Source organism: Petromyzon marinus, chromosome 35 (assembly GCF_048934315.1).
Source record: "Petromyzon marinus isolate PM22_M1 ecotype Great Lakes invasive population chromosome 35, UKy_Petmar_22M1.pri1.0, whole genome shotgun sequence".
In the NCBI taxonomy this organism is placed as follows: domain Eukaryota; kingdom Metazoa; phylum Chordata; class Hyperoartia; order Petromyzontiformes; family Petromyzontidae; genus Petromyzon; species Petromyzon marinus.
The window spans coordinates 3,759,504-3,903,682 of record NC_133701.1 but is presented as its reverse complement, the minus strand read 5'-3'; the positions used below and the strand labels follow the sequence as shown (position 1 = coordinate 3,903,682).

General features: G+C 48.8%; 2 protein-coding genes across 3 annotated transcripts; both read left to right on the top strand.

Moving 5' to 3' along the window:
• The first annotated feature begins 69,718 nt into the window (after positions 1-69,718).
• Positions 69,719-141,830, top strand: LOC116948872 (zinc finger protein GLIS3-like). Of its 2 annotated transcripts, none has more exons than XM_032966067.2 (11): positions 69,719-69,985; positions 72,787-73,138; positions 109,294-109,507; positions 110,045-111,065; positions 116,451-116,612; positions 123,512-123,622; positions 126,593-126,734; positions 132,435-132,585; positions 133,422-133,735; positions 137,870-138,025; positions 140,589-141,830. In XM_032966067.2, the coding sequence occupies exons 2-11, from the start codon at positions 72,865-72,867 to the stop codon at positions 140,729-140,731; spliced, it is 2,688 nt and encodes an 895-aa protein (XP_032821958.2). In that variant the 5' UTR covers positions 69,719-69,985; positions 72,787-72,864; the 3' UTR covers positions 140,732-141,830. The 2 variants fall into 2 exon arrangements, with proteins under 2 accessions (XP_032821958.2, XP_032821959.2); XM_032966068.2 differs by having other exon boundaries at positions 69,720-69,985; positions 110,048-111,065.
• Positions 81,018-93,431, top strand: LOC142929786 (uncharacterized). The gene is made up of 2 exons (XM_076071744.1): positions 81,018-81,154; positions 90,213-93,431. The coding sequence occupies exons 1-2, from the start codon at positions 81,018-81,020 to the stop codon at positions 91,291-91,293; spliced, it is 1,218 nt and encodes a 405-aa protein (XP_075927859.1). The 3' UTR covers positions 91,294-93,431.
• Positions 141,831-144,179: the final 2,349 nt, after the last annotated feature.

Here is a 144,179-nt window from a genome sequence, read left to right as displayed (position 1 = left end):
AGATTTTCATTTCCTGAGCTGCTTTTTTTTTATTATATGATAGCAAAAACAGAAAAAAAACTCACTTATCATCTCAGCTGTAAAAAACCCTTCGTGAATAAGTGAAAGCAATCATCCGTGAAAACTTGGAGCTCTCTGTTCATTCTTCGACCGCGAAAAACCCCACGCTTTCCAAATGTTTACCATGAAGCGATTAACAGCAAACAAAATTTTTAAAAAATTGTGCATTGACCCCACCAAATATAAAAGCCATAATTATGGGCTAATTTTGTAGACTTTTTTCACAAACGTTCATAAAAACATGCTCGCACATCTGACTTCAATGTGGCTTCGCCCCCAGAGGCAATCGCCAATGTCATAAGAAATCTGGAGTCAATCTCCCCGCTGTATCGGCGGGGGGGGAGCAGGGGTGAGGGGCCGAGTGGGATTCTCCCATCCCCCGCCCGTGGGGCAGCGAGACCCCGTTCCACAACGGCCCCGTGGGGACCACGTCGTGTTTGCGCGGCGAGAGTTATCGTCTTGTTATGTGCACTGCTGACATTGTGAGTCCTGTTTTTATTATTATTATTAGTATGGCCTCCTCCCGTCAGCCGGTGACTTCCCACGACCGAGCAGGCCACCTTTTATTTTCCTAAGTTCCTCCTGGTTCCGGTAGGCAGTGACCTCCGAAATCTTTGATTTCATCTCGCCATCTCCTCCGCTGTCTTCCTCTGTGTTTTTTGTTGTTGTTTGTTTTTGCTTCTCGGTATTCTGTAGTGAATGGTATCCGCCTTTCATCAGTTGCTCTCAAGACGATTCCTGGCCGTTTCTAAAATATTTATATTGCTTCAATAACGTCAGTGCACTCTGTTCTTTTTCTTTATTTATTCATTCTTTAACCGATCTCTTTAACTCGATACAAATGTCCAAATGTTGGCTCAGGCGTGGGCAACTGAGTGGATTGTTGCAATGCAGGATGACTGTGAGGGATGGAGGTGGCTTAGGGAGTCCTTCATTCAGCAGTGGATTGACCATGGCTGCTGATGATGATTATACAAACGTGGATTGTCTAAAGCAACTCAAAATCGATCGAGTGCAGTGACACTTTTTTTTTTAAATGTGTACCACAACTTTATTAATTTGATTGTAATAACAATAACAGTTGGTATTTCTTGAAATAATAATAATTAGCATCCATTTGTGTATGTATGTACTGTAAGTATGTTGAACTTTTTTCGTACCGTACGTAGCCAACCGCGCTAATCGGTGCGGAGAAAGGATAACAAACTAACACACAAAGAGCCACCATTCCCTAGCACAAGGTGATGCACTGCTCACTGAGAGTTCCGATCGGACACCTGGTCTCAGGACAGGATACCGAGCGCGCGACCGAAATAAAGCCGGGGAAGAGACGAACACGACAAGGACATCGCTTCAATAAATGCACAGCTTCTGTATCAGACATTAAAACCAAAACATAATCACCACTTTAATGTGTCTTCGCCTCCTGCCTCAACCAACCCACAGTGACAAGCGTGGTAAAGTATGTGCGAATGACCTCCACGACCCCACACAGCACGGGGAGGCCCTTCATTAAACAGCGGATTTGACAAGGGGGGATACATGCACACATGTTTACGCGTACAACGAGAAATAGAGCAAGATCATCCCGGTATCACAACATATTAACCGTAATGGGGTTTTTTATTGGAATAATATACCGCACTCGAAGGCTATAATTAAGATATACGCAAATAAAACTGCGCCGTGGTTTTGTTCAGAAGGACCAGGCCCCTTGGCATCTGAAGTGCATTAGAGGAGATCAGAAAGTGCTTACATTTGAAAGCCACATGGGCAGAGGAACGGCATTGCTGTAGCCCCGGAGAACAAGTTTGCAACTTCCCCGATGACACGCCGAGGCGGATAACAAACACATGTTGGGACAATGCAAAGAGGACATGGACACTACATTTTCATAACTGTTTCCATTGGAGCCCTGCTTTTTAAATGTCAATTTGAATATCCATGTATTAGCAGATTTTTTTTTAAGCATACACCTAAAGTGTTTTGAGTTGCGATTTGTTCCAAGACTGCATTTATAGTACAACTCCTCTTTTCTGTGACTCCTATTATCCGCGGTAGTTGTAGGGTCGACACAAAAAATATCCAAGGATAAGTGGAGTCACGTGGCAAATTAATCCTATTATCCGTGAATTATCGTCGAGTTTGTCACCGACCCTTTGTTCTGGCATGCACCCTGGGAATTTACACCACAGCTCCTCTTACGTGCACATTTCTTCACAGATAATAGGTCACCAGCAAATGAATCCGATGATTTGCGGTTAAAACTTTTTGTTTAATAATAATAGGGGTTTTCCCATTTTTTCTGGCAACAAAACTGAAACCTTTTTACAAGGATTCATGTCTACATTAACCACAATACCTGCAGTCAAAATGCAAACAAAAAACATACTATGATAATATATGCATTGTCCTTGAAACTGAGCACCAATTGGGTCGAGGCTCAAAAGAAAGCCGTCCCTTGGTGTGGACCAATCAGTTTCAAGGACAATGCATATATTACCATAGTATGTTTTTAATTTGCATTTTGACTGCAGGTATTGTGGTTAATGCAGACATGAATCCTCGTAAAAAGGTTTCAGTTTTGTTGCCAGAAAAAAGGGGGAAACCCCTATTATTACATTTTGGTACTGTCAAAGGAGGTCTAATGATGATATTTTTGTTTATTTGTGGGTGGAGTCAATTTGCCGATTACGTCACCTAATAACAAGATACGCAATGGTCGTCCCCCCCCACATAAAGGCGGATAACAGGAGTTATATTGAATGCAATCATGTAAGCAGCCGCGATAATGTACGGCGCATTCACTCAATGAGCCGTGTTGACGTTTTCATGAAAACGGCCAAATCGCATCATCGCTTTGGCGATTTGCTCCAATGATGGAGGTATCGCTTTTCACCAAAAATGGGACGATAGGTTACAGTTGCCAGCATGCTAACCAGGCCCTACAAGTACATGTAATCATCTGTGCACGAATTCCCCATCCAATGCAATCCCCTTACTTGATTTGTACGTTTTGCTGTTTTCTCATCCAATAAATACTTTCCACTCAGACGGGCAATTTAAAATAATTGCGCATTGTCTCAACAATCCACTAAATTTGGATTCCAACTATCCCCACGGAGAATAAATGCCAGTGTTACTAAGACACCGCACGCGTTTGAAGAGAAACTTCCTCCATCATTGCACTTTGAAAATATGTGTTCGCTCTTGGTCAGGCTTACGGCTGGCCGAATGCCTCTCCACTCCGTGTCGGCCACGGTGGTTTCCTGCGTATACTTTACTGCGCTGGTGAGTGCGGTTTGGGGAAAGGTGGAAAGGGGGCATAATCTGTTCGGATATCACTCGCTACTGATGCTAGCCATTGCCTTAGACTCAGGATGCCTTACTACAGCTGTGAGAAGCTCACCATCGAGACTGGGTTTATTTTATGAGCACAGCGTTCTTCATTGCAAGGCCCGCGGGCCAATGGTGGCTCCTGGTGGCCTTTAGTGGGGCCCCTGACGTGCGGGACCCCGACAATACCCACAAAAGTGAAAACACCCCTCATCATCACCATCGTGCTGCTGTTAAACCCCCAATGGTTTCAAACGGTGTGTCGGCCCTCACACTGATGATGTGTTTATCGGCAAAAGTGCCCCCCCCCCCTTTGGAAATATATGAAGAAAACTGCATTATTTTATTTGGGTCTTTCGGTAAAGCCACGTAGATAGGAAAGCTATAAAAAAATATATATCACGATGTTTCGATCGCAACACAAGCAATCGTCATCTCCTGATGACGATTGCGTCGTGATATGTTTACTATTTTTTATTCACTTTATTTTCATTTCTATTATTTTATTGTTATTATTTTTTTTCTATCTACGTGACTTTACCGAAAGAACCATAGAATACGAATTCCTGCAGTCACGAAAGTTTTAAGTCAACATTTAAGATAAAGGTCACACCCACTGGCTCACGATCGTTCCCACAGCAGTCCACACGGGGGCGCTAAGTCTCCACGTACATTCCAGCCGGGCCCGTTACAACGTGCACGCCACTCAGCGGACAATCCACTGCTGGATGGATAAGTGCCGCGTCGCGCCACGTGGGTTACGTGACCCTACAGTCATCGCGCGGGTCACAGTGCGGGATGGTGAAAAGGTGAGAGGGCACAGACAGGGAATTGTGCTGCAAGCAACAGCTCTCGAGTGGTGGAGGGATAGAGAGAGAGAGAGAGTTTACAAAGTGGAGTAAATATTAAACATTTAATTGTCACACAAAATTAAAACTTTTGTATTCTGTAATTAAGGGTGATATAAACTTTTTTTAAAATGTGTTGTAACATTTTTGATGCACGGAATCTCAATTTTACGAATTATTGGGTGATAAAAAAACCATTGTCGTTTTCATTATAATTCCAGGTGCTCGCTAACAGCACTTGCCCCTACAGTCTGTTAAGGCTATATGGGGGATCTTTGTTTTGTGTCTGTGTGTGTGTGTGTCTGTGTGTGTGTCTCTGTGTGTGTGTCTGTGTGTGTGTGTGTGACAAGATCTGCACAACCCAATCGACACCGGGCACGCATGTGGGATGCGTGCCACTTCCCAGAGCGCCTGATAATCCGGAGGAGAATAGGAGGAGAATAAGGCTCTACACTGTACCCGTAGTACGTAATAAAAACAAACCACAGCAGTACTACTCGGACCGTCTCGCTTCGGCTGTGGACGCAGAACCCCAGCCAGGTCTCGGCGAGAACACAGACGATCCGTCCTCTTCTCTCCACGGACGTTCCTGAGCCTCCCACCCCCACCATCCCACATCACAGAGCGCGCGGCCTCCTCGTCAGTGTGTCTGGAGTGCTGCTCTGTTACCCTTGGCTTCATGGTGAATTTCAAACCGTGGCTCCGTTCGGAGCCCTTAATCCCTACACTGGGCAGAACTCGAGAGGCCGTGTTTCATGAGGGGTGGGGAGGATTTTTTTTGTGTTTAATGTTGGTTGTTGTGGGGCGGCGGGGTGTAGGGTGGGAGGTTGTGTGAGGGGTGTTGGGTCTCCACTGAGATGGATGAGATGTCCGGGAGGAGGTGGGGTTGGGAGGGATGGATGGGATGGATGGGAAAGGGGATGACGCGCAGCAGCTGATAAAAAAAAAACGTTTAAATCCGAGGAGACACCACCTCCGCGTTTTTACATCGCAAACTCAAGCCACGTGAATTTTTTATTTTATTATTTCCCTTCTACGTGACTTTACCGAGTGAAGCAAGAATATCAAGCCACATGATTCTAAAGTGATGTTCGTTCTCTCTCTGTTTTCCCTCTGTAGTTGTTTTGTGTGTGTCTATCCCGAGTATGGGGTTTTCTTTCTTCCAATTGCGCTTTCACGCGGAGAGGGCAAAACAAAACGCAGAACGGGTTTTTCTTGCCCATTAACAAACACAAACGTAAAAAAAACCATGACAATAAAAAAACGTCCCGATTCCAGTTGGCAAGGATGCAAAGCAAACTGTGCGCTACGGCAATCTGGAACATCGAACTGTAGGTGGGGCACATTCACAACTCAAAGAGAAACATTAATTTGTCATTAACGCTGCCTTACAATGGACAGCACATATGCTATGGTAAACGTTTCGAGCTATGGCCTCTGCTTATGAGCGGAGAGGGCAGAGAGGATTGTGGGGATTTTTTAAAATTTATATTTGCACTTCTCCACATTGCGGATATCTTAAGAAAATTTAACTGGGCAAAATGAAGCTGGTTACATGTGAAAGGACATAAGAGCAAGTTTATGTCGCCCTACATTGATTGACAAATCAAACTTTATGAAAGCGAGACATCGACGCGTCAATTGAGTTAAATTAACATATAAAGTACAATTGCGATTGTTCAACTGCATCATAGGGGAAAAGAGGTGAACTCTGACAGTGTCAAGTGTAGTGGCGTTCGTGATGCAGTAGTTGATGCCTACTCATAGAGGGTGCTCATTTGTGAGCTCCGAACCGTTCAACCTTCTTGAGCCATCCCAGTTTCCCCCGAGCCCACAGTATAAAGTGTAATCTAATACAAGTCTTAGCTCACTCTCTCTCTCTCTGTTCTGCTCTGAAGAAGGGCCATGACCCAAAACGTTGGCGTACTGCATCATTGCTAACCCTACTGTTTTAAAGTGGTGGGCTGACAATTTGTAAACGAATTCTACCGCAGAGGGGATATGCCAAGCTAAACAGACCGATTAGAAACACAGCAAGTAATATTTTATTTTAATACCGGTGTGAGATCAATACAACAAAAATGTTTAAAAACTCGGCAGCATGGACCCCTTCTTACACCGAAGGTTCTACTATTAAATATATTCTTTTACAAGGCAGTGTCGCGATCACAAATGTCGTCCCAGTATTCTTTGTGTTTTCTTTTAATAAAATAAAGCTGTTTAGTAAAAACTGAAGTTAATTTCCAAACCCCCCTCCGCTCCACCACCCCCCCCTCCCCCCAAATTTTCCATCCGTTGGAGCGCTCAAACATTCGCCCCACGCGACCATAAAAAGAGAAGAAGTGTTTGAGTGACTTCATAATTATTATTTATCTATATACAATACAAACAAACAAAAATGCTCCTGCCAAGTAAACCACGCCACGTCGGTCATGGCCACCAAAGCTCTTCTCGCCAGCGTTACCACCCGCCGCTCAGTGCAGCGTAACCTCCTTTGTCACCCGGGCGACTGCGGTCAGGTCCCCATTGAATGGCTCGCACAGAAGTACGGACGTTCCCGGAAGGATTCTGCGTGGGATTTGTGCCCCATCGCTCGCGGTGGGAGAAATCCTCGATGGGGGGGCGGGGGGGGGAGGTTGTCGCATTCCGATGCGTAAGCGTTTTTTTTGTTTTGTTTTAAGTTGTGAGTCTCCGTGCTTTTAACTATTTCGTGTTTGTTCACAGCCCCCCCCTCTCCTCCTCCCACACCAACCCACTCATTTTACATATTGTGATTCAGCTGCCCAGTAAGCTAAGCATGGAATGTTGGGTCAACGTTGGGTTCATTGTTGTTCCAGCGGTCTCAACTACACGCCATCTTTGGCCCAACGTTACATGTTAACTGGGTGAATTCTGGGGTTGCTGTAGTGGTAATGGTGTTACTGGTGGTGATGGCGGTTCTGATGTTGGGAGCGATAGTGTAGTGATTAGCGCGCTGCGCTACGAACCCGACTACCTGGGTTCGATTCCCGCTCGCGAACAATCGGTCTCGGGCCTCCCCAACACCTCCCCGAGGAAAACTCAGTCTCAAACGAGTACCTGGTGTGGTGTAAACATCACCACTAGGGAGACAAAGGCGGCTGAGCGTGGTGCTGGCCACCCATCCCCTCGTGTGCCGTGCCGGCCTTCAAAAGTTCTGAGTTAAGAGCACTTGCCCCAAAAGTCTGTTAAGGGAGATTGTTTTGATACTGATGGTGGTGGATATGTCAGCAGTTGCTTCTGCTGCTGGTGATCGCTGTTGGCACTTTGCCAAGAACGCTGCTACCGTAGGTGCACTGCAGCTTAAATCATCATCAGCAGCGGCATCATCGTCACCATCTCCAACCAGTGGTGTTTTTGCTGCCGCTGGCAAACTAGTTGCTCATGCTGACGGATGACATTGCGACTGCTGCTGATGATCATATAGAGTGCAGCAGATTATTATGCTGATAACGCTGCTGTTACTCATGATGATGATGATGATACAACTGCTAACAAAGTTCACGATGCTGATGCCGCTGATTATTTTAACGTCTAACGCACCGCACAGCACTCGATCGCTCTCGAACTGCCTGAGAGGCGTGAGGAGCACCCACAGGCAGAAAGACAGCCACGCGATGAGCAGGCGCCAACAATTCCCCAAGCTCTGCGGTCCTCTACATATTGACGGGTTTCGGCCAATTAAAACGGCGGTAAACTACGATGAGTTGTCTTGCCGCAATGCGCCCGCGCGTGTGACATCAGCGCCTCGACCCTGAGCACCCTCGTCAGCTCGAGTGACATTTTTCCCAGCCAGCCAGCGGGCGAGCGCGCACACACCGCGGAACGCACATTGCGTACCACCACTACCACCACCACCACCACCACACTACGCCTTCTCGGGTTGTATGCCCCTGGCTCATTACCAAACCTGAGCATTAATGTAATTACCACTTGGCAAGCGCCAATGGCACCCTGCGTGTGTCGAATGCCAAGCCGGGCGACGCTGCTCGGAAAGTTATATCCATTAAGCATTAATTGTGCCCAGCGCATTCAATGCAGCGTTCTCCCCACATTCCGCGTTCTCTTCCCATGACGTTATTTCTGCTGCTGCTGCTGCTGCTGCGAGTTGCTGCTGCTGCTGCTGCGAGCGCACTTGCGGGCGGCGTTGTTATACCCTGTGGCTTTTTTGTGCGTGTGTGTGTGTTTGTGTGTAGCGGTTAGCGCTACGCTGCGCTATGAACTTGGCGACTCAGGTTCGATTCCCGCTCACGGCCAACACCAGTGACGATTATCTGAACCGGTCCCGGGCCTCCCCTAGGTCGACTCAGCCTCAAATGAGTACCTGGTGCGGTGTGTAAGCATCGCCACTAGGGAGACAAAGGCGGTCGGGCGTGGTAGTGGCCACCCACCCCCTCGTGTACCGATCCGGCCTTCATAGGTGCTCGCTAACAGCACTTGCCCCTACAGTCTGTTAAGGCTATACGGGGGATCTTTGTGCTGGGAAAAAAACATTGTGTGTTCAAGGCCTCGTCGCACTGCGAGACGCGCAAAGCTGGTAATGCAGTGTGCGTTGAGTTTGTCTCTGCTGGCTCGCTGTCACGCCATCGCCGTCGTCCACGGCGAACGGTTCAATCCACTGCTAGATGGATGAAGGCCTCCCTCCACGCAAGCCGTCATAATACTGCAAACAAAAATGTAACGCGTAGGACTTTCGCGACCAATATCATCCATAATACAAGTTTTAGTTTTGGGTTAGATCGCGTAAATATATACATTTGTCGTTAAACCCGACAAATGTGGCTGTCACCTGATGAAGCTAGCTGCAATTACTGGCGAAACGTCGTACTCACATTGTAAATGTTGTGGCTTGGCTCTCCAACACACCGGTGTGCTGTACTCGTAACGAAATGGTCACGTTCTGCTTACGTGACAACCCTTACTAATTGGCTGTGTAGGGTGGTGGCGGGTTTAACGACACATTTATAATGACGCCATCTAACCAGGAAAAAAACGTGGTTTATGAAAAATGTAATGATTCGCCAAGCACCTGCCAACGAGTTTATTTCGTCGCTCCATCTCCTCGGGTGACGTCCTATCTTTCTCGGATCATCGTCTCCTCGAGCCACATGATGTGTCCTGCCGAAGCCAACGTGTTTGTTATCAACCGTTTGAATGGTGTCTCTACCTCGCGTTTGTTCACTCAGGCACGTGTCCTTCTTCCTGTTCCCGTGTGTGTGTGTGTGTCTTGTCTGTTGCATACCTAGGGCTTAATTTCTGAGTAATTGTCTGGGTCGCTGTTATAACCGGGATTAGTAGCCAAAGCGTGACTAGTAACCGCAGCCATCGCGAAATGCATACTGGATGCGGTGTGCTGGGTTCAGACGTAGCGAAATGTATACTGGATGCGGTGTGCTGGGTTTAGGCATGGTTTCCCCGGTCGCCAGCCTAGACACAATTAATCAGAATATGTATTATTCTGTGAGCTATATAGCTCTTTTTCACGGGCGTTCATATTCCCGTGACCAAACCACCCGCATTGGAGTTGTCGCTCCAACAGCGGAGGTGACCAACACAGCATGGCTCGGAAGCCGTTCTGCTTTCGAGTAATATTTTCTGCAAACGCCCGATTATTTTTTTTTCTTCTAACAATTAAGCAAAATGGTTCGGTGATCCTGCTGCTGCTGGCTTGGAAGTGGTGGTACAAGCACAAATAAAATCAAAGCTTATCACATTCGTCGATGACACCGTGGCCTTCAATGGAAATAAATAAATCTATAACAGGTGACGTTTTTGCACAAAGGCTCTTCGTCATAGCACGTAAAGGAAGCGGCCTGCTATGAGACCACAATAAGAATCACACATTTAAAGAAACACATATTCACAGTCAAGATGATTGATTCACACTTACCGCATGTTTCCGTTTCCTCTGGCCACATCATTTTTATCTCTGACTCCTGGCATCGTGGACGGCATTGGGCGCTGTTTATACAACTTCAATATTCTTGTGGACGGAATTTTTTTAAATAAAAAATATTTATCTTCGAGCACAATGGTGAAGCTGCTTTTCGTTATCAAATTCAATTTCTCCCAAAGCACTCCATCCTGCTCTCATTCACCTCTTTATTAAATCGTTTTGAGGCTGGTCTGCTTTCAATAACTGCCAGAGATATATACGTGTTATGCTGTGTTTTCCAGCTGTATCCCTCCAACAAGTTATTTAATATATACATATTTGGGAGACAGACTACCTTGATTTATGACTGGGTTAGAGTCCATTGCCTTATCACCTACAATGCATATATCTTGTCAGATCTAAAGCTAAGCAGGGTTTTGAGACTGGATAGTGCCTAGATGGGCAACCACCATGCATAACAGATCTTATAAGCAATCGGGATGTAGAGGCTAATGCAGAAAAATAAAATAATTTATTTGGACAACTAACATCCAAAATCTCATCCAGCAGTGGAATGAGCAAGGACTGTAAATGTACAAGAGCCCATTGAGATCAGAAATCTAATGGGTATCTGGGTCCAAATAAGTGCAGCAAGATTGGAAACTATATATCACAGTATGTATGTTTAGCTTCTTTCGCACCCTACGTAGCCAACTGTGCTAATCAGAAACAGTGTTTCTGAGAACGCTGGATCAGACTGGTGTTCATCAAATAGTTTTTTACATTAACAGTTTCATAACTTTAATATTTTAATGTTATTTTCCTTTCTTTTTTTTTACAATTTCAGCAGTTTTCCTTTGAAAAACTGCACTTTTTTTCTTGCCAAGCTTGGGTTGAGACAAGGTCGCATTTTTACACAGTTACTATCGTGGGGCTTCACGTAGTTTTTGTATTTATTGTCAAACTCTCTGGGAGGCAAAAAACTCGGTTCGCTAAAGATAGGGACCAACTTTCGCAGTGGTTCTTAATCTTAACTGCAGCCCTTTGGTTCTCAATCGTAAAACAAAATGTGTAATGTTAATAAATATAGCGTATTTATTAAACACCGTAGTTGTACTTATGTGCCCGTGCTTAATTCGGTTTTCGATTTTTTTTTTACCTTCTAAAAAAACAATCTGGCAATGTCTAGCAACTCCAGAAAGGGCATCTAGCACCCCCAGGGGTTGCGTGCACCCCAAGTTAAGAAGAACCATTGATCTTTACTCAGTATTTAGTCTCAGACTTAAAGCAGTTTAGAAGTATGGGGTGGACCTACATGATGGGTCGTACTTTGGGAGGGGGGGGTGGATTTAATGAGAAAATTTTCAAATTCTTCTAGTTTAACGCTTAACATTCAATGGTAAGTGTGCCAGACATCGGCCGCGTATCCGTTTCAAGCCCTGTCTATCCGTTCAAGATCCGATGAGATTGTTGCATCCTTCAGGTTGACGTGCTCCTCGGGAAAATTACGAGGGCGCAAAGCGGGGTTTTTTTTTGTCCGAAGGCCCCAGCGGGCAGAGGGACTTACCTTCTCACTGAACACTTTCTCTGGGTCGCTGTCAGACTGGAGTGGGTGACACGTGACTAGAAACCTACAGGCATAGGTGAGGCAGGTCAAAACTTGATTATATTGGCACAAGGCGGGGAAAAGTGGAACCAAATGACGAAATGTGCAGTGGACACCGAGACGGGCTATCTGTCCATGGATCGTGATGATGATGAGGACGGTGATAGCGAGAGAGGAATACCGGATGCGGTGTGCCGGATGTGTGGAAATATTTTCCCGGGGTCGCTGACCCAGAACAGACACCCCCCCCCCCGCCCCTCTGCGTCAAATTAAGCCTTTCCTTGACAGCCGGCAAACGTGAGGCTCGCTATCCTCCTGCCGTAGCATCGATTCGGATGAGCTGGCAGCTCTTGGCAACAGCAGCGGCTGAGGACGGGGAAGTGGCACTCAATCTTCGCGGTAAATTACAGCAGCTGGGGGCGTTGCGCGAGGACGCCCTCCGTTTGGCGCGGCGCGTCCGCCAAGAGCGACCCATGGGGAATCGTGGGGATTCCAGCAGGGCCACGCGTTGTCGCTCGCTGTGCCTTAAAAACAAAAAAACAGCTTCAGGTTTTGCCACGGCCCCTTTAGATACGTCCACTGCTGGATGAGGGCCTCCCCATGCCGTGCGTGTCGTGGGGGTTATTTGATCGTCACGCTGCACTGCACTGGTCAGAGAAGGTTTGTGAAGGTGGGGGGAGTATAGATTGGGAGCATAGAAGTACAGCACAATAATTAATATTTCTGTGCTGTCCAACATGTACTTCTGCAGCCCTATGACCAATTTTGCATGGTCTGCTGTAAAATAATATCCAGCCTCAGACCTGCTAAGCTTCAGAGATCGTTAAGTGTTTTTTTTACATTTTCTGTGCTATACGCACTCAAAGATTCCCCATATCGTCCTATAGACCGTTGGGGTAAGTGCTGTTAGCGAGCATCTTTTAAGAAAGAGAATGGCACACGTGCGGTGGTGTAGCCAGGATCACATCCAGCTGCCTTTGTCTCTCAAATGTAGATGCTTATACACGGGATTAACTACTCAATTAATGCAGTCAACCTGTCCAGGTCAAGGCCAAGTTCAGTTACCACTTGCCAATACTGTTGCCCATGGCCGGGAATCGAACCCAGGTTACCGGGATCGTAGCGCAGTGTATTTACGAGGTCGCATATCCACGAGCACGGCCTTTTGCCTTTTAAATGAGAACATTTTTGGACAATACTCATTGTCACAAGTAAATGTGGTTTGGCAAGATAATCGATATTGAACACAACACCCAAATTAGTTGCCTGTGTCATTATGCGGACAGCCTTTGTAGTTTGTTTTTGCAGTAACGCTTCAAGATTGAATATTAAATAAATAGCTGGAGGTTTTTTTGGGCACGACAATAGTGTGCCGTGTGTTTTCTCTACGATTGTCATAAGTCCTGCCTAGGTTCATAGCTAACAGGCATTACTTCAATACCCAAAATGCTAGGACAATGTTTTACCTCTCCAGGTTGTACAGGAATGTGGTCACGTTGCAATTAAATGGTGAATTGCTTTCGATTTAAAGCTTTGGTGACTGCAAGGATTCATCTTCTTTGGTTCTTTCGGTAAAGTCACGTAGAATGAGAATAAAATAATAAATTGATAAAATAAAATAACACAATTAAATTCTCACGACGTTTCGGCCACAACACAAGCGGCCTTCATCAGGTCTGGAGGACAGCGCTGGAGTCCTCCAGACAGTCTCGTCCCTTCACCTGATGAAGGCCGCTTGTGTTGTGGCCGAAACGTCGTGAGAATTTTATTGTGTTATTTTATTTAATCAATTTATTATTTTATTCTCATTCTACGTGACTTTACCGAAAGAACCAAAGAAAGTGAATTGCTTATACAGTATATAATAGTAGTTTCCAACCATTGTTGTCAATCCACTGCTGGATGAAGACCTACCCATGCTGTTTAGGTCATACACGTATTTGTTTTCTTGCCATACTTCACCACACTGGAAAGTGCGGGTTAGTGCAGAGGAGGGCACAGGACTGGTTCAGATATTCACTCACCACCGATGTCAGCATTGGACGGAAATTCAACTCATGTGGCAGGGTTTATCTTGCAGTCGTTATCAGCTGCGGTACAACACGGGTGTAATTAAAGGTACGCACTAAGTAAATGTTATGTTTTGACTCAAGCTTAGCATGTTGAAGTTAATTATGAACTCCTTTGTTGACAACCATCGCGTCACTGCTCTCGCGTTGTATATCCACATTGCCGAAATACTAATGAAAAGTTCATTGTAATAATTGTGGTATAGTGCAATGTAAATCAAAGTTTGTAATATTATACTTTAACAAAGTACGAAGGAACACACTGGATTTGGCACATCTCTAAGTGAAATATTCTGGGGAAATTCAACTTGGAGCGCAGAGAGTTAATCGTAATAAATACAAGGAAAAGTCACCGTACACTTCGCATGGAAGTCCAAATTGCGTGCACAGTGCAGCTGTGGTTGCCTATAACTGGAAGTAATTTAATAACGAAGTAGAAAAAAAAGATGCTTAATCTGTCCAGACGAAGGAATTTTTTTGGTCCCTCTCGTTTGGCAGAAGATCTAAGACACAGCCATTACATTCGTTTTTGACTCATCAGTTCATAAACTCGTTTATTTTGTTAGGACCCCCCCCCCCCCCCAGACTCTCACGTTGGCTCTACTCACCCCATACCTGCACCTATCTCTTCTAAAACCCACGGTTAAAAACACAGCAATGAACGATTGCTGCAATGAACGATTGCAGCAATGAACGATTGCTGTGTTTTTAGCCATGAACAATTTGCTGTGTTTTTAGCCGTGAACAATTTGCTGTGTTTTTAGCCGTGAACAATTTGCTGTGTTTTTAGCCGTGAACAATTGCTGTGTGGCGAGATGCCCGTCGTCGCGTAGATTTTGCCGCACCTCCGATTCGTACCATTGGCTACGTACGGCGAGAAAGAAGTTCAAAATGCATACATACAAAACAAAGGACCGAAGGCTATACTGTAATTGTTAATAATCCTGACATGGCGACAGGCATAGGACATATCCTACGTGTGTACGGAACTCTTCCGTTAGTTGTTCGACTCATTCCTGACTTATTCATAACCTAAATTATGAATTTATTCCACGTCAGCGCGATCTGGGTACAGCATTGGTATATACACTGACCTCTCTGCTAGCGGTTACATCGTCAATATTGTGGGACCGGTACCCGCCTTCCGAAAACGGAGCCTCCACAACACGTGCTTGGCACACGCGGAAGAGTGTGTTCCCAGAACAAGCTGGGTCGACGCTTGCTCTGGAGCACGCTGGAATCGATTTTAATTCGGCAGTCTTGGCACACAATCCTAGCGTGCTTGTGTAGCTGGGAAGGTCTGTTTCTGGAGGATCCTTACAAGATTTTCCAGTCGGGGTTGGTGTTGCGATGTGTAATTCCCCAATTTAGTTATTTGCAGGTTTTTCTTCAGTACTGTATTGGAATTATTTTGACTAATACCAGTTCCATCGTATGTTTTTCTTCATATCATATTAATTTGGACGGTGATGAAGATGAAGATAATTGGTGACGGTAACGAGCGTGACGATTACGATGATGGCAGCAACTCAGTAGTCGGGAGCACTTGGATGATACCTCGTGCAGCTGCCAACAGCGAGTGGCATCGTTTAATTGGCGGAGTGGATGAGAGTGGATTCATCACAAAGTAGAAAATCGACGACAACAACAAAAACATTGAGACGCTCCACGTGGGTTTGCCAGAGAGCGGTCTCGGGATTGCTTGGCAGCTCGCGTCGCACACACAACGGGCATCGCCCCATCGTCACCGTCTCAAGGCCCTTTCCTCCTGACAACGTATATATATATTTTTTTTTATCCACGTAAAAGTACAATTTTAGATGTAAAATCGAAGCGTCAGTAAATGCAGTGTCTCCAACTAATCTGGTGGGGATGGGACAGTGCTCCTCTCCACCGGTTGTCCTGAGCGAGAGTGCCACAGTGGCAGAATGTTAACTCCCTCGCCTGGTATCCACGAGGTCGCGGGTTCCTCCCAAAACCTGACGCCTGTTGCGGCATATTTGTAGTTTGCGTGCCTTTCTCTCCGTGGTCGCGTGGATTTTTCTCCGGGTCCTCCGGTTTTTACACTCCACATTCAGAATCAACATCACGCGTTCAGTGTATTTGGCAGCCATACATTTCCACGTGATGATAGGCCACTTCATTGAACTCTCATTTGTGGCCGGGTCGTTTCTGAAAAAAAACTGGATAGCTCAATGGGTCCTTACCTGGTAAAATAATAAAAAAAATAGTTTATCGTTCATAGAGTGGTGGGAAGTTCCAAACTAATGTTCGGGGGAAATCAATCTCATCACGGGGTGTATAAATTGTTTTTATTTTGTAATTGAAGTTTGTGTGAGTTTGGTTAAAAAAAAAGTAGTGAATAGACCCTTGGTACACGTATGAAATGTTTTCTCTCTCCGAAATGTATCTTACGTTTTAGATGGCACGCGTATTACGTGATCAAAGATGGGAGTGCTCTTGCACAACTGCAAATTAGCAGAGCAGTGAGCTGTTATTTGTTGTTTTGTTTGTCCTCTTGGGTTGTAAAGAGGAGTGACTGTTATTGAAAGTTGAAGCTGACATAGAGGAACATTGAATGCATCTTGGCAACGTTTATAAATGGGTGCAATGGTCAAGTCATCTTTGTGGTGACTTTTGTACAAAGACAAAAGCATCTTTCATAATGTGTCACATCTATCATCTTGAAAAAAAAGATATTGCACGTAACTAAAATGATTATATTTATATACTAAGCCTTTTTTTAAACCAAATTCACACTGACAGCTAAGTTAAAGCACGATTATAAAAAAAATCATCTTTATTTATTGAAACACCATAAAATCCACAACATTCAGATGTTCCTCTGCTGTTTCGGGACATCATCCCCTCTTCAATAACAACAAACTTGGGGGTGACCGAATTCTCAGGCAGGCGAAGCTTTGACCATTGATTGTCTGTGTGGTTTTTGACGCCAGGAGCGCAGGGGATGGCCTGGGAGGGGAGGAGAGGGTAGATGCAGGTCAGCCGAACGCTCAAGGTGTGAAACTCAGCTCTTGGCCACAGAACCGCCCCCACCACCACCCTCCCCCCGTGTGCGCTTCTCGCGTTGTGGGAAATTGCTCCACAGCAATCGACTGAAAGTCCGTCTCGCGTTTCACATTGAAAACGGACCCCGATGCAAGTCGGGGGCTAAAATGTTGAGCAAAGCACGCGGTGTGGATTTCGGGTCACTCCGTTGAATTTGTTGAGATCACCGCGATTATCCGAGGTGCGGTTTTTTTATTTTATTTTTCTTTCCCCCCTTCCTCCTTATTTTTCTTTCATCGTGGAAGAAGTGTTCATACTCACGTGTGATGTGTGACAGCTAATGAGTTAAAAAGGCTTGTCTCAGAGTGGCAGGCAGTATTTGAGGTGCCAATGTTGTGGGCGTCTTGATGCAAACGGAGTTCTTGTGAGTACAAGCGGAGCCATTCATGCGCTCGGATTACCCAAGCACCCACGCACCATCAATCTTTGCGCAATTTACAAAAATACTTTTATTTGTTGGTATATTTCAGCTGTCAAATAAAAATTACGCACGAGGGTGATTGCGTCACGTGTGGGTCCTTTAAACTTCTTAAAACTAAAAAAAGGTCACATAACGCAAGACGTGTGTTTGTCTCAGATGGCATTGGGTATTTTAAGATATTAGAAATCTGCATGCATTACATTTTTCGTGAACAATTTACGTTGCCACCATTTTAGCTCAAACATAACATCATGACATTTTAATATATTTTGACTGATTAAAATGCGAGCATACGCTGGTGAGTGGTGCGTGGCGAATGTGGTGAGTGATTAGCGATTGAATTTTTGAAATAAAAAGCACCCCAACCATACGTTGCGGCCCAGGTCGCTTCTGAAAATGAGCTACATAGCTCGGTGGGCCTTACTTGGTAATGAAAAAAAAAGATATTGAAGTAGTTTAGTATGGAATCCCATCTTTAGGTGCGGTGCCTCTGTGGCCGATTAGCTTCTGATTATTTTTTTTTTCCTGGGCCTTCACAGCCTCGTCCGACGTCTGCTAGCTCCGAGGAGCCACGTGGCTCAGGGCTGCAACACAGAACCCTCCTCACTCCCTCACTCACGCACTCACGCAAAGCCGTCGTCGCTCTCGGGGTGTAATTTTAAAGACTTGATCGCATGAAACAGGCAACGCCGCGCTGCGCGCACGGTATTCTCATAAGGACGTTTCGTGGTTAACGTCAAAAAGTAGAGTTTGAAAAAAAATGACATCGGCAATTTTACAAATAAACACTTAGACTACTCCAAATAAAACCTCAGCCTTGCGCGTATTGCGTTACACACACGCAGTCACGACGTGACACGATAATGCTTTGGGCAGGAACGTTCAGCATGGAGCAACGTCTTAGAGACAGAGGGCTCGCAGAAACTCGAGGTGATGGCTTGCGCTCAGATCACGTTCTCCTCCCCTTGTGCCAGGCAGCAGCGAGCAAGCGGCCAGCGTCTCGGGACGGGGGCCACTGGAGCCAGGGACTCGCGAGCGTTGGGCCGAAAAAGTTTGCCCACGCCCGCCAAGGACGGACAGCCAGCCGCGTTTGTCTGTCCACCGCTGGACGAAGTGCCTCCCCATCATCACGGCGGTCGCGGGGACTTCGTTTGTGCTGCTCGGTGTGGGTTCACGGGGAGGGAAGGGGAAGAGAGGAGGGGGCAGGACCAGTTCAATTATTCATCGCGACTGATGTTTAGTCGTGGCCAAGAATCAAATTCTGGTGGCAGAGCTCATAGCGCGGTGTGCTAACCACGGTGTCACCGCTCCACCCACTCCCCAGGGACGAATGATACAAGCTCAGATATTTATTTATTTGCTTCAACCTTTTTTTTCTTCTTCTTTATTTGCTACATTTTATTCGAAACGTTGGCTGCCGTAGCGGGCGATTAATTCTCGTTGTGCGGCGCCACTCGTACACAGCTCCTAAACGCTTCCAGACGGCACCAACCTCCCCCCCCCCTGCTCCCCCTCCTTCAGGCCCAAGCCGTTGCACCACGGCCGCTCGCTCCCTGCTTCTTGGGGAGACACCGTCACCTCCACCCCCCCCCTCTCTCCCACTCTCTCATTCCCCCACTCCCTGCAGAACACGGCCAGAGCTACTTGGAGAGCTCTCGAGACCCGTGGCTGAAACCAGTTTGGTTCATGGCCCCCCACACCCACGCACCTACTCACCCACCACCCCAAAATCCGCCTTTGACTTGTGTGCACCTACTGTACCTCTGTGTGTGCGCCGTACGCGTTCACATCAAACCACTTTTCTAAAGTCAACAATTGAGCTCATACCTTTAATTAAAGCGGCGGTTTAAACACTGGCAAAAAAACATCTGCGCTACGAACCCAGCAACCCGAGTTCGATTCCTGGCCATAGCTAACATCGGTGAATGACGAATATCTGAACCGGTCCTGACCCCGCATCCTTCAGCAACCTACTTTCACCGGCGTGGTGAAGTATGGCGAAAGAACCAACGTCACTGCCACAGCACGAACGGTCCTTGCCGCAGCAGTGGATTGCCATGGGGCTGAAAATGATGGGACTAATCTCACGCCACTCTGTGGTGGAGTGGTGGCACGGAGGTTAGCGCAGCAATGCGCCAGCGAACAACGATTGCGCTATGCGCATCTCCGTTCTGTTTTATGGTTGCGCCACCCCCGCGATGTTTTGGCAAGGTGTCCGACGTTTCGCTCCAAGTGGCCGGGAGCTCCAATAAACACGCCGGTACTGCCAAACGGAGTGCCCATCGAGAGAGGCTAACGAGGCGATATATGCAGCAAAGTGGCAAGGCCCTCCCGCGCAACAGTGCCTCTTATTAGCGGGGAAGGCGGCCGAACCCAGACCCCCACCCCACCCCACCCCCCCCTCAAAACAAAAAAATCTCACGACTGCGAGGGCCGGGACGGAGCTGTAACAACGTTGTACTAACCAGGTCAGCTGTTCAAAGCGATGTGTTAATGGTAACTCTGACAGGCGTGTAGAAATTCGGATTTCAAGGGGGTGGGGGGGGGGGCGCCCCCCGACTCGTGTTTCAGAAAACTGCTCCTCAGCACTCGACAAGTGCCCTCAGCAAGAATTTCTGAGTGATCTGGCAGGTTAACGGAAAAGGCTCTTTTGGAAAGGAGGGGAGGGGAGAAAAAAAATCGTGCAGAGCGGTGCGGCGTGCGTGCACGCGCGCGTGTGTGAGTGTGTGTGTGAGTGAGTGTGTGTGAGTGAGTGTGTGTGAGTGAGTGTGTGTGAGTGTGTGAGTGAGTGTGTGTGAGTGAATGAGCTTGAGTGAGTGAGTGTGTGAGTGAGTGTGAGTGCGTGAGTGAGTGTGAGTGTGTGTGTGTGAGTGTGTGTGAGTGAGTGTGTGTGAGTGAATGAGCTTGAGTGAGTGTGTGAGTGAGTGTGAGTGAGTGAGTGTGAGTGAGTGTGTGTGAGTGTGTGAATGAGTGAATGAGCTTGAGTGAGTGAGTGTGTGAGTGAGTGCGTGTGTGTGTGAGTGAGTGTGAGTGCGTGTGTGTGAGTGAGTGTGTGTGAGTGAGTGCGTGTGTGAGTAAAAGTGTGAGTGAGTGAGTGTGAGTGTAAGTGAGTGTGAGTGAGTGCGTGTGTGGGAGTGCGTGTGTGTGAGTGTGCGAGTGAGTGTGAGTGCGTGTGTGTGAGTGAGTGGGAGTGCGTTTGTGTGAGTGAGTGTGTTTGAGTGAGTGAGTGCGTGTGTGAGTGAGTATGTGAGTGAGTGTGAGTGCGTGTGAGTGAGTGTGTGTGAGTGAGTGCGTGTGTGTGAGCGTGTGAGTGAGTGTGAGTCCGTGTGTGAGTGAGTGCGGGTGTGTGAGTGAGTGTGTGTGAGTGAGTGCGTGTGAGTGCGTGTGAGTGTGTGTCCGGCAAAGCGGTAGTGTAGCGGTTAGCGCGCTGCGCTATGAACCTGGCGACCCGGGTTCGATTCTCGCTCACGGCCAACACCAGTGACGATTATCTGAACCGGTGCCGGGCCTCCCCTAGGTCGACTCAGCCTCAAATGAGTACCTGGTGCGGTGTGTAAACATTGCCACTAGGGAGACAAAGGCGGTCGGGCGTGGTGCTGGCCACCCACCCCCTCGTGTACCGTTCTGGCCTTCAAAGGTGCTCGCTAACAGCACTTGCCCCAACAGTCTGTTAAGGCTATATGGGGGATCTTTGTCTTTGTTTGTCCGGCAAAGCAACCCCCTACCTCCTCGCGGTGCCGGACGGGCAACTCTGTCGTGGACAGTGCGTCTGTGACCACCTTAAAAAAATTACCACGAAACCACGACTTAAATATATAACTAATAAGCTTGTGCCGGAGGCCCCGGGGAGACAGGCGTCTATGACGTCTCCTGGCCAAACCCCAATTGGCGAAGCCAGGAGATTGAATCTCTACCCTCGGGGCTCCTCGAGAAACAACGAAAAGCCACTTCGTGTGGTCACGTGGAATGTTCGAACGCTCACTAAAGAGGAGAGGCTGCCACTCCTCTGTCGAGAGCTGGACCGGTACTGCCTGGATCTCTGTGGCATTCAGGAGGTCCGGTGGACCGGTTCTGGCTCCTGCCACCATGAGGGGTGGACAGTCCTCTACTGGGGGCAGCAGACTGCCAAACAACAGGGTGTGGCTCTTCTTTTGAACAAAAGAATGAAGGGTGCGTGGGAGCGTGGCGGAGGCGAGGAGTGGTGGCCGTGGTTACTTATGCCCCCACCGAAGACGGTGGGGGCATAAGTGGAGGGATGCAGGCAAAGCCGATGAGTCAGATGCCTTCTATGACCTCCTGTCACAGGTGCTGGCTAAAGTGGCCCCTCGGGATAGAGTCATCTTGTTGGGTGACTTCAATGCCCGAGTTGGTCATGATGCTGGCATCTGGTCTGGAGTGATTGGAGGGCATGGGCCAGATAATCTCAATAACAACGGTAGGAGGCTGCTAGATTTTTGTGCAGCCCATGGGCTTGTAATTACCAACACACTGTTCTGGCATAGGTGCATCCACACAACATCATGGGTACATGCCAGGTCCAAGCAAGAACATCTGCTGGACTACATAGTGACGGACCAGTGGATGCGAGCCCATGTCCTTGACACCAGGACCTTCCGTGGAGCTGATCTGCCCTCTGACCATCGACTAGTCATCTGTAAGATGCGCCTGCCATTCTTCCACTCCGGTGGTGGGTGTACACCCAGGACCCCATTCCAACCTAAAGTGGCCTGGTCTCAGTTAGCTTATGAAAGTTGCAAGCGAGAATTTCATCATCGCTTGCGGCTGGGGTTGGCATCGTCCCCCACTCCTCCTGATGTCGAGGGAAAATGGGCGAGGTTTAGGACTGTGACTCATGCAGCTGGAATGGCTGCTTTGGGTACGCGGTCCAGACCTCCCCAGAGATCCTGGCTGACAGAGTAGGTGTTCAGGATAGTTTAGAAAAAGCGACAGGCCCACTGTCATCGGCTACAGAATCCCACGTCAGAGAATGAGGAAGCTTACCGCAGCTTTCGCTTGGAGGTTCGGAGAGCCGTGAGGCGCTGCAAGGATGGGTGGTGGTCGCGGGTTGCTGAGGAGATGGAGTCTGCCTCAGTGGCCCGCGATCACAAATCTCTATCTAACTCCATCAAAAAAGTAACCTGCAGCACCACACCTATTACCATCATTAGGGGAAAAAACGGTGTTCCAATCTTCGACCCCCAGGAACAGGTTTGCAGATTTGCTGAGAATTTCTGTGAGGTCCTGGGGGTGGGGAAACCCCTCAGCCAGGAAAACATCGTGGCACAAAGTGGGGATGACCCTGCTGAGGCTGCGGTGCCTCAAATATTGGAAGAATTCACCCCCTGTGAGTGACTGGCTGAGGTGCCATCTGTTGAGGAAGTATTGAATGCGATCCAGAGTCTGAGACCAGGAAAGGCACCGGGCAGAGATGATCTCCCAAGCGAAATGCTGAGGGAGGGTGGCGTTTGTGCACAGACTGCCCTATATGACATCATAACAACAGTCTGGACCACTGGATGGGTTCCGCAGGATTGGAAGGATGCCCTGGTGGTCCCCCTCTTTAAGAAGGGGGATCGCACAGACTGTAACAACTACAGGGGCATCTCACTCCTCAGTGTGCCGGAAAAGGTCCTGGCAAGGATTATTCAACATCGCCTTGCCAGACACGCTGAGGAGAGAATTGCGGAGCCCCAATGTGGTTTCAGGAAAGGGCGGTCCTGCACGGATGCCATATTTTCTGTCCGTCTGCTACAGCAGAGGTGTAGGGAATTCCAACAAGACCTACATCTCTGCTTTATTGACCTGGTCAAGGCCTATAATACCATCAGTAGGCCTGGGCTCTGGATTGTCCTTCGTGCTTTTGGTTTCCCTGACCCCCTGCTCACGATCATTAAGGACCTTCATGATGGTGAGCGTTCCCGGGTAAAACTACGTGGCCGGGAGTCAGAGCCATTCCCTGTACACCTTGGGGTGCGACAGGGATGTCCTCTGGCTCCCACATTATTTAACATCTATTTTGACCACGTAGTTCGTGAAGCCTTCAATAGCTGTACCGGGGGAATCTCCATTTGGTACAAATATAATGGGAGGCTGATCGATGCCCGGGTGCGGTCAAGGGATGGCTCCTTATTGCTCAACCACGTTATGTATGCCGATGATTTGGTAATAGCTGCTCATTCAGAGGAATAGTTGGAGACGCTGCTGCTGAGACTGGAGCGCGCCACTAAGAGATGGGGCCTGACCATCAGCCCCACCAAAACTAAGCACCTGCCTGGGTATTTTGTACCATTGGACACTCCACCCCCACAACTCCCAATCGGTGATGGGGCAGTTGTGGAGAGAGTGGAGCGTTTCCCATAACTGGGCAGTGTGCTTATGACCGGCTCCAGTTTAACAGCAGAGGTCTCATTCCGAATCAGCCGAGCGGCAATATATTTCATCGGTTGCATAACGCTGTGTGGAAGCTACCTGGTCTGTCGCTCCGCACTAAGCTTCAGGTCTTCTCGGCCACGGTCATTCCCTCCCTTCTCTACGCTTGCGAAACGTGGACCCCCTTAATGGAACATCTTCGCCGGTTCGAAACATTTAGGCTAGCCTGCCTACGATCCATCCTGGGTTTAACCAGGCTGGATTGTGTGAGGAGCTCACAAATCCTTGAAAGATCTGGGCAAGGTCCCATCGGTGAGCAGCATGGTGAGCTCCTCCGGCAGGCAAGGCTGCGTTGCCTGGGTCATGTAGCCCGCATGCCCAGCCACCGCATGCCGAAACAGCTTTTGTTCGGCCGGATCGAGGGGGCGCGGCACGGGCGCGGCACGGGCGCGGCACGGGCTAGAAAAGAGATGGAGTGATGTGGTACAGGAGGACGTGGAGCTGAGTGGACTTGCCGATGACTGGTACCAGCGGTGTCAAGATCGGCCTCTGTGGAGGAGGCTCGTGAAGGACGCTACTGGGCAGTTGGAGGCAGTCGCCCTCCAACAACAACAGAGGGCGGAGGAGCGACGCTCACAACAACGAGCGGAGCGCCGGGTGGCTAAAGCACAGCAGGTTGGTACAGTAGGGGGCACAGGTGCTGCATCAGCCAGTCATCTCAGTCAGTCGACCCGTGGCACCTGGGTCTGCCCCGTGACCTCCTGCCAGCGGGCGTTCGACACTTCACGTGGCCTCAAGGTGCACATGGCCTGGCACAAGCGTCGTTGTGACGTCACCGCCACTTAGTGGCGAATGGCGGTTATTGTTGTTGTGAGTGTGTGTGAGTGAGTGTGAGTGCGTGTGTGTGAGTGTGAGTGAGTGTGTGTGGATGAGTGCGTGTGTGTATGGGGAGCGGTAGTGTAGCGGTTAGCGCGCTCCGCTACGAACCTGGCGACCCGAGTTCGATTCCCGCTCACGGCCAAAATCAGTGACGATTATCTGAACCAGTCCTGGGCCTCCCCTAGGTCGACTCAGCCTCAAATTAGTACCTGGTGCGGTGTTTAAACATCGCCACTGGGAATACAAAGGCGGCCGGGCGTGGTGCTGGCCACCCACCCCCCCGTGTGCCGTTCTGGCCTTTATAGGTGCTCGCTAACACCACTAGCCCCAACAGTCTGTTACAGACTATACGGGGATCTTTGTTGTGTGAGTGCGTGTGTGTAGTGGTTAGCGCTACGCTGCGCTACAAAGCCGGTGTGTAAACATCGCCACCCACCCCCTCGTGTGCCGGCCTTCATATGTGCTCGCTAACAACACTTGCCCCAACAGTCTGTTCAAGGCTATACGGGGCGTCTTTGTTTTGCGTGCATGCACGTGTGCGTGTGTGTGTGCGCGTGTGTGTGCGTGTGTGTGTGTGCGTGTGTGTGTGTACGCGCTGTCACCGTCACACTCTCGTGGGCAATGCGAGCGACGCGTGGCTTTGGGTCCGCGATACATTTTCAAAGTTGGGCTGACCCAACGTCCAGGCTTCAGCGATTAAATGGTTACGTTTGGCAAATATGAGCGTAATGTGACAGCCTGTCCTGGCTGCCCAGCATTCCACGGCACATTAAAGGTAACACGATCCCCGCACATGAGTCTAAAGTGCATATCTGCGCTTTGAACTTCGATCCATTATCGCTATTAATCGGTAGCATATGGTGTGTTTAAAAAAATGAGTTTGCTTATAATTCCATTATTTATATATATTTACTCTTGACAACTGGCCAATGTACCTGGTATTCCAAACGTCAAATCCCCCCCCCCTTCCCCCACTTGTACAAAGTTCCAAATCTTGTGATGCCGGTATATATTTGCGTGTGTAATGAATTCGAAAGGGCACGTTACATCGCTGTCACGCGTACGGTGCGAAAGAAGGTCACCATGCAAAGACAAAGATCCCCCGTGTAGCCTTAACAGACTGTTGGGGCAAGTGCTGTTAGCGAGGGGGTGGGTGGACAACACCACGCCCGGCCGCCTTTGTCTTCCTAGTTGCGATCTGTACACAACGCACCAGGTACTCATTTCAGGCTGAGTCGACCTAGGGGAGGGCTAGGACCGATTCAGATAATCGTCACTGGTGTTGATGGTGAGCGGGAATCGAACTCGGGTGGCCGCGTTCATTGCACAGCGCGCTAACCGCTACATTACCGCTCCACCTAGCTCAACACACATACGTCACGTTACTTTGTAAACGCCATGTGGTAATTGTGCTACAGCGCCACGTTTCCCAGCATTCGCGGGGTGACCCCGTGAGCACGAAGCATTCGTTCCCTCGTGAAGTCAAAAAGAACCAGAACGAAAATTTACACGAGGCTCGCTACCGCGCTGATCACTGCAACGTGGGAATTACTTAGGGAGGGCGAGAGAGAGAGAGAGGACGATAGCCGAACGCATCAAGATCACTCAGAGTCGGCATTTTTAAACGCGGGCGTCCATCTGAGACAACAAAAAGAACAGCAGCTAAAAGCTTCGAGACGTGAGCTGGATACCTTTCAAAGCAGGAACTGTCGTTAATCTAAATTCATCCTGAATTGTTTTGGATGCAGTTGGCAATTCCCCGTGAGCAAATAAAATAGACATTCTGGGTTTAAAAAAAAATGCATCTCCCCCGCCCCGCCCCGCCATGTCCATCACACGTGGGTGCGTTGGAGCACGCATCAGTGTCTCTCGCTCACGTGCTATGAAACGTCACGTCACGTACAAGCCAGTTCTCAATCCACTGCTGGATTAATACATCCCCATGCCGTATCGGTATTGGGGGGTTGTTTGACCATACTTCACCAAGGAAGGTAGGTGGGTGGAAGGGTGGGTGGAAGGGTGGGGGGAGGGAATCAGGTGTTCTCCCATCACCAGCTGGTCCACGTGTCTCCGCGTCAGTTCGAGCGCGCGACAATAGGGGCGCGCGCGCGCACGAGAGAAAGAGCGAGAGAGAGAGAGATGCACAGCTGGTTCACATTGCGACGCCTGTGCTGCTGCGCGCAGGGGCCAACGCCAAGGTCGGCGGGGTCACGTCCACATTAAAAAAAAACAAAAATATGAAGAGGTAAAGCGGAGAGGGGAACTACAAAGGCGATCACTTCGCTCGCCTCAAACTTCCTTTGACTCTCGCAAGCTCCTCGTCGTCGGCGCTCTCTCGCTCGCTCGCTCTCTCGCTCGCTCTCTCTCTCTGGCGTCGGTCCCCATTAAAGCGACCAGCGGGTTACGGCCGCGTCAATTTGTGAGAACGCGACGCGAGTCGCCCCCCTAGCCCCCCTAGCCCACCCCCCCCCCCGCCCCCCCCATTAGGCGGCGCTACAAAAAAATTGAGTTGAATCCGCGAGGGCGCTCGAGGCTGAGCGCAGCGAGGGCGCTTGAGGCTGAGCGCACTTTGCAGAGAGCGTTGGGGTGGTTTTTGGTTTTGCGCGTTAATAATCAAAGAGGTAAACAAGCAATCGGCTGCTCCCGTCGGCGCACGCTGTTGCATTACTCGTCCAATGGGCTGTCAACACCCAGCGTGGCTCTACAGCGCTAAGAATTCGATTTTGTTGGTCGGGGTTTTTTATGCTTTAATCCGATAGCCCCGCTTTACACAAGCAACGAATCGTCCCGTAACCAATGTTGACGCATTAATTAATGGAGAAGGGGGGGAGGGGGCTCTCTGCTGTGCGGCAAAACGAGTTGGGGGTGTCACTTCGACCCCTCCTCCAATCAGAATATGTATTTATACTTGAGGAATCCGATGAGCTATAAAGCTCTTTTTTCACAGATGTCCAATGTATGAGACCTGCCAGCAAGTCGTTATTTTAATGACCTACACACCTCGTTTAAAAAAAAAACATGAGGTTAATAATAATAATGTACAGCCATGTGTTATTCTACTGCTGGATGAAGGACTCCACGTGTCCCTTGGTCACCTGGCTAAAACCGATTCATACATCGCTCGCTACCCAAGTTATCCTTCAGCGATGGAATGGTGATCAGGAATCAAACTCAGGACATCAGGTTCGTAGGGTAACTCGCTAATCACTGCCCAACTGTCCCCCCACCTCTCCCCCCGCTATTTAACTAACAATACAAAATCACCGTCAGCAATTCAATTCAGTTTATTTTGAAGTACCCTGTGAGCTAAGAAGCTCCGGTATCGGGTTTCATCAACAAAAGCTTCGGTTCTTTGGCAAACGTGACGTGACATAACAGGGCGGCAGAACAATAATAAACCAAAATAAATACATTATGAAGGGGAAAGAATGGCAACAAATCACGTAATTGCAAAATAATCTTTTAAATATTTAACTCAAGTGAGAATTGTAATTAATCCACTGCTGGATGAAGGCCCCCCCCAAAGCCGTCGCCATCTCTCATGGTCCCGAAATACAACAATCCACCCAGAAATCATTAGTATCATAACTTTATCTTTTGTAATTACCTAATTAAATAATACATGATTCACATTTTTTTTACGCGAAGTTCAAAGCTGCCGTCACGTTACAACCTCGTTCAATTTGGCCTTCCAGTACGCAGTATTTAGCGTCGTTATGTAGTGGACAGCAGAAGTGTGTGCAGCGAAATCAATCGTTGTACTATACTGCTATGTTCCCACATCTGTGCCGCATGGCTTCACCAATCCGCAGTGGCCGCCGTGGCGAAGTAGAGACGAACAATACCCACAACAACCCAACGGCATGGTAAGGCCCTCATCCAGCAGTGGATGGCAAAAAACGACTGTACAAGCGCATGGCTTATAAATGCTGCTGCATCTCAAGATGCTGTACAGATATCAGGACATATGCAGAGGTGGGAAATCACTGAAATTGCGAATATACGAACCAGGTTTTTGTAAATGGATCTTTTATTGGAATGAGTACCATTTGTTTGAACATAAACTGTTTGGAAAATTGATTCGACGGGTGGGACTGTGTACACCCCTCCAAACAAAACGTACTGGCGATAACGTGCAAAGTCATTCGTAAATGAAATGCACCGTCGATGCAATTAATACGTTTTACTTTGAAATAAGCTACAACTGACAGATGCTATCCAAACACAGGCAGCCATAACCAGCAACACAATCCAAGTATCACCATCTCACCGCACCAGTGGTACGGCCTTTAAAGATAAATAATTCCTTACCGGAAAGCAGTTCGATCTTCAACTGATACGAGCACTATTTCATTCCGAGAGGCCACATTACTTCCGATTCTAATTGAGAACCCGGAATAGTGTTTTTGTTGTTGTTGTTGTTGACAGAAGAAGCGGGCAGCCATGGACATATACGTACACAGCCACTCCTTCCTCCAGCGAAGAACATACAAGCTGATCTCCGTTCTGTTTCCACATTTATATCAGTACGATATAATAATAGGGGTTTTTTTTCCTGGCAACAAAACTGAAACCTTTTTACGAGGAATTGTGTTTACATTAACCGCAATACCTGCGGTCAGAATGCAAACTAAAAACACACACTCTTGAGTCCATCGCCCTATTGACTTTCCGATGGACTCACTTGTTCTTATCTACACGTGAAAGTCTGCGTATGCTTGCTTCTACTGCCCGTACTGATCCACAGTAATATGTCGTTGTCTTTCCCCCGCACCTCTGATTAGCACTGTTGGCTACGTACGGTGCGAAAGAAGTTCTACATACATGCATCGTGCGTTTTTTGTCCTGCAGCAGCAACTGCTGCTACGCTGACGGGGATTTAAACGCGCAGCCCACTCACTGCCTCAAATGCAACCGACACACAGAATCCAGAATATGTATTTATACTGGAGGAATCCGATGAGCCATAAATCTCTTCTTTCGCAGACGTCCGGTAGTTTTCACAGACGGACACACACACAGAGCGATCGCTGCCGGGCCCAGGGCTGGTGGTGAGGTGGTGGGGGAGGGGGCGATAGTCGAGCATCCTCCGGGGGACACGAGGCGTCGATTACGGGAAGCGGTGGTGAGGCCACTTCACCTTTTCACTCGCGGGAGTGGGGTGGAAATTCTGCGAGAGAGGTGGCTCGTGCAAGGGTGGGGGCCCAAGGTGGGCAGGGGGAGGGGGACCAGGGGGGGGGGGTGGGTGGGAAGGCGGGAGGGGCCACCTTGGCAGCATGTGTCCTGCAGATGTAAAGTCTCCTAAGCGGCAGGTGTTCGTGTCGGGCAGGAATCTTAATGGTGTCGATCAAAAGCCGCGACTGGAATGTTAATCCGGTGCCGACAGCCCTGGCTGGAGCATCTCTTTTTTTTTTTAAAGGCGCGACCAGATTGTGAATTAATCGCCGCTTTGACGAGTTTAATGTGCAGTTCAAAGCCACATTATGTTGGGGGAGCCTCACTAAGTGGGAGAATTAATGCTAAGGAGCGTGCTATTATTATCAAAGGTGTAGTTACGTGCACCTTCTGTGGCCCCTGTTATGGGTATCAGTTGTCACCGCAATGCTTGGAATGAATTCATGGGGCCACTGTGCATTGCGGCCCCCTTGGTTGCCAGGCGGGTGTTGCGCAACAGGCCATGCCAGGTGGCAGTCAACGTGGCAGGGGTTATCGGATCACGTGCGGATGGGAACGTGCACCGCGCAGGCCTTTTATCAATGCGCTGTTACAAGTGCAATATGCCAATCCAAGTTCTTTGTAACAAAAAAAAGCAATGGGCTCTTAACGTACCCCTCAATCCTCTACCATGCCATTTCGTACATTTATTTACGTTGAACTTATTTTGCAGCAGTTTAACACGTAGGCTGTCGCGATCAATATAATCCATAATACGTTTTTCTGGGGGGGGGGGGGGGGTTAGATCGCGTAAAACGCATAAATATAAACGCGTCGTTAAACCCGCTACCATGCGACACAGCCAATTAGTAAGGTTTGTCACGTGAAAAGAACATGCCAATTCGCTACTAGTACAGCACACCGATGTGCTAAATCCATAACATTTACTTTCCAACGCACCGGTGTGCTGTGCTAGTATTATGGATTATTTTTGTTCACCGTACGTAACCAATCGTGCTAATCGAAAGTGCGTCGGGAAGGACAACAAACTAAGCACCAACAGCGCTTCATAGGGGTTGCTTTGCCATACTTCACCATACTGGTTCGTTAAGATGGGTTGGCCAGCACTCATTCAGATATAACTCATCCCTGATGTCTAAAGTGGGCGGGAATTCAACTCAGATGGCCAGGTTGAGAGCACAGCGAGATAACCACTGCACCACCACTACCCCAAATTGGCTCGTAACTAGTTTAAATAAGGCAAATCAAACAATGATTGCAAATTATATGAATATGTATGCGGTGACCGAGGCGTGACACCAATGCAATAATAATAATTGTTATTATTATAGCACTATGCTAATACACACAAATTATAATTATTATGTTGAAAGCATATGCTCCTTGACACAAGAACCAGGTATTAAGCTGTCTCGCAAACATGAGTATAACATTTCATTGTAAAGCATTGGCAGTCACTCATGCATGTACACAAACGACAAACGCAAACATTGATTGTTGTAAATATTCCATTACAGAAGTGGTCATTCAAAAAACATTCCAAAAATGTGTGAGGACCGTATCACCTCGCAATCAACATCAGCTCCTGTGGTGTTCATCAACTATTTGGGTCCCTTGCCCTGCCAGCAGTTGTAGTTATTTCGAGTTCACAAATTATCCATGCTCAGCGGTGCATCGTGAGGGGGTGAAACGGAATGCGCAGGGTACAAAAGACAAAGATCCCCCGTATAGCCTTAACAGACTCTCGGGGCAAGCGCTGCTAGCGAGCACCTATGACGCACACGAAGAGAGGGGCAGCACCATGCCCGACCGCCTTTGCCTCGCTCCTGGCGATGTTTACACACCGCACAAGGTACTGAGTCGACCTAGGGGAGGCCCAGGACCGGTTCAGATAATCGTCACCGGTGTTTGCCGTGAGCGGGAATCGAACTCGGGACGCCGGGTCTGTAGCGCAGCGCGCCAAACCACTACACCACCGCTCCCCGCACGTGTAGCAACACACGCGCACGCACACAGGCCAGACACTTGCTTAAAGCCACATTATCTAAAACAACATCTCAACGTGATGTAATTTGTAACAAAAAATATATATATTTTACAAATAATAGTACAGCTTTAAGATATAACTCTAGTTGTGTTCTCTCTCTCAAATACGTGCACATTTCACGTTTCTTTGCTTGAACGCTGGAGGGACGTACTCCCTGCTGTGACGTGCACTTCGATGCTTGGATCTAAGTCGCCACTCTACAACGTGCCGATTTAGTGGAGACTTTAGGAGCAATGAAGAGTCAGCGGTTTAACATGTATCACCTTGGGGCGTTTTTGTGCTAGAGTCTCTCATGTATGTGCGTTGAACTTCTTCAGCACCGTACGAAGGTTGTTATAAGGATGTGCATGTGTCCTCAATGAGGCATACGAGAGTGGTATTGGAACAGAAGCCTCTTTGTAAGTTCCATGTATTGTTACAAACAGATCACCCTAAATTAGACCAATGTCATCAGAACTTGAGAGCTAAGCAGAGTTGGCCCTGTGAGTACTTGGATGGGCGACCTTCATGAATTTCCAGGTGCTGGAGGCGTGGATCTGGGAGGGGGCTATGCGATGGCAGTGCTGAGGGTCACACCCCCCCTATTATTTATGGGTTTACTCTGAGATATTCCCACATGTCAACCACTCATTAATGTGACTGGATAAGCATTCCAATGTAGCACCCTCCTGAATAAGAGCCTTGAGGTTCAGTGGGGCGTTCATGGGTAAATAATTATCAGTACTCCATTAGTTAATTCTTCTGTACACCTCGACTGCCCCGGTAGCTCCATTGCACTCCATTGGCTTGGATGTTGACACCAGAGATACTGCAACTGGTGTATGGACCCTCATGCCTGGAAGCAACGTGGATCTCCCGCGTCACACCGGACCTCGAACGAACTTGTCAGAGTGCCCCTGGCTAAGAGTCCCGGTCCGAGGCACGCTTTGTAGTCTTTCAGAAGAAGAAGAAGAGGAAGAAGAAGAACCTCAATCCTGGCCGCACATTTATACTTTCACGTTCCCGGAGTGACACCAACACTCGGTAAGCCCTCTCGGCGACAGTGCGTAAACACACCTGCTCCTCTCTGCCAAGCGCACGATCACTCTGTTTTTGTGAAATGCCAAGGCCGGGTGAGCAACACAAAAAAAAATTCAAATAAAAAAAAGTTACAATCACCCGGCGAACAATGCCGGCTTTGTAGGCGGTCCGCTTTACTGGGCACGTCAAGGAAATCACTCGGCAACCAGCGACTTTGTCAGAGCGGCCGGCGGCGCCTCTCTCCCACTCTCTCTCATGTCCACTCCGCAAAATATGCGCGCGACAGAAACCGGCGCAAGACGGCCCCGCTGGGGGTACGGGGGGAGGGGTGTACGGGGGTGGGGGTGCGCGATCCGCTGCCTCGACCGTGACCCTCCCTATCTCCCTTTAAAGAGAGACCGAGAGGCCTTCCGCGACCCTGGCCCGCCGCACGTCACACGGCGGCAGCGGTAAATTGACACGGCGGCTCCGCTGCGCGCGTGGCGGACGTTGTGCAGCTCGTGGCGCGCCGGCTGAAGAGTCGCAAATGAAGAGGATGAGGAGTAAAATAACGGCGGATGGGGTGAGCACTGGTTATGCTTTTTTTTACCACAGGATGCGCATGGATGTCCAGATGTCAATGCCCGCGTGCTTGTGTTTACCGCTCCTAAAACCGGGACTCCCTATTTTTCATTGGACTCCCCATTACCAACCGTGACACTACAGCAGTGGGGGGCAAGGTCTAGTGAATGCCAAAGAGCTCGGTCCCTGAGCTGACTTCAAGTGCTGGAGAGAGACAGAGGAGTTAGGGATCACTGTGGTGGTGGTGGTGTCAGCGGCAGTGCAGCACTTGTGGTTTTGGGATAAAATCTTGCAAAGTGTTCCACAAGTTCTTGTGGAAGGTTTTTTTCTTCCCTTAAATATTTTCAAACATTACGAATAATTACGATGCGCGAGTGAGAAAATTAATAAAGACGTGCCAGGCATCCTGCCTAATTCCGTGCTTGAAGGCGTGTTGGCTGAGATATTTGGCAGTATTTGGCAGTGAACGAACCATGCCATTTGTGTCTATAAACCTCACTGAAGCAGCATCAACACAGGGGAAATTCGTTACTAAGTACACTTTTCACATTTTAAATGATTATTGAAAACCTGCATAAGCACTCTCGTGAATGCAAAAAGTAATTAGAGACTAATAAAAGCAATGAAATAAAGAGCCAGAACAGGAAACGAGTTTACAACTTTACAGACGTGAAAGAAACAATGAAAATGTGTGCATTTTTTTTTATATGACCACTCACGGTGTTTACATAACCACTCAGAGTTATAATTAATAATTATCATCTTAAACGTCACCTCTTCCTTCTCTGTTTCATTTTGAGTCAGATGATCGTGCAGGGACTTAGTTTTCTGAGCGAATGCCAGTCTCAGCTGGCGAGAAACTGAGTGAAGCCATTGACGTTATTCGGCGTGTGTTATACGCCATTAATTTTCTAAACGCAGTCCCTGGATACAAATTAACCTTTTAGAAAGTGAGAAACATCTACGCGTGTGTAATTTAATACAGCTTTAAGTGCCAGGAAGATTTGAGTTCTGCATGGCTGGGGTGTGCTCTTGTCATGTGCCTACACGCGTAACTGCGTGTCGATGCGTGAGTGTGTGAGTGTGTGGGTGTGCGAGTGCACTGCACTACAAACGAGGGCACCTGAGCTGGAGTCCAAGCCATGGCGAAAATCAGTGGAAATGAATATCTGGACTGACTGCCACGCGGCGAGGATTTCTCTGTAAGCCGGGCATGTGGGAAAAGTCCATCAAGGGAACTCAGAAGCAGTTATGTGGCATCTGCTTCCACAGACGGGAGTCACACCTCCCATGGCTTCTCCGTGACACATTTGCTCTGCGAGAGTCGCCAGTGGATATGCTATATCGCATCCAAGTTGGGGAGTGAGAAATAAAAGACAATGTTTTATTTTATTTCTAAATACAACAAACGGCAAGGACGATGACGGGGACAGGAACACGTGGGGAGAGGGGGGGTGGGCACGGTCTCTATGGAACCTGCGGCCGCCCCTACGAACGCGCCCGCTGTGGCCTCCTCCACTTGGCTCGGGGGGGGGGGGGCTTTCATTGGAGACTTGGCACAAGCCCCTCGTGTGCCACGACCCATAAACAAACAGGCCTAGTCCATGGGAAATTACATGTCAGATTCTAATAAGTAACGTATCGTGGCTTTCGTATTGTTTCGAGCCCAGAGTGCCCCAACACAGCTGTCATGAGTTTCGCCACGGCAGGAAAAAAAAAAAGCAAATTGGGTCTTGGGCTCGGTCCCGAAATTTCAACTGCGATGCCTTCCCCCTGCATCTCATAAGGCAAAGTGTGTCCAATGCTATTACCACGAACACAACGTGGTTTAAAGAGTTCCATATTTTGAATAAAAGAGGGCGAACGCCGGCTGTGGGCATAGCGACTCAATGCACACGGAAGGCGCGCGTTAGATAAACACACACACACAGAGAACACTCGCGCGTCATCGCCAATCCAAGACCGACGACTCGATCGAGGTCAGGGTTCACGCAAACACAATCGCATTGTCCTAACGTCTGTGCAGCTTCACTCATAAAAGACTGCGTAAAAAAACATGTTTTCACTTGGTCTGAGCTTTTCATACAACAACAAAATAAATATATCGAACCTTTTGCTTGTTCCCGCTACTTTTATTCGGGCTTTATGCGGGGCTTGAACACGCGGAGGTCTTAAAATTATTATATATTTTTTTCACTCCGGGAAACCTGGCTTTCATTCCAATAGAGCCACTAAAACAGGGCCTCGCTTTTACTGGAAAGCCTCCGAAGGAATGCTACGGCTCCCGAAAGGCTTGGAAACAGAATCCAACTAAGCGGCATCAGACGATTAGGCAGGGCCGGCCCTGCGTCACGCTGTTTTAGAGCGACGCGAGGCCAGGGGCGCGATTCGCCCAACGAACGCCCTAATCGCTCGGTGTCACCCTCACAAACTCGGTTAGCGCCGTAAAGGCAATGTGACAATGTGGCAATGTGACAATGTGGCAATGTGACAATGTGGCAATGTGACAATGTGGCAATGTGACAATGAGACAATGTGGCAATGTGATAATGTGACAATGAGACAATGAGACAATGTGACAATGTGGCAATGTGACAATGTGGCAATGTGACAATGTGGCAACGTGACAATGTAGCAATGTGACAATGTGACAATGTGACAATGTCACAATTTGACAATGTGACAATGAGACAATGTGGCAATGTGACAATGTGGCAATGTGACAATGAGACAATGTGGCAATGTGACAATGTCACAATGTGACAATGTGACAATGTAGCAATGTGGCAATGTGACAATGTGACAATGTGGCAATGTGACAATGTGACAATGTAGCAATGTGACAATGTGGCAATTTGACAATGTGACAATGTGACAATGTAGCCATGTGGCAATGTAACAATGTGACAATGTGGGAATGTGACAATGTAGCAATGTGGCAATGTGACAACGTGGCAATGTGACAATGTAGCAAAGTGGCAATGTGACAATGTGACAATGTAGCAATGTGAAAATGTAGCAATGTGGCAATGTGGCAATGTGACAATGTGGCAATGTGGCAGTGTGGCAATGTGGCAATGTGACAATGCAGCAAATGTGACAATGTGACAATGTGGCAATGTGACAATTTACAATGTGACAATGTGACAATGTGGCAATGTGGCAATGTGGCAATGTGACAATATAGCAATGTGACAATGTGACAATGTGACAATGTGGCAATGTAGCAATGTGACAATGTGGAAATGTGACCATGTGACAATTTGGCAATGTGGCAATGTGACAATGTGGCAACGTGACAATGTGATCATGTGAAAATATAGCAATGTGGCAATGTGACCATGTGACAATGTGGCAATGTGGCAATGTGACCATGTGACAATGTGGCAATGTGGCAATGTGGCCATGTGGCCATGTGACAATGTAACAATGTGGCAATGTGACAATGTGATAATGTAGCAATGTGACAATGTGACAATGTAGCAATGTGGCAATGTGACAATGTAGCAATGTGAAAATGTAGCAATGTGGCAATGTGACAATGTCACAATGTGATAATGTGACAATGTGGCAATGTGGCAATGTGACAATGTAACAATGTGAAAATGTGGCAACTTAACAATGTGACAATGTGGCAATGTGGCAATGTGACAATGTCACAATGTCACAATGTGACAATGTGGCAATGTGACAATGTAACAATAAGACAATGTGGCAATGTGACAATGTCACAATGTGACAATGTGACAATGTGGCAATGTGACAATGTAGCAATGTGACAATGAGACAATGTTGCAATGTGACAACGTGGCAATGTGGCAATGTGACAATGTAGCAATATGACCATGTAGCAATGTGACAATGTGGCAATGTGGCAATGTGGCAATGTAGCAATGTGACAATGAGACAATGTGACAATGTGGCAATGTGACAATGTAGCAATGTGAAAATGTAGCAATGTGACAATATGACAATGTGAAAATGTGGCAATGTGACAATGAGACAATTTGGAAATGTGGCATGTGACAATGTGGCAATGTGACAATGTGGAAATGTGGAAACGTGGCAATGTGATAATGTGACAATGTGGCAATGTAGCAATGTGACAATGTGGCAATGTGACAATGTAGCAATGTGACAATGTGGCAAAGTGGCAATGTGGCAATGTGACAATGTGAAAATGTGGCAAAGTGACAATGTGAACATGTGACAATGTGGCAATGTGACAATGTGGCAATGTGACAATGTGACAATGTAGCAATGTGACAATGTGGCAATGTGACAATGTAGCAATGTGACAATGTGACATTGTGGCAATTTGACAATGTGACAATGTGACAATGTGACAATGTGACAATGTAGCAATGTGGCAATGTGACAATGTGACAATGTGGAAATGTGACAATTTGACAATGTGACAATGTGACAATGTAGCAATGTGACATTGTGGCAATTTGACAATGTGACAATGTGACAATGTAGCCATGTGGCAATGTAACAATGTGACAATATGGGAATGTGACAATGTAGCAATGTGACAATGTGGCAATGTGACAATGTGACAATGCAGCAATGTGGCAATGTGGCAATGTGACAATGTAGCAATGTGACAATGTGGCAATGTGGCAACTTGACAATGTGGCAATGTGACCATGTGACAATGTGACAATGTGGCAATATGACCACGTGACAATGTGTCAATGTGACAATGTGTCAATGTGACAATGTGGCACTGTGACAATATAGCAATGTGACAATGTGACAATGTGACAATGTGGCAATGTAGCAATGTGACAATGTGGAAATGTGACCATGTGACAATTTGGCAATGTGGCAATGTGGCAATGTGACAATGTGGCAACGTGACAATGTGGCAATGTGACCATGTGAAAATATAACAATGTGGCAATGTGACAATGTGGCAACGTGACAATGTGGCAATGTGACCATGTGGCCATGTGACAATGTAACAATGTGACAATGTGACAATGTGGCAATGTGACAATGAGACAATGTGGCAATGTGACAATGTGGCAATGTGACAATGTGACAATGTAGCAATGTGGCAATGTGACAATGCGACAATGTGGCAATGTGACAATGTAGCAATGTGACAATGTGACAATGTAGCAATGTGGCAATGTGACAATGTGACAATGTGACAATGTGGCAATGTGACAATGTGACAATGTAGCAATGTGACAATGTGACAATGTAGCAATGTGACAACGTGACAATGTAGCAATGTGGCCATGTGGCCATGGGACAATGTAACAATGTGGCAATGTGACAATGTGACAATGTAGCAATGTGGCAATGTGACAATGTGACAATGTGGCAATGTGACAATGCGACAATGTGACAATGTGACAATGTAGCAATGTGACAATGTGACAATGTAGCAATGTGGCAATCTGGCAATGTGACAATGTGACAATGTGACAATGTGGCAATGTGACAATTTACAATGTGGCAATGTGGCAATGTGACAATGTAGCAATGTGACAATGTGGCAATGTGACAATGTAGCAATGTGGCAATGTGACAATGTGGCAATGTGACAATGTAGCAATGTGACAATGTAGCAATGTGGCAATGTGACAATGTGGCAATGTAACAATGTGACAATGTGACAATGTGGCAATGTGACAATATAGCAATGTGACAATGTGACAATGTGGCAATGTGACAATTTACAATGTGGCAATGTGACAATGTAGCAATGTGACAATGTGGCAATGTGACAATGTAGCAATGTGACAATGTGACAATGTGGCAATGTGGCAATGTGACAATATAGCAATGTGACAATGTGGCAATGTGACAATGTGACAATGTAGCAATGTGGCAATGTGGCAATGTGACAATGTGGCAATGTGACAATGTGACAATGTGACAATTTGGCAATGTGACAATGTGACATTGTGGCAATGTGACCATGTGACAACGTGGCAATGTGGCAATGTGATCATGTGACAATGTGACAATATAGCAATGTGACAATGTGACAATGTGGCAATGTGACAATTTACAATGTGGCAATGTGACAATGTAGCAATGTGACAATGTGGCAATGTGACAATGTAGCAATGTGACAATGTGACAATGTGACAATGTGGCAATGTGGCAATGTGACAATATAGCAATGTGACAATGTGGCAATGTGACAATGTGACAATGTAGCAATGTGGCAATTTGACAATGTGACAATGTGGCAATGTGACAATGTGACAATGTAGCAATGTGGCAATGTGGCAATGTGACATTGTGGCAATGTGACCATGTGACAACGTGGCAATGTGGCAATGTGATCATGTGACAATGTGACAATGTGACAATGTGACAATTTGGCAATGTGACAATGTGACAATGTGGCAATGTGACAATGTGACAATGTGGCAACGTGACAATGTAGCAATGCGGCAATGTGACAATGTGACAATGTGACAACGTGACAATGTGACAATGTGGCAACGTGACAATGTGGCAATGTTACAATGTGACATTATGGCCATTTGACAATGTGACAATGTGACAATGTGGCAATGTGGCAATGTGACAATGAGACAATGTGGCAATGTGACAATGTGGCAATGTGACAATGTGGCAACGTGACAATGTAGCAACGTGACAATGTGACCATGTGACAATGTGGCAATGTGCCCATCGCTTTAGACGATTTCTCGCCGACGATGCCACGAGTGACGTTTTGGTGCGTACGGGAACGAATTTTCGCTTCGTTTTTTGTGCCGATTCTTCTTTTTTTTACCTGTGCCACGGCGATCGCTTGTTGGGACTTTAAACACATACCTGTCAACCCCTTATCAGGGCCTATCTTATTACAAACCAATTCGTGCCCTTATAAATCTCAACTTTCATCCTACAAAGTCCCATCACAAGGGAGAACCACAAGCAACTAGACAACATTTTGTATTTTTTTGCAAGGTGTTGAAACGGCTATACGCCGTATGGACCTGCAAACTGAATATCCCTGTACAAGATGATGGGTAATAGTTGACAGATGTTTAAACTAAATGAACGTTACCAACACGTCACGTTCAGTGATCGTGGAGGGAGGGGGGGTTTGCTTTTTCCCAATAATAGGCAAAGAAGTTCTAGATTTTTGTACCTTCGGTAATTTGCGCCAGTTAATATTCATTCTCCGCGACCGTCAATCATTGAATTTGCATCCAGCCAAGAGAGGCCGGTCCGCTACAATGACACACGCTATAAACTGTAATTTATTAAGGCATTGGAGCTTTTAGTGTTGATTTACGAGCATTTAAATTCCTCTACAGGGGTTGTCCGATAGAGCCAAATATGTTTTGCGCAAAGCCCTTCCACGCGAAAAGGGATGGGGCCAGCATAACTGATGGCCTTGTCGCTTCAATAACGAAAAAAACTCATTCACAATGCGTGACACGTGGCTCGTGTCGATTGTTCAGTCAGCTTTCTATTATAATTTGTTACAATTCGTCTTGTTGCAAAATAGTATTGGTCCGCGTGTCGTGACACTCTGCTGCATGGTGGAAGCCCTTCAACAACATGCTAAATCTTTAAAAAATCTCGTTGTTATTGTTATTACTCCTTTTTATTGTTTGCCAACGCGGCCACTACGAACGCGAATAACAACGGCCACCTCTCGGTTTATCATTCCGATGAAGTGTATCCCGAAGTTGCAATGATTTACACGCTCGACTCGGTCTTGAAACACTGCCGCACTTTTACAGAGGCACTCTAAAAACAAGCATCAGCAGCAAAACAACAACTAAACGGCGTACGAAGTAAATGCACGAGAGCCTTAATGAGGAATTGCATCCGTCACATTTCATCCTGTTTCCACGGCCTCCCGTGGTTTGACCAACAAAAACCCCCCACTGACAATAGCACAGGGACCCCCCCCCCCCTTCCACCCCACCACCAACAACAGCACATTTTAGCAACGCGATTTCGCCAGATGACATCGCAATTCACGGCGGGGGAGGGGAGTTTGTGGCATTTCGCTGCCGAGATAAAAAAAAGCCACACCGCTTTGGCCAGCACGAGCGAATAAGTTAGTTTCAATTCCCCCCGTTGCGCCACGGCCATGCTGTCCCAAATGTACGCACAGAGTACACGCCAGCCCGAACACAATGAGGTGTCTATTGCGGCTCTCACCATCGGCACGTGGTTGTAATTTGGTGCTGGGTTTTTCTTATTATTCTTCTTCATCATTTTGTTGCGCGCAGCGGCTTAGATGCCTTTCACAACCACAAGAAAAGTGAGTTTTGTATTCGAGACAAAAGTGATGGATCGCAAAGCGTTGTTTATAACGTGAAACGTAGGAGCCATTTGTCAACGCAATGCTGGGTGAGGGCCTCCCCACGCCGTGCGGGTCCATGGGAGTTACTTGACCATACTTCACCATGCTGGTCAGAGCGGGTGGGTGAAGGGGATCGGTTCAGATGAAGCTGTAGCAACTTTGAGGGTCGACAATCGGACGCCCAAGTGTTCCTCGGCCAGGTGATGGCGAGGCTAACATGTTAAACGTCTGCGTGCTCTACTGAGTTGACAGCGAATTGTGTTCAGTGGCGATGTTCGCTCACTCTCTCTTATTAGAATGTCCTATATCAATCAATTTCACATTGACAGATTTATGACTGTAAGAAACACTTCTTCCGACAATAACATAACCGACCAATTAGTGCAGCTGTCTCAAATAATATGGGGTGTGCGTGAAACACACGAATGAATACGTGCCCGGCCACCTTTGTCTTCTCAGTGGCGATGTTGACACACCGCAACCAGGTACTCATGAGGGGCTGAGTCGACCTAGGGGAGGCACAGGACCGTTTCAGACAGTCGTCGCTGGTGTTGGCCGTGAGCGGGGAATGGAACTCGGGCCTCCGGGTGCGTAGCGCAGCCAGCTAATCGCTGCACTACCACTCCGCCACCGCACACACTCGCACGCACGTGCACACGCAGAAGCGTGCGCGCCACAACGCGACTGCCTTGTGGAGTCACGGCAGTGCCCCACTCGCCTGCAGGAAGAGGGTGGGGTACGCCCTGACCGGGCTACCCCGCCACTAAACGCTTGCACCTGCGTACCCACGTTCCCCTCTAGAGCGGCCGACGCCTTCCACCAAAAAAAAAAACCCACAAATCAGCTCAGCAACAGGGGACGGCGAGGGTCAGCGGTAGGAGAAACCCAGGGGTGAAAGTTGAGGGGCCATCACAGGCCAGCGATGTCGATGCCGACACAACTTATCGTTTGCTGCCTTCGGCTAGAACTCTCAACAGTCACGTGCTCCACATCTGACTCTCTGGGGGTCTGCGCTATTAGTCTCCCACAACGCTGGCTTGAGGCCTTTCCCCATTCGTCGCTGACCTCTGTGGGTGCCACTCCAATGCCCGTCCCAGTCACCTGCCCTTCTCCATCCTGCACAAATGTCCCACCTTATGGTGTTACATCTATAACAATTGTATTTTTTTTTACTTTCAGATTGCTTACCCCACTCTTACCTGTTTAGTAGCCTCCTTCACAAACACCCTTACTCAAAGGCCAGAAGCTGCAATTATTGCTTTCCAGTTTGCTTGTTACAGCCCAGCTCTCTAAAACATAAATTAACACGGATATTGATTCTGCCTCAAACACCTGCCTCTTATCATATCACTCCTTACCTGGAATATTAACCCACTAATACAATTCCGTGACATTTCATGGTTAGAGTAACTCCATTTTACCCAGGGCTGTCTTCATTTGTCAGCTCGAAAAGTATACGAAGGTAAAGAGAGTTTAGACATTTATAAAAAACTCAATATTCACCATCATTGTCATCAGCCATGATCAATCCACTGATGAAGACGTTCCTAAGCTGTCGCCATCTCTTACAGACATGCGATGCAACGTTCCACCTACCATCCACGCGTGAGCTGAAAAGATTAACGTGGTGAAAATGTTTATACGTAGTTTGCTTTGGCCTAGATCAAAGGTTCTACATCGCTGACCGTCAACACCACAGGCACCTGGTTTGTTCCAGTAAGAATGTGCCCTGAGTTTTCTCTGTACAATGGGAATTACTCAAGCGTCTTGACTGACGGACCGACTCAAAGAGACAAATGAAGATTATTAGAATGTATACAAGGTCGCGCCTGAGTAAAACCCAAGCAAGGTTCAAGATAAAAAAGAAAATCACCACATCCAAAGCCATTAATGCCACCACCACACCTCGCCTTCACCATCTACCAGTGGAGTTGTAGCTCCACTATCATCTCAGGGGGGTGCGGCAATCGGTCAGGTGGAGGGGGGTGGGCAATAATGTTGAGAACAAATCTCGTGGTGGTTGTCAAGGGGGCTCCAACTCGTAGCTTTGGCCACCCCCACGCTCGTTACCCGACTGTCATCAACCTTCTCCTAGGGTCCCACTGCTGCCTGTCGCACGCGAGGAGACAACGCAACCTCCAAGTCCTGCCCCAACAGCAGCATGTCCACCGTCTGATCTGGACCACTCCAAACGAGCACCTTGGGGATGGGTGGGGGGGGGAGGGCAGTGCGGGTGGAACCAACTTGAACTGGTGATTTTTGTTCGTTTGTATTTTTCCCTGCGATCTCTCAACGCAGAGGACCGGCAAGGGTCGGGCCCGCGGCGAGTGGCCGATGACGCACGTCACCGGGGCAGCGGTGGCGTGGTGGTCCCACGACAATCTCCGCTCGTCGCCGTTCGTTGCGCCTTAATGTTTAGCAGACACGGCCGGAGATCGCCGGGCCCTGCAGCCCGCCGCCACCGCCGCCTGCCGCTTGCCGCCGCCGCCGCCGGCACACGCAGGGCCCCCGCAAGCACGCACGTGAGGGGGTTGACGCCAGGAGAGAGAGAGAGAGAGAGGCGGGCGGCCAAAGCACAGCGTGAACTCGCTTCTCGCGTGTGTGCAACCACACAGAGGTTAGAGGTCCAATGCCTGCGTGGTTCCCCCCCCCCCCACCCCTTCTTTTCATAACGCGAATTGGATATAACGCGATGGATGTGTAGTGGGTTCTACGGAGGCACACACTCGCACTTGGAGGCAACACGTTTATTACACGACCCCAAAAGGGTAACTACACAAACGTACACTGGTTAACTAGACCACAACGGGGTAACTACATAACCGGGTCAGCCAGCTAACACACTGCCTGACCCACGATGCCGAGCGTGAAGACGGAAGACCGAAGAGACGTACCACCGACGGGTTCCATTTCAGCGGACAGCCGCGATCGCTCTTGGGAGTTCCTTTTATGCTCCCGAGCGTGGCCTCGCTCTGCCTTCGGCCACGCCCCCTTCTGGATCTCACCAGAAGGTTCTCGACCGAGCACCACGTGTCCCTCAAGCCACCCTTTGGGCCCCCTCGCTACCCTGTCCCAGTCACGTGCCCTCTCGGGTTCACCCAGCTTGTCACGTCCTTACTTGCCCTCTCTCTCTGACCGTCACCAGAACCATGCCACCTAGGGCCCGCCTCAATGCCATACCGACTCTGGTGCCAGGGAGAGGCTCAACACGCACAGTTCCACTCTTGCGACAGTAGCTGGCGCTAAACGCCATAGTGAATCCATTTACGTCACTACAAATGTGCCGGGGAACACGCGTTTTCATGTTTAGTTATAATGCGGATGCGAATTGGATATAACGCCATTGAGCGAACGGAACTACGTCGCTGCGAGTATTTAAAAGCAGTCGTAAGACTGCCTCGGCGTAGCATCACACAAAGCATTGGAATACTGCTGGATGACTCTAGATGCTACCCACGCGCCACAGTCTTTGTTCAGCCTGCATACGCATCTCACATGTTATCGCGGACTGTGCTTTACCTCTATATTGTTTGTTATAACGCGATTTTTCCATGAGGCGGTGTTCTTCAGGAACGCAACTGCTACTACTACCGCTTTATAGGAGAACACGACTCTGCTCACTCGCGCTGCTGCTGCTGGTGAAAAAGGCAGCTGCAGAGAGCCCTCCCAGAAGGTGTAGTGTTGGCCTACGCTTCCATGCCGGCCAGACGCCTTTGCGTGTATGCGTGTACGTTGAACTTCTTTCGCACCTTACGTCGCTAACCGTGCTCATCGGAGGTGCGGAAACGGCACCCAACACTATTGCCTCACCACACGCGACCTGCCGATTGGCTAACTGTGACGTACCCATTTATACCACTGGATGGAAAGAAGTGCAGGGATTGAAACAGCGTGTCCATTGTTGCATCTCTTACCGCCGGGAGAACAACCTCTGGATTGCAAATCTAGTGTGCTAACCCTTACACAGCGGCAGTATCCCTGCACGTGATAATAAAAATAATAAGAATATAATCACGTACATTATTTGTAACCAGGCCAGAGCCCAATGGGGGCGCTACAGTTGAGTACAATGACTCCTCTACTTACGAACGAGTTCGGCCCCAGTGATCTGTTCGTAAGTCGATTTGCTCGTAAGTCCAACTTTTACTCCTGCCGATCCCACGCGTGTTGTAAGGCGTGTACACTAAACACGGGGAATGACTTTAAACGTAGTATAGTCTCCTGTAGACGTAGATGCCGCTTGTCTTTCACGTTCTGCAGTTGTAGATGCCACCGCCGCCATTTATTGCGCGGCGTGTAAACTTACGAACAACCAACTGGACGTACGGAGGCGTTTGTTCGTAAGTCGAGTGTTCGTAAGTAGAGGCGTCCTTGTAGTGATTCGTGGCCTGCTCCACGTACCCTACCTACCACGTGAGCTCGATTCCCCGATCACGGATACCCTCAGCGGGGAGTGATTTATACAAACCAATCCCAGGCTCCTCCTTCTACGACCAGCACTGACCAACGTGGTGAAGTGTGGTCAAACAAATCCACACGATCGAAAGTTGTGGGACGATATGCCATCTCCCGTGGACCTGTAACATAACAAGCCACCTTAGCACTTGCACTCAGGAGCCCATGCCATCGCTCCATCTCCACGGAGAGCGTCCTCCTCTCAGGAATATTCCCGTATTTTGGCTGCCACTGTTGTGAATTTCCACTCACGCGCCCTTGTCCCTTTTCGAAACGAGGGGCCCGGTTTATTAATCACCGGCGGCTAAAGTCCACAATCAATCGCACGATCTCGGTCGTATGAGCTCACACCAAATCAACCACTTTCAACGTTTAACATTGCCTCGACGGACTGCAAGCGATTTTGCGGGCTCCAGTTACCAGTCAACGTCTCTTTTCCATGGCAGGGGAGAGAGGGGGCAGAGAGGGTGACTTCGTATAGCTGGAGATCAATAGTTTTTGTTCCACCGAGCAGCCCTAAGAACACTGAAAAGTTTTTTCAAATGCAAAATCTTGAATCGCTTTCCGATGTGCAAATCCGAAGACACGTGAGAGAGATACACGGCGCAGCCATGGAAACCTTAAAGTCGAGCAGCTTTCACTCGAGGTACGAACAGTTTCCCCAAACAGATTTTCCGTAGCCGTGTCGTTGCCTCTGGCATGGGCAATACCACACATTGCGTATCGTTCAGTGTTCACATCGTAGCAAATATGTGTTTCTCCATCACACGTGTATACACACACGCATGTATACAATTCGGAATGCCCATGGTTGCATACGGCCTTTATGTTTGCGACGCTTATATTCATCTCAGACATGCCAAAAAAAACGACAGAAAGTGACACGCAAACACGGTCACGTGGGCGTGTGCGCTTTCACGGCCAGTTCAGGACCACGCGATACGCTGAGGTCAGGGTATAAAACATGGAGTAATTGTAGCCGTATCGCATTTCAATCGCCTAAAATCCAAACAACATGAATTCCAGCTGTGGCGACCCCAGGGGGAGTGATTTTGAGTATTGAAAAAAAAACACAAACATAAAATCTACAAATCCCATAAAGTGTGTAACGTTTAACCCCCCCCCCCCCCTTGAAGACATTAAACAGTTTAGCGAGAGCACATGTTCACCCGCAACAATGTGTACGACTTCACTCGTCAATTTTGTTCAAGCTACCTCGAAGACACGTTCACCTGCTCACCGTTTTGAGCGCTTTTCTCAGCGAAAGACGCCGGCAAAGTTCGTATACTTTCATTGGCGCCGTCCGTGCGACCGAGAGGTGCCATTCATTCATTGCCCTCTCATTGGCGTCCCGGGGATTGCCGATGGTCGACGGTGGCGGGAGCCACGTGGCGGAGGTGCCTTGGCGTTTGTCACCGATTCGGTGCGGTGTTGGCGAAGCCAAGGAGGGGGGAGGGAGGAAGGGAATAAGGGAGGTAGGGGAGGGAGAGAGGGAGAGAGAGGAGGGAGAGAGGGAGGTAGGGAGGGAGGGAGGGAATAAGGGAGGGAGGGGAAAACCAAAAGCATTCCACTTGGCTAAAAATCAAACCACGTTTACAAACGGCCAAAAGCATTCGCAGCACCACGGCCATCTCAACAGAAAGGTAATTTACAAAGGGAACGTCCCCGCTCAAATTCGGATCAAACGGTGCCAAGACGAGAAGAGACAACGGGCGCCCGGCGTCAGCATCGCCCCCCACCCCCCATCGCCCAGCTATTGGCAGGGGAGAGAGAGGAGAGAGAGGAGAGAGAGGCAGCAGCAGAGGCAGCAGATTGAACCAGGAGACCCAAGAAGCTGGAGGAAGAGAGAGAGAGAGGGAGAAAAAAACGAGTCAACAGCCACCATAAATAACACGGATATGGACATGTACTTAACTCTGTTCATCAACTGCTGGCTGAGGACCTCCCAATGCCATGCGGGCCACTGCGGTTATTTAACCATTCTTCACCACCAGCGGCGGATTCAAGGGAGTGAGGGGGGGGGGGGTAATTGGGGAGATTGCTTCTCCACCCCCCCCCCTCCTTTGTGACTCGTAAAATGGTTACGTTGTTGATATTTATAAAAGAAAATACTTTGAATGTATAATTGAGTATTAATGTGGTGCCTTATTTAAAAAAAGTTTGACATTGCTGGACCGCTCCCCTCCCACACACCCAGCCACGGTGATGTCCCACAAGCGTTCGTGCAATTACGGCTTTAGACACTCAACCGAGTTCAGATTCGCAGTGGGTTTTGGGGATTTTGTGAGGTGAAGTTTTCAGAAAACGCGAGGTTTTAAAAAGGCAAACTTGGGAGAACTTTAGTTTTAAGGTTACGTACATATAATCAACATGCGTGTAACAATTCACCCACGCATGGTAGGAGAGAACGTATATAGGTTTAGAGACGTCAAATTGACCGCAAAGAAAATAAAAGTGGGCTTTGGGCAAGACAACTCGCGAGTAGATATGAAGGTCCGGTGGTCGAGACTAATGACAGAGTGGCAGCCAAAGGAGGAAAGACGCTTGTGAGGGCGCCCCCAGCGGAGATGGAGCGAATGAATCAGTTCGCGTGCCGGTGTTTAACAGATCATTGCATCACGAGGCGATGAGAGATGGCAACTGCTTGGGCAAGCCTTCATCTAGCAGTGAATAAATCATACCTGACAACGCTGGCAAGGGCCATGCATGCATACATACACAACACTGCGTAAAACATCAGAGTACAAACGAGGAATAGAATTGCTGCAATGAACATCTAACAAAAAATGTTTTACCTGACCCAATCCAAATGAATCCATGCCGAAACAGTGCCCCCTCCTAGAATTTCACCATTCACTAAACAATGATGGCATTGTGCGATCAGTTATGCATGCATCTTTTGACAAAAAGCAGCTGTTTCATTTCACAGCCCAATTTTGGGGTGGGGGGGGGGTTGTCAAAAAGCAGGCAAAAGGCAGTGTAAGGAGAAGGGCAAAAACCCTCCTGAAAAGCCCACAAGAGAGTGAATGCAGTTCACGTGCCCGAGCCAATTTATCAAACGTTCTCGTTAGCGGAGCATTGCTTGCATTATGAGATACGGCGTCTGCCCTGCTCTCCGTCAAAGCCGTGTCAGCGACGATGAGAGGGCTAATAGAGTCTTCTCCGACCAAATCTGCTGGTTTCAAAACGCTCGGCCCCCCCCTCTCCGCTCCTCTCCCACGTAAACCCATTGAGCGAGAGGCAAGCGGGGGCGAGGCTTAGCGATCGCGGGTCACATGCAAAGTTCCTTAGCCAGAAGCCGCTTCGCGAGCGCTCGGTGACAGAACGCACTTGGGGAGAGGTGAAAGGTTTACGAGCGCCCACTCGGCGCAGCGTAAACATGAGCTGCCTCTTATTATTTTGCCCGACACGCTTTGCTTATTTTGTGCCACGGAGGCCTCGGCGTGCACAGACGCCACGATCCGCGATATCCCTCAAGCTCTGCCGCGTCGATCTCGGCCTATTGCTTGCGGGATTTATGCCCCCCCCCCCCACCCGCGCCCCCCCCCCCTCGCCCCCTCCTTCTCGTTCTGTGATCGGTGCTTTGAGGCGGGCTCACGTTGAGTTGAAAATTTTATTTTTTTAAACAATCTGTGTGATATCCCAGGCATAGCCCAGGACGTCGTGACGGCGGCGCACGCCAAATGATCCAGCGCTTTGGAGGTAAGGGTTGGCGGATCACGTGGAGATGTGGGATACATCCAAACCCATTGGGCTTGCACAGTGACCAGCATATGGAAGGGCAAGCGAGTGGGTTCCTGACCCATCCCTATGGAGCTGGCATTATTACTCTGCACTTGCGTGAGTGGCTTTTCTCCTCGGACCCAACTTCTCTCCCACATGCGAAACCGTGCACTCGAGGCATTTGCCATGATTCCCAAATTGCCGGAACCTCTGGAGAAATGAAGAAGAGCCTGGAGACTAAACGAGGAAGCAAGGGGGCGGTTCAGCAGAATCCATTGTTGTACCGTACTTCTACGCTCCCACATCGACGCTTCTCGCCTTTATCCACCCACACGGACAAGCGAGGCGTGAAGAATGGGCACAGCAAGGGCAGGCGCCCTCATCCAGCAGTGGATTAATAAAATATGGCCGAGCGAATAGATCTACATGTGGCTGTTACAAATGCTCAAATAAGATTCCCAAAATGCAGTCGTAATCGCGCACAGGTGGAGAAGATGTAAGAAAGCACAAATGAAGACAGTCTGTAATTTCAAATAAAACAGCGCCAATGTTTTGTGTGTGTGTGTGTAAACTTAAGTGGGGAGCGGTGGTGTAGCGGTGAGCGCACTGCGCTACGAACATGCCGTACCGAGTTCGATTCCCGCTCACGGCCAACGCCAGTGACGATTATTTGAACCGGTCCTGGTCCTCCCCCCTAGGTCGACTCGGCCTCAAATGAGTACCTGGTGCGGTGTGTAAACATCGCCACGAGGGAGACAAAGGCGGCCGGGAGACGTGCTGGCCACTCATTCGTCTGCCGTTCCGGCATTCATAGGGTGCTACTCGCTAACAGCACTTGCCCCAACAGTATGTTACAGGCTATACGGCGAATCTTTATCGTTGTGAACTTCAGCAATAAATGAACAACTGCCGAGCATTTCATTCGGCGGAATGCAGCTCGCATGCAATCTGCGGGTCTGAAGCCCTATTAGTCATCGTAGAAAACTCTCTAGTCGTAGAAAACACTCTAGTCGTAGAAAACACTCTAGTCACATTCACTTTGTGAACACTGCACATGTGGCCCAATACATTCATCTCACTGAATTCGCGAGTCGGGGTCAGGTTTTCAACGCAGGCACAGGTCACAGGAAAAAAGGGGGGGGGGGAAGCTACCTCCTTCCCCCACCCCACCCCCCACCCCCCCCCCCCCCTGAAAAGGTGGGACCGCGAACGCCGAGCACAAAATGTTCAACCGCTGCAGGAAAATGAACACGGCCGCGTGCCTCGGAGTCGCAGTGGCCCCCGGTGCGTCACTTAAATGAAGCCCCCCCCTCCCCCACCCCCTCCCCCCGAGAGATGGGGCCGGGTGGCTCAGAGCTCGCTGCGCCGAGCTGCTGTGTTTGTTGAATCGGTGTTCAGGCTCTTGTGATTAAACCGGCTGCGCAAGTGTAGCGTCGTGAGTTGACCGTTCTTCAGCCCTCTTCACCTGCGATTGCATGCAAACAAAGACAAATGCAAAGGTCCCCCGTATAGGCTTAACAGACTGTAGGGGCAAGTGCTGTTAGCGAGCACCTATGAAGGCAGGAACGGTACACGAGGGGGCGGGTGGACAGCACAACGCCCGACCGCCTTTGTCTCTCCAGTGGCGATGTTTACACACCGCACCAGGTACTCGTTTGAGGCTGAGTCGACCTAGGGGAGGTCCATGACCGGTTTAGATCATCGTCACCGGGTGTTGGCCGTGAGCGGGAATCAAACTCGGGTAGCCAGGTTCGTAGCGCAGCGCGCTAACCACGACACTACCGCTCCCCTTACACAAACACACAAAATACCCGGTCACGTTAAAGGTTTTCGGTTAATTCGGCTCAATTCCACCGCTGACAATTAAATAATTGCCTTTGACTGTCATTCAACAAGCATAGGTGGGGAGAAGTGCTGCCTCCTACTGTGTGGATTGGAGGTCACTTAATTGAATCTGAGTGGTAGCTCTGTGATATCCGCTTCCGCGTGGCATTCTCTAACACCGAATGGTTGCACTGCTCTGCAACAGATCCGAATGGACCCTTCACCTCACGATGATGCCGACGCCATAATTGGATCATAACTGAAAGGGTAAAAACAGTACAAGGTGTTTCAAATCCTCAACATTTCTCTCCATCAAATGCACATTTCCATCTGCTCAATCAAAAGTTATGAAGGGTCAACCACAGTAATTTGATTTGTGACTCCTTCGTGATGGGACACAGAGACCCAGAGACCCAGTTACACTCGATCTCCATAAACATTTTTGTCAGGGGGTTGACAACGTGTGAGTGATTATTTTTTTGCGTGTGTGGTTTTACTGGCGCGCGCGCACGTGTGTGTGTGTGGCCCATAAATATGATGGCTTAAGTGGCAACCCTGCCACCGTCGCACCAACAAGGGCGAATTTCTGCGAGCAAGGCAAGGGTTCGTTTTGTTTAAATCACAGTTGCTGAGCACAGGCCCAACACGCGCGGGCGGCCAGCAACGTGCAGCACCATTGAATGACTAATAATATCATTAAGAGCTAATCCATCTATTGATTTCAGAAAGAAGGGGTGAAAACAGGCAAGCAGTTGTGAGGAAAGAAGGTTGGAATTGTCGTGACCTGCGGGGTGGTGATTGAACGCAGTGGGATTAAAGAGTCTGGCTAGATCGAGCCCTCCTCGACAACGGGTGGACGAATTAAGGAGTGAAGTTCCCGGGAACAGCAACCGCGGTAGTTGCGATGAAAGAGTGATAAGGAGGCGACTGACCGCTGGCGAGCGAGTAACGGGACTGAATCGGTGAGTGCTGGACCAATCAACCCGACTAATTTTCGTCGATGTGACGCAGACAACCATCGAACCGTGCAGACAATCCTCCAGCTCAGAGTGAAAACCCGACAAATACAGTCCGTGTACAATTAGCGAAACGAATACAATGCATGTAGGATTAGTTCAACAAATACAGTCCATGTAGAATTAGCCAAACGAATACAGTGCATGTAGGAATAGTTCAACAAATACAGTCCATGTAGAATCAGCGAAACGAATACAGTGCGTGTAGGATTAGTTCAACAAATACAGTGCATGTAGAATTAGTGAAAAAAAAGAGGGAGGAGGTGATAATATAATCGGAGCCAGGAACGCAACCCTCTCTTTCCCATAGGGTCTATTGTTTGTTGAACGCGGTTTTCCAGTCACGTAACCGCCGCGTTCGGCGAGGGCTTCCTGGAACGGGCCTCATCCCCCCCCCCCCCGTCCCCCGTGTGAAGCGGCGGACCGCGCGGACCGCTCGAGCAGCCGAGGCCCGCTCTGTAATCGAGCCCTAGGTCGGTGTGAAAAACTGACAGAACTGTGTGAAGCAAATCTATCATCCTGCGCGGAATAATTACGAAATGCATCTTTTCATACGACGGACCAAAAGCTTGTGTTTAATTTATCACTTGGCAAGGCTTTGGAAGCGTCTCCACGAATCGTGCCCGGAGCGCAGGGCATATGGAAGCGATTTATCGAGCGGGGGACATTACACATTACATGGTGGTGGTGATGATGATCATGCTGACGATGAAATGTGTCTGCCTGTTTGCCTGCTTGAAGAATCACTCACGTCATCTGCAAACACCTCGCCGAGTGTGCGGAGTACACCTCGTTTGCAATAAAAATGAACAATCCCCACCTCCTCTTCATCGGCAGCCACTCCGCAGATCGAATATTCGATGGAAGTGAATTCTACAGCTTTGGGGGGCAACACGGGAAAATCCCCCCCGGGTCATCCATTGAACGGAGGTGCGACCTCAGCACACACAATAACCCACACTCAGACGACCGAAGGATGAAAATTTAAATCGATAATGAATTATATATCTATTTGAACATCGTGGTCACTGCAGTGGCCTCGAATAAAACGATGGGTCACGTGAACTTGTGTTTGGGTCGCTTACGTGTTTTTTTACGTTGTGGGTATGGAAGTATGTGGTTCATGTGTAGGCTGTGTGCATGTTGTTGTATGGGACCTCAAACTAAAATTCTGAGTGCTATTTTCTATGTTATACAGCTCATAGCCGTGGATCGATTCACAATCCCCGCTCACCCAATTCTCACACTTTGGCGATTCCATGAATTTTCATGATGTAGGGGTTCCCCCCCCCCGATTCAATTAAATTGTCAATGAGCATTTCTGTGACTACAGCTGCCTCTAGTGCCTGCAGGGATCACGCGAACCCTCGACGTACAACATATACAAATAACAACATTAATTCTTAACCGCGAAATTTAACGTGCGTTTTGTTCAGCTTAATAATCGATAATAATCCCCCCTTCCCACACCCATTACCCCACCACCCACATCCCCCGCTGTCGCTGTGCCAGCACAGCCCCACCAACACTGCGAGCCACCAGCCCGTTGCACCGTTTGCTTCGTTTCCACCAATTGGGCTTCACGTTCGGATTGCGGCTCACTCGGGAGCGATGCCCGGAGCGGCCGCCCTTCAACTCGCCCGCCCGCTCCCGCCCGCCCGACCCACCCTGCCCTCGCTAGCTCGCGCACGGCACTGCCCCTAATGCATCACTCGCACACCGAAGCGTTGCGGTGTTGGGGGTGGCAAGGCGATCCAAAGGAATGATAAAAAGCGCCATCTATAGAAAATGTAGGGGCATTACAATGACGAATGCTTCCTGGAAATGTGTTTGCGAGTCAATCCTTGCATTGTGGTGTCCACGACTCTGTGTATAGTGTATACGCGTAAGCACTCGCTCTCTCTCTCTGTGGTGGTCGTGTGAACTCTCTATCTCCCTGTGGTCGTGTGTACTCTATCTCCCTGTATATGCGTAAACACACACACTCTCTCTCAACGCTGGGGAGCCGGAAAAGCCCCTCTCTGTACCAGCGTGGACGGCACCCACGTGGTCACCTTCTGAGACGCTCGCTCGTCACCGTGGCGTGCGCGATGACCACCACCACGTGACTTTTCTTTCGTGTTCTGCGCGCTACATTTAGCGCCACAACGCGTGGATTTATAGGGATTGTTTGTTTGCTGGTGACTTTGTGTATTTCATATCGGAATCGCCTCCAGTGCTGTTGCTGCTGGCGGCAATAAAAGTTGTTTAAAAGTCAAGTCTCTCCCTGTGGTGGCCGTGTGAATTTTGTCTCCCGCTTTTCCTCTCCACGTTCAGCTTGAGCATGTGGCTGCAATATATTTCCACGCCACGTGATACGCCGCTTCGCTGAGCGATAATTTGTGGCCAGGTCGCTTCTGAAAAAGAGCTATATTAGCTCAGTGGGCCTTACCTGGTAAAATAAAATGTTACAAAAATACATAGTTGAGTTTTTAGTTTAGAAAAATTGCAACTACATTGCAAAGACAAACATTCGAAATGTATCTGTTTTGTGATCAAGAGGGCCAGATGAAGGAGGAAGTTCAAGAGGTCTCAATCACCGTGGCGATTTAGCGATGAAATCGGAGCATGATCGGGAGCGAAATGGATCGATCGCTGCATTGCGAGATCGTGAGAGATGTTACGACAGCTTGGGAAGTCATCCAGCAGTGGATAAATCATGGCTGGTAATAACGACGGTGTGACGATGATGATGGTGGTGGTGGTTGTGATGATGACGGGCAAACACTGGTAGCGAATCGCAACTTAAATTTGACGCAGTAGGTCGCATACGGACCGGCAGCGATGCGGCCAGCAAATAAAAACACTTGTGTAGGACAATGGCCAGAGAGCGATATACGAGCACGCATGGTGCTGGGACAGAATGTAAGCGTGCCTTCGAGTAAACCGATACGAATGGGGCATCGTGTTGTCTAACTCCACGTGCTAGACGGGACATATTGGCTTGCAGAAGTAAATTACACGAAAGAAGAAGAAGAGGAAGAAACAAAATGAAGTTCAGCTTTATAAAAATACACTCTGAGTTTCCTTCTGTTAAAGAGCGAAGCTGTTTATCTGGGCAATGAGTGGCAATGGTCCGTCTCGCAAGCCGTTTTCTGTGAGATTAAAATCGTGCCGCTTTTTATTTTTCGAAGAATGTTGCGGTCTCCCTGTTATCACTTCCACCCCCTCCCCCTACAAGCAAAGGCAAGCCACGTGCTCTGCCTATGGGCACCGCAAGTTGTCACCGAAAAAAACGCTCATATGCAGGGGGAAACTACACACACATTGTCGTGCATTTGTTTGTGTCCTTGTAAATAACGCGCTGAGCATGTAATGCTGATGTCGCATCATCGTCATTTCTATAACGGAGCAAGTGTGAGTTTGCCCGATACTCTGTTTGTCTGTCCGGAATTTATTCATTTTAAGGCGATTTTTTTTCAGCGCTTACAATTTGTGAAACATTAATGTGAAATTGAGTATTGCTTACTTTTTTTAATGTATTTTTAAAGGTTAGTAGGAATGTTGCTTTACAATTTGTGAAACATTACAGGCGGTCTCCGGTTTACGACCGTGAGATTTACTACCCACATTTACGACGTTTATATAATACCACCATGTATCGATTTCAGACGCAGAAGCTTCATTTTACGACGCATCTTCCAACATGACTGGTTAACATATATGCCTAAATCCCATATTTCTCGCCTTTTTTGTAAAAAAATAGCTATTTTGTAGCTCGTGTTCAGGAATTCCACTGCCATCAAAAGACAAACACCGGAGACAATTTGGACTCCCTTCTGGCGCGTTGAGTCACGGCCGATATCAGACGCGTGGGCAAACTCGCGCGACGGGTCCATCAAAGCCATGAAAAGATTCCTGCTCAGAAGGCTTCGTATCCGGACAAAGATGCAGAATGCACGGCTCGAAATGTGGTCGACCAGGAAATGTAAAATGACTACGTTGCTTTTGTAATAAAATAAAAATATATATATTTATTCCTGAATGTTGTCTTTTCGTTTGTTACTGCATATGTTATTTAGACATATATTGCAGAAATTACATTTATAGTCTCGTTATTCTTGGTTCTTTCGGTAAAGGCACGTAGAAGGGAAACAATAAAATTATAAAAATATAAAACAATAACATTTATGTTTTTATTATTTTATTGTCCCTTCTACGTGACTTTAAATTTATAGTGTTGTTGATAATTAATTGATTTTGTACGGTTGTGAATGAACAAAGACAAAGACACAGACGTCGTCACCTACATGAGCCAAGATTGATTCCCTGCCCAGGTTGATTAGACTAAGCTGGGTTACGTTTAAACGCAGAATTGAATCTTTTTTTGCCGACGATTTTCCCACAAATTAACAAACAAAATTTAAACGATAGAATTACAACTAATCCGCACACGCAGCCCTTTTTTCTCTGCCCCCCCCCCCCCCACACTTCCTTAAAAACAAAAGCGAGGGGAGTGCTAATCTCCGCACACAAGACTGGCCCTCGCAGGCACCAGATCTGTGCAAAAACCAGCGGCCAAAAAACGCGAGCGAGCAAATAATCGGCCGCATTATTACTTCAGGTGGCTTCAATAACGTCGCGAAACCGAGACACGCATCCCCGCGGGTTGCGGTTAAGAGCGCAGATTTTTCGCCCGCTTTAGAACGCGACTCCAGAAAGCCGCAAGCTCCAATCGCCAACCACCACTCACGCAATCCTCCTCCGAGCTCGACCCGCCGGGATCTGCGTGGCGACACGCGCAGGGCACCCACCGCCTGCAAAACTGCGCAACGGGGGCAGCGTCGTTGACCCAGAAAGGTCTCCTGGGCCGTATTGAGTTATGATAGTCATAATAATTATAAGAATTTTAACAACGTAATCCGGAGCAACAGCGTGGATCACGACCTTTCGCGGGAAGACGTGCAAGAGAGATTTTTTTTGTTTTGTTCCCATGATCCTCGCAGCAGCGACTGTTGGTTCGCCATCGAACACAAGAGGGCCACTGCATCACGCGCCGCTTTCAGATGCGCTTCTGCGGCCGTCTGGAACGCTCTTCCTTTTAATATTAGGAAGCCGCTGGAGCTATGCACAATTATAAAATTTCTTCAGAACTGCCTTTTGTGTTTAGTTTGTTGTCCTTCCCCCGGCACCTCCGATTCGCGCGGTTGGCTACGTACGGTGCGAAAGAAGCTCGATATACGTACAGATTGAGAGGGTTCATGCAGGCCTCCTAGTAGTTGCTATCGCATGCGACACGTTGCGAACTTATGCAAATGAACCACCGGAACCAACGCGCTGCATGCCCTAAGATGCAGGTCGTAGGATGTGTGTGTTTTAGTCGGTGTAGTTGTATAGGTATGTCTTTTGAACTTCTTTCGCACCGTACGCATGCTAACCGTGCTAATCGGAGGTGCGTGGGAAGGACAACAAACTAAACGCACACAAAGCAGTTCTAAAGAAATGAGTTCGTCAATCTAGAAGATGATTTAAAAGTGCATAGCTCCAGTGGCTTCCTGATATCGGAAGGGGGAGAGCGTTCCAGACGGCCGCAGAAGCGCATCTGAAAGCGGCGCGCGATGCAGCGACCGCCGTCTGTGTTCGACGGCCAGCCAAAGAGTGGAATTGTAGGTTACTCGGACGGGGAATTTTGCTTGGAACAAGGCGGGCGATTGTGGTAAATTGAGTTAAGGCACGCCTGAGGATTTAACGGGGCCGCGGAGGGTTCTCGCACGCTGTCGTCTGCCAATCCTTGACCACGGATCAGAAGCTCATCGCGGGTTTGGCACGGCGAGGGGTGAGGGTGGTTTATGTGTGGGGGGGACGGGGAGGAGAGTTCGTGGCGGAGTTGGCGAGGAAGGCGAGTTCAGTCGCTTGATGTTAAAAATGTCGCTTTGTAATTAAGCGACGCCTCACATTAAGCTCGCTTTAACAAATCAACGTGAATCCGCTGTGAGCCCAGCGTGAGCAGCCGAATGGATGTTGTCTCGCTGCGGTGATTATCGTATCTCTTTCAAATGGTTTGTGGTTACGAAATATTTAAATGTGTATGTACTGTACATCTAAACGCGATCTTCCTGTCGAGGTCGAATAGATTTGAGCAGCGAGGAGTGAAAGGGACGAGGTAGGTCAGCTGCAAAAGCAGCAAAATGATGAGGTGTAGAGTGAGTGATGTGATGAGATGTAGAACGATGTCGTTGGGATGTTGAAGTAGTGATGTGGGTGATGTGTTTAAGCGGTGATGTGGTCGTGGCGTAGGGTGACGTACATGACGCAATGCGTGAGAGTTGTGGCTTGACGTGGGAGCTGCCTGGATAATGATCTTGGTTTGTTTTTTGTTCCTCCCAAGGAGAGCAAATTGTGGCCGGAACAGGCTGTGGGATCGCGCATCGACGATGCCCGCGCGTGATTCCTTGCCTCGCCCAGGTACCCAGGTGTGATGCCTCATTAGAATCACACTCGGAGTTGTTCATAGTTCATAGTTCCATTTATTTGGTATAGCCCTGTGAGCCATTCGGCTCTTGAATCGGGTGCAACCGCAACAAACAAAAAAACAAAAACACGAACATGAAAAACATCTTAAAGTGACTATGTGACTGTGCAAACAGAAAATCCAGGGAACAAAAACATCAAAATATTCCTGAAATAGCACCGTACACCAACGCTGTGTGCAAAAATCCCAGTGGGATGCAAGTCAAACAACAACAACAACCACAAGACAACTTAGATTAAGGCCAACAGTCTAACTCCGTACCACAACAAACAAAATCATGGCCAAAAGGGGGGGCATCGACCGTGCGTGTCTAACGCAGGGCTTGCGTGTCGGCCGTACGTAACGTTGAACTTCTTTCGCACCGCACGTAGGCAACCGTGCTAATCGGAGGTGCGGGGGGAGAGTGCTGTGATACTCATCGCGTTATTGTCAAATGGAGCAAGGCGGGGTGGACATTGGCGCGACTGTAAGGGCACTGCACTACGAACCTGACCACGTGGAGTAGATTTTCAACGGCGGCTACAATCAGTGGCGAGTGGAATCTGAACCGGCCCTGCGCTAACTCCACATTCATCAACCCTCACCGACCAAACGTGGTGAGAGCTCTCACGACCCACACAGCCAAGTGGGGTCCTTCATCCGGCAGTGCAACGACAAGGAGCTGTAAGTTATCATTACCGCACCTCAGATTTAGCGCGGTTGGCTACGTGCGGTGCGAAAGAAGTTCGCCGTGCATATATATGCGGAAATAACGTGATAAAAAAAAAACATGAGCTGGGGGCGGGGGACACAAAGTCCCGCAAGTGGAACAACATCGACACCCGGGCGCATTTGGCACAGCAGAGCCTACGCTGCATCGCACACGCGTCAACATTTAACGTGTGGACAATTTGTTGATTTGTTTCAGTGGCCATCAGACGATCCCACCACCCCACCCATAATAATTCACGAGCCGCAATGCAATGTGAATGACGTCACGAAGCGGTCCTTCACAGGTTGCCAACCTCTGCCCACGGCCAACACGGCAGGTGGGGTCGGGGGGGGAGGAGTCGTCGGGCGGGCGAGGGAGAGGGGGCCAGGAATTCATCCAGCAGTGGAGTCTACAAATGGCTGTTAATCTGTGAGAATTTTTAGTTGTTATTATTAGAGTCAACGTCTGACATAGCACCTCGGCCCGTCGCCTGCTCCCAGCACGAAGAGCGAAGAGCCCCCCCCCGCCCCCTCTCTCTCGCCTCCCCGGAGACCGGGAGCCACCACCGCGTGCCCGCCGAGCCGCGCGCGGCTCCACGCCGCCCGCGGTTCCTATGGCGACTCCGTGTGGCTTCCGTGTGCGAGGATCGTGGAACAAAGACTCGGTCCGCCTAGCGCGAGAACGTCGCCGCGTTTCCGAGGACGCGACGCCACCTCTGGCGCTGAACGCCGTGCCGCTCTCGGTGATGTTATTTTGTCGTTGTTTGATTGTGTAAAGTTGTGGGGTTGTTTTCTTTTTTGGTTGTTGTAAATTGTGCAGTGGCATAGCTATCAAGTAAACTAAACTATGTGACGCCGAGATAGGCCTCTCCGGATGTGGCACGTGACAATAGCCACCTCCCAAGCGAGAGGGAGATATACTCGATGCGGTGTGCCGAGTGCGGATTGTAACTTTGGGTCGCCGACCCAGAATAATATTGAGCCATGGGTACGGCCCCCATTGAGTACCGGAATAAATACAACTAGACTCCACTATTTTTTTTATCTTACCAGGTATGGCCCGCTGAGCGTATGTAGCTCTTTTTTTTCAGAAGCGACCTGGCTATCAGTAATGATAGCTCAACGAAGTGGCTTATCGTGTGGACATTTATAGCAGCCAAATACTCGAAACGCACGTTTCTAAATGTGGAGGAAAAATCTGGAGGACCCGGAGAAAAATCCACGCAACCACTGGGCAAGAGAGAGACACACAAATATACTGCGGTGTCAGGGTCGGGATCGAACCCACGACCTCCTGAATACCAGGCGAGGGAATGAACATCTGGCCACCGGACCCAGGTCCATGCCAGCTATGCGCAGCAGAGAGCAGCACGGCAAAAACACACTGTTGTACTGTACTTTCTATGATCACACGGCGACGCTCACCAACCTTAAGCAACCCGCATTGTCCAGCGTGAAGTATGGTAAAATAATCGCTTACGGCCCTCCCAACGGTGTGGGTCGGCCCATATGCAGCAGCGGATTGATAAGCGGCTGCATGTGTACAAGTAATCGTTTGCACTGCCAGTCATTTCAATCTGTCCCTGGTTTATGGAAGGCAAGTTGTGGAAAGTGAGAGTGACACACTTGTAAACCTACACCGCATGGGTCATTAGTATCATTAACAATTCTGATTGTCCTTTTATTCTACTAGGTGTGAGCCCACGGAGAATACCACATTTCGTTTCGGGAGACCTGTTACTGCAGAAACGTATGATGAATGGTTATTGATTTTGACAATCCATTTAATGGTGCATTGCTGCCAGATTTAGGATATATTTAGGACTGGCCATGACGCCACCAAAATGGCTTCTCACTGGCTACCTGCATGGAATTTGAATGTTTCCTCTTGGATTCATAAGTTTTCTCTCATACTTCCAGTTTTCCCGCTTAACCAAGTACTGGATGAGGCCATTGCTCATGGACTGGTTGAAGGACAGAGACAATGGTGAATATTCCACACTAGCCTTTTGCCCGTCCAAGGACGGGTGCATTGCAGTAAATATGAAACTTGCAAGCGAAAAGCAGACCGCGACGTGATATTCATTGCATCCATTCGTGTGCAGTTTGGAAGGGCGCGGTGACACAGACTTTTTTTAATTTAGGGGCCGTCCACATAAATGACGTCACGCGATTTTGGATGATTTTTGACCCCCCCCCCTCCTCGTCACACGGCGTCACAAAAAGTCAGACCCCCCCTCAAATATGACGTCACAAAGCTCTGCCCCCCCCCCCCCCCCCAAAAAATATAAAACTTGCTTCAAATCGCTTTAAACTATTGTCATTGTAGTGCGTTTTTAAAGTAGCGCTGCACTCCGATGTTGTAGGAGAAAACATTTATTAAAAAGTCTATTTAATTAAATAGAACGTGTAGTCTATATTTATTTAAAGTTGCGCATTTGTATGTGACGTCACATTTCTCACCCCCCCCCTCGTCAAACATCGTCACAACCCCCCCCTAGGTGACGTCATTTATGGACGGACCCTTCAAGGTTATAATCCCTTGTTCATCATGACGTCCTTTTTACTTCTATGTCTCAACAGCGTTACGAAGATCGCGTGACGTCAGGGTTCTGCCTTTGTAGTGAGGGTTGTAAGTTGACGCCGAGGAGGGGGGAGGCGCCTCGCCCCCCCCCCCCCCATGTGGAGTGACGTCACCCGCTAATTATTATTCATGGCGGGGGGTGTTCATTTGGAGGACGTCACCTGTTCATGATCATTCATGAGGGGGGCTGTTCGATGTGGAGTGACGTCACCTGCTCATGATTATTAATGAGGGGGGCTGCTCGACGTGGAGTGACGTCACGCGCGGGACACACAGACATTCTGGGCTCATTATAGTAGTAAGTTCCAATGGTGGTGGAGAAAAACTTCGCATATGTATGGTGGCAGCGACTCATTCAATAGCGCAACGACCGTTCACTTTCCACCAAGTCTGTCCTCAATCTAATCTGAAGGACAAGATCAATAAAAATACTCAAAATGTAATTAGTCGACCATATAAAAGTAGAATTCATGACAAAATCATTCGGAAGACTCCTGAACTTGTCGGATCTCGTAAACTACCCTTCTTGAACCTGTATATTGTTTGCATAACAGGTGTTATAGGCTGCGGGGTTACATTTTGCACAGCAGAGGGCAGTGGAGCAAATCAATCGTTGCCCTGCACGTCTACGTCTCCCCCACCTTCAACTCGTAAGGACCAGCGTGGTGAAGTATGGTCAATAACCCCCCCCCCCACCCCGCTCGGTGTCCAATTCACGCAACAAAGGCCTGTACGTGCTCGGGCACCCGGGCAGGGTCCGTGCAAAGACGACGCTGTTGAGACTTGGCGTGGCTTTCCATGGTGAATGTTTGGTTTAGCGTCAATATTCACGCGCGCAGTCTGGTGTCTCCCGCCAGGGGAACAGGAGGAGGAGGACGAGGGAACGTGAGAAGTGAGAAGGGTCTCGAGCGGCATTCTTCACTGCAAGGCCCGCGGGCCGCTGGGGGCCCCTGGTGGCCTTTATCGCGGCCCCCGGCAATAGACAACACGTGACAACACCCCCCCCCCCCCCATCATCACCATCGTGCTGCTGTCAAACCCCCAATGGTTTCAAATGGTGTTGACGGGCCCTCACACTGTTGATGTCGTATCGGCGGAAGTGGGGCCCCCCTCTGAGAATTAGTGAAGAACACCGGTCTAGAGTATCTGCGGCTCTCGGTTACACACACCAATTGTATGTCGTTCTGCAACGCAATCATAAATGATTGGGTAACTTGCCGATACATTCATCTTTTGAGTTTTTCAATAAATACATGAAAAGAAGCCACGTACAACAATGGTTATTTTTGGCCCATCATCATGACGGTTGTTGTCATTGATTTGTCATTACTGATATTGCTTTGGGCAGCTTAAGTAGTAGTAGTAATAATAGCAATAATTAAGTTACTTGTGTATCCGCAAAATATTCGCTGATTCTCAAGACTCACTTTCAGGACTATCCTGTATTGGTATGTTTGGTCAGTGCATGTTTAAGGAGTGTAGGAATCATTGGCGTAAGGCACTACCACGAGAGTACAACATACATCTACCAAAATAAATACTATGTTAATTGTACTGTACCCTTTATTGCTATATGCCTATTAACAGGTTGATTAGAATTTTTTTAAAAAAATGGATGTGGCGTGCCAAAATATTTGCCGAAACAGCGTGCCGGCCTGTTGTGACTGATATTGAGTTTGTGCTTTGTACATATCTGCTAATATATGACACGTGTATATATATGATCACTAAGCAGAGACTAGTGACGACTTGCTTCGCAACGCCTTTAACGCACGCATACCGTACACGCAGGCCCTGTACATTACACACCGCAGCTGTGGAAGACGCAGACAAGACACAACACACGCGCACACGCACCATGTGACAGGTTACGTGGCGATGCTGATACTGCGTTGGCAGTGGTGCCCGAGCACAAATAGCAGCAAAGGAAAACCTCAACCCAACATGTCAGTAACACTGTGGCCATAAAAGGGAAAGATATATATAATACGCGACGTTTCAAGCAATGGCCCATTTTCGTAGGGCATTGCCGTGAAGAAGGGCCATTTCCCGAAACGTTGGATATCATATGTAATTTTCCCTTTTTTCAGGCCGCATTGTTATTGACGAATGCGCCGAGTTATGTCACTGCCGTGATCAAGCACCGCGCGCGGGTGTCGTTCTGCATCGCACCGAGCGGGCCGCATGCCACGCGCCGCTCATGGTTAACCGTGACCGGGTTTAGAACTCGAGTCGCCGGGTTCGTTGCCGCAGCGTGCTGACTAGAAGGTAAACGTGAAACAGATGCACACAAATGTGTACGAACATAACATATATCAAGATCCACCCCCCCGCCTACCACCCCCGTATACTGCGTGATAGACTTCGTTGTGCAGACGCTGTCAGTCACAGCACGCGCAGGCCGCCTTTGTTTCCCCAGCGTTGACGTTATCGCACCGTCCCGAGCAGTCATTTAAAGCCGAGTCGACCCAGGCAGAACGGTGACCCGTTGATACATCACTCGCCGCGAATGTTTGAGCCGTGGCCGGGAATACAACTCAGGTAGTCGGGCTGATAGAGCCACCCACAATATGTGTGTGTGTATATATGACAAGAAAGACAAATATCTCCCCTATAGCATTTAACATTTAACAGACTCTATGGGGCAAGTGCTGTTCGCGAGCACCTATGAAGGCCGGCCGGCACGGCACACGAGGTGTTGAGTCGACCTAGGAGAGGCCCGGGACCGGTTCAAATATTCACTGCCACTTTTATTGGCGGTAAGGTGGGAATCGAAGTTTGAGTCGCCCGGGTTTGTAAGCGCAATGCGCTAACCACAGCGTCACTGCTCCCCAGTACTGTATAGACAAAGATCTCCCGTATAGCCTCAACATACTTTTTGGGGCAAGTGCTGTTAGCGAACACCTATTAAGGCCAAAATGGTACTCGTGGAGGGTGGGTGGACAGCACCACGCCCGACCGCCTTTGTCTCCCTAGTGGCGATGTTTACACACCGCACTAGGTATTCATTCGAGGCTGAGTCGACCTAGGGGAGGACCAGGTGCGGTTCATATAATCGTCACTGGTGTTGGTGGCCGTGAGCGTGAAGCGAATTCGGGTCACCGGGTTCGTAGCGCAGTGCGGAAACCGCTGCACCACCGCTTCGCAAGTATATCACGCGCGCGCACACCAGCACACGTGAATACTGTAGGAGCTCGGGCCTCCTGCCGTTGTGTGTGGGCATCATGGGGCTCCTTTGAGTGCTGCCGTCGCGGAGACGAAACTTTTTTACTTTTAAACAAATTTTATTGCCGACAGCAGCAACAGCACTGGAGGCGATTCCGATATGAAACACACAAAGCCACCAGCAAACGAGAACGCGGCAGGCTCGGCCAGCGCGCGTCGCCGGCCGTGCCGATCGCGACCCCGACCCCGTCCGTGTAGAGCGGTGGTTCTTCTTAGCCTGGGGCGCACGTAGCCCCTGGGGGGGGGGGGGGTGCCCAGATGCCCTTTCTGGGGGTGCGAGACGTGGCCAAACATTTGTTTAGAAGGTAAATAATCGAAACACACAAATTAAGCACGGGCACGGAAGTACACCTACTTTGTTTCATCAAGCCTATGTATTTATTAACAATATACATTATATTTTTTGACGATTGATAACCAAGGCTGGAGTAAAGGAATGAACCTGGGTGACCCGTAAGCTCCGGGGGGTCTGCGTGTCGATTGACTCAAAGTGCTAGGCGGGACTCGTGATGGTGATGATGACGATGTTGATACACACGCGGGTCGCAGTGCGTGCTCTCTGCTCAACGTGCCAAGGGGAGTCGACGCTCAGCTCCGTCGTGGCCCTGATCCAGTCATGGAAATTTCACAATCTTCTACGACAGTGGTTCTTCACCTTTTCTGCAGCCTTGCACCCCTTTGGTTCTCAATTGTTGAAACACCTGTGATGTTAATAAATACATCGGGCTTGATGAAACAAAGTAGTTGTAACTTACTTTCCCGTGCTTGATTTGTGTTTTCGATTATTTACCTTCTGAAGAAAATCAGGCCATGTCTCGCACCCCCAGACAGGGCATCTCGCACTCCCAGGGGATGCGTGCACCCCAGCTTAAGAAGAACCACTGCTCTACGGAGAGCACTCTTTCCGAATCAAACGCTCACCGCCGCTGACAAATAAAGGCTGCGTGCACGGGATTTCACTCAAGCATAAATACACGAATGCGTTTCTTTAAATGTCAATGACGTTGCTGTAACCCGATGTGAATGCGATCAAGAGTAAAAGTTGAGTAGCTAAAAGGAACATGGCCCTGGTAATGAAATGCAATATTTGTAACGCTGATTCTGCCGCTAGATGCCAGACGTATCACATATACATGTTATAAGGACAGTTAACTGCTACAGTATTAATTTTTTTTTGGTCCTGTGATGTATCAAAGAATGAAGCCGCAGTATAGCGACACACTGAATGGAGCATGGCAAGGTTCACTGCGAAATGTTCTAAAGACGATGTTCATTCGTATTTATTTTACACTCTCACGAGACAATCAACAATAATCGAATTGCTGCTCTCCTGATGTGCTATTGGGCAAGGGTGCCATCAGGGTTGATCACGTGATACTTCTGCCATCTAGTGACCGATCTGAAAAGCAGAGGGACCAAGTGTACAGTACCTCGGTTATTCCCCGTCCACTACGCAATTATCATTTGTTTTAATGAACATCGCATTTACGTAGGTTACAAAAATATAAAGTCTTCACTTATTGAAACAACCACGTATATACGTACCATATATGTATATAACAATGGCTCAACCAATGTGTCAATAAAACTTCCATAAATAAATATTTGTAATAATAATAATAATGAGCGACTTTTCAGGCAATGACCCCTTTGATATTAGGGAGACGATCAGCTGCAGTATCATGTTTCGTCTTTAGCGCAGCGCTGTTGGCGAATGTGCTCACCTTGCGTTATTAGCGTCTTGTGCACCAAGGTCAGGGCAGTAAGACGGGGGGGGGGGGGGGGTTTAACTTTATAAGTTGCAAGAGAGTGCGTGCGGGCCGATAGCACGGTGACTGGAGCTGCGATTGCAGACAAAGTCTCGCGTCTGCGATTACAATTGAGCAGTGGCGAGGGCCAGAATAGAGATGCGATTGAACGATTTCACCCGCGTCATTAGTGATGATAATAATATTAATACTGTGACTTTGTTTAAACATGTAAACACACACACTCATACATATATATGTACATATATCCCGGTCGTTATCCATGCACAGCAAATAAACATTCAGGAAAATCACTTCGAATTCTATAAGAATGAACGTTGCACGATGATTTAAATCTGTTACGATTATTTGGGTATTATTTCACAAGTATAGACACATTTATAGTCACAATGACAAATGCTTCAGTTGAGTATTAAACGGTATACTGTATATTTATGTATTAAAAACAAACGCAACACATCTTTTTGACCGAGCAGACTCAAACCAGAAATGTAACGGACTAACGTTTAGGGGCAACGACTCTTCAGTTGGAAGAGAAAAAACATTCCATAAGCCTCATTAGTTTTTGCACAAAGATGTAACTTTCTGCGTGGGCCGTAGCTGAGAGTGGTTACACTTCAAACCTGTGAACACATTCATACCATATAATAATAGGTTTTACCCATTCTGGCAATAAAACAGTTGTGTTTAGATGTTTACACACCAAACTGAAACCTTTTGCAAGGAAATTATGTCTGCATTAACCACATATACTTGTGGGTGATTATGCAAACAAAAACACACGCTCTGATAGTATATTTATTGTCTTTGAAACTGATTGGTCCACACCAGAGACAGCTTTCTTTACCAGAGAATGTTTTTTTTTGTTGTTGCATGTTCACCACAAGAATATGTGGTTGATGCAGACATGATTCCCTGCAAAAGGTTTTAGTTTGGTGTTTTAACATCTTAACACAACTGTTTTATTGCCAGAAAGGGTCAAACTTCTTTTTATATTTTGATACTGGTAAGAAACGTCCCATGCCCTGTTCATACCGTACATATAAACTCAAAGGTGATCACACGGTTTAACACGTGGGAGGCTTTCGTGACCAATATCATCCATAATTCAGGTTTTTGCGGTCAGATCGCGTAAATATATAAATGTGTCGTTAAACCCGTCACCACCCGACACACCCAATTAAGAAGGTGTGTCACGTAAACAGAACGTGCCAATTCGTTACTAGTACAGCAACACCGGTGTTCACACGGTATATTGTTAAGGCGCTTTGAAGTTTCTATACACTACAGTTAACGCGAGATAAATAATTATAATTGTTACGTTTGTGGCAACATTATTTAAAGTGTTTGAGCTCACCACGGTGTACCGTTGATATCTGTGCTTTGAGGAAGGACCATGTGCCTAAAACACCAGCGCATTATATCCAGAGTGATCCATTTATAGATACCCATTACGATAGCAGGGGGATATTATATAGAAAGCGGCGTTTTATTTCAATGCCTCAATATGTCTCCCACCAATCTCAACATACGCGTTAGACACTTGACCATGTTCCTCTGTAAAATATGGACCCATCACTTTCACCGTAATAAAATATCTTTAGAGGGGCGGGGGAAGAAACATTTATATAAATCAGTGGGGTATCTATAAATGGATCAATCCGAACGGGGCTAAAATGTCTCACTCTATACAGTATTTTGAAACGCTGCTAGGGCTGGATTGGAGGATGGGTAATCGGCGTAAGGCACTACCACGAGAGTACATGGTGCGCCTATACACAATCTGATTTATTGGAACACATTTATAGAAATATATTTATATTAAAGTCACAAAAAACGAGGACAGAGTAAGGTGAGAATAACGCGACTTCGCCAAGCGTTTCGGACTATTCCGACTTAAGTTCACGGATCGCCGACTCTGCAGATACTTCTTTTTACACAGCGATGTGAGTAACAAAAACGCGCCGAGCCCATTGCCATCGATCGTCGCAATGTCACCACCACCAGCACAGCGGTGCCCGGAGCGGCGATCGTCTGTCTGCTCCCATGCAGCACCCCTCCCTGTCCGTGGGTCCGGTAGCCCCCGTTAGCCCCCATCCCTCCTCTCTCTCTCTCTCGCTCTCTTGGCGGCACTAAGCCCGCCAAAGCACGGGGTGCCTCGCGTCCCCTCGCTCCGACCTCCCCTCCCTAGCGACCCCTCTCCCCATCGGTGCAGATCGCCCTCCTCCCTCTCCTCCTCCTCCTCCTCCCCCTCATCCCCGCTCGCTCTCTCTCTCTCGCCGGAGCAACCAGCGAACACGGCTCCCTCCAACCCACCAACACCGCCTCCTCCCTCACCTCCCTCCCTCCCTCCCTCAAAGCTCTGCTCCCCAACCGTAAACTCCGGAGCCACATGCCACACTCCGCAGCAGCAGCGATAGTGGCGGCAGTGGCGGCGTGCGTTGCAAGGCACGGGTCGGGGTGGCGAGGTCAGCCTCCGGCGAGACGGGAGCGCAGAGATTCGCCGATCTGAAGACCCATAAACGACTCGCTGGTAGGTGTCGTCTCATGACATGCTTAGCCGTCCTATGTCTGTCTGTCTGCCTATCTGTCCGTTCAGTCAACGTATCTGTCTGTCTGTCCATCCGTGCGTTCATCTGGCAGCCTGCGGGCATATTCGTCCTAGTCTCTACCTGTGTATATTGTTCTGTTCGGTTATCCATCCGTCCGTCCGTCTGCGTATCCGTCTGCCCACCCGTTCATACATCAGCCGGTCTGTCCGTGTATCTGTCTGCATGTCTTGTCACCCCGTCATGCCCGCTCTGCTGCGATGCAGGTGCATCATCCCGCGTGTTACATTGCATCGTTTCATTCCGTCCGATCTCACCACCCCCCCCCCCCCCATCAACACCGCGAAACGCGCCCCGTGTCACCATCTGACTCTTTGAGACGATGGGATGTGGGGGCCGCTCTGGGCTGGATGTCTTTGCGCAGGGACGAGCCCCGGATTAACGTCGAGGGAGGTTCCAGGCAGGTGGCGTTCGCGTCGCCGTTACTTGTAGATTGACAACCACACCTCGCTCGCGCACGGGAATGCACTCAATGCCTTATCGGGACGTTTGTCAATGTGCTCATGACGATAGAGAGGGGGGAAAAAAACCATTATTATCATAATCGACAACAACAACAGCATCATCATAACAGATGAATAGTCCAGTTCGGGAGTCCGTAACAACAACGTGTAGAAGGCGTGCACCTACACACTCCGTCTCGGTGCATTTGTGCAAACAAAAACAAAAAAAGTCCTAAAGAAAATCTCGATTGAAAACGAAATTCTTTAGAACCGCTTTTTTGTCGTGTTTAGTTTGATGTTCTTGCCCCGCGCCTACCGATTAGCGCGGTTGGCTGCGTACGGTGCGAAAGAAGTTCAGTACAAGTGTTTTATATTCTGGCCCTCTCGTCTCAGTTCACCGTCAAAATACATTCGCGAGACGTGATAGGCGACTGTGGGCTTTGTGTGAATATCAGTTGATGGCAACTGCTATTCGCTTCTTTTTGTCGCCTGCATCTCTTCTCCCCTGCTGTTTCCTCACGACCCCTCCACACATACCGACATACTCTACAAAGATAAAGATTACCCTATAGCCTGAGCAGACTGTAGGGGCAAGTGCTTTTTGCAAGCATCCACGAAGGCCGGCACGGCACGCGAGGGGGGTGGGTGGCCAACAACACGCCCAGCCGCCTTTGTCTCCCCAGTGGCGATGTTTACACACCACACCAGGTACTAATTTGAGGCTGAGTCGACCTATGGGAGGCCCAGGACCGAGTCAGATAATCGTCACTGGCATTGACCGTGAGCGGGAATTGAACTCGGGTCGCCGGGTTCGTAGCGCAGCGTAGCGCTAACCGCTACGCTACGGCACCAACCTCGCGTGCACGCTCACTTACTTGCTCAGCCGTGGCAGCTGATGAGTGTTAAAAATCACGTAACCTGTCTGAGTCGCTCCCTGTTATGAAATGACCAGTGGGATAAATGTTAACATCGGAGGCGTGACCACGGCTGCAAAGTCGTAAATTGTTATTGTGCTCTTTCATGGATTTCGTGTTTCGTTATCCGCGCCTCCGATCATCGCGGTTGGCTACGTAGCAAAAGAAACTCAACAAACGTGCGTGCGTACCCGAGGCGAATACACGCCCGTGTGTGCACAAGTCGTAAACGTTGACAGAAGCAGAAAAAACAACTCAACTATGTTAATTGAGCGGCAAAATGTTACGTGAAAATATGCGATTTGACAAAACCCATGATGATGATGATAAGGATGATGCAGTGTCTTTGCTTTATGTAAATACAATACAAAAGGCATCGATGTACCGTCCGTTGTCAATCTACTGCTGGATGAATGTCTTCTTTGTAGTAGCATGTTATGACTCAGCTCGGAGCAACCTGCATCGGGATTGGACAGCTTTTTATCGGCTTTAGCGTCACACGTTCACGGGAGTGGAATTTCCTGGTTCACTGATGATGATGACGCGGCTAGGATATGCGTGTTCACCACGAAACTCCAAACGATGTCGAACTTGTGAGTTCTCATTGCGCCATTAATGAAACCAATTAACCTCCAAGCCGTATGTGCATCGTGACAAACAATGTTTTAATTGGTATTAACAATTGTTTTTGTTGTACCATTATACACGACTGTATGTGTGATATAGCCCTTCATTAGGATATCATTAGAATTCATAACATTCGCTCAGTCACCAAATATAAGGTGACATTGACGATTATGATGATAACACCCACTCACCCAATCTTCCACCCACCCACCAACCCACTCACCCAATCTCCCACTCACTCACCCACCCAATCACTCACCCACTCACTCACTTACTTACCCACCCACCCAATCTCCCACTCACTCACCCAGTCCTCAACCCACTCTTCAACCCACTCACTCACCCACTCTTTCACCTACTCACCCACCCAATCTCCCACTCACTCCCCCACTCACTCACTCACCCACTCCCTCATTCACTCACCCATTACCTTTGACGGTTACAGTGCATGTCATGCATACGCATTCAATAAAAACACACTTTCAGCTGAATTAAAATATGCTTAACTTCATAAATATGCCACTGATAAGAAAACACAATGATGACTCTCCCTCTCTCTCTCTGAGAACGATGACGGTGATAACGATTACGACAGCACGATGGTAATGATCGTGATGATAGTGCGTTGGGTGTGAATCACACACCACGGCCACGCACACATCGCACACGACTACCCACCAACCACCACCACCACCCCCCGTAGCAACCCCACCAATGTCTCGTGCTTCCTGTCCTCGGCAGGTCCTCCCTCCTCCGGCCGCCACAACCGCCCCGTCCAACCCACGCCGTCTCCCTCAATGAAGCCGTAGGCGCCCGGCAATGATGATGAAGAGAGCTCTGAGTGACGGCTTCGGCCGCGGCGCCCTGGCGGGGACCCCGGCGGGGACCCCAGCGGGGACCCCAGCGGGGAACCCAGCCGGGACGCTGAGCGCGGGGGGCGTGGAGGCGCGGGTACCCCACGCGCAGCGACGCGAGTTGTGGTCCCAGCCCCCTGCGGAGGGCTTGAGGCCCCCCCCGGGCTACGTCGCTCACAGGAGCCCCCAGGCCGGGAGAGTTCGAAAACCAGAGGAGGCGACGCACGGCTCATCGAAAGGTAAGGGGGAGGGAGGGAGGGAGGGAGGGAGGGGGGGGGGGAGGGAGGGAAAAGTGGTGGTGGTCGCACATATTCACGGTGGTGAAATGTTAACAACCTCCCCTGGTATGCAGGAGGTCATGGGTTCGATCCCGACCCTGACGCCTGCTCTATATTTTGGAGTGTCTCTCCCCGTGACCGCGTGGATATTTCTCCGGGTTCTCCGCTTCTTCCCTCCACATTTAGAAACAACGTGCGTTTAGAGTGTTGGGCTGCTATACATTTACACGTGGTAAGCCGCTTCGTTGAGTGATCATTTGTGGCCAGGTCGCTTCTGAAAAAAAGAGCTATATAAGCTCAGCTGACCTTACCTGGTAAAATAAAAAATAAAAATGTAGGTTAGTTGTATTCATTGCGGTGCTCAATGGGGGCCCTACCCATGGTTCGATTTTAGCTGAAGCGATTACCCAAAAATATAATCCACGCCCGGTCGCACCGCATCTAGGATACCTACCTCTCGCTAGGGATCTGGCTATTGTCACGTGCACCTCAGGAGCGGGCGTATCTCGACAACATCATCAACAACAACAATAATAATAGGTCTCCTCATCAGCCATGGAAAATAAACTGCGGCATGAAGAAGACCTTTCCAAACCGCCTGCCATATCTCACAATCCTACGGTTTAATAAATCAAACTTACGATGATTATTCGGCGAGTGATAAAATGACCCAGAATGTGCAATCATTCCGGTATTCTTACTCGTTTCAGTAATATTCCGATGAGACATTAAACTCGGTCCAACAGCCATCTAAGCAAACCTCACATCTCTTCAACGCCACATTGGCCTTAAAAGTAAAAACAATATATAAATAGGCGACGTTCCTGGCCAGGACCCTTCTTCATAGCACCTCCGGTTAGCACGGTTGGCTATGTACGGTGCTAAAAGAAGTTCAACGTACATACGCAGCAAATAAAGGTCTCCGCTGCCGTGCAGACAGATAATCTATAGCACCTTCAATGATCTCCCTCGCGCACGCATTTGTTTACAGATGACACGACGCATGCCGTGCGAGCCCTCGACGGCTAATTAAACAGAGCGATGCTCCGCAAAGCAAACGGAACGAGCCGCTTTCAAACTGCTCACGAGTGCGCGTTGTGTGCTTATGCTCAGATAAAGATTAAAAAACAAAAATATATTATCCCCCCCCCGCTTTTTGTTCTCCGGGAAAACACGGGGGAAGTGAATGGGCTCAGGTGGCCCGATCTTAGCGATGGGGGGGGGGCGGCTCATCTCAGCGACTGGTGGAAGGGCATTAGAACAACCTCACTTCAATCAGCTGAACAAACCGCTTACACGAGCCGCGAAAACCACTTTCCACTCGTTATCATCAGAGCTGTGCCGTGCGAAGCAGCGAGTCTCCGTGTCGATCCGCGCGGGGCTGCGCTACTCGAGGCGGCGCGCGCGCGTGTGTGTGTCTTTGTGTGTGTCTGTGTGTGTGTATGTCTGTGTGTGTGTGTCTGTGTGTGTGTCTGTGTGTGTGTCTGTGTGTGTGTGTCTGTGTGTGTGTCTGTGTGTGTGTGTCTGTGTGTGTGTCTGTGTGTGTGTCTGTGTGTGTGTCTGTGTGTGTGTCTGTGTCTGTGTGTGTCTGTGTGTGTCTGTGTCTCTGTGTGTGTGTCTCTGTGTGTGTCTCTGTGTGTGTCTCTGTGTGTGTCTCTGTGTGTGTGTCTCTGTGTGTGTGTCTCTGTGTGTGTGTCTCTGTGTGTGTCTTTGTGTGTCTGTGTGTGTGTCTTTGTGTGTTTTTGTGTGTGTCTGTGGGGAGCGGCAGTGTAGCGGTTAGCGCGCTGCTTGGCAAATCCCGGCCATCCGAGTTCGATTCGCGCTCACGGCCACCAACGCCAGTGACGATTATCTTGAACCGGTCATGGGCCTCCTCCCCCCTAGGTCGACTCAACCTTATATGAGTACCTGGTGCCATGTGTCAACATCGGCACTTGGGAGACAAAGGCGGCCGGCCGTGGTCTTGGTCACCCACCCCCTCGTGTGCTCGCTAACATCACTTGCACCAACAGTCTCTTCATGCCATACGGGGGGGGTTGTCTTGCCGAGCTACGGCAGTGCCTCTGCCCACTCTACCAAAAACATCTCTCGTATTTCCGTACACGTCTTTGCCCTCAAAGCTACATCATAACGCCACTCCTGCCTCTTGTGTTGTTGTTGTTGTCATTGCTGCTTGCACTGCACAAATGAGAGAGATGGTGCCGCCCAACTCAACAATGTCCACCTTGACTGTTCGCCGTCTGCCGCGTGGTGTCGCGGTCGTTGGAGGCGGCTGCGCGCCGCGAGTGTCACGCCGCTGTCAAATTTAAACCATTCCCCCTTCTCCTATTACCCTCCCACGTCAAAGTCCTCATCGTTACTCCTCCATCCCGCTCCTTCCACCACCCCCCCCCCCCCCGGTCGTTATAAATCAGAGAGGTGGTGGCCGTCGTCTCAGTAATTAGGCATCACAATTAATTTGTCTGGTGTGTTGTTGTGTGATGTGGGGAGCGGTGGTGCAGCGGTTAGCGCGCTGCTCTACGAACCCAGCGACCCAAGTTCGATTCCCGCTCACGGCCAACACCCAGTGACGAATATTTGAACCGGTCCTGGGCCTCCCCTAGGTCGACTCAGCCTCAAATGAGTACCTGGTGCGGTGTGTAAACATCGCTGCTGGGGAGACAAAGGCGGCCGGGCGTGGTGCTGGCCACCCACCCCCTCGCGTGCCGTGCTTGCCCCAACAGCTTGTTCAGACTATACGGGGGATCTTTGTCTGTGGTGTTGTGTGCGTGGCTGAGACCCGGTCGTGTCACGCGCTGCCTGCTCCATCTGTGCATCTCCGATTAGCACGGTTGGCTTACGTACGGTGCGAAAAAAGTTCACCGTATATACGTGCAACCCGTGTTTTTTATTGTTGTTGTTGCGATGTACTTGATTCACCTTGTGTGAATGCACCGTTTATGTTTGCATCCTTGCCCCTAGTTACGGCGTCTTGTGATGTATCGACTATTTCGACACGCTGTATATACACAAACGATATCGTATTTTTTTTTATAGGATACGGTGGAAGCTCAGGTTAAGACTCGGGGGCTGGACTCTCGTCAATGTCTCAAATTATATTTTATTGGGACCTACTTAACTGTTAGCAGACTCGGACAGGCTTTTAAGTCACCATATAGTATTTTTAAATATACGATAATGATGCAACACACGGCGATCTGTGTTCAAAACGACTTGAAAATGCACCCATTAGCCCCGCGCCTCCACGGATCTCTTTAATGCAGAAATAATTTCCTGAAGAAAAAGAAACCCAGTCGGCTGAAACGCGATCGTTCATAACTATCAGTGAAGGTTTAAAACAAACGCCTGCAATTATCTTTAATCAACCTTTTTGTACTGTTTAAGCCCACCGAATAGGATAACGTTGTTAATAATACTCTACGCTAAGTGGAGGTGACATCACCACGGCGCTTGTGCCAGGCTCAGTGCACTTTCAGGCCACATGAAGTGCTGGCAGGTCACGGGACAGACTCAGGTTACATGGGTTGAATGTCTGAGATGACCGGCAGATGCACCACCTGCGCCTCCCTACGATGCCAACTTGCGGTGTTTTTAGCCGCCCGGCGCTCCGCTCGTTGTTACGAGCGTCGCTCCTCTGCCCTCCGTCGTTGTTGGACGAGGTGCGACTGCCTCCCAACTGCCCAGCAGCAGCAGCAACAACAACAACAGCGTCCTTCGCGAGCCTCCTCCACAGTGCGGGCGCAAACACACGTCCCGCTACACGCGTTGTGAAGTGTGAAACGCTTGATACTGACGTTAACGTTCATACGGTGACCAGGCAAATCTGATGCCTGCTCTCCGTGAGAACCCCTACGCCGTATTTAATGTCTGTAATTGCCTTCAGACGCTACGTAATTGTCTGCACTGATTATATCTCATTTTGTATCGTGGAATAGACATCTGACAGTGGAGGGGGGGGGGGATACTGACCATTATACTAACGAGGAGTGTGATAGGTTTCGACAGTGATGCCTCTGAAGGGACCGCGAGCTGGTGTCAAAAGTCGAAAATTACCGTGAATTCGCCCGGACTCGTTGAATGTCTAAAGCTCAGCAGGCATTTTCAGCCCAGTGAGTGCTGCTTGGATGCACCGCTACCTTAGGGAGAGAAAACAAAAAACACGTGCGTTGTTTTCTTAGACTGTGAGGTAGCCATGTGATGGCAGTATAGCAATAGATTGAATCCATCTGTGCGGATATTTTCCTCGTATAGGTGGGGGGGGGGGGGCGGGAGTGGGGGGAGGGGGAGGTTCCTGGTACATACTCACGATTTTCCCCAACGTGCCATTAATGGAATCGATGGGATAGGTACAACAATCCCCAAGCAGGATCCTCCTGAAATACATGCCTTGAATAACAAAGCGCATTATCACGATGGTGATGATGATGATGATGACGATAACCCTGAAACCAAGCCCCGACCCCTTAAGTACATCAGAGCGTGTCTCATTAAACATCAATGCACCGTGGTCGTGGGGAACGAGGAACCAAACACTGAGCTTAAACCAACACGCGCCTGCGTGCAGCGTGACGCGCCCACTCGTGTACCTGCGTGCACCTGCCACCTGTGTGTACCTGTGTGTACATGTCACCTGTGTGTATATTATTTCATATGTATATCACCTGTCTGTGTGTGTGTACCTGTGTGGTTGTGCATGTATCTGTTATCCGTACGTGCATCACCTATGTAATTCCAGCCACCTTCGTCAGTCACGGTATGCGTGTACTCGTTGTGTACCCATGTTGGATGGATGTTGTGTGCCGCACAATCTGATAACTGTGTTAGATTCATACTGTGCGCAGGAAAATTTAAATGTATCGATTAATATGCACAATAAAATAAAATCATTCGCAGTCCTTTATCCATTGACTGCTGGATAAACGTCTCCCCAAGCCACGTCGGCTGTGAGGGTTGTTTGTCCAAACTTCACCACCCTTGCCGATTCTGATTGGTGAAGGGGGACCCAGGACCGGTTCGGATATCCGCACCTCCGTTTGGCACGGTTGACTACGTACGGCGCGTAAGAAGTTCAACGTACACACGTACAGATATCACTCGCCACTGATGGTAGCAGTGACTTGGAATTGAATTCCGGTCACACCAAGTTCACTGCGTGACTGCTCCACGCACTATACGCGATATGCGAAGGTTGACTGGTGTCACTCGTAGACTAGGCTGAGTCTCATGCTCCAGGTTGCTCTGGGTCTCGTGCTAAACACGTAAACCGGTGTTCATCATTGCAAGGCCCGCGGGCCAATGGCTTTAGTGGGGCCGCCGACAATAGACAACACGTGACAACACCCCTCCATCATCACCATCGTGCTGCTTTCAAACCCCCAATGGTTTCACAGTGTGTGGCGGCCTTCACGCTAATGATGTCTTATCGGCGAAAGTGTCCTCCTCTGAATAAATGTGTGAAGAACACTGACATACACAATCCCCATCATCAGTGAACCGAGTTATTCACCTCTCCTGGAGTGTGACTTTAAAGCCAATAGAAAGTGGGTGATGCCATTATTTGTGTGTGTACATATATACACACGTGGGGAGCGGTCGTGTAGTAGTTAGCGCGCTGCGTTATGAACCCGGCGACCCGAGTTCGATTCCCACACACGGCCAACACCAGTGACGATTATTTGAACCGATCGTGGGCCTCCCCTAGGTCGACTCAGCATCGAATGAATACCTAGTGCGGTGTGTAGTAAACATCGCCACTAGGGAGACAAAGGCGGTCGGGAATGGTGCTCGCCACACACCCCCTCGTGTGCCCTTTCGGATTTCATCGGTGCAACTCGCTAACAGCACTTGCCCAACAGTCTGTGAAGCCTATACGGGGGATCTTTGTCTTGATATATCATCTGAATCTTGTTTTTATTACACCACTCATCCCTGCGGCGAGAATTTTTTTTTACATTTGAACAATCGTGCGTTTTAACCACGGGCGTTTTTCAAGGGCCACTTCTCTCGCTGATCGTCGCTGTTATTTTTCTCTCTCTCTCAAAAAAAAACCGAACCGTGACCCTTTTACAACTCCGTAGCCACTGCAATAAATCCGTCGTACCCTCGCACAGCGGCGGTGGCGGCAGCAGTAGCAGCCCCGTGTGCCCGCACTCCCTCATTGGGGTTTTCCATCATCTCCGAATCTCGCTCGCTCTCTCCCTCTCTCTCACGGCTCAGCAATGCACTAATGGGACATTCCTGAAATGTAAGTGACATTAATGTAGGGCACAGTGTGCCCACTGTGCCAGGCGGAATGTCACTTTACTTGGTTAACAATTAACGCACCCAATCAAATGGAAGTGCCGCGGTCCCTTCTAATCGCAAAATCAGAGCTCAGGGCGAAGGTGGCCGCGATTGACTCTGGGGCGGGGAGGGGTAGCGCTGTGTAACAACAGCACAGAGCCAGCACTGATGAGAGCCCGAGTCAGAATCTGGGTGTTTCAATCACCTGTGACTGAACCGAGTTGAAGCGTAACGAGTTGATGGTGTCGGGCCCGTTCAACAATTACGGCACAAACACAGCCATCGTATTAAGATGAAAAAAACATTTGTGTATCACCTAATTTGGCAAAAATTCCGACTCTGGGTATTAATTCACACGTATAATGGTTTAATGAATGTGCAACAAACACTTGTTTTTAGTGCACCGCGTAATGCGAATGATGATGTCTACTCAGAGCGGCTCCAAGCGCAGGTCCGTGACAACATTTTCCAGTGATATTCTGACAAAAGTCGTTTCGTTTTTTTCTTGTTGCTGCGAGAGAGTCCCGGATCGACGTCTGGGCATCGTAAACCGTGACGCTGGTGACGCAATTGGAATGCAATGGGTAGAAGCAACGACAAAAAAAATTACCAAAAATATTTTTTTCGACGACAACTTTTTTTCGTCCAGCGTTCCAAATCCCGTGAGTTCGAACTTAAAAGTACAGACCTTTGACAATGGACTGCTGAATTAAAAGGCCTCACATATCTGTGTTTATGATTCGGGGGGGGGGGTTGTTTAACCATACTGCACCGCGTTGGTCATTACGTGTAAGTGAAGCGGGGAGCGCACGGCCAGTTCAGGAATCACTCGCCACCGATGGCCGTTTTGCATCAAATTCAGATCGGCGGGTTCATTGCGCACTGCGCTAACCATCACGCCGCAGCTCCACCCCAGGCAGCACATTATTGGCACGGTGTATTTGTATTTATGAATTTACATGGTCAATAAAAAAAAATATAATTATGCGATAAGCTACACAATTTAAAAGGCATCCGATGTGTTTTCAGTTTGTTCCGCGTGCTGTTGGCGTGTTGCCCATCGTGTGGTTGCCGACAATGCTGTTCAATCAAAGCGAGGGAGGAAGCCGCTCAATTCAGCTCCCGGAGAAGCCACCAGAACGTGGGGCGAAACGTCAGACATCACGCCGAACAGCACGCGGTTTAACCCGACAGCACATCGGAGGCCATTTAAATTGTGTAGCTCATCGCGTAATTCATTTTTATTCACCATATAAGTCGTGTGCTGCCTGGGGATTGAGCGGTGGCGCAGCGGTTAGCGCAGTGTGCAGCCAACCCGCCCATCTGAATTTGATGCGAACGGCAATCAGTGGCGAGTGATTGCTGTGCTGGTCCTGTGCTCCCTCCTTCGCTAACCCGTACAGCACAACACACACGAAATAACAAAAAAAAACACCCTACACGGCGATTGGAAATGTTTTGCGATAGCTCGCCTTGCGCGTGAGACCACCATTAGCCAATTGCGTGTCCCGCAGTCCGGTGAGCTCACTCGGGAGGGCATGGGCTCACGCGAGAGAGCATGGGCTCACGCGAGAGAGCATGGGCTCACGCGGGAGGGCATGGGCTCACGCGGGAGGGCATGGGCTCACGCGGGAGGGCATGGGCTCACGCGGGAGGGCATGGGCTCACGCGGGAGGGCATGGGCTCACGCGGGAGGTGATGCGCTAACGCGTAACCCTGCCTCCCCCGATGTTCGTCACCCATTAGCTCCGCGATCCCAGAAGAATGTCGCTGACGAGCGGTCGCGGCCTCTGACGCGATGGCTGCTCCACGTGTTTAACGCCGCCACCTCCACGCGCACGCTCGTCCCCAGTGGGGGGAGGGGGGGACTAGAGGGGGGGGACTAGAGGGGGGGGGGCTAGAGGGGGGGCGGCTGGAGGGGGGGCTAGGGGGAGGGCTAGGGGGGGATACTTCAAGCGGCTATGCCCTTGCTTCTTGCCCTTGTGGAACTCACTTCTACGCCCCCCCCCCATCCTCGTGCTGATGATGAGGATGTGCGTGCACACCTGTGCGTGATAATCCCTTTTAATAGATTATTATTGTGTTTGATGATTTTGCTGCGCTAGATTTCCACGTGATGCTAAGCCACTTCGTTGAGCTATCATTTGTAGCCAGGTCGCTTCTGAAAAAGAAGCTAATAGCTCAGTCGGCTTGACCTGGTAAGATAAAATATATATACAGTTCCCTTTTATTTGTTTATTTAAAAAAAGTGATTTGTTTACCTTTCCTATAGTTTGCACTCCTATCGTGTTTTTTATGTACTGTTTGTTGTTGTAACGTTCTGACCTGCCCCTACTGGATACCTGTGAAAAAGAGCTTTTTCGCTCATCGGATTCCTCCGGTGTCAATAAATGTTCTGATTCTGAACGGACAGTTCATGCAACGATGTCCCGATGCGGAGGCCCTTTGCAGGGCATGCTGCTCTAAGTGGGTACAGCATGGACTTCCAGCATTAACTGCGTGTAACATATACACTGGTTTATGGATTGTCTTGTTAATAAAGCTTTAGAACCATTATTGTTCTTTTTGAAGATAACTCATGCCAACACATATTGGTTGCAAATGGAACTTAATCATTAAAAAAACGTCCACTTAAGCCACCCACATATTGGTTGCAAATGGAACTTAATCATTAAAAAAACGTCCACTTAAGCCACCTACTCTCAACCCATGCCTTGCTTCCTAGACACTGTCAGTATCTGCTCCGTCGTCATCATCATCATCAGCACCAGAAGTGTTCTTACATCATTATTATTTTATATAATACCCAGACTTACGTCTCCTCGTTATACGTCGTTTCGCAACTACGTCGTCACTTTATTAACACCGCTACTCGTTTTGCGTCGCCTCAGCCCACCACCTTGTGCACGTAACCACTTTGCGTCACGCACAAAGAAATGTACCGTACTGTATAGTACAATATATTATTTGTGTACAGTATTTGTGATCGTTTCTATGTAGTGTACCGTATCTTATTGTACCTCGTATAATTTGTGTTCAAGTTTAGTGCTGTACGCTAGTGTTGAGTACAGTAAAAAAATAAAAACATGTTTTAATTGAATGTAGCGTTGTGGGTTACATCGAGGATGAAGATGGGCCCATTGACACGGCATCGCCATAAACCTCCGTTGTCTTTATTTAGCTATCGCATACCTGTCAAACCACACGGTTTACCCCGTATTCTTGTACCGGCTAATTGAGTTTTCAGGCCCATACGGCGTACAGCCGTTGCAATACGAGCACCATTATTTTGTGTCTATTTGTTTGTGTTTCTCCCTTGTGATGGGACTCTGTAGGATGAACATTGGGATTTAAACGGGCACGGGGGTGACCAATAAGGTCTGATTTGGGGTGAGGGGGGGAGGAGGAATCGCTTTGATGGGCGTCGTTTCGATATTTGGCGTCGTTTCGATATTTGTCGCCGAACCTTTCAGGAACGCATCCCAGGCGTAAACCGGGGTATGACTGTACAAACATTTTTTTTATGATTGGAATGGTTTAAGCAATTATTTACTTCGATTAAGTTCATATATATATGAAAGCGCTGCGTTGTGAGCGCAGTGGAGTGACTGCTGAGCGGCGACCGGGCGAGGAGCAGGGGTCGCGTGCAGGTTGTTGTCCTTACCCCGCACCTCCGATGAGCATGGTTGGCTACGTACGGTGGGAAAGAAGTCCAACGTACTTAACGTGGAACGGGGATCATAACTCAAAGGTACAACTCGAGGGGTTTCTTCGACGGCCAGGTCATATCAATCTCTCGCACTTCATGCAACGATGTCCCGATGCAGAGCCGCTTAGCAAAAGTTCATATTGCTGCGCTATTTATACGGCACAAATGAAAACAATAAAAAAAATCAGTATGTTTATAAAAGTATTCGGTCAAGGTAAATACGTGAAGTGTCCAGGCATGCAGAGAGAGAGAGAGAGACGATTCGGTTTAATTCCGGACAAGTTAGAGATGATTAATTTGATAATTTTCTCCCGTTAATTTGTATCGAACAAGCCAGCTATATATATTTTTAATATCCGTACAAAGTGTAAATAAAGTACTAACAAAGATGTGTGGCGCATCACAGCGCGAGGGCATCGTGCTATCGAGCCACGGTTCCCAATAATGACGGGCCCCACTTTGTCGAGCTATCGTTACGTGTGCGCCAGGTCGCTTTTGAAAAATAAGTGAATATCTCAGTGGGCTTTGCCTGGTAGGATGGGGATGGTTTACTTTTATTTCGTCTGCGTTTGGGTGATTTGTTTAACTTTCTTGTACTTTGCACTCCTTTCGCGGTGTTTGTGTATTGTTTGTTGTTGTGACGTTCTTACCCCGTGCCTCTACTGGACATCTGTGGACAAAGCGCTTTACAGCTCATCGGATTGCTCCAATATAAAGTTTTTTTTTATTTGTGCGCACACCGCAGGCGTTGCTGCTCATATTTGCGCCGCCCGTTGGATATCCGTGTCTCGCTCTCTGTCTCTCTCGTTGCGAGCCGACGGAAGGTGCAACGCGCGCAGCCTCTTCACACTTAGCAGTGGAGGCGCAAGAGAGAGAGAGAGAGAAAAAAAACGAATTTTAAAACGGCTCCAGAAAATATTTAATGAGAACGGAAAGGAGCTGGGGTGTGCCGTTAACGAGATCTCGTATAACAAACAGACCGGCCCATGTGCGTCCTGCTGTCTGGCGTTGTTACACTCACACACACAAAGCCAAAGATCCCCCCTATAGCCAAAACAGACTGTTAGGGCAAGTGCTGTTTGCGAGCAGCACCTATGAAGGCCGGTAACGGTACACGAGGGGGTGGGTGGCCAGCACCACGCCCGATGTTTACACACCGCATCAGGTGCTCATGTTGAGGCTGAGTCGACCTAGGGGAGGCCCAGGACCGGTTCAGATAATCGTCACCTGTATTAGCCGTGGGCAGGGAATCGATGCCGGGTTCGTAAGCGCAGCGCGCTAACGGCTACACTACCGCTCCCCACTCACACACACAGACACACAAAGATAAAGATCCCCCATACAGCCTTAACAGACTGTAGGGGCAAGTGTTGTTAGCGAGCACCTATGAAGGCCGGTAACGGTACACGAGGGGGTGGGTGGCCAGCACCACGCCCGACCGCCTTTGTCTCCCCAGTGGCAATGTTTACACACTGCACAAGGTACTCATTTGAGGCTGAGTCGACCTAGGGGAGGCCCGGGACCGGTTAAGATAATCGTCACTTGTGTTGGCCGTGAGCGGGAATTGAACTCGGGTTCATAGCGCAGCGCGCTAACGGCCACACTACCGCTCCCCACTCACACACACACAGCCACACTTACACACTTACACACACACACACACGTGCACAGCAAGGCCTCTCCACCTGCTTTCAATCGGACCTCTGATCAATACCAGACAGCCGGCCCCATCACACACTTGTATGCGTCACGCAACGGGTATTTGTATTTTTTTCTTGTAAAACACTCCACTTAAATAGCTCAATAAATGCAGTTCTTTTTATTGTTTTCTATTATTATTTTTACAAGGCACAATTACAACTCACGATATATCCAGGGATTGTTTAACCAGTGGGGGGGGGGGGGGGGGGTTGGCTAGCTCGGCAGGGAGTCGTCCTTTCAATTTCACGTGGCCGGCGGCGGTCGTGGGCAGGCGGGGTGTGGGGGGGGGGCTGCCTCTTTGGTTGGCTGTGAGGTGCGGGGCTTTGGGACTTTAGGACTTGAGGGGGATGGTGCAATATAAAACGACGGCCGGCAGCCGGGGGTTGCAGAGCCAACTAAGCACCCCAGCGCCCTCTCGCACGTCCAGCCCGCAATGGTCCGACGCAACGGTGGCTCGGCAAACCGCGGCCCATGAGCCGGGCCTGCCACGTGACCTTTGTTTAAAGAGGTGCGGTGGGGGGGGGGGTGCGAAGGGGGAGGGAGGTGCATACAAGAACTCAGGATGGGGCACGGACACAGTCAATGTTAAAACAAAAGTTTAAGTAAATATTAAACACGAGATTAAATGAGAAAGGGGTGCGATCGGTTCTCGTCCCGTCGTGCGTTCTGCACTTGCTCTCAACCCGCAGTGTGAGTTCGAGTAAACGCTGCGACCACCGCCGCTTAATTGTACGCATTGCTGCATCAAACTGTGGGCGAGCTACTGCCTACGCTTGTAGGTGAACCTACAACCTACGAGTGTATGCCGATTCACTTAACTGAATTCACACGCATGGGCATTTTATTTTTTTAAGATCATGGGTGTTTGCTGAACTGGAACTCTGAATAAAAACCACCAAGGGTGACAAACATTGCACCAACATTATTTTATTCACTTTACTTACAATTTATATGGGGCGGCTGAATCTTTAGCCCCATCCGCCCACCCACTTACCCACCCACCCAACCACCCACGCACTCACCAAACCACCCACCCACCAAACCACCCACCCACCAAACCACCCACCCATCCACCCACCATCCAACCACCCACCCACCAAAGACCAAACCACCCAGCCAACCACCCACCCACCACTCTACGCTGTATTTGCAACGCGCATTTCACTCGCACTGGGTTTCCAGTTTCTCCCTTTGCACCAACAAACGCTCTTTACACGAGTGAAACTTTATTTGTGTTTGGAAATGTATAATTAGAAAAAAACTACACATATTTTATTTAAACTAATATGCCACTGGGAATGTGGAAACACACTTTGAATATTAATGTTACTAATTACATAATTTTTGTCAATACACTTCTGGATGAAGGAGAAGTTAGAGAGGAAGGCGGATGGGAAATAATCCGCGGTGAAATTTCCAAACGTTCTCAATAATAAATCGCAGAGAGTTGATTTGACTTCCAACTCCGGTGCGTGCCGATTCCCGAAGATTTTCACGCCCTGAACGCGTTCCGTTTGGCGGTCCACGTTCCCCGCAAGGGGTAAACGCTGCGATCGCAACGTGGCGCAGCCTCACACCTTCCGCTCAAATCATTTATCGGTCTCCAATCGCACTTCGTAAGCCACGACATCAAAGGCGCGGCGATCCGTTAAAACGGCTGCACTTTTCGCATTTGCAGTCAAAAAAAAGTATGCACCGCTTCAAATCACGAAAAACAAATTGCGTCTTTAGTTCCAAAATGTGGCAAATGTTATTAGTATTAGCTCGCGCCCTTTCCAGCCAGATCGTTGCACGCATGCCGCACAGCCTTTACGTACAAAAACATAGATTTGTTTTCTCTCTCTCTCTCTGCCGGTGCGCCTCCAACACTCGGCGACGTTGTGCGTGGTGTGACGCGTGATTGTGACGCGTGGTGTGACGCGTTTTAAACCCTGCGCGCAAATTGCCAGCGACAGGCCCCTTGGCAGCGCTCACAAAGTCTCGCTTCAGGCGTCTGCCACGGTGCTACCGTCGGGAAAGCGCTGTCCCCATATTTCGATTTTAGAAAGCGATTCGCTCGTTAAAAAAAATAAAACACAATTTTTTTTTTCAAAGCAATGCTTATCGGGTAGCTCGCGCGGGGAGGAGACACTGGCACGTGCTCCAGAGACAATGTGTTAGTGTCACCAAATGTGTTTGAAGATAAATTAATATCGTTAAAAGTCTTATGATAATTAAAGCATTAGAGAGTCAACGACTATGACCAATTACCCCGGAAGGTCAGCAGAGGTTTGGCCTGGATACAAAGGCAAAGATCCCCCGTATAGCCTGAAAAGACTGTTGGGGCAAGTGTCGTTAGCAAGCACCTATGAAGGCCGGAACGGTACACGAGGGGTGGGTGGCCAGCACCACGCCCGACCGCCTTTGTCTCCCCAGTGGCGATGTTTACACAACTCACCAGGTACTTATTTGAGGCAGAGTCGATCTAGGGGAGGCCCAGGACCGGTTCAGATAATCGTCACTGGGTGTTGGCCGTGAGAGGGAATTGAACTCGGGTTGCTGGGTTCATAGCGCAGCGCACTAACCGCCAGACCACCGTTCCCCACGACGACACGCACGTACGTACGTACACACACGATGCATCGCATTACATTCCCATACCCCGCCTGGCAAATCAGGTGGAGAGTTTGGCGCCGCGAGGAGGCGACGCAGTGCCAGCCGGTGCTTACACTGCCACTCTTTAGGGAAGTTTAACGACCTCATTTCCATCGCAGTCCATTATTTGCAGCAGAACGCCGACGTGATTTACGGCTGAAGTTCTGCGGCTGCTACCTTGGCGGTGCCGGCCAGCGGCCGCGTAGCCGCACGTGGCAGTGAGTGAGTGGCCACGGTGCCGGGCGGACAGTAACCAAGCGTTGCATTGTGGGTCAATTGACGGCAACGATGTTTTGAGCCAGCACTGCGTGGCGTCGATTTGAGAAGATTGTCACTCATGTTACAGGAGGCCGTGGGTTCGACCCTGACGATGCCTGTATATTTGGAGTTTGCGTTTGTTCCCCGTGGACGCGTGGATTTTTCTCCGGGTCCTCCGGTTTTTTTCCCCTCCACATTTAGAATCAACGTGCGTTCAGAGTATTTGGTTGGTATAAATGTCCACATTAAGGGCCACTTCGTTGTGATATTATTAATGGCAAGGTCGCTTCTGAAAGACAGCCATATAGCTCAGTGGGCCTTACCTGGAAAAATAAAAAGTTCAATAGTTTAAAATAAAAATAAAAGATGTAGTTTTCATAGTTTTATTTTATTTGGTTGGTTGCTTGGATAGGAGGAGGACTTACTTTGGCTGAAAGAGCACTTCTTTTTTTTAAAGCAAGACAAAAAATACACCCAACGCTTAATTGTTTGCCAAATCCCAGCCAACCCATGCGCATAATGCGCGCGTGTGCACTCCGGAGAAGCTGGGCGCACGTGAAATAGGCGTTAGCCGCGTGTCATTCTGTGTGTCAAAGCCCGCGTAACATGCACTAAGCAAACACAGCGTCATGAAACATGGGGGTTACGAAAAAGAGGAACCGCCTTCACCACCACCACCACCACTTTAAAGTAAGCCCCAAAGTTTGGCAAACGCAGAATTGTGCCGAACGTCGAATAATCGCCGGGCAAAGATTCAGCGACGCCAGGCGCACACGCATTTAGAATAATATACTCTCGACAAAGGGCTCATTGTACGAACTTAGTTGGATTCGGTTTTTTTTGCATTAATTCCAAAATAAGCTGGAAAGATTGAATGCAGAAGACATTTAAGGGAAAAGTATAACCACACTGTACCAGCCAAACTGTTGTCTTGACCAGAGGGGGTGATAAACAGAAACACGTGGAAACACCCACTGCTCGCCTTTGTTTTTGTTTGGCCTTGTGATGGTGATGACATGCGTCAATAAGGACGTGTGTGTGTGTGCTTACAGCGAGGAGTGGCATTAGAGAGGTTAGTGCATTTTGGTACAGTCTCAGAGACTTGGGTTTGATTCCTCGCCATATAGCCTGTACATCATTGGCAATTCGTACTTGAATGTGTGCTGTATTGGGCTTTGCTGGAAATATGTGAAACATACTGGACATCTGTAGAAAAGAGCTTTATAGCTCATCGGATTTCCTCCAGTATATATAGAGATTCTGATTCCTTTAGGCTTATCGAACCTCAGATGGGTACCTGGTGCAGTTCATAAAAAAAACGATCTCGGTTTTGACATCGAGGCAAGCCGAGCGTGGTGCTGGCCACATAAACTACTTCCCCTCATGCTTCAGGTGGCCTTGGTCCATCTAACGAGACGATGCTGTCAGCAACAAGAAAGTTCGCCATCTGCCCATCCCCTCCACATCGCAGCGAGCGGTTGACAGAGACCACCTCCAGAGCTGCGTGTCCTGCCACACGACAAAGATGGCCTTAATTAGGTTCCTCTTCTTTGGTTCTTTAGGTAAAGTCACGTAGAATGAGAATAAAATAATAAATTGATAAAAATAAAATAACACAATAATATTCTCACGACGTTTCGGCCACGTCGTGAGAATATTATTGTGTTATTTTATTTTATCAATTTATCATTTTATTCTCATTCTACGTGACTTTACCGAAAGAACCAAAGAAGATGAATCCTTGCAGTCACGAAAGCTTTAAATCGAAACTTAATTAGGTTGTCGCTAACATCACTTGCTCCTTGGTCTACAAGGCTGAAAATGAGAGATCTTTGCTTGAATTGGAAATCGGTTCCCACACTTAAGTGACAGTCTAGGCTTGCATGTCTGACGGTCTTAAGGCGTTATCAGCAAAGTGAAAGTTACATTTGTTTTAATACCCCCGTTAACATTTCAAACCTATTGAAAACTATTTCAAATATATTATTGTTTAATTTATTTTGTATTCAGCCCATTCCTATTTTGACAAAGGTGCCCCAGACACAGCAACATTGCACTTTGGTGCCTGCATTAAAACGTGGGGGCATTCTAAAATTAAAATTACTTGTTGATTAAAATCAAACCTATGATTTGGGATCGCCAACCACAGAGGAGCGCAGGCCTTATGGAGATAAGTGGAAACCGTGTGTGGAATAATAATACTTTCATTTTATAGAACGTCAGTCATGCTAATAGCATCTCATAATGCTGTACATTAATTATATATCAGCACTAAATCCCATGTACAGCCACTACCAACCAAATGAAAGCCCCTACTACCAAGCAAAATAAAAAAATTATAAACAAATTCAGAAATGAGTACAAGTAAGAGGGATATGGAGTTGGGGGGGGGGGGGGGGTAAGGTATAGGGGGCTAGGTAGGGGTGGTAGGTTCAGGGATATAGGGTTGAGGGGTACAGGTGGTGAGACACATGGTGGTTGGGGTACAGGTGGTGAGATACATGGTGGTTGGGGTACAGGTGGTGAGATACATGGTGGTTGGGGTACAGGTGGAGGGATACATGGTGGTTGGGGTACAGGTGGTGAGATACATGGTGGTTGGGGTACAAGTGGTGAGATACATGGTGGTTGGGGTACAGGTGGAGGGATACATGGTGGTTGGGGTACAGGTGGAGGGATACATGGTGGTTGGGGTACAGGTGGTGAGATACATGGTGGTTGGGGTACAGGTGGAGGGATACATGGTGGTTGGGGTACAGGTGGAGGGATACATGGTAGTTGGGGTACAGGTGGTGAGATACATGGTGGTTGGGGTACAGGTAGTGAGATACATGGTGGTTGGGGTACAGGTAGTGAGATACATGGTGGTTGGGGTACAGGTGGTGAGATACATGGTGGTTGGGGTACAGGTAGTGAGATACATGGTGGTTGGGGTACAGGTGGTGAGATACATGGTGGTTGGGGTACAGGTGGTGAGATACATGGTGGTTGGGGTACAGGTGGTGAGATACATGGTGGTTGGGGTACAGGTAGTGAGATACATGGTGGTTGGGGTACAGGTGGTGAGATACATGGTGGTTGGGGTACAGGTGGTGAGATTCATGGTGGTTGGGGTACAGGTGGTGAGATACATGGTAGTTGGGGTACAGGTGGTGAGATACATGGTGGTTGGCGTACAGGTGGTGAGATACATGGTGGTTGGGGTACAGGTGGTGAGATACATGGTGGTTGGGGTACAGGTGGTGAGATACATGGTGGTTGGGGTACAGGTAGTGAGATACATGGTGGTTGGGGTACAGGTGGTGAGATACATGGTGGTTGGGGTACAGGTGGTGAGATTCATGGTGGTTGGGGTACAGGTGGTGAGATACATGGTAGTTGGGGTACAGGTGGTGAGATACATGGTGGTTGGCGTACAGGTGGAAGGATACATGGTGGTTGGGGTACAGGTGGTGAGATACATGGTGGTTGGGGTACAGGTGGTGAGATACATTGTGGTGGGGATACAGGTGGAGAGGAGTTACAGGGGTAGAGGCTGTAGGGGAATAGACTGGAGAAATACATCCGAGACAGCTACAGACTGCCGTGGTTATGACTAGACGGGTGCTGGGGCTGTACACTTCCCAATCATCGAGATTGAAAACTCATTTCTTTATCACTGCTTTTGTGCTTTTAGTTTGTTGTCCTTCCTCCGCACCTCCGATTGGCACGGTTGGCCACGTACGGTGCGAAAGACGTTGCACGTGCATACGTACAAGGGGGTGTGACTGTAGGGGTTGCAGGCTGTAGGGGTACGGCCAGGGCGGTGCAGGGTGGCAGGGGAGTTCTCGGTGCCTCTGCACGCGTGTGCTCTGAATGCAGAGACGCCTGTCAGAGCAGCTGTTACCATAGCGCTCTCTGCTGCCCTTAGAACATCGTCCGTGGCAGCGAAATAAAATAACGCGTCACTTAGACCGGCTGAATGGATCTGACAGAACCCTGCCGTTACAACGGCGGAGAAAGGAGAAACTTAATTAGGGTGAAGCTATTAAAACGTGGAATACAGTAGTGCGTTTTAAGCATATCCATCTTTTCAATCGCACTAAAGAGAGAGACAATCGCCAAAGTAGAATAATCAAATGCTGCCCTTCAAAGCGACTAATAATACTTAATTCGAACACGTTAAGAAACGTGTTTTGTGCAACCGAATAATCCCTAAATGATTAACAAACAACAACAAAAACACATTTCGCCTCAGAATAACAAACCGTGAGTTGCGCTCACGCGTTTTGTGCAAATTGGGAAGTTCTGTTTCATTGACGCGGCAACTTGTGGACCTCCTGGATGAGCTGGGCCACGAGGCCTCTGGCACCACAGGGCGAGGCGAGACGAGTGGGGGGCCCAACCCCTCCGTGCCGTTCTCTCGAGCAGCCCGACGCGGCGGACAAGTTGGGTTCACGACGTGAATTTGATGGGACGCTGTGTTGCTTTGCCACGTTTTCATTTGCTTGATGCAAGCGAATCCTCGATTTTTGTGGGGCAAAAAAAAAAAGAGTAAAAATAAATACGTAATGTTTTGGGATCTCAGAGTGTGAATGCGGCCTTGTACGCTGGAGAAAAAAGAAAAAAACTCTTCGTGATGCTCTTCCACACTTTTAGCGGTTGTTTACGTAAATGCGGCTTTGGACACGTTCCAAAAAAACTGCGGAATACCGTACAATCAAAAATACAAACCTCATATTCGTTCATCTGCCACTTATTTGAAATTAACATTTTCCAACGGCGTGTAAAATTTGCGCGACGGCGTTTGAAAGGTTGAGGCCATTCGACGCGCCGCGGCTTCCAAAGAGTATTAGCGCCACCGTCCCTGGTCCCCCATGGAAAATGCTTACAATTAATGGCTTTTCGCTGGCTGCTTAGAGAGCTGGACCGCTCGGATCCCAGCGGAGAGAAAACGTTCCTCGTTTTTTTTTTGCTTCAAACACTCGAGCTGAAAAGCTCTCAGGCCCAAGCACAGTGCCTTCCTTATTGCCCAAAAACGAGCGGCGAGCCAAACTCACAGCCGCAAATCATTCAGTGCTGCCAAAAATAAGCAAAGGTCATTTTTTTCCCCCGCGCTCTTTTATTTAGTGGCTATATTACACATATATATTCCTCGCGGAATGCCAGGTTGGTGGTAGACTGTGAAGAGGGGTGAGGGGGGGGGAGCTAAGGATGCTGAACCTATTACCACTCCACGTTTTAAAGAAATCCCCTACTCCGTGACGATGAAAGAGCATGAAATAGTGCTGCGTTGGATTTTCGCGGTTGTGCCGCCCGCTTTGCCCGACGTGGGTTTTGGAGATCGTGTCACGTGTCGTTCGCAGCGATGTCCGGCGTTTCGCTCCGCGTGTCACACAGAGAGCCTCTTAATTTCTTCAAGTCCCCGCAGAAGCTCCCCGGCACGTGGTGGTGGCGGGGGGGGGGGTGGGGGGAGCGAAACGTCGAGCATCGTGTCCCGGCAACGCGCGGGCACAACCTGAAAACCCGTGGGAGGGAAGTCTGAGCAGAGTGAAGCGTTCCATTAATGTCCTCCGTTTGTCCGAGGCGTTAGGCGTTAGGGGGGCTGGCGCCGATGTTTGCGTGAAATCGCGAGCGAGGGTCACTTGCGCAATCGGCGTTTAACACCTCAGTGAGGCAGAGGAACCTGGAGCGGTGGCCCAGCTGGGGGGGGGGGGGGGGGGGTAGGGGGGAGGAGGTGTGGGGTGGTGTCAGTGCCCTCGTGGCTGCATCTGCTGTGGCCCAATCCTCGGCGGTGTGACGGGCAAGGCGATGGTGGAAGGACCGAGTCGAAGCTCCTCGATTCACTTGGGGAATATAATGACGCAGCCCATCGTCATCGTCGTCGTGGTCGTCACCGTCGATTATTTACGTAGCGCCGCACACGTGTGCGACAGGTTGAGAGGCCCTAAACGTGATTTGACGTCGAAATCGTCACACAGCGGTAAGAGGAACCCCCCCCCCCAAAAAAAAAAATGCATCACGATAAGCGTCAACGAGGTGGGTTACTTAACCTCGAGATACGTTCAATGGTGCCACGGCATTCACTTTAAATAAGTCTTCATGAAAACAACACAAAGTAAAAAAAAAGCCAGAGTGATAATTTGCTGAAATGAGCATTGAGGCAATGCTCATTCTCCTGTTCACAGCCCGAGTGGGAAACATGCCCAAAATATTAGCCACGTTTGGGGAACGTGTTAATGGTGATGGAGTTGATGTCACTTTTCATTTATCCTCATTTGGTTGAGTTATTTAGAATGTCATCAATTGCACTGCCACTCACTTGTGTGGTATAAAAACAGTATAATTGAATCCATGAGGTTTCACTGTTGGACTTTTCAGCATGACACACTTTCACACGGACGCGGTTTAATTGTCTGGTCGCTAATTGTGATTACATTGACGGCCCTCTATCCATTCACTGCTATACGAAGACCTTTCCATGCCGTGGTAGTCAACAAATATCTTAGTCCAGGACCGGTTCAGATATCACTCGCCGCTAAACCGAGGTCGCGAGATATCGAGCGCAGTGCGCCGCTGTTTCCCCCACGATTAAAGTGTTACAACTTAACATGCCATTACTCAATTTATTTTTCCTTACTTTTTTTTTAATACAAATTAAATGTAACAAGGAGTAAGTAAACAATACTCCATAATATGGAGCATTATGTATTAATGCAAATTAAAATATATGTAACGCCTTCGGCAATTTGACAGCATCATTTAGTGGTGTAATTCGAGAAAGCCGCGAGGTTTTGTTTAAATCAGCTCACACTGCAGCACACGTGCGCACTTTGGAATACTCAACACACACAATGCGTCACATACATTGCACAAGATTCATGGGGCAGAAATACTCGTAAATACATTGGCGTATATAAACAAAGACAAAGATCCCCCTTACAGACTATTTGCTGTGTGCGAGCACCTATTAAGGGCTGCACTGCACTCTCGGGATCGGTGTGGTCATAATCAAGCCTGGCCACTTTTGTCTTCCCAGTGCTGATGCTCTCACACACACACACACACAACACAAACTCGCACACATTCTTTTAAGGCTGAACCAACGTAGGGGAGACCCTGCACCAATTCAGCAATCACTCACCAATTATTTCCCGCACCTCCGATTAATGTACCGCAGATTAGCACGGTTTGGCTACGTAGGGTGCGAAAGAAGTTCAACATACATACAACCGTGACTGAGAATTAAACTCAGGTCGTGAAGATCGTAAAGCAGTGTTCTCACCGCTGCACCACCACAGGGCGGCACAAACACGTATCGGCATGAACGCGTATCGACACGAACGCGTATCGACACGAACGCGTATCGGCACGAACGAGTATCGACACGAACGAGTATCGGCACGAACACAAACGCACCGCGCACTCGTGTCGCATCGACACGCGCACAATGAATACACGACGTTTAATAATAAATGTATCGCCGGCGAAATGAATATGTTTATCATCGCTGTAAAACTTCGAGACTCCCCTTGAGGCCCGGCGCGTAAACAACCGAGTGAGAGGCCACAGAGGCGGCTCTGTTTATTTGTCATCCTCTCCGTGCACCCGTGGGCTAGTGGGGTGGTCAGGGGCAACAGGGAGCAACCGAACCTCCAGATCTACCTGCCCCACCTCTTACCTCGTTCCCACTCCCGTGACAACCCCCTAACAGCCACGACCCCCACCACCAGCCAAACAGAGGGTGCCGTTTTGGTCAACGATCCTTGCCACAATCCGCTCCGGACGCTGTTTGCCTAATTAACCGCTAATTAGTGCCACCAATCCCATTAGGCCTAATGGTCCGTGCCTAATGAGAGCTAAGGGGGCGGGCAGTGTGGGGGGGGGGGGTGAGAATGTTGAGACTTGCCTCTCGGAAAGAAAAAAAAACCGCTGAACAAGTTCGAACCGAGAAGGGCCCCGCAGACTGTCGCGACGGATGAGTGCGACGAGCGTGCGACAAGACATCGGGGAGGTGAACCCAAAAACAACAACAACAAAACCGCGTGGACATCCCGCGCTGGAAGTGTAAATGTAAAGCAAGATGAGCGGCCGCTCGGAGCGCGCTCCCTGCGCCGGAGCGAAGCCCTCGCCTCCCTGCCGTGGGCTCGAACGAGGCAGATGGGCGGAGAGGAGCCACCACGGCCAGCGGGCGTTTTACAAAAACTATCGCTGCTCGTGGGCCCTCTCGAATGCGCGCGTGCGAGCACCACCGTTCCACTCGTTGCAGCCTCAGCCAGTGGGAGGACTGCCGCTGAGTTTAACGTGGTTACAGCAACAGCAACAACAAGCAAATTAATATCCTTTAATTAAAAAAAAAATGCGCCGTTAAAACTCGTTTCATTTTGTGTTTGGAAGCGAGCAACGGGTGCCCGTTCTGAGGGAACGCACAGAGAGAGAGAGAGCAAAGTTCTGTGACTCGGAGTCCTCTTTCCTGTGTTCCAAGACTTTGCTGTTCTTCCTTTTTGCTATCCTGACTCTCTACGGATGGCCACATTCGCTTGGATCCAACCTTGGCGAGCGAGTTACAGAACATTGCGTCAAGAAAATGGAGATTTCTATTCGAAACATCGGTATAAATGTTCATGTGCCTGCGTGTTTGCATCACCGTGCGAACATCCTGTTTCTTATGTAAAGTATCTCTTTGTATTTACATATAGGCAGATGTTTTTTTTAATGCACAAGAGGATGGATATTTTTGCGATGGACATATTTTTCACATTGGTGCAGAATTTCCTCATTCAATTGGAATCACGCGGCGTTTGTCTAAATGAGCACATTATTTTCCATGAGATAACGTCCACCTGAAGCCACTTCCGGAGAAAAACTGACAGCAGAAGATATCCTGATTTCTACGTTTATTTGTAGTATTATTGGAAATTTCTAGTTTTAAATAAAATAATGGCAATCCTAATTTTAAAGAGGATGCTGTTACAATATTTGGCCAATTCCTTGGATATTTGTATTGTTTAGTAAAAAATCACCGACGCAAAAAATAGGCAAATTCTCTGCTTGTAGGTTAGGAAGATACTCACTAGACTATCTTGTAAGTTAGGAAGATACTCGCTATACTATCTTGTAGGTTAGGAAGATACTCACTAGACTATCGTGTAGGTTTTGAAGATACTCGCTAGACTATCTTAAAAGTTAGGAAGATACTCGCTATACTATCTTATAAGTTAGGAAGATACTCGCTATACTATATTGTAGGTTAGGAAGATACTCACTAGACTATCTTGTAGGCTAGGAAGATACTCGCTAGACTATCTGGTAGGCTAAGAAGATACTCGCTAGACTATCTTATAGGCTATGAAAATACTCGCTAGACTATGTTGTAGGTTAGGAAGATACTCGCTAGACTATATTGTAGGTTATGAAGATACTCGCTAGACTATCTTGTAAGCTAGGAAGATACTCGCTAGACTATATTGTAGGCTAGGAAGATACTCGCTATGCTATCTTATAGGTTAGGAAGATACTCACTAGACTATGTTGTAGGCTAGGAAGATACTCGCTAGACTATATTGTAGGTTATGAAGATACTCGCAAGACTATCTTATAGGTTAGGATGGATATTTTTGCGATGGACGTATTTTGCACATTGGTGCAGAATTTCCTCATTCAATTCGAATCACGCGGCGTTTGTCTAAATGAGCACATTATTTTCCATGAGATAATGCCCACCTGAAGCCACTTCCGGAGAAAAACTGTGACAGCAGAAGTTATCCTCATTTTCTTTGGTTATTTCGGTAAAGTCACGTACAATGAGAATAAAATAATAAATTGATAAAATAAAATAACACAATAATATTCTCACGACGTTTCGGCCACAACACAAGCGGCCTTCATCAGGTGAAGGGGCGAGACTGTCTGGTAGGACAGCGCTGGAGTGAAAGAGCCACGTTCAGATCACGGCCTTTAAGCCTCTTTCACTCCAGCGCTGTCCTACCAGACAGTCTCGCCCCTTCACCTGATGAAGGCCGCTTGTGTTGTGGCCGAAACGTCGTGAGAATATTATTGTGTTATTTTATTTTATCAATTTATTATTTTATTCTCATTCTACGTGACTTTACCGAAAGAACCAAAGAAGATGAATCATTGCAGTCACGAAAGCTTTAAATCGAAATTTATCCTCATTTCTCCGTTTATTTGTATTATTGGAAATTTCTAGTTTTAAATAAAATAATGGCAATCCTAATTTTAAAGAGGATGCTGTTACAATATTTGGCCAATTCCTTGGATATTTGTATTGTTTAGTAAAAAATCACCGACACAAAAATAGGCAAATTCTCTGCTTGTAGGTTAGGAAGATACTCACTAGACTATCTTGTAAGTTAGGAAGATACTCGCTATGCTATCTTGTAGGCTAGGAAGATACTCGCTAGACTATCTTGTAGGCTAGGAAGATACTCGCTATGCTATCTTGTAGGCTAGGAAGATACTCGCTATGCTATCTTGTAGGCTAGGAAGATACTCACTAGACTATCTTATAAGTTAGGAAGATACTCGCTATACTATCTTATAAGTTAGGAAGATACTCGCTATACTATCTTGTAGGCCAGGAAGATACTCACTAGACTATCTTGTAGGTTAGGAAGATACTCGCTATACTATCTTATAAGTTATGAAGATACTCGCTATACTATCTTGTAGGCTAGGAAAATACTCACTAGACTATATTGTAGGCTAGGAAGATACTCGCTATACTATCTTATAAGTTAGGAAGAAACTCACTAGACTATGTTGTAGGCTAGGAAGATACTCACTAGACTATATTGTAGGTTAGGAAGATACTCGCTAGACTATATTGTAGGTTAGGAAGATACTCACTAGACTATCTTGTAGGCTAGGAAGATACTCGCTAGACTATCTGGTAGGCTAGGAAGATACTCGCTAGACTATCTTGTAGGTTAGGAAGATACTCGCTAGACTATCTTGTAGGCTAGGAAGATACTCACAAGACTATCTTATAGGCTATGAAGATACTCGCTAGACTATTTGGTAGGCTAAGAAGATACTCGCTAGACTATATTGTAGGCTAGGAAGATACTCGCTATACTATCTTATAGGTTAGGAAGATACTCACTAGACTATGTTGTAGGCTAGGAAGATACTCGCTATACTGTCTTGTGGCTAAGAAGATACTTGCTAGACTATCTTGTAGGCTAGGAAGATACTCGCTATACTATCTTGTAGGCTAGGAAGATACTCGCTATACTATATTATAGGTTAGGGAGATACTCACTAGACTATGTTGTAGGCTAGGAAGATAATCGCTAGACTATATTGTAGTTTATGAAGATACTCGCAAGACTATCCTATAGGTTATGGAGATACTCGCTAGACTATATTGTATGTTAGGAAGATACTCGCAAGACTATCTTGTAGGCTAGGAAGATACTCATTAGACTATCTTGTAGGATAAGAAGATACTCGCTAGACTATATTGTAGGCCGGGAAGATACTTGCTAGACTATTGTAGGCTAGGAAGATACTCGCTAGACTATATTGTAGGTTAGGAAGATAGTCACTAGACTATCTTGTAGATTAGGAAGATACTCGCTAGACTATATTGTAGGCTAGGACGATACTCGCTAGACTATGTTGTAGGTTAGGAAGATAGTCACTAGACTATGTTGTAGGTTATGAAGATACTCGCTAGACTATCTTGTAGGTTATGAAGATACTCGCAAGACTTTCTTATAGGTTATGAAGATACTCGCTAGAGTATCTTGTAGGTTATGAAGATACTCGCTAGACTATCTTGTAGGCTAGGAAGATACTCGCGAGACTATCTTGTAGGTTAAGAAGATACTCGCTATACTATCCTATATGTTAGGAAGATACTCGCTAGACTATATTGTAGGCTAGGAAGATACTCGCTAGACTATATTGTAAGTTAGGAAGATACTCACTATACTATCTTGTAGACTAGAAAGATACTCGCTATACTATCTTATATATTCTTAGTTCTTTCGGTAAAGTCACGTTGAAGGGAAACAAAAAAATAATAAGCCATCTGGCTACCATGAGAGATTCGTTCATGAGGCTATCCACATATACAAGCACAGAGACAATTTAAACCGAGAAGATGGATTCTATCTTAGCAATCATTGGAAAGATTTGATAAACCATTTCAGGTCTTAATTGATTGTTCACGCTTACAGTGGCTTTCAGACAGCATACATTATAAAAATTTCGTCTTCCCCCTCCTCTTTTCAGAATATAGATGGACTAGTCCTAAATAAACTGCCAAATCGTTGCGTGTGGCGCTAACGTTTTTTATAAATAAATAAATGCACCGTTTAAAATACATTTATGCAAACCAACACACCTGAAGACGACCGTTTGTGTTATGGTCGAAACGTCGTGAGAATTTTTATTGTTTTATATATATATTATTATTTTCTTGTTTCCCTTCAACGTGACTTTACCGAAAGAACTAAGAACATGAATTACTGCAGTCACGAAAGCTTTAAATCAAAACTATCTTTTATGTTAGGAAGATACTCGCTAGGCTATGTTGTAGGCGAGGAAGGAACGTTTTATACTGTATTGTCGGCTACGAAGCCACTTGCGAGACGATCTCCTGCGAGCACGTTGTTGCCTTGTCGATGGGAGCCTCACGCACTTGGCGACTCCCATCTCGGTGCGACCCACCGACCGTGCTGCACCTGAGCAGCATAAAAAACTGGGCGCGTGTGCCGACATGCGGAGCGTTTGTTATTTTAACAGACGTCAAGGGCCAGCGTTTGCAACACCGCCTATAACGCCGGTGCCCCCCCCCCCCCTCCTAAAAAGTTCCTGCCCGTTTAACAACACCGCTTGTACAGCGGCCTCACAACGATGCAAACGCCAAACGACGGCGGCTCTTTCTTTTGTTTTACAACAACAACGACAACAACAACAACGACCTTATTTGCGTGTTACGGGGCTGACGCTGGGCGCGGGCGTGGGGGCATCCTTGGCACGGCGCTTTACGCTCAAATCGTTACAAGCGCGAGGTGGTTCAAGGAGCCCCGGGCGCCGACGTTGGCACGAACCAGCTAGCGAGGGGCACTGATGGAGGGGTTTAACACCTGGGATCTCGGGGAGGCAGAGGGACCTGGAGGAAAGGCTCAGCTGGGGAGGAGGAGGGGGGGGGTACTGCGGGGGGGGGGGGGGCGTGGGATGAGGGGGGGTGGAGTCAGCGACCTCGTGGCTGCTTCTGTTGTGGCCCAAGCCTCGGGTGTGAACGGGGGGTGGCACGATCGAGTCGGAGCTCCTCGATTCACTCGGGGGGGAATGATACCGCAATCCGTCGTCATCGTCACCGTCGATTATTGACGTAGGGGCTGCACGCCTGCGCGACAGGTTTCGGAGGCTCTAAAAACGTGGCTTTGACATTGAAATCGCCACACACGGGAAACAAGATGATCCAAAAAGCCAATCACGATAATCGTTGACAACAAGGAGCACCTTAACCTAGATGTGTTTCATTAAAGGCGGTGGTGCCGCAGGTTTGGCACGCGAAGAAGTCTTTATCAATCAATGTGCAGTCGAAAGAAGTCCAGGTGAGATATTTGCACAAATTAGCACTGGGAATGAAGCAGGAATGGCTGAACAGATTTCACTCCAAACTTGGGGTTGGCCCTAAAGTTTGTCTCTCAATCGCTGCAGCTGGGATTAAAATCCATCCCGTAGCTGATCTCGCATGCCCCACAGTAACGAGCACCTGGCAGAAGCGCTCAGCACTACTAAGACAAAATAACCGTAGCTCGGAAAAATCGACAGCCCCAATTATCTGAGATATACTTTGTTTTAATTCCGGCTAATTTAAGAAATATTCCCTTTGCAATTGTTTCAACAATAATTCTGTCAAACGAAACCAAAAGTGACCACTGCAATTCTGCCTTCATTTAACTTTTGCCAGAGGCAAGCATAACTTCAAATTAGGGCCGTGAGCCGGTGGAGGGAGTTGAAGGGGCGAGCGAGGGAGCGAGCGCGTGCGTGCGTGCGTGCGCGTGCGTTCGTGCGTGGGCAACAGGCGCACTACACTTCGGCGCTGCGTTGACAATGAGACAGCGTCTGTAGCCGAGATTTCACTGCTAGTTTAACACCTCGCCAGTTTTTCAGGTTTACTCACAAAGAGTGCGCTCCTTTCTTCCCGACGCTGCGGTGGCGAGATGTTATCTGCCTCGCCCGGTATACAGGAGGTCGTGGATTCAATCCCGACGCTGACGATGCCTGCTGCTGTATTTTTCGTGTTTGCGTGTCTCTCTCCACCGTAGTCGTCACGTGAATCAACGTGCGTTTAGAGTTTTTGCCTGCTATACGTTTCCACATAAGCAACTTCGCTGGGCTATCAATTGTGGCGAGGGCGCTTCTGAAAACGAGCTATATAGCTCAGTGGGCCTTACCTGGTCAAAAAAACACAGTTCACTTTGACATCGTTTCATTTGAACACGCACGCACCACAATATCTGGACCGCTGGGCGCACACACACACACCAGATTCCCGCAGCCCGATGCATTTTTTTCGTTTCTCTCTTCGTTTTGTGAGTGGAAAAATCGCGCGCGCGCACACACACGCGCACGCGCGCCCTGTTGGTTGCAAGCTATGGACGTACACACGCGATGTGTCTGGTAATTTGTTGGCCCTGCCGGACCAGTAAACACGTACGCCTGCTCGCGCTACCTCTGTGTTATACATCGCTCGCACCGTGCACCCCTGGGGAAAGGTCGGGGGTGGATGGGTGGGTGGTAAAGCGGTAAGGGATAAACTTAGTGGGGGGGGGGGGAGGGGAGGCGGGCGGAGGTTCCTCTGGGGCTAGAGGGGGCCTCGGGGAAACGTTGAATGGAGAGAAACGTGGAAATATGAATTCATCGTTTTATTTCATTCATTTAGCGCATCAGCTCTTTGCATTAATATCACGATAGTCCATGATGCGGATTCCAGCAATGAGGGTGATTTGTCGTTGTTATCTTCTCATTATTCACTGGCCAATACCTTTGTATTTGTTCATGAACTGGCCTATGCTTTTGTGTTTGTTCATTCGGTAACTTCATTAAAACCACGTGAGACACACTCTCTTTTAAGGGAGACTTAGTTACAGTAAACACATACACGAACAGTTGAAACAATGTCACAAAACACTCAGAACAAACTGAAACATTTAAACGAATGTTTTTAAGTGACTTAAATTCCCATAAAACACATCTTAGCTGCATAGGGCATAGTTCAAAAGCACTACAAGTCAGTGACCTCGTAACTAACGCAACTGAAATTTTAAAATCGCCCGGTAGGAATCCTTTTTGAAGGGAAGAGAGTTGATTAACTTAACCAAAATTGCTTCACTTAAGATCTGGGAGACCGTGTCATTCTAGACACAGTAATTTAGAAACCATCGATATGTTAACTATAGCTACCGCTGCTGATAGTGCTGGCACATATACCATACAATGGCCTGCACAGTCATTTTTTTAAGGCCACTAATTGGAGATAACAAATGAAGACAAAGATCCTCCCGTGCAACCTGCAGAGACTGTACGAGCAAGTGCTGTTAGCGATCACCTATTAAGACCAGCGCGTCACGTGAGAGAGTGCTGTGGCCAGAACCACGCCGAACCGCCTTTGTCTCCCCAGTGCTGATGTTTAAACACCGCACCAAGTACACACTTGAGACCAAATCGACTTAGCGGAGACCCATCGTTACCAACGCAATCATCGCTTCCCATTGGCATCGAGGCAATGGCGCGGAATTGAACCGCTGGCCCATCGCGCGATGCACTAAAAGCTCCCTGCTTAAAGCGCTCAACAGCAGGGGCGGCTGCAACCCCCTCCCACTCACCTCGACCCTCTACCATCACAAAAAAAAAACACACATCTGGGGGGACAGCTGGGAATAAACACGGGAGGACGGGATCACGGTGCCACCATGGTGCTGGCGGGGTGACGCACGGGGGGAGGGAGGAGGAGGGGGAGGGGGGAACAACAAAACAACAACGGGAAGCGGCACGAGGCTGCCGAGAAAACCCGGCTCGGAGCAGGGCTCAGGCGGAACGGCGGCGGCGGCGGCGACGACGTTTAAATCCGTGGCCGCAGTAGGGGGGGGGGGGGGGTAGGGGAAACGTAGCAGGATATTTTTTGGTTGTTTTAAAAAAAAAATCCCAGCAACAACAAAAAAACACAGCGAGCGTTTTATTTATACGTTGCAGTTTACGTCACCCTGGTGCATCATGGATGCATCTCGCTAATTAGAAGTAATGACCGTATTAAGCACCGCGAGCTATAATAACTAGTGACAGCTGCTAATATCATGCCCTGGGCAAGAGGTATTATTAGGACACGGTTCCACCCTTCGCCAACGGAGGGCTTCCGCCAGGAACTAAATGGCGCACGAGGACAGGTTTTTGTTAACCTCCTTTCACCCAACGAAGCCTCGGCCGAAGTCTCATTATTATGGCTCAAGAGGGTCCTGCTGAGTGTTCACAAGAAGCGGGTGACCGTCGCCGTGCGTGATCCAAATTGAGTAATCTGCGGTGCAATTTTAAAAATAAAACGAAGGTTGGCAAATTTGGACCATGACACGGACACACAATGGACATTTGCTACAAATGACCTCGCGGCATCTTTAACGTGCCCTGTGAAGCAGACGCCGAGAATTTTGTTTCATACGATACCCCTGCAGTGTTAATCAGGGCGGCCGCTGGCTGAGAGCCGTGGACCTCCGCAACAAGGAAGCCACTTGGAGCTATTCCGCTTTTAAATCTAGACTGGAAAACGAATTTGTTTAGAACTGCTTCTTGTTTAAATTTTGATTTAAAGCTTTCGTGACTGCAATAATTCATATTCTTAGCTCTTTCGGTAAAGTCACGTTGAAGGGAAACAATAAAATAATAAAATATATATAAAACAATAACAAAAAATCTCACGACGTTTCGAAACGTTTCCCTTCAACGTGACTTTACCGAAAGAGCTAAGAATATGCTTCTTGTTTAGTTTTGTTGTTCTCGCCCCCCCCCCCACGCCGCCCGCACCTCCAAGTTGCACGGTTGGCCACGTACGGTGCGAAAAAAGTTCAACGTGCATACAAAGGAGCATGACTATCGTGGTACAGGCTGTAGGGGTAGGTACGCCTAGAGCGGTACAGGGTGGAGGGGAGTACGTGGTGACTCTGCACGCGTGTGCTCTGAATGTACGCACGTACGACAAGCGGCGAACGCACGCAACGCCCACAGTGTTCGTGTCTCGGCTAGGGCAGCTGGTGTGTGTGCAGCTGGTGTGTGTGCAGCTGGTGTGTGTGCAGCTGGTGTGTGTGCAGCTGGTGTGTGTGCAGCTGGTGTGTGTGCAGCTGGTGTGTGTGCAGCTGGTGTGTACGCAGCTGGTGTGTGTGCTGCTGGTGTGTGTGCTGCTGGTGTGTGTGCAGCTGGTGTGTGTGCTGCTGTTGTGTGTGCTGCTGTTGTGGGTACAGCTGGTGTGGGTGATGCTGGCGACGAGGGATGGGAGTGAGAGCAGTGTCCAGTGCACTCCGCTGACAGTGGGCAACTGTCGTGGCGATCACCTCGCACGCTCTGATGAGCACGGTTGGCTACGTACGGTGCAAAAGAAGTTCAGGTTCAGTTCAAGTTCAACCTCGCACGGGTTGAGTTGCCGCACGCTGCGTTGTGGTGCACGCCGCGTACGCTTTTAGTGCATCGCGCTTTCAACCAGGGTTCAATTCCCAGCTATGCCTAATGTCTGTTTCGCGCCTCCGATTAGCACGGTTGGCTACGTACGGTGCGAAAGAATTCCAATATGCGTACATACATCTCCGGCATCTGCAATGCGAGAATATGCCTCCCCCCCCACCAGATACATGTTTACATGTCCGGGCCTTTATGAGCTCTCAACGAACGGTACCACTTTTGAAAATAAACGAATGATTAATCCACGCTCCGTTACAACGCTAACCTTCTACAACCGCGCCGTCTCTTAAAGCGCAGTATCTCAGCGACGCGGACGCGAGGCGACGACCTTGTTATGTTTACGCGAGGTTTAGTTGAGCATCGCTGCCTGCCTCGTGTGCGGGTTTGCGCCCCTTTCTAAATCCCCCCCACCGCGAATGATCGCGACACTTAATGAGCGTTCCTTTTTGAGCATCCGGCGTCCGCGTAAAATCGTAAAGTGCATTGTAAAAGGCCGGGGGTGGGGGGAGGAGAGTTTCGCGATCGCCCAGTGCTTTCTTTTTGGTGGGCTCGGAATCGGCCCTGCCCTGTTTCATTCTCTGCGGCCAAGCCTCCCACTTGTATTAAGACGTCATGTTGCTGCTATCCACAAGTCGTTTAGCTTTTGTAGATCGGCCAGAGCCGGCATGGCAACGGTCAAATAATAATAATAATTTCTTACAGCAGCAGCAACAACAAACGCATCGTTAAATTGTCTTTATTTAGCGAGGGCATCATTGCGTGCCTTGCCATGGGTGCATCTGTCGAACCGACAGAGTTGAGAAGTTCAGTCACCTCTGGCTTCTGTCGTCAACGACGACGATGATGATGATGTAGGAAGAAGCGACGGCCGCATTTGCATTGATCGCCGAGTGGAAAATCAGGCGGAAAATGACTGAATTTAAAAATAAGGCGGAAAATGAGTTCATTGAAGACGCGAATAAACATGAATGCAATGAAAACCACTTTGCGGTGCATGTTGAACGTATTAAGCTTATATGTGTATGTATGGCGAGTTTCTATCGTACCATGCATGGCCCACCGTGCTAATCAAAGGTGTGGGAAATCATTAAAGATGTGTCATTTGTATTATGAGACCTCCTTTGCCAGTAACAAGATATAGGAATAGGTTTTACTGTTGTAACTGGCACAAAAACTGACACCTTTATTCAAGGCATCATGTTTGCAATAACCACAACACAAGCAGTCAAAATGCAAACAAAAAAGACAACTCTGATAATAATATGCACTGTCCTTGAATTTGATTGGTGCAGAGTTGAGACGTCTCGGGTGTGGACCAATCAAATTCAAGGACAATGCATATTATTATCAGAGTTGTCCTTTTTTTGTTTGCATTTTGACTGCTTGTGTTGTGGTTATTGCAAACATGATGCCTTGAATAAAAGGTGTTAGTTTTTGTGCAAGTTAAAAGGGTAAAACCTATTCCTATGTGTCATTTGTGTCGTGCGACACATCATTAATGTCACACTTATAGCGAACTTGAACCCGTAAGCGCGCGAGGGTGGCCGCTCATTCCTCCTGCAGTAAGCACTTTCGCAACAACAACAAAAACGTGAACAAAAATGTGGTGGCAACAACAAGAACAACGCAAAGGCTGGAGCGTTCGGCGGTAGACCCCAGCGTTCGTTAGCAGCACGGGGGTTGTTGTGGGGTGGGGGCAGCATTGAGGCAAGAGCGCGTAGCAGGGGGCACAACGCGTCACGCCTCGCCTCCCCTGGGGGGGGGGGCTCTGTCGAGACGGGGAGCCCCGAGGGCACGGTGTCAGTGCGGTACCACCATGGAGCCGGCGGTTAGTGACGGGGCGCAGGCGACGGGGAACGAAGCCGCTCCGAAGAGACGGCGCGGATTTCGGACGCGGATGAGGCTGCCAGGGAATGGATCGTGGCCGAGAGGATGCACACGGAGGAGATGGAGCGATTAAATTAGTTCCACGTGCAGGCTATGTATGGGGTATTACAGAGCTGGATCATAAGAGGTGGTGGTGCTCTTCATCCAGCGATGTCTTGACCATGGTTTATGATGATCACGCAATACCACCAGCATGAATATCTCTGACGAGCATTAGTTTTTATTTTGTTGTATTGCATTTTTTTTGTATTTGTCATCCGAATCCCATTTGTGTGCCGACAGGGGTCGTGTTATCATGAGACCCAGACCAGCCCTTCCAGGTCTTCCAGTCAGGAGTGACATGTTATGCCAGAAAAATCCCCTGGAAGGTGACACCACTTAACCATTCTAGATTTGAAGTTTTCGTGACTGCAAGGATCCATACTCATTGGTTTTTTCGGTAAAGTCACGTAGCAGGTGAAAAAATAAATTACGATAAAGACAAATCAAATTTAATCAAATCACGACGTTTCGGAAGCAACACAAGCAACCGTCATTAGGTGTTGACTGCTCCAGCAAAAATACCGAGGCGTCTGAGGAGAGTTATTACGAGGCAACGTGTTTATATAGGGTGTTAGGGGGGGGGGGGGGTCAAGGGGTCGGCGTTGAGCCTGTGGCAAGCAGTGTGCACGATGGTCCACTGGATTAGTATGAGTTAAGCCGATAGATAACCATCTATATTCTTTTGTGATGTCAGGTTAGGGGAGTTTGTGCACGAGTGCAGTGCCTGCCCGACGAGTGATGGTGGTGTATCAGGCTGGGAGTAGAAAAAAAAACTGGAAGAAATGGATATGGCTGTACAATTATAAGGCAGTTAACGTTTGACTTGGTTGATGACATCTTTCCAATGATTGCTTAATTTAAAACCATCCTCTCGGTTGAAGTTATGTCTATGTTTGCATATCTGGATGGCTTCATGGACAAATATTTGGTAGTATCCGGGAGGTTTGCAGAGTACTTTGGTATCGGAGAAAACAATATCATGAGAACCCGCTTTGTTGAAACAATGATCAGCTACGGCCAAAGAATTCGTTCTGCCGTGTTTCAAAACTTCAATCAAGCAAAAATTCACAAAATGACTCAATGTGGATTTAAAACACGTTTAAATGCAACTACAGCTCACGCCGCTGTATCTCTGCTATGTCTCCCTCGCCCGTCACTCGGCGACACTTCATCATGCACTACAAAGAGCTATTTGCTGTGTGTCCATTTTCGTATTTATACTTTTCACCATTTGAACCGGGGTCGAATGAATTGACAGAAAATTCAAATGTCACATTATGGGTGGGGTTTTTTTGTCTTTTCCTCCAAAGTCACCGGCAAACAGAACGAGACCGCAAAACTCACTGCACACACACACACGAGCCGAGTTGGATCGCAGATGGTCATCTCGGCTTGAGCTTAGGATCACAGCGACGCTGACTCAGCGCTCGAACGTGGCCATCGCGAGTCCTACAAAGCAGACCTCCTCTGCGACTTATTTTAGTGCGAACTTCTTTGCACGCAAAAATCCCGATTGGAGTCACTTCTCCCTTTCTGCAGAGTAAACACCGACTCAAGTAGAGCGCAGCGATTGTTGGCAAATTGTGCCAACGGCACGTTTAGTAAATAATTATCTGCACTTTGGCTTAATTTTCTAGAAAATGGCACAAAGGTTGTGTTGGTCACGTTACGAAGCATTGTTGGAATAACTTTCTTTTAATCCCTGTTGTTTTCTCCTGCTACACCATCTTAACCACCGCACCTCATCCTGGGCTGCAATCACCACCACCGCCACCACCTCCTCTTTCCACCATCACCACCACCTCCCAACGTCACCACCACCTTTCACCGTTACCACCACCTTTCACCGTTACCACCACCACCACCACCATCCCACTGTCACCCACCTCCCACCATCACCGCCCCCGCGTCTTCGCAGGAAGCAACGGCTATGCGCTGCAGTGCGTCGCGATTGCACGGCACCGCGCGGCAGCGGCTGCGGCGGCGGTGGCACAGGGACCCCCGGCCCCTCGCCGGCTCGAACCGACCGTGCACGCCGCACCGGGGGGGTACCCGGCGACAGACGCCGGCTGCCGCCCCCACTTCCTCGGAATGCACCAGGGGCCCCCCTCGGCGATTCATCCCGACGCAAGGTGAGGCAACTGGCCACCACCGCATTCAGGGCAGGAGGAGTCGTGCGGAATTGCGATGTCGCTGTCAACGTGTGGGGCCTGGGGAAGTGCGAGATACTAACATGGTCTCTGAGGGAGTGGCGGGGAAGTCTTTACCACTCTGCACGATGGACTCGGTATCCTGGAGCGTCACGCTTAGCCACAACTACCATTGCTGCGTGCCCCCACCCCCTTTACCATACCGCAGTGGCTAGTGTGGTGAAGTATGGTGAACAAGCCTCCATGACTGATTGGATAGGGAAGCCTTCATTCAGCAGTGGCTTGATAAATTACTGTAGATGATTTTTTTACAGAACATTCAGAATAAACCAGCTTGGTTTCATCATCTTCATAATAATTTTTTTTTACATTTATAGAAAAAAAATCGAATTAACCTGGCTTTACACGAACGGTTGATTTAAATCGCACTAAACTGAATAATTTCCTGTTGTGCTAGTAAGGGCGAGCAACTCGCGGCGCTCAAATCGGCATTGTGTTTTTATCAACTCCTCTTCCTAGCAGATCGCTTATTTCCCACGAGTCCACCACGTCCATCGGCCCCGGCCTGGCCGACAGCCAAACCGCGGCTCTGAAGCAGGAGTGGCCACTGCCGGGCGGCTACGGCACCATCTCCCCGTCGCCCGCCGGCGCCTGCGACGGCGACCAGACGCACGGCCGCGGCAGCGAGCCGGCGCCCGCCCCTGGTGCCTGCCGCTACCCGTTCGGCGACCCGGCGACGGCGCGGGCCGGGCGCCTCGACCGCCACCGCAAGCGCGCGCCGCACTCCGCGCCGCACTCCGCGCCGCTCTCCGCGCCGCACTCCACGCCGCTCTCCACGCCGCACTCCATGCCGCAAGCGTTCCCTGGCGACATCGACATCGACGCCGTCGTCCGCACCTCGCCCACGTCTCTCGCGGCGTACATCGGCGCCGGCGCCCGGGCCGCCCCCTCGTGCGTCTCGCTTCAGGCCGGCGTCTACGGGCACCACCTACGCGCCAGGGCCGGGGGCCCCTCGCCCCCCGGCGGACAGCGCCACGCGGAGCTGGCCGGCCGCGCCGACGATCGCTCGTCGCTCGACGACGAGCGCCACTACTCGTGGGAGGCCGCGGTCGGCGCGGCGGCGCGCCGAGGGCGCTGCGCCGCCTTCAAGCGGGAGCCGCCGAGCAACGGCTACCCGGACGCCTGCCCGCTCACGCCGCCGCCGCCGTACGGCGCTCACCGCGGTCCCGCCGGCGCTCCCGCGGGCGCCGGCGGAGGGGACCCGGAGGCCGGCGCCCCCGGGGCCGAGGCGGCGGCGCCGCTGGAGCCGGACGAGGTGGAGTTCCGCTGCCGGTGGATGGACTGCGCGGCGTCGCAGCACGGGCGGCGCGAGGAGCTGGTGCGGCACATCGAGAGGGCCCACGTGGACCAGCGCAAGGGCAGCGACGACTTCACCTGCTTCTGGACCGGCTGCCCCAGGCGCTACCGGCCCTTCAACGCGCGCTACAAGCTGCTCATACACATGCGCGTCCACTCGGGGGAGAAGCCCAACAAGTGCACGGTGGGTGGAGGTGTAGCGGCGGCACGTCGAGACGTCAAATTCAAATCGAGCGTTACGCTCGTGATACATGCACCAAATTTGCTGTGTGTGAGAATCAATTGCTTTAGATGCATATACATGTTCAACCAAGAAATCTTATTTAAATCGCGCACTTCACACGAGTAAGGCACCTCAGAGGGCTTTTGCATAAAATGTAATTTACATGAATGTTGAGTTGAATCGGTTCACGTTGCCTCTGCAGCCGCAAGAGTCACTTCGGCGCACCGCGATGGTAAACATCACAAGCGATTCCATAATTGCTGCGCGACAATTCATCAACTCGGGAAGTTGGCGAGTCGTTAACGGCTTAGCGTTCATTTGCATCAAGGCAAGAGGGCGGTCGTTCTTGATCTACAATTTACTGCAAAACCACGTAATGCAGGCTGGATTGGCCAATGGGTGTGGGATGATGATGATGATAACAAAAAAAACGAGAAATACAAAGGAAACTCAAAACTTGGCCGGGTGTCCTTCTCACTTAAACCACTCACGCCTGATCCAGGGGATTTGTTGAACGGCGTGGGAAACTAAACTATTAGTTTTTTTTTATTTTACCAGGTAAGGCCCACTGAGCCATATAGCTATTTTACAGAAGCGACCTCGCAACAAATAATAGCTCAACTCAGTGGCTTATCACGTGGAAATGTATAACAGCCAAATAGTATGAACGCACGGTGATTCTAAAAATGGAGGACACGAAGAAAAATCCACACAACTATCACGGGGAGAGAGGCATGCAAACTCCAAATATATAATGCATCGTCGGGGTCGGGTTTCGAACCTATGGATACCAGGTGAGGGAGTTCACATCTCATCATATTTAGCGGAGGGGGGAGGGCGAAAGGAGCCCACTCTTTGATGGCAAACCTGAAAAACTGCCCACCCATGTGGCAGGCGATGTGCTTAGCTGTGCGAGTTGATTTCTGAGAGGCGTTCGCTGCTCTGTGGTCGTTGTGGAGCCAAGGGCAGGGGGGGGACTCCTCGCCCTATGTCAAGCTGCTCCGGAGTTTTCACGTTTGATAATAATTATCTTGGTTAAGCTTAGCGATGGGCCGGAAAGGAAGATTAATTGTTTAAATCCATTGTCCTGTGAGGATCATCTGGGCTCGCGTAGGTCAGCCTGCTTGCCTCAATTATGTCCCAAATCTCACTGGAACACTTGTGTGAAATATCATTCTATTAAGTCCTCAAATCCCACCAACTGAGTTGACTTTACACAAAGCAGTACTCTTTTCATAAACCCCAAAGGGATGATTGGTTCATCACAACAATGAAAATGTGTTTTATTGGTTAGCTTTTATTTAATCTCACTTGCGTTTTTTTAATTGTTCAATCTAAACCCATAGTTATTATCCTTGATACGAAAAATAATCAAACGTGGCATTGCAGCCGTGCGATTGTGACAATATAGAGCCATGCCGCCATGAATGTGCTTTTGTGCTGTCTGCAGCGCAGACCGTTCCACCAGCTGACAAACGAGAAAAACAAGTTCGAGCCATGACCTCGCAGAGCTTTTAAATGCTCCGCACATATCAAAATATGATGCTTGCCAATCTTCACGTTTTCACACGCGGGGGGAGGGGGGGTGGAAGCGCCGAAGAGGGGATTGCTGAATCGCTCAATGTGGTACTTTTTTTCAACAACAACAAAAAAACCATTTTTTTTCAGTTAAATTAATTGTCTGTCAAGCGTCTGTCCTTGGGGCCCTCTGTGTTAAATCTCTCGAGAGAGTGGACCCGCAGGATCCTAATCTTGGCCATCAGCGAGCGACTGTGCCCCCCACGGAATCCCCCAGTGCCCCCCCGCCCCCCCTCCACACAAAAATGTGACAGGACGAATTCACTTTGGTGGTGCCTTGCACCGCTAAAGTCTGGCCGAACATAGATTTTTGTTTCTATATACTCTATCAGAATTAAAGAAAAAAATTGCAGCCAATTTGTCAACCCAATACTGAATTAAAGCCCCCCCCCCCATTTGCTGGTTGTGTGGCTATTCGACTAAAATAAGTTTAAATGAATCTCGTACCAAAACCAACCCCCTGGGCAAATGACTGTGCGCATGAAAAAAAAAGAATTACACTCCGACGTATATTATTTTTGTAAAATAAAACTCCAAGCTCACCGTGTTATGATCTTAAACTCTCTTCTCATATTGCAGGCAATTTGTTAAAGAGATTTTCTTCCAGAACGATGCACTGGAGGATTGCGTGGAAAGATTTTTTTTTATGGCTGCGTGGTATATATATATGCTTTTTTATATAAATTAACTTATCGAGAGGCTTTAAAATAACTTTGAACTTAAGTTGCGCAATGGTCATAAACATCTCTATTTCAAAGAGCGTGAGAATATAGTGGGTCATTAATATTTGGTATTTTTGGCTCCTCGCACCCTGCCGTACACGTGCTTTTGGACGCTTTGTTCATTTAAAGCGCTCGAACGCCCTCTCACATGTGGCAAATATTTTCTTTTTCTTTCTTACACACTTTATAACAGCCACTTGTAATTTAAAAATAAATGTTTTGTTTCAGGACCGATCTCGGTCGAAAACTTTGCACCGCTCGCACAAAAGCTCCGCACTGCTTCGCGTGATGGTATACCCAGAGCGTGGGTATACACACCACGTGATGGTATACACACCACGTGATGGTATACACACCACGTGATGGTATACACACCGCGTGATGGTATACGCACCGCGTGATGGTATACGCACCGCGTGATGGTATACACACCGCGTGATGGTATACACACCGCGTGATGGTATACACACCGCATGATGGTATACGCACCACGTGATGGTATGCTCAGAGCGTGGGTATACACACCACGTGATGGTATACACACCGCGTGATGGTATACCCACCACGTGATGGTAAACCCAGAGCGTGGGTATACACACCACGTGATGGTATACACACCATGTGATGGTATACACACCTCGTGATGGTATACACACCACCTGATGGTATACACCGCATGGGTGCACGCTGGAGGACTGGGGCGCCTGGATATTCAGAAAGCGGTGGGGCAGAGTTTAGGTGGACGTGGGGTGTGGGTTGGGGTGGATGTGGGGTGTGGTTTGGGGTGGATGTGGGGTGTGGGTTGGGGTGGATGTGGGGTGTGGGTTGGGGTGGTTTTGGGGTGTGGGTTGGAGTAGATGTGGGGTGTGGGTTGGAGTGGATGTGGGGTGTGGGTTGGGGTGGATGTGGGGTATGGGTTGGGGTGGATGTGGGGTGTAGGTTGGGGTGGATGTGGGGTATGGGTTGGGGTGGTTTTGGGGTGTGGGTTGGGGTGGATGTGGGGTGTGGGTTGGGGTGGATGTGGGGTGTAGGTTGGGGTGGATGTGGGGTATGGGTTTGGGTGGTTTTGGGGTGTGGGTTGGGGTGGATGTGGGGTGTGGGTTGGGGTGGATGTGGGGTATGGGTTGGGGTGGTTTTGGGGTGTGGGTTGGGGTGGATGTGGGGTGTGGGTTGGGGTGGATGTGGGGTGTGGGTTGGGGTGGATGTGGGGTGTGGGTTGGGGTGGATGCGGGGTGTGGGTTGGGGTGGATGTGGGGTGTGGGTTGGGGTGGATGTGGGGGTGTGGGTGAGAAGCCACTGGAGCCATGGACTTTTCAATCTCGATTGAAAACTAATTTCTTTAGAACTGCTCTGTGTGTTTAGCTTGTTGTCCTTCTCCCACACCTCCGATTAGCACTGTTGGCTACGTACGGTGCGAAAGAATTTCGACATACATACATTTATCCTGCATTGGAACCATTCCATGTGCACGCATGCCACATCACGAGTGTGCATTCACAAAAGCATGACTATTTGCAAGACTTCAGCAAGCACATGCAGAGTAAATCGTATCTACAATATAACACAATTATTACAAACTTGCCACTGATGCCACTGACATCAGTGGCGAGTGATATCGAAAAACGGCTCTGGGCCTCCCCTGTTCACAAATCCTCACCGAGCAGCGGAAGCGAAGTCTGGTGGTGAATCAATGGCACAGCGTGGAGAGAATACAGCGGTGGCAACATGTTAACGATCTCGCCCTGGTGTGCAGGAGTCCCCGAGTTCGATCCCGACCCCTGACGCCTGCTGTTGTATATTTGGAGTTTGCGTGTCTCTCTCACCCCATGGTCGCGTGGATTTTTCTCCGGGTTCCTGCGGGGTTTTCCCTCCGCATTTACAAATGTTTGTTGAGAGTATTTGGCTGAAATACATTAGTAAAGGATCATTATAGGTAGCTCAGTGGGCCTTACCTGGTTTAAAAACATTGTTTAGTTTTAGTTTAGGCCTTCATTCAGCAGTGGACTGCCAAAGGTCATTACATTATTTTATTATTTGGATGAGTAAAGCGCCTTTAATGCAACCATTGTCTCAAGATAATGCGCCGGGGAGACGTGCACGTGAAAGGGGTTTTAGGAGAGGACAGGTGAAACGCAGCAAGGGCGAGGGTTTGCCTCTTTGAGAAAGCAAAGGCTCTCCGTGACTTCACAGGAAGACGGTGCAAGGGGGTTGGTTGTGTGAGAGGCACGGAGAGAAGGGGGTGAGGGGGGAGATAAAGAATGGTGCCGTGCGGGTTCTGGTCTCTGAATGCAATGTTTATGCCCGGGATTTCATCTTTCAAACACAGCAATGGCACCCCTTCTCATTTCCAAATACACGATAGGATTTGCATTTAAGCCATAGGCTCGTTCTCAAATTACATTTGTGTGCACATGTCAAATTATGTTGTCTTGCTTCTATTCCTCTGATGTGTATGGGGTTTTTTCAAAACTTATTTGTCTCGTCAGACCGCACTTCGAAATATTCACCGTGATTTAACGCGATTCATGTTAAGTTTGTGCTTGTTTTAACCTTGGTATCCCTTCAAAACGTAGGCCAATCAGCTGTTTTTTTAAGAATATTATTATTGTGGGTGACTGGAGTCAGAGGCATCTGACTGGTAGTCACGACCACAGCGAATTGGCTACTAGATGTGATGGGCCTGCTGGAGGTTTTTCTGGGTCATCAACTCATGTTGGTATTAATTCCTGGGTGCCCGTTAGCGTGCGTCAGTTCAAGGGAGCGGTCGTGTAGTGGTTAGCCCACTGCACTCTTTTTTTCCCAGGCCCCCTAAAAAAAAAAAGATTCCAGCTCACGGTTAATATCGGTGATCTGAAAAAGAGTACCTGGCACGATATATAAACATCAGCCTTGGGGAGACAAAAACAGCCGGGAATTGTGCTGGTCACTCAAGGCACTCGTCTGCGTGTCACCCTCCATTTCGATGTTCGCGAACAGCACTTTGCTCCACCAGTCTGTTAAAAGGCTTTACATGCCGGTGTTGTGGCGTGGTCTGTGTCTCTGTCAGTTTGAGGGCTGCAGCAAAGCGTTCTCCCGGCTGGAGAACCTCAAGATCCACCTGCGAAGCCACACGGGCGAGCGGCCCTACCTGTGCCAGCAGCACGGCTGCCACAAGGCCTTCAGCAACTCCAGCGACCGCGCCAAGCACCAGCGCACGCACTTCGACACGGTGAGGCCGCCGCTCGTCGCCGTTTAGCCGCGACGTTCTGCCGGCGGGCCCTCGGCGAGGCTGGGCCCCCGAGATGTTCGTCACGGTTTAAAAATCGTCTGTGGCCTCGTGCTCGGCTCGCGATACAGGCGCAGGGGGGTGGGGGGGGGAGCAAGGGGTGAGCGGCCTACCCGAGTCGTGGTTGCCAGGGAAGCAGGCCGAGCCTGATGAGCAAGCAGTCGGTGAAAGGGGGTCGACGCCAGAGAGAGCGAACACACTCGCCGGGTAGAAGGGCGTGCTAGTGAGTTCAGTGGGCGTGTCTATGCAAAAAGTGGGCGGGGCTGTTTAGTAGAGGGAGGGGCCTGCAGGCTCACCGCGCGTCTCCGGTTGAGCCTCCCAGACGACTTGAGCTTTCGCGTCACCACCGCCACCGCCAGCCTCTGCACTCGCGCGAGGCGGTGGGGTCACAGGTGCGACAGGTGGCTGGCGGTGCACGAAGGTTGCCCTCGCTATCACCTGCTCAGCACAACCACCCCCGCACGCACGCGCCGTGTGCGTGCAGGCTGCCAAAGTTTCGATTAACGCCACCACCACCTCCTCCTCCAACCACGCCCTCCCTCTCCCCCCCCCCATCGCTTTCCTTTTTATTGGACATTTATGAGTAATATTACTACACGTGAAGGAAAAATAAACCAGACCTATAATGCATCGCACGCGCGCAACGCATTCTTACGTTACGTTTCCCACAGCGAGGGGCCTGTATTGAGTTGCAGGCTTATAGAGACCACCTGGATGACCTGGCCGTTGATTCTTGGAATGTGGCTCCTTTTAACCTGGAAGTTCTGTGTCTGTGAAGCAAACGGTTCCATATCTGCCAACCCGTCTCTCCGCTTGTCCACCCGCGTTCATGTTTGTACGGTTTATTAGAAAGTGGTAAAGGCGCTGCCCTGAAATTTATTTTTTAAGTCACTGCTAGCGGACTAATTGTCGAGTGCCCGTTTAAATCGCTGGGTAGACAGAAGCGACGGGATGTAATAAACTTAAACTGACCCATCGTTTTCACTGCAAGGATGTTGATCCTGCGACGTCTGTATTGCGAGTCCAGTGTGCAATACCACTCTGCTACACCACCTTGAAAATACAATTTCAAAGTATAAAGAATCCAGCAGCGATGCCGTACAACGAATTAGATGTGCGTGTTATAGGTGGCGGGCGAGGGACGAGGGGAATTATTGTTATTTATGGTGAAATGGGGAAGTTAGAAAGAGCAGGGAGCTGTGAAATATGAGTTCAGTAGTGACCCATTTCCTTGGCGGAGATGGACACAGGCGAAGGAGAAGAGGAAGATCTCAAGTCTAGGCGTGAAAAGTGGGATGGAGCCACGGGTGCAGAAAGCCAGAGGGAGGAAGGGAATGTCAGGCAGTAGAGAAGGGGCAACCGCGATAATCGTGCTCACTCCTTCTGCCCATTGTTTATCTTCTGTTTGAGTCGATGCAATGCGTGTCCAGATAACACAATTACAGCCCTTTTGTCAATCCACTGCTAGACGACGGTTCTCCCCATGCCAGGATGGTCATGGGGGGGGGGGGGGGTTTGTTTGACCATACTTCACCACACTGGTCAGTGCGGGTGAGTAGCGGGAGGGCACGGGATCACTTCGATATCACTCGCGACTCAGGTCCATTTGGCCATCGAAGGTCACCGGGTTCATCGTGCAGTGTGTGAATTCCACCACCACCACTCCAGCACATGTGTGTCTATAATGTAAAGCTTTTTTTATCACGCACAATATACAAACTATTTCTTAAAGTGTAAGTTAGCTCGGGCAGATTATCCCTTGGCTGATTATAGTCCGATGACAAATTAGGTTACGGAGACGTAAAACAGATGAATAGTTACCATAGTACAAAAATGTAAACAGTGAAGGGTGAATGTCAAATGCAAGTGCGAGCGAAGTCATAATAAATAATCGACAGCTGAGCATCGAACCATGATGAAGATGGGAGATTACGCAAGGCATTCGATTTGACGGTCGTTCTGCAAATCCACACTCACTACAGAGCCTGCGATCGCTTCTCTCCTGCAAAAGAAGATTGTGGAATTAAGAGGGTTGTTAATAAATCAGAAGGGTGGTGTTGTTTTAACGATTTCTAATAGTCGTTAATTATTGTTTTAGACATTCGCGTCGGCGATTATCATTTACGCGATCGTACCGTCGTCATGGGTTCTCCGTTTCCCTTTAAATACACAAACACAATAGCCCGAGTTAAGGTTTGCCTAATTTCAGTCACGGGCTCTCACAAAATGAACCTTTTAATAACAACGTAACAACAACGACACCCCCCTCCCCCCCCGACTTGGCAGAAACTTGTCAAGGGCCATAATCTAAAACAAATATCTTAGGGACTCGCCTGACTAATTCATGTCACGGGCTCATTTTTCCAATCCATTTGTTCCAATCAATCACGGAACAGTTGGTTTTAATAATTAAAAAAACGGGGTCAAGCAGGCAGGAGCGTTTTAATTTCAGCAACTTAAGAAAAAATATAATCGCTTAACTAGATCATTACTTACGTACGTTGGAATGCATTACTCCCATGCTGCGTCAAAATGCGGCAAAGTACAACGTAGAATATTAACTTCGCCTATGACTCCGAAACGAGAGCAAGCCGTCGTCTAAAAACATTGGTGGAGAGACGAAGAAAAAACCGCTGGGCTTCGTGAAATCCCTCCGCCGTTTAGTCGAGTAGCACAAAAAAAAGCGTAAACCGGTCGCATAGAGCTGCCAGGGTTTCGGAGATTTTAAAAATATCGACGGCAAAATATTTTTGTTACGATTTGCCATCGCGACCCGTGATCGGAATGGTGTGCACAGCTCTTCTCGAACGTTCGCCTCGAATTCATCTTTACTACAAGCGAGAATTACGATGGCTCTCTCTCTCTCGCTCTCTCCCCTCTGCGTTTGGCTACCGTACTACGGGCGTGTCCTCGCCATCAGCCGGCGTGGCTGAAGAATAAACGAGTCGAACAGCTGATAAAATACGACGCTAATGAAAACAGTGCACGCGAAGTGAGACGTCTCTCAAACCGAGTGGGGGGGGGGGTTGGAGGGGGGGGGGGTACGTTGGTCCGCACGGATCGACAATTCATAGGGGCAGAGACCGTGACTCACTAATTTACCCACTGCCAGGTTGCTTTTCGAACAGCCTTTTCACAGATGGATATTTACTTGCTGCGGTGCATGTCAGGGGGTGGAGGAGGTGGCAGAATTGTTAGCGCACTACTGTGCTATCAATCAATCAAGCCTTTATTTCTATAGCACAGTTTCGTGCAAAATATGCAATTGAAAGTGCTGTACAGATTAAATAAAACATGGTTAAATGACGAAAGCGCAAGACTAATAAAAGCAGTTTCCCTACAAACAAAATTGCATTATAATGAATTGCTATCGAAGGCATATTAAAAAAAATGACACTGAAGAATCTTAAGTAAAGGCAAGTTTAAAAAGGTAAGTTTTTAAGATTGAACTTGAAATTGCTTGATGATTGCGAAGCCCTCAGAGGCCCCCTGGCAGGTTGCTTCACAGGCGGGGACTGGACACACTCAAGGCCATCGTCCCCGTGAGATGTGATCCTGGCCCTTGCGATGACTACAAGACCGGAACCAGAGGTTCTGAGGGATCTTGTTGGTTCATATATTGAAAGCATAGAAGACGTGTATGCTGGTGCCAAACCATTCAACGATTTAAAAACCAATGAAATAACTTTTAAATTAATTCTATGACTGACTGCCAGCCAGTGCACAGTTCACTAAAGTTCAATCACGGCCAAAGCTAACAGGAATGAATGATATCCGAAACTCCCGTGCCGCATCTCAGCTCACTCACCAACCTGCCCCAACCAGCGTGAAGTATGGTCAAACAACCCGCTATGACTGGCTTATTGTGAGGAGGGCATCGACCAGCAGTGGATTGCCAACGGGCTTGTCCTTTACTGTGTCTTACCAGTCTCTGCTGACTCTGTCTTAACTCTACAATTCTCTTTGCTGCTTGTGCACAGCAAATTGCCCTTCTCTCGAACTCAGGTACTGTCCTTCCTATTCCTTCAAAAATCTCTCGGATTTCCTTCGCCTTCATTCCACCACCACCAACAGCGGCATCGCCGCACACAACTCACCGGAATCCATCCACCACCCCCGCACCCAGCCCATTTTACAAACTCGAGCTCATTTTTTGACTTTTCGTTTTGACGTTTCGATATCGGTCCGGTGGGGGTGGAGGGGCTTTCTTTCACACCTGCCACGTGCGCGCGCGAAGGCGTGAGTACGTCGCACCGCCGCCGCTCCACTCGCACCATGGCTCACGGCTTTGCAATTAAAAAGCCTCACGGTGGACGCAGGAGGGGCGAGGTGCTGTCAGGGACCCACCACATGAGGGTCACTCCTTGGCTCCCTGCGGTCGGACTGTCCCTGCTCTCCTCTCACTCCCAGCTCCTGTTGCGGATTTCCGTGTCAGACTCGCGTGGTCCACCAACCCTCATTTCCCAAAGCAATGGGACCACCAACTGAATATATTTCCCCATTTTAAGCGTAGCTCAGGGCACTTAAAAGCCAGACGGAAGCTGATTTTTGTTAACCACGTGTTTTTGTTGGTAAGTCTTACTTTGTGTCAATCTAAGATTCTACGGACTCCCCTGCCTTGGCCATTGACATCGGCCTCCAATCCCGTGCAGCCGAAACCCATCGCCAACATCGCATGCCCTTGCTTCACCATTCCATCTCATCGCCTCCAATTCGGTTAACTCGGTCATCCCTTTCGTAGCGCAACCTCCTCCTCACCAACACAAAATAAACTCTCGATCGGGATGTGCGAGTGCATTTCAAGTAAAGTGTGCGTGCGCGCGTGTGTGCGAGATTTCAAACAACCGCGGCTTCAAAAGATTTAACAAATGAACAGCTGACGGCACAAGGAGGTGTAAGGGAAACTGTTATTTTATAGAGTCAATGAAAGCAAACCGAGCAGAAAGGCATTTTTTTTTATTTGGTCATAAAACCCTCCAGGGTTTTTTTTGTTTGAAAATGCCAAGCGAGCTGTCTCTGCGTGTTCCTTTCTTTCACATTTAGAATGAGTAATCGCAGCACGTGTAAGGGTCTCCAATGTGGGGTGTTTTTTTTTGTTTCGGGGGCGCCTGGGATACCTCCCTTTTCAGCTCGCGTTGCGAAGTGTCACCCACACCCGCACGGCCGCTTTTACAGCTGCGAGCGGTGAGGAAACCTTCGGGAGGTCACGGCGCAGGGACACCCCGTGGAGTTCCACTTCGTGTCGAGGGGGTGGGTGATGAGGGGGATGTCACAGGGACTGGTGGAGCTGGGGGGTGGGTGCAAAGCGAAAACGTCGGCCGTGGTGAAGGAGAGCGACGGACGTTTGGGCGATTTTGCCGCGGAGGTGCCGAGTGTCGGGATGATCGGCCCAAAAAACGCACCGCTGGACGCGCCGAGCCTGATGTCAGCCGACAACATCCCAGTGGTGTCGGCTGACATGAGGCTCAGCGCGTTGGGCGTTGTCCGCGGAGAAGAACGCCACACCGCATCGCTCGGTTTAAGGCAGCGGCTCTTAACCTTGACTGCAACCTTTCACCCCTTTGGTTCTCAATCGTAAAAAAAAATCTATAATATGTTAATAAATACGTAGGGTTTGATGAAACAAAGTAAATTGTGCTTACGTGCCTGTGCTTAATTTGCGTTTTCGATTATTTACCTTCGAAAATAAAATCTGGCCACGTCTCGCACCCCCAGAAGAGGATTTTTCGGCACCGCCAGTGAGTGCGTGCACCCCAGGTTAAGAACCACGGGTATAGGCAGAGAGAAGTTTGACTTTTACGTGAGATGTTTCACGTTATAATACAGTGGGGGCCGAAACAGTCAATTGCTGGAAAAGAGAAAAAAGGAGAATGGAAAAAAACCCCCGTTCGTCATTCGTTGAGCCGTAACATCCGCTAGCAGATGCGCTCGGTGACCGTGACTGGTCAAATGAGGCCAACAGCCCCACTCCCACGCCGTCTTTATCACACAAACACACACACGGACAGACAACGAGCCCACGGAGCTCTCTCCCCGTCGCTCAGTTGATGGCAATGCTTCATTTTGTTAATTGTCGGTTATCGCTTGCAAGGAATGCGTGAACTTGAATGGCAGGAACAGTGTAAACACAAAAACAATCTATAGGTGTAAAAATGTAAGATTCTGCTAGCGGCATCATTAATGAGACACCGATGCCAAGTATCAATTTGGAACTTGCAGAGCAAGGGATCGTAATTGTGTTAGATAATAGCCCGCTGAAGGAGATATCAAAGAACCGCTTCTGAAATTCCTTAAAGGGATTGTTTTTCTCATCTACGCACTAGGGGGCGCACTTTCCCAATGTTCCGCTACAAATCAATGCTTTGTTCGATGGCAGTCAAACCAACAAATATAATTCCCAGAACTGTAAAAATGTAGAGATTTGAGACGTTTTTTGTACGGTAGTTCTAGTTAAGGAGACTTGCAAACCGCCAAATAAATGCATTTAGGATGCAGTGAATTTGTTTTAAGTTGAAATGATCTACCCGCAAAACTTGTATCCGATTCCATTTATAATCATGGCACTACTATAATAATAACAACAACAGTGTGTAAAGCACAGCACACAAGACCAGAAACAGCAGGAGTGGACGTCCGAGCAAAGCAATTGCGATTTGAAAAACGGGATTTAAAAAAAAAAAACATTCCAAACAATTCTGAATAGAGATTGCAGTCATTTGTATTTTGAACCAACCCCAAGATCATTGTCAACGCGCGTGCGTTCGCGACAAAAATCAACACGACAAAACTATGGGGCGCGTGACTCGCGCGCGCGCGCGCGTATCTCTCTGTTGTCGCTGCAGAAACCGTACGCCTGCCAGATCCCGGGCTGCAGCAAGCGCTACACGGACCCCAGCTCCCTGCGCAAGCACGTCAAGGCGCACTCCGCCAAGGAGCACCACACCCACAAGAAGGTAGCCCCGCCCCCGCCAAGGAGCACCACACCCACAAGAAGGTAGCCCCGCCCCCGCCAAGGAGCACCACACCCACAAGAAGGTAGCCCCGCCCCCGCCAAGGAGCACCACACCCACAAGAAGGTAGCCCCGCCCCCGCCAAGGAGCACCACACCCACAAGAAGGTAGCCCCGCCCCCGCCAAGGAGCACCACACCCACAAGAAGGTAGCCCCGCCCCCGCCAAGGAGCACCACACCCACAAGAAGGTAGCCCCGCCCCCGCCACGGCCACCGCCGCCGCCGTCGCGCGCGCCCACAGCAACCTTCCGCCCTCTGTACCGAGCACTCGCCCTGCGCTGCCCGCGGTCCCTTGGTTTTACGTTCGTAAGCGCGTGCACGAAGCAGAAACACGTTTACAGGCCACGCCGTAGAGATAGGAATTTCAAATAAGCTACAGTCGATGTCAGGTGCTTGTGGGAGGGGGGGGGGGGTATCGTCAGATTATTGTGGCCTAACCAGAAAAAATATGTACTGTATTGTGAATCAGCCAGTCCCAGGGGTTTGTCTTCAACAAACGTTGCTGCAAAACACTGGTTCAGAGGACTCATTGATTTGATAGACTTTGAAGTTAATATTTATATAGGAAATCAAACGGATTCCTCCCCATTAAATGTGCAGCAGCACTGGAAAGGGTCAAGAATATCTTTGTCATATCTATAGACGAATTAAACAAAATGTCAAGGTTGAAAATTGATTAACCAGTTTGAAAATAAATGTACTCATATCCCCTCCCCCCCCCCCCAAAAAAAATACGTCCCTTTTAAACTCATTCACGTGAATGCTCCGTTTTTTAAGAGAACGTTAATTAATGATTGATAATTGATGATGATAACGAATCAGTCTTGCACCATATTGACTGGCTGTCAAAAACCTGCCATCAAACCGACCCACAGGAACATTATTTAATGTCCAGCGTCACATTGTGCACAAAACCTCCTTTGAGAGTAATACCTGGAGACATTAATCTCAAAGTCCCACCGGCTACTGGATTAAACTTTATTTGAGGGATTAAACAATCCCATGTTTCCACTTATTTACTTCATATAACTAGAATTTGCTCAAGCAGCACACACAAAACACCCTTTGGAGAAGTCTAAATAACATGTACCGCACACTGTGGGCAAAACTTAAACCAGTCTAAGGATGCAATATTTCTCTTTCGGTTGAAATATTTTTCATATTTTCCTGGCTTGTGGATTCCAGCGCTGCCAGCCTTCAGTGCCGCATGCCAAGCTAGACACAGACCCAGAAGCTGCTGCCCATGAGCAAATGCTTCCTGCTTATGTCCGTAAATCCTCCCTCACTGCCTTCAATCAAAACTGCTGGCTTGCTCGCCGCTGCTAGAGAAACGAGAGGGGGTTTCAGTGAAATCTCCGTTAGAAAAAAGGCATTTAAAGTAATGCGAAAGCCGTTCGTCGGCCAACACAACTACCCCATTTTCCTCTCCGATCAGTTTTTGGCTTGCACCGTCCCGTTGCTCGGCACGATGTCTGACGTTTCACTCCATGCGTTGGGGAGCTCTTTCAGTCGCCTCTCTTTCCTGAACACGCTTTTTATCCCCAATCCTTAAGTTCGAGATCCTGAAGAAGCTCCCCACAGCACGTGGAGCGGAAAAACGTCGGACATCGTGGCAAACAACACCACCAGAAAAAAAAACACATCGGAGAGCTGTGCAGCACACAACCCCTGAAAACCTACGCTGTAATGTTACCCCGTTTTGCGTAATTGCGATAGGCGCAGGTGCGTGCGCTTATTCACCTGTGAATGATACGATGCGCCCCCCCCCTCCCCCCGCCCGCCCCCCTTCGCCGGTAACATCGCATCTCCATGGACAGCGAGAGCTCTCTGTGGAATAGGCTTTATTTAGTCCGGACCTCAGCGCAATGATCACAGCGCGCACGTCTTTGGTTTCCAATACTGTAATTTCAACATGATGCTTCACATGTACCGCACCGCAACATTGCGGTACGGTCGGCGCCTGCCGAATTAAACCCTGTGAAATAGAATGCTCCGCTACGTGATGGTGTCCAGGCTGGCTTGCAAAAATGAATATCCCCTCTTGTGCATGGGATTCTGCGGGCGCTTCCGATTTCTCCGAGAGAAAAAAAAACAAAAACACTCGTTCAGAACTCGGCCAAACCATCCAACCTAGAACCCTCATGCAGGAGACTCCTGAGAATTTTGGTGAGGCTTTCGCGGATAAATGAAGAGCATTGTTGCTAAGAGCGCATGGCTACTACGATGGGACTTTCACACAGCGTCCACCCCATAATAGCAGCAGCATCAATTGGATTTTCAGAGCATATAACGTGAAGATACTGAACGGAAAGGGTGGAAAAACAACACACCATTCAAACAAGAAAATAGGTCTTTTGATTTAAAGCTTCCGTGACTGCAGGGATTCATATTCTTGGTTCTTTCGGTAAAGTCACGTAGAAGGGAAACAATAAAATAATAAAAACATAAAACAATAAAATTCTCACGACGTTTCGACTGCAACACAAGCAATCATCATCAGGTGTAAAAACCACAGCAATCATTTTTTGTTCAAATTTTCTTGTTGTGATTTTCACACCTGATGATGATTGCTTGTGTTGCAGTCGAAACGTCGTGAGAATTGTATTGTTTTATATTTTTATTATTAGATTGTTTCCCTTCTACGTGACTTTACCGAAAGAACCAAGAATAAGAAAATAGGTCCTTGAGTCGATGACGGAGCTAGGGCAGGCCCAGGGATAGACTCTGCCCCACCGACAGAACTGCAATCAGCCTGCGATCCACCGATCGCTTCAGAACTGGGCAGTTAATCCAGGACTTGACCATAGTATCCATGACTCCCCCCACCTCCACCTACTCACTCCCTCTCTCTCTCTGTTTGTCCCCTTCCTACCCTCACCGTTTCAACCGTTTCCCATCCCGCCCGGCTTCCAGCTGCGGTCTGTGCTGGGGGACGAGCAGGAGCCGCTGGGCGAGTGTCTGTCCGCGCAGGGGCTGCACCTGGGCATGGCGACATCGTCGGAGCGCTACGACACAAGAGGGGTGGCGCTGGGCGACTCGCACCACCTCAACCAGGGTGAGTGGAGTTGCACGCTGGGCAGCGAACTACTTTATTTTTTTTCATCTTTCTCGAATGTGGCACTTTTTTTATATTTTAAGGACGCGACCTGGGCTTGGCTGTCTTCACTCCAACGCTGTCCTCTGGACAGTCCGGTCCCTTCACCTGATGAAGGCCACTTGTGCTGTGGCCGAAACGTCGTGATTTTTTTGTTATTTTATTTTTACCTACGTGACTTTACCGAATAGAACCAAAGAGTATGAGGTTGGAGTTGCGTATCGTTTTGGAAGGGATATCATCTCTTTATCGATGAATGCATCTCGAACCTCTTTCGCACCGTACCTAGCCAACCCGTGCTCTACGTAGGTGCGGGGAAAGAATAACAAACTAAACACAAAAATAAGTTCTAAACAAATGAGTTTTCAATCTCTATTTAAAAGTGTATAGCCCCAGTGGCTGCCTTTTAACACATTTCCTGTGATACATGTAGAGCGTTTGTGATCATACCATGGGGGGGGGGGGTTATATTGTTTTTATTTCACTAAACATAAATAGGAGTGGAATTGTTTTCATGTGCAGCCTTGTGTACATGTGATGCAGATATCAGATTTAATTCTGACTCATTTGAGAGATGAGCACAAAGCTCTTTGGGTTCTTTTTTTACTTCAACCTGGGCCACTTAGATCCTACAGTAACTTTATAACCAGGTGAGAGCCATTGGGAGAAAGTCTCTTTTTGAAAGCGAGACTCGGGATACAAATCATAAATGTGCAGCAAATAATAATCTTAGTACAGACGAAATTAATAATGATGACATGGTTAACTTTTTGACTCCAGACTAATAAGGGATGTTAAAAAACGCAATTTGCAACCTGTTTAGCTCTTTACTTAGTGCCGGTGCAATGGTTAGCGAACCGCACTACGAATCTGATGACCTGAGTTCGATACCTGGCCATGGAAATATCAGCGTTGAATGAGATCTGAACCGGTCCCGGATCCGCCAGCTCCCTTCACCATCCCACACCACGAAGTCACGCTGATGTCACCACGGCACTCGTACCATGCTAGGTGCACTTTGAAGCCACGTAAAGTGTCGAAGGCCCGCTGGCAGGAGGTCACGGAACAGACCCAGCAGGTGCCATGGGTTGACTGACTGAGATGACCGGTCAAACAATCTTTACGACTTACACAGAAATGGATTGCTACGGGTTTTTAAAGTACACACACCTGTATAGTGCCATTCGTACGGCGAATAATGTTCTGGCAATTTGATAGGACGAAGACATATGTACGTACACGCCAATCCAGTGCCACCACGTGATTCATTAAAGTTAATTGGTCATACTTCACCATGCTGGCGAGTACAGGTTGAAGGCTGGGAGCATAGATGTTGAGGCACAGTACAATATAACTGTGCGGTAAAGAGTTCTTATTCGAAATGTGCCTCATTGAGTCCACGCCATTTGAGTGGGTATGTCAAATATTAACCTTTCATGCCTGAGTCTTTCGGAGAAAAAAAAAGAAAAATAACAACCTGAGCTCTAAACATAACCCTGGTACATCATAATCTGCACTTAATTATTTCAAAATGAGGCGAGCCGTTAATTGCACGATTATACCCAATTAGGCCTCAACGGAACAATTAACCACACCTCGATCATTAGCGAAATAGGCTTAATTTGGCCGTTTGTTTAAAAAAAAAACACGTGACTGATATTGTTGCAGCTCTTAAAGTGGTAAAAAATAAAAATATAATCAGAGGTAGGAGTTGCCACTTTGGTATCAGCCGTGAGGAGGGCAGCAGGGAGTATTGGTGATTTCCAAAATGTCCATGGTGATTTCCAAAACGTTTAAGGTTTTTCATCGGAGTCCGTGATGATTACCGATCAATCACCTGAGGCCCGGCTCGTGATAAATAACCCTCGTTGTTGCGTTTGTATTCCACTGACATGAATGTGGGCTTTGACTTCACCACACCGACCAAAAAATAAACACAAACAGTAAATTATAAAATACGCTCGCTGCACATGAGGTTACAATAACAAAAGGAGGAACCATATCGTAAAACAAACCATTACAATTCTCGTTATGATACGGTTAGCGGCAGATACATTAATCATGAAGCAAAACAGAGCTACGTTTTAAAAGAACAATCTGGCTCCTGATGAACTGCACTGGCACTGAAACCCAAGGCCATGGTGGCAGATTTACTGCCTGGCCTCAACCACCACAGACATTGAACTCATAACCTCCTGAGCTGACAGGCAATTTATGAATAGTATTTGCCCTAGGCTGCGATTCTACCAATTTCTACTCAATTCTTTGCAGGTGCTACAAATGCAAAAGGCATTTTTTTGTTTCGCTCGTCGTTCTGCAAAGAGAACGAATTCGATTCGACCATAAAACATAGACACAGATGCCTACGTACAAAATATTATTTTTACGACGCTTGCATCTAACTAAAAAAAAAAGCCGGGCTAGAGGTTGACCGTGCAATGGGTGCGAATGCGTGCCTAAAGGGAGATATTCTTTCAGATGTCTGCGTCAAAAAGGAGACATTTCATACAAAGGCTGCAAGGCAGAATTATTATAAACGGTTCAGATGTCCACATGGCAGTTGCCGCGGCTGCCCCTTCAACCTCCTCACACATTTTATTCATCTAGATCCGCACTCACTCCCAAAACTGCCCCCCCCCCAAAAAAAAACTGCGTGTGAAACTGTAACCCTTTTGTAAACCGAGCCTTATTTGTATTTATAAACATATAATTTCAGCCATTCTCAAGCCACCAACAGATGAAGGAAAGCCTCCCCCACACCATGTCGGTCATGGTTATCTCTTTTTTAACTATACTTTACCATGCTGGTTAGTTTGAGTTATTGAAGGGGTGAGGTGGGGGGGGGGGCAGTATGGCCAGACCGGTTCTCATATCACTTGCCATGGCTGAGAATCGAACTCAGGTCGCCGGGTTGAAAGCACAATGCGCCAGAGGCAGATACAGAAACGTATCTCGCCATCGCCTCCCCTCGGGTTCGGCAGTTGCAGCGTACTACCCATTGCACCGCCGCTTGTACCCGAACGCCGCGTATATATAACCTGTGTCATGGAGAGATAGCGGTGATTTTCACCCTGCCATCGGAATTATTTCACAATGTCGTCACCAGCCGTGGCCCATATTTGGACATGAGCGCTGCTCAATAGCCGTTGAAAGGTGGTGACATTATTTAAGCTGAAAAATATTAGTATTGCTCACATTAAAAAAAGGGAACACTTCTAACAAGAGGGTTGTGGAATTACGAGGAGGAATGGGAATGGGAAGAAGCCAGATGGGCAGCAAGGCAAGATGGATGGGGGGCGAATTAGCAGAGCTGTTAAAAATGCGGCGCACGTGGTTAGAAACTTAAAAGTTAACCCAACCCAGATTCGCGTGGGAGAAATTGATCCCGTTCAACATGCGGACGACGAAGACGACGCATCGAAATGTTCCCGTGCCTATACGCGCGCTGGGTAATATCCTGGTTTTAAAGTAACGTCAGCATGTTGCCAATTCGCGTGGCTTTGCCATTTTATTTTTTTAAATCATGTTGTGTTGCATTTGCCCTTCCCCAGAGGTGCGCCTGTAACATCTATCTTTGTTTTGTTTAAGTTTATAAAGATGTTTTTTTTGTGTGTGTTATGTACAGTATCTTCTCTGCGCTCGCACCACAGCACACTCCACTGTCTCCCCACTGGGAAATCACGAGTGCTCTGTTGTGTTTGAGTACGCCGTATACATTTTTTTTCGCTTTTGTAACCGCAAGGACTGGGGGCATTAAAAAATATAGAACATGTGTAGGTTGTGTCTCCCAAAAATGCAGTGTTATTTTTTTTGGTACATGTAATGCACAAATGACAAGATGCATTGCAGACCATCATTTCGCGGGTCAGAGGGCAAGATAGCAAAGTCATGCTCTAAATAACACGGACGTCTTTACAGCCAGAACAATTGCCGTCAGCCGCGAGCCAACAAACGTTTCAAATCAGTCTTTTTTTCGTCGAGAAAGTAAAACGTGCATGCCAACAGCATTTAATCAGCTTCTCTCAAATATGCGTTGAAATATCATTGATACAACTTAACGAGACGTATCATGGATGGGTTGGGTAAACGGAGAGCTGACGTCAAGACAAATCACAAGTCTGGCTGGCTGGCTTGGCGGAGTGGCTGTTAAATTGTCAGGCTAGGAATATTAATGGCCGTGTTAATAATCACCGGTGTCAGTGCTCCGAGCAAGCAGTGTGGGCCAGTCTCTTTGGTTAAGACTTCGATTACAGTGACGTTAATTACTGCGATTGTGCTTGAAAATACTTATCGACCGCACGCAAAGTGAAGCAGATGAGAGGCGGGCGTGAAGAGGAGGAGGAGACCAATGCAGTGTATCAGCCACCTCTCACTCATTACACGAAGCATTGCATATCCGATGTTCTACACAATCATTTACAAGCGTCTTGGTGCCTTACAATGCAATGCAGCTCTCCAATAAACCATCGGCATTTCTAAATTCATGAAAGTTCGGCGGTGTCTGCGTTCTCTGGGCGGACACTGCTTATGAGACAATGCCATGAAGGATGGCTGTCTCTGGCGTAGGCCAATCAGTTGCAAAGACAATGCCATGTATTATATTATCAGAGCGTGTTTGTTTGCATGTTCACCACAAGCACGTGTCGTTAATGCAGTAAACTCGATTCCTTTGCAAGAGGTTTCTATTTTGGTGTGTGAACATCTTAACACCTGTTTTGTTTTCAGAAACGATAAAAGCTCTTTTTATTTTTTCATACTTTGATACTGGCAAAAAAGGTTCGAAAATATAAGCGTTTTTTTTTACGCTGTGCACTGTTCTCGATACTCGACTAGTTTTGGGCATTGAACGATGAACAATTACAATTGTAAATGTGGCCAAGCCCCTGGATCAATGAGCCTCAAGCAATAATTATAATGGGTACATCCCAAGAATTCTACACATGCTTTAATCCGGCTGTTATTACATTTATGGTGTATATGAATACGGTATACGTGTGTGTGTGTAATACGGTATACGTGTGTGTGTGTGTGTAATACGGTATACGTGTGTGTGTGTATGCAGCAAAAGCACGAATATCAATGAAAAGTAACAGATGGCACTAATACTAATAAGTATCTGCCTGGATGTTGCAATGTCATAACGTCACGCATGTTGTTTTTCGTTCACTCGCCGATGATCACCTCTGGTGGTTGAATCAGCCGAATCCACCGTTTTCATTCGGAGTCACGTAAAAGCCAATTCAATCACGAACTGCTAAGTTTCAAGGGTGGCCTTGTTGTGAAATGGCACATTTTATACTGGTATCGAACCGTTTATTTATCTAGGAGAGCATCACTGACTCTAATGACTCATTTTCAGGAGGATCCTGCACTGGGATATTTGTTCGATTCCATTGTAATGGGCGTTTGGCTTTACGTGGCAATGCAACGGTGATACCGTACCAAATAACCATGCATAATTCCGTCCGGGGGCGGGTTTGTGGGGAGGGAGACACACTAAGGTCCACACAGATGGGTTCGTGAATTGCTGTGCAGTACCGCCATCTCCCTCTAGCGCTCCCTCTAGTGGAGACCCTTCCGACAGCAGTGGCCTGAGCAGACCATTGCAGGGCTGCGCCTTCGCCCATTGCCCTGCGCGTTGTCTGACCGCTCGTTTCCCAGGAATGTTTGTGTCCAACATGAGCTCGGCGGTCACGGGCGTGCCTTCCGGGACACAGCGTCCAGCAGCGCAGCAGCAGCAGCAGCAGCACCACATGCAGCAGCAGCACCCGCAGGTGTCAGCACTGCACCCTCGAGATGAGCGGAGAGACAGGTGAGGGACTGCGGGAGGGAATGTTCGGCATAATTGGAATCTTTATTTAGAATGGAGGAATCCGGATGAGCTATGAAGCAGCTACGAAACAGATGGTCCGGTATGGGCGGGTCAGCAAGTCGCAACGGCAAATATTAATGTACAGCAGCACATTATGATATTCGTCATGTTGAAAAATTATTTCTTTCGAATTTCTTTTTGTGTTTCGTTTTGTTGTCCTTCCCCCGCACCTCCGATTAGCACGGTCGGCTACGTACGGCGCGGAAGAAGTTCAACATACTGTACATTTACAACACGTGCCTCGATGGTTGAGCACGCCTTGAGATATTAGTGGAAGGCGCCCTACAAATAAATGTATATTATTACTGCCAAGAGGTCATGCAGGCCAGACCCAGTGTGGGCCGCGAGGGCAAGTGAGCCAGCCAATGACCCAATAATGAGAATTTATTTTAGCAGAGGTCATTAGAAATAAAAACTAAAATAGGATTTGGATAGCATTACAATGCAACTGAATCTCAAGGTGCTGCGTAGTATAGTGGGACGTGCTTCATGGGGGGGGGGGGGGGGGGTGAAATGGAGAAATATGTTATTTTAAATAAATAGATGGCTTTAGATGGAGGATAAATGTCTTGACACTGGAATTGAGTCTCCAGTAGTGTCACTGGAAGTCACTGCACTGCTACATCAACGTGTAGATACCCCATAAACAGACCAATTAAAGTGAAAGGTTGTCATTTTAACATGTTGAACACAGTAAATTTAGCGACATCACGTGCATCCTTTTTCCCAAATGTCGCATTCTTACACCGCCTTTCTCCGTGCCACCCTGCCGCCAGATTTGCCCCACCCACGCCGTCTCCCCACCACATCAGCCCCGGTCGGGTACCAGCAGCTCCTCCGCAGATGCACCGGCGAACGCCCCATCAGGGCTTGCAGCCTCACCAGCAACAGCACCAGCACCAGCCCCTGCAGCACCACCAGCACCACCAGCAACAGCATCACCAGCAGCAGCCTCATCACCTGCCACCCCTCGGTTCGCCCGACTTTACGGGCATCTCGGCTGCAGGCCACACTCACAAGGGCTACGCCAACACGACGCCTCCGTGCCATCCGCCCAGCACCTCCTCACCGGCCACGTCTCACTTGCACGGTGCGCCACGAGCGCTCGGTCCTCTCTCTCTGGCTCACTCGCTCCGCTCTCTCTGGCTCGCTCGCTCGCTCTCTGGCTGGCTGGCTCGCTCGCTCCGCTCTCTCTGGCTCACTCGCTCCGCTCTCTCTGGCTCGCTCGCTCCGCTCTCTCTGGCTCGCTCGCTCCGCTCTCTCTGGCTCACTCGCTCCGCTCTCTCTGGCTCGCTCGCTCCGCTCTCTCTGGCTCGCTCGCTCCGCTCTCTCTGGCTCGCTCGCTCCGCTCTCTCTGGCTCGCTCGCTCCGCTCTCTCTGGCTCGCTCACTCCGCTCTCTCTGGCTCGCTCCCTCCGCTCTCTCTGGCTCGCTCGCTCCGCTCTCTCTGGCTCACTCACTCCGCTCTCTCTGGCTCGCTCGCTCCGCTCTCTCTGGCTCCGTCGCTCCGCTCTCTCTGGCTCACTCGCTCCGCTCTCTCTGGCTCACTCTCTTCGCTCTCTCTGGCTCACTCTCTTCGCTCTCTCTAGCTCACTCGCTCCGCTCTCTGTGGCTCACTCGCTCCGCTCTCTGTGGCTTGCTCGCTCCGCTCTCTCTGGCTGGCTCACTTGCTCCGCTCTCTCTGGCTCACTCGCTTCGCTCTCTCTGGCTCGCTTACTCGCTTCGCTCTCTCTGGCTCACTCGCTTCACTCTCTCTGGCTGGCTCGCTCGCTCTCTGGCTGGCTGGCTCACTCGCTCCGCTCTCTCTGGCTCACTCGCTCGCTCTCTCTGGCTGGCTCGCTCGCTCTCTGGCTGGCTGGCTCACTCGCTCCGCTCTCTCTGGCTCACTCGCTCGCTCTCTCTGGCTGGCTCGCTCGCTCTCTGGCTGGCTCACTCGCTCCGCTCTCTCTGGCTCACTCGCTCGCTCTCTCTGGCTGGCTGGCTCACTCACTCGCTCTCTCTGGCTGGCTCGCTCGCTCGCTCTCTGGCTGGTTGGCTCACTCGCTCTGCTCTCTCTGGCTCACTCGCTCGCTCTCTCTGGCTGGCTCGCTCGCTCGCTCGCTGGCTGGCTCACTCGCTCTGTGCTCTCTCTGGCTCACTCGCTCCACGCTCTCTCTCTCTCTCTGGCGCGCGCTCGTTCAACGATTTCAAGCGCTGCCGTCGAGAGGATGGCGCGGGGTGGGGGTGGGCGGGCGGCCTGCTGATAATTAAATAATAATCAAACTCGTTTTGAGGGGGCCGCGGCCACCACTATTACTACCATCAAAGCATGGCGACCAAACACGCAAAAGATATTGACAAGTGTAATTGTGATCAAACTAAATCGTTTAGGGCAACACGTTTTTCTTTGTTTGTTATCTTTATTGTTTAGCACTGGGGCCTGATGGCCAGACGAATCATTCTGCCAGACCGAGTCCTCAACGTGGGTGGAGGAGTCAATCAATCTTTATTATTACGTGTCAATATCGCCCTCAGTGAAGGGGGCGTGAGTACACATTGCAGCGGAACGGTACCGGTCGGGCACGGAGCAGCAGGAATGACAAACGAAACCATCACGACCTCAGCGCCTAACACCGACTGGGCAGAGCAAAATTGCAACCGCGAGCTTAACGAATAGCATAAGAAAATTAACAATAAGTTAAAACAACAAGGGTTGTTATTTCCCCCTTCTCACAAGGAATCATTGAGTCAAGTGCATGGGAACATTTTTATTTAAATTTTGATTTAAAGCTTTCGTGACTGCAGGGATTCATATTCTTGGTTCTTTCGGTAAAGTCACCACGTAGAAGGGAAACAATAAAATAATTAAAATGTAAAACAATAAAATTCTCACGACGTTTCGACTGCAACACAAGCAATCATCATCAGGTGTGAAAACCACATGGGAACAGTAACCATGGGAGCTGAGATAGTAAAGCGATAAGGAGGTGAAACAAGCGAAGCTATCCGCTCGTGTTGTCACGGTGGACAAAAAGTAAAAAAAAAATCGTCGAGCGCCGTTTGCGCTGCCAACCCTTGGCGCTGTCGCGTCACTCGAATGAAACAACGACGAGCAATGACGATCGCTGAGATTACACCCTTGGACTTGTGCCCCGACTTCCATTAAAGCAGATCGCCGCCCTCAAGTCTTTGAAGCGCTATGCGATTCCCGGCCGAGCGTTTCCTGCCCCCCCCGGCGCGTCACTCCCCATCGCTCATCCCCATCGCTCATCCCCAGCTCTCATCCCCATCGCTCATCCCCAGCGCTCATCCCCATCGCTCATCCCCAGCGCCCGAGTAGCGTCATCCGTAATCTGCGTGGGGCACTTCCCCGTGTCTCGCTCGCGCGCTGCAGACGACGACGGCGACCACCAGCGTGTAGCTGCCTTAAATAAATAACGTCCGATTTCAGCAAAAAAATATTGCCAGGAGGGGCGTAATCATTTAACTTGCAGATTATTTCTAGACACGGGTGTTTATATGTTACGTGATATGCATTGTTTTTTTGCATATATATAGCGTCTCTTCAAGCCAGGTTCCTTGATGTGGACGTCTTTTGCTATCGCCTCGGCCACTCTGGAGAGCGTTGGCGCCCACGTGCGAACCACGTCAAGAAATATTGGCAAGCGGAGTTAATAAAATAATGAAAACAGGTTCCGTCAAGCTTGCAGGCTAAATGTATTTCGGCTGAGCGATAATATCTCAAGCCATGGGTCATGCACAATAAATTGATCAGTCAGCTCTGACAGCTCGAGCAAACTTTAAAATGTTTTCTCTTTGCCACAGCCAAAAGAACGTGGCTGGATTTGTGTATCTGTGTGATTAAGACATAATTAAATTCCTGCACGCTGCCCGGGACTTAAAGCCCACAGCAATTGCTTCATCGCTGACGTCAGTCAAGTCTGCAGTCGAAATATAATCTTTTAAAAAAAGCGTTTTAAAGTGCGCACATGCGATTCGTACCATTAGCGATTCCAAGTGTCCCTGCGACAGCATTCCTGCGTGCGATCCGATATGCCCTTGGCATGTTTCACGTTTAACTGCCAGCTTTGTTGTTGTTGCTGCTGCTGCTGTTAAACGATGAAACACAATCGGCTTGACGTGGGACAATAAAAGTCGTAGCAGCACCTGTGATTCGCGCTCATTTACGAGCACGGTTATTCCACGTAGGAGGAGGCGCTTATAATGTTTTAGGCCGTCGTGTTACACGGCCCACTGTGTGGGCCAGCGCTCGGTGTCTTCAGTAATAGCAGAGGTAGAGCGCCAAATTGCCGTCACATCGCTCTCATGTTCGGTCGTCAAGTTCCCAATTACGTCAGGATGAGTTTAGTTCAATTTCCCGACAGACGGGGGGGGGGGACGGGGGGGGCGAGAGCCAATTCGGTTGAAGGGATGTATGTATACTCTAGATTTGAAGTTTTCGTGACTGCAGAGATCGTCGTTGATTTAATTTATTTTATTTTATACCTACGTGACTTTACCGAAAGAACCAAAGAGTTTGTATGTATGTATGTTGACCTTATTTCGCACCGTACGTAGCCAGCCGTGCCTATCGGAGGTGCGGGGGGGGGGGGAAGGAGAACAAACTTATAGCAAAAAGCAGTTCTCAAGAAATGCATTTTCAATCGAGAGAAATGAGTTTTCAATCTCGGCTGTGTGTCATGCTTAACACTGCAATGGGTACCGTCCATCAATATTTGACATACAACATCTTCTCACAGCGGTTTGGACAATTCCCTGCTGCGCCTCCCCATGCCGCCTTTGTCAAGATGGTCGTGGAATGTGATGACAGTGGCTTCTTGGTCAGCATTTGCACCACGAGACGGTGCACATGCAGCCCACGTGGATTCTCTGGAGAACTGATCTGGCGGAGCGCAGCACTGGTGCATCATCATTATCACCATCGTCGTAACAATTGATCACAATTCATCATCACTGCCCGTTGCCTTCAGCTTACAATCTTCAACCCACCTGCGTGCATCACCTGAGACTGGAAAAACCCCACGGCACGGTTTGTTGCTTCCACAACCTGAAGCTCTGAGAATCTACGGACCTTTGTCCCTGACCTATATTTTAGTTTGCCTAAAACGTGTCCGTATTGTTGCAATTGTTGTAGCCGTGTGTGTGCCCGTGACCCCCGGTATAAAACATACACATATATATGTCTCGCTCTCTCTCTCTTCTCTTCTGCTGTTGTCTCCGTCCAGGTTACGGAGGCAACATCTACTCGATGTCGTCCACGCACGGCCTGGCCGAGTCGTTCCAGCGCGCCAGCCCGTGCAGCCTTTCCTACGACGAGCTGCCACCCGGTGGCCTCTCGGGAGGGTTCGATGTCTTCCAGCGAACCCTGTCGGCCCACGCAGGTGACCAGCTCGTGGCCCCGCGTGGAACTTCGAATTGTCTCGCGAGAATCCACGCTCAGTTTGTGCACCATTTCTCCTGAATAATGTTCTGGCTGAGTTGTTCATGTCATCATCATCGACATCATCATCTACATCATCTACATCATGAGCAACATCATCTACATCATCAGCAATAGCAGCCTGAGTATTCTTTTTCTACCCATTGCTGGGTAGAGACCTCCCCAAAACCAACGACGAAAACCTCGTTAATTTTGGGCTCTGAAATCTTGACTTAAAACTTTCGTGACTGCAGGAATTGATGTTCTTTGGGTCTTTCGATAAAGTCACGTAGGTATGTTCAAAGAAAACGAAACGTCGTAGTTGTATTTTTTTTTACTTTCTTTGAACCATCTACGTGACTTTACTCTGAAATGTTTGTTGCGAAATCACATCAATTTTGGAGGGTCCCAGTGATGAGCTTTCGTTGCTTTGCGCGGCACTCTCAGCAGTCTGTCCTCCTTCTTTTATATCAACTTTTTTTTTTCCTGTGGGAGGTCGCTCAATCTCCTCTGCTGTCCCCAGGTCTGGAACTTATTTCCCCCCAGCCATCCGTGCTGTCGACTCCCTGTTTAAGTCCAGGCTCATGACCTTCCCGTTTACTTTGGCTCACTACTGACTGCCTCTCTCCATAAAATAAATATTCCCACCGTTTCTGTACAGCGTCTTGGCTGCCCATCGCATGTTCGGTGCTGCACAAACCCACGTTTTATTGTATTGTGATCGTATCGCTTGCAACAGATTATCAGGCTGACATTCCTCGGCTGTGGCGTTATCAGGTATCGGCCGCAAAAAAAGTAAAAATCGTGCACGAACGGAACGTATCAAAGATCTGCGCAGCTCAAGACCGAAATATTCCCACTCGCGGGGAAATTCTGAGAATAACAAAACCGTGAGCTAATAACCAATTACAGTGCCACTCCGAGAACCACCAAATACACGCACGCCCTGAGAAAACTAATGCGGTCGCTGTGCGCGAGCCGGCTGGCCCCTGGAACTGCGCACACACACACACACATACGCACACACACAGTCACGCACGCACACACACATACACACACACACATACACACACACACATACACACACACAGTCACGCACGCACACACACACACAGTCACGCACGCACACACACACGCACACGCACACACACACACAGTCACGCACGCACACACACACGCACACACACGCACACACACACGCACACACGCACGCACGCACACACGCACACACGCACGCACACACACACGCACGCACACACGCACACACGCACGCACACACGCACGCACACACACACACGCACACACACACACGCACACACACACGCACGCACACACGCACACACGCACGCACACACGCACGCACACACACACACGCACACACACAAGCACGAGCCGCCGGTGCCAGCACGGCCGCCCATTGCTGGGCTCGTCCCAGCTGCAGCCAGGGCTCGGGGCAAGTGGGAAACCTGGCACGGTGCCGGCCGTAATGCAGCGCAGCGAGTCCGACACGAACAATCCCTCCTCGCTCCGCGGGCGCTGCTAGCCCAGTATGCAGGCGGGAGGGGGTGGCAGAGGGGTGGGGGGATAAGGGGAGGGGTGAGGGGGTTGGGAGAGGGAGGGGAGCCGTCCAAGACAATAAATGTGGTGAATGGGAATCGCTTTAAAGGGTTCCCCGGCCGCCCGAGTGGATCTCGCTCAGCGCGCGCGGCCCGAGACAAGTTAACGCGACGACAGAAGGGAGGAGGAGGAGTGAGAAGTGATCGTCCACGGTGCTCGCAGCCGAGGCTTCGCGCTCACCGAACGGGCCTCACCTGCGGGGAGGGGGGGGGTTTGAACTCACCTTGTTCTCATTACGTCCTGTCGGGGGGGGCTCCGGTCGGAGCGAAACACGGAGCCCCGTTCACGTGCATCCTTTTAGCGGCTACTTCCGCCGTTTGCGGGGTACCAGCCAGGACCCGGAGCTAGACATCTGTTCGTCGGCGAGCGGGAGCCAAAAAGGCTTCGATCAGATGCAGATCCGACGGTCAATAAAGCGCAGCTTGAACGCCGCCGTAAATTGCCACGGTGCGAAATTTCGTCTGCTGCCGCGGTGCGATTTTGTGCAAGCGCTGCAGTCGAGCTTAATGGCACCGGTAACCTGCAACCGGTTCCAGGACCCTCTCCCCACTTCGACATTTCCAATGCCTTTCTGAATCCTGGCCTCTAAAATTAAGGGGAAATGTATTGCAATTTTTTTTAACAGATCCTCTATGATTAGAGGCAGCCTCGGGCCTTAGACTTGGGCCATTTTGATGAATTGGAGGAGTCATCAACTATAAATATAGCTCCGCCTATTACGAATAACACGCTAAGATATACACACCATCAACATGCTCGTCTAGTCGCCATGTAGCGGTTCCACGTACGTGGACACGTGGTTTGCATGAACATTGCACACTGCTGGGTCATGTGATGAAACATGTAATGTTACCTGAGCGATCCCCGATAACCGCGCGCTCTGTATTCGTGCGTTGTGCATTCTGCAGGCTACGATCTCTCCTCTGGCATGGCAGGGGTCTTTGCCGAATCGGTGAGGTCAGGCGGGATGGAAGAAATGTCGAGCTTCCTGCACATCACCGCCATGGATCGCTGTCCCAGCCAGATGTCCTCCATCTACACGGAGGGCTGATGTCCTCCATCTGCGCAATCCGCAGAGAGGAGACCACACCGCATTTGTCGCCGTCGCTGCGCCCAGAAGGCCCGCCATGCCCACGCGCCCCCCAAAGTTAAACAAAAGATCGCGCAGGAACGCACACACGCACACACACATTCACACACGCACACACGCACACACATTCACACACACACGCACGCACACACACGCACACACATTCACACGCACACACAGTCACACACACACGCACGCACACACACGCACACACATTCACACGCACACACATTCACACACACACACACATTCACACACACACGCACACACACATGCGCACACACGAAGGAAACATCATCTCAGTAGAGAAGGTGGACGGGACTTCACAATGCATTCCGACTGCGCGAGTGGGTTCTGTGAGTCAGCAGCCTGAATAGACGAGGGTGATGGGTAAGCCAGGGCACAAAACGATCAATCTTGTGGCGCTCACTGAGATGTGGGCACGGCACATTGGAGACGATGCGACAGACCTTCAAGGGGTTCAACGTGCACAACAATTCCCAGGCACGTTTTTTTTGTAATGCGTCTCTCTGGTCTCCCTACATATATAAATATATTTTAAAAAACAATAATGTATAACTCACAATGTATGTGTTCCTGGACAATATTATTGGGCGATGCAACACTCCTCTATGGCTCCCCAGTCGCCCCAACATTCAACAAAATAAAAGTAACGTACAGTTCTCGGTTGGACAACTCTAAAATGTCTGCCGTAGTATTGAGCTCCCGGAGAGCACAAATATATATATATACACACACAGAGTCTCTGTTGGCGTCTTCAGCCAGACGCGCAGTGAATGGATTAGGTGAGGATTGCGCGTGCCCAACGATCTACGCCGGCGGTTGTTCCCCTTGCAGCAGTCTGTCGCGACAACTTCCCGTTACAATGCTCAGCCCATCCTGGGCAACGTAATTCGCACTCCGGCCGAACGGTTTGACTCCAATCCCGCGGCCCGACAAACCAGAGTGGCAGTGGTGGGTGCGCTGAGAGGTGGGGGCGGTGAGAGGTGGCGGCGGTGGGAGCTGAGCGGTGGGTGGTGAGCAGTGAGAAGTGAGCGGTAAGAGGTGGGGGGGGGGGGAGAAGTGGGCGGTGAGAGGTGGGTGGTGAGAGATGGGGGGGGGGGGGCGGTAAGGCAGTGAACGGGACATCTCATCCAGGACGTGTGGATTATTATAGAATTTGACATATGGACAGAGAGGTCCTTCCACACCGAGAGCTGGGAATAACGAGCTCAGATCACGGCCGCTACCCCGAGGGCTGACCACAGGTGCCGTGCCGAGGCAACAGCCTCCCAACCCCCACCACCCCACCAACCCCTTCTTTAGAACTGCCCCAATATGGGGCAGTGGGAATCGATGCACGCAATCGCCCGCTGGGGGAGAGAGAGGGCGGCACCCGGCGAATTTTCTCAGATGGTTTCAATTGTTCACCACTTGTGTATTCAATTAAAGCTCATCCACTCTTGCCAGGTCTTAATAAATGCACGAGGAGAACTCAATATTGCATTATGTATATTATACGCTTTTGAGGTTTTTGATGTAGATTGCGTAATGGTGCCTTAATTGCACTATACATTTCAGAATCAACATGCAGTGTATAAATTATTATTATTATTTTAAACGTTTAGATGAATTCAAAACACAATTTATTGTAATGGCGACTTTTAAGCTGTCTGCCAATGTAACTAAATGAAGCAATATATGTTGAGGCCTGGCGCGCACGTTAATCACATGATAGGGTGACATTTGGTAGACCCAATTAAATGGCATAGAAGCCCTATTATTACGGATTCCAATCTCACTCACAACAAGGGTTTTTATGTTTTGTAACAGTTGTCAAACACTGTTAAATAAGGGTTCTCTGTATGGAAACACCGCCCAAGAGGCACAGTAATGAAGGTAATAATAGCAATATTACAGGCTTTAGTCAACTAGGTACTGTGCGAAAGACCTTCAACATATGTACGTACAATCCACTGCTGGTTAGAGACCTCCGCAGGCTGCCTCAGTCATGGGGATGTTTTGATTGCAGTACAAAGGGCTGGCGAAGAGTTAGAGCCCAGGACCCGTCGAGATTTAATCGTGGCCGTGATTTGAATGCCACGTGCCCGGTTCGTAGAGCGACGCGCCAACCGCTGCACCACCACTCCTCCCAGTAGCGAAGGTAATCGATGACACGTAACAGAAAATGCACCGTTAAACGATGCACAAACCTCGCACGGGACGACCCTAACTCAAGCACAGGCTGCACATTTCAGCCGAGTAAGGTGGGTTGCCACTGAACTTGTTATGAGGAAACGTCAAAGTGCCTTTATCTGGTGTAATGGATATTTGGCGGTGTTCGTCTGAGTCAAAGGCGATTGTGGAACTCTGACATTCCTAATGCGGGGACGGTCTGATCTCCCTCGCAAAACCACTGCAAACTGGTACCTATGTTATCCGCCTGGATAGGATGCAGGCCGAGTTGAAGGCTGACCAGGATCTAAACTCACGACCCTAATGGGTGCCACCATGCCAGTTTCCAGAATGAAAAAAACGGTCTTTGTCTGAAACGGCATAATGCATCAATCAGATCAAATAAATGCAGCTTCCTTCATGGTTATGTGAGCGCTGATGTGAAACCTTTCCGGGGTAGGCTCTAACAAGAACAATATATTCATATTTTAAAGTATGTATATTTAATTTATGTTTTATAAAATTTTATATTTTGGATACATGCGTTAAGATGAAAATTTTACAAACTATACGACAATGCAATAGGTTGTTTTTTGGGTGGGTGCCTCTTTAAAAGCATAAAAAATATCTATACGTCTACCACATTGTTCAGTTCAGTCAATGCCAAGGCCTGTTAATGTAAAAAAATATATATACGCTTGTAAATGATCTATTATGTATTACCATTACATTTATATTATTACTTACTGTAACGTTGTTATGATTTGCAATATATTCTGTCTGATGTTAGGAGGAATATTGTTTGTTGATGGATGCCCCAACATTTTTTAAAATTGTTTGTTCCAAATGTGGCACTGGCATACGAGATGCTGGTGTCATTTAAGCTCGCCACGTGACAGGGAGCAGGGCTGAGGGCCCAAGGCGCCTGGTTCCAATTACAACAAAACGGCACTAAACGAAAGTTTGGAAATAAATAAATGCCACGTTACAACTTAACCCTTTCCCGCACCACACACACACACACAGACAACTCCTTTGAAATGTCTCATTTGAATACCCACGTGTCTTATAATGAGCAATTGTGCCTTTTGGCATTCACTATTTATCTTAATTAGTTTTTTAAGCCTGGTTGTTACAAGGAAAGTGTATCGTATTTTTTATACTGTTTATAAATTGAATCATTGTGATCCATAAAAAAAAACAGACCCCCGTTTTTTCACGTCAATGGCACTCT

Coding starts and splice junctions, on each gene's coding strand:
- LOC116948872 (XM_032966067.2), top strand. CDS start 72,865: ATGATGATGAAGAGAGCTCTGAGTGACGGCTTCGGCCGCGGCGCCCTG. Junction 73,139..109,293: donor GACGCACGGCTCATCGAAAG/GTAAGGGGGAGG, acceptor GCGTCTTCGCAG/GAAGCAACGGCTATGCGCTG. Junction 126,735..132,434: donor CTCGCACCACCTCAACCAGG/GTGAGTGGAGTT, acceptor CTCGTTTCCCAG/GAATGTTTGTGTCCAACATG.
- LOC142929786 (XM_076071744.1), top strand. CDS start 81,018: ATGGGCTCACGCGAGAGAGCATGGGCTCACGCGGGAGGGCATGGGCTC. Junction 81,155..90,212: donor GGCATGGGCTCACGCGGGAG/GTGATGCGCTAA, acceptor TATAGGGTTGAG/GGGTACAGGTGGTGAGACAC.